Raw genomic sequence first — 119,350 nt, 5'->3', positions numbered from 1 at the left:
GTAGGAAGAGGTACACATTCAGCTTCCTGGCTCCCACTGCTCCAGTTACCATGACTGACCACATCCTGAATCTAAACAACTCTCTTTAAGTTGCTTTATGTCAGGTATTTTGTCACAACAATAAGAAATAACACATACATAGAATCATTAGATTTGGGCTTTCTGAGGCAGCCACTCATTTGGATTCCATGAGGCTGTGGTAATTTCCCATTCTTACCAATGTATTCCTTTCTTCACACTCTGCAAACCAGGTAATCTTTCATCTCTGTGACAGTCACCATCATGATTGCTGCTAGGTGACATTTCCCTGTGTTGTGAGAATTTCTCCCCTGGGGAAATATAAACAATATCTGATCACTTACAGAGCATGGTTGAGGGGGTGGCCTACAGGATCTAGGGTGACTCTGAAGCACTGGAAAATCTCACCCCAGCATGAATTGTGGTGATATGTTGTTTATGATTTATTAAAGCCACTGAAGATGAAAATATCAAAGTAGCCACACTAGTCAGTAGGCAGTGGTGGTACACACCTTTAATCCCAGGACTCAAGATTAAGAGGTAGATGGATCTCTGTTAGTTCAAGGCCACAGTGACTGTGAGAAATTGATCCAGTCATAAAAGAAACAGCTCACACAAAGGTGATCTCAGCACCTGCGATCACAGGCCTTTAACCCCAGCACTAGGGAGGTAGAGACAGGAGGACATGACTGGGTGGAGAAAGGAATATAAGGAGGAGATGGGAGAGCCTTTTGCCTCTGAGGCTTCATGGAGACAGGATTGCCATTTCAGCTGGGTAAAGGTAAGACCTACTGGCTTGACTGCTTTGCTTCTCTGATCTTCAGTTTGAAGCTTGAACCCCAGTATCTGTCTCTGGGTCTTTTATTAATTTGTGATACCAAACAGCCACTTAGATGGAGCCCCACTTTGTGTTCACCTTTCTGGACTCCAGCACATCCCATGCAGTTATGGCAGAACTGCCTACAAATGGTTGCAAAGAGTAGATGGAACCTCAGGTGAAGGTCCAGTTAGGTCTTCCCCCCTCCTATGAGGGACCATCAACAGTCAGCAGCCTTCTTACGGTAGATACTTACAATCAGGTGGTTTTAGTTTAAGGCTCCCTAGAGGCTGATGATAGGGACCAATATTCTATCTACTTGTCTGTTGGCTCATACATACTTGTACAGACGCATACATACATATCTTAAAACAAAAGTCAGAGAAAAGAGGAGGTGGGGCTTAGCAACCTTTTAAGGTGTAATCTCAGTCATCAGAATGTTGGTCCCAATGGCTGATGTTGAGACTGAGTTGTGGCTCTCCTTTGTAGAGTCTGTACACGTGGGTGTTTCTCACTTTATGAGTCCGTCTCAGAGAATCCATAGCCTCTCTTGGTATGTGCTTATTCTCTCCTTGAATACTTTTCCTTGAATTTGTAATAAAATCCCCAACTCTGCTTCATCAAAACCTTTTGTGTATGTGTGTAGATGCTATGCTGGCTGGTTTATGACAGCTTCATACAAGTTAAAGGCTTTTGACAAGAGGGAACCCCCACTTGACTGGCCTGAGGGCAAGCCTGACATACATTTTCTTGATGCATGATTAATGTGGGTGGTCCCTGCTCTGGGCTGGTGCTCCTGGGTGCTAGAAGAAAGCAGGGAGCAAGCCTGTGAGCAGTAACTCTCCACAGTCTCTGCATCTACTCCTGCCTCCAGGTTTCTGGCTTGAGTTCCTATTCTGACCTCTCCCTTTCCTCCCGGGATTGCTCTTGATCATGGTGTTTTATCACAGCGATAAAAAACCTAGGATGTTTATGAAGTGTGTGGGCACGCGTGGAAGTGTGTGTACCTGTACATGCACAGAAGCCATCGGAGGGGGCTGGAGGGACACTTTAGCACCTGTCCTTTTTCCTCTGGAGCAGGGACTCTTGTGGAACCTGGAGCTTGATATCTTCAGTTAGTCTAAGCAGCTAGCAAGTTCCCCATCCTCTGATCTCTGCCCCTTTGTATGTGTGTGTGTGTGTGGGGGGGGTGTCCATGTGCTAGAGCACATGTGTGGTAGTCAGAGGACAACTTTTAGAAATTAGTTCTCTCCTTCCATAGTGGGGGTCCTGGTATCAAACTCAGATCATCAGGCTTGACATAAGCACCCTCATCCACTGAGCCATCTCATTGACTCCAGAAATTTCCTTCATTTACATGTGAGCAAAAGCATTCCTTGCTGCTTTAGTGACTGTAATGTTCTGCTGTGTAGCCACTAAGTAACTCTCAAAATCTATTTCTGTATTCTAGGATTTTGGTGTGGGGCATTATCAGTTCATTTGCTGAGGGCTTTTTTTTTTTTTTTTTTTTTTTTTTTTTTTGCTCTTAGCCCAGGCTAGCCTACAACAGGTTTGCTTGCCTTCCCCTCCCAAGTGCTAGAATGACAGGCGGGTTCTACCTGACAGTCTAATGTCTTCCAGATGCATATCCCTATGGGGCACAAGCTTAGGGAGAGAAATAGCTTACATGGAGTTAACCTTGAATGTTCAAACCTATAAATGGTGTATACTCTTGTCTAGTCTCATGAGAACCCAGATTTACTCTTCCAGAATCATCAGAAAACAAACAAAAGCCTTTCCAACAGCCATATAAACAATGCCTCCTAGACACTCTTTAAAGGCCATTTTATGCAGATAATAATTAGAGCCTGTTGAATTACATCTCGGAGGACAGGCTCCAGCTAGCTTAAGCCAGGAGGATTACCAAAAGTATGCCCAGTAGAGGGACTCTGGGAGCTGAGCAGCAGGGCCTGGAGGCAATGGGAGTGTGGTGTGGAAGGCAGTCCAGGGAGCCTGGGAGCTTCCTTTGTCCTGGCAGGGTGCTGTTGTAATCCAAGGACAACCAGCTGCGCAGAAGGATGACTAGCCTCAGCTTCCTCCATTCATGCCCTGTTCCACACTGGCACTGTCCACCATGGGCTGCTTTGGCCAACCATTGGGTACTCAGGACACACAGCCAAACCATCCCAGTTCTTCTGTGTTGAACGCTGCCTGGGCCTCCCATCACACAAGTTGGAAGGATGCTCTGGGCCTCACTGCAGCATGTGGCTCCTCCTTTGCTCTCTTCATGAAGGTATCAGACTAGCATCTCAGCCTGGGGCCCTCCCCTGACCTTGTTGCATACTCAAGCACTCACAGTGCAGCTCCGAAGACCTGAGTAACAACCTTCTATTTCAGCATCTCTGAATGTCATCTGTGCTCTTGCTGTCAAGGGTGGCCCTTGTCTGGCTCTGCTTAGTAAAAGTGATCACTTGGTGGGTGTCAGTTACAGTTGCAGTCAGTACTAGTTGCTAGTGAGAGCTAGTGGGCTCCCCTCCTTCCTGAAATCTCAAATGAGGGCTGTCCAAGGGCAGGCAATGATTATCCTATGGAGGGGACACTGGAGAGCTTTTATCAGTTGGGTTGACAACCAGATTGACAAACCCAGAGTTTGAAGATGGCTATTTATCAGAAAGGGATGCCCACTCTGAGGGGTTTCCATACCCACCTTCAAGTAGTCCCCTTTCCGAAATGGCCTGTGAACAATTTCAGACAGCAGGGAATGTTGTTCCTTGACTTGGCTACCACTGTCTATTTACATCTCTTAAAAATGTTTTTACACCTAGTGGTGGTGGCACACACCTTTAACCCCAGCATTCAGGAGGCAGAGGCAGGCGAATCTCTGTGAATTCAAAATCAGCCTGATCTACAGAGCTAGTTCCAGGACAGGCTCCAAAGCTATGGAGAAGCCCTGTCTCAAAAAACAATAAAGTGTTCTTACTAGGGACTGGGGATGTGGCTCAGTGGGTACAGTGCTTGCTTAGTGTGTGGGAATTCCTGGGGACCAAATAAAACTTCACTTGCCAGTAATCGCTGAACAGGGACAGGAAGCTACACAGCGAGACAGACTCTGTCCTAAAGAAGAAAAAAAAGACCTTAAGCACTATGGCAAGCTGGGGTGACTTTGGGTGGGGACTGAAGGGAACAACAGACTTAGAAAAGCCTCCTTCAGGCTCTTGAGGTTCTGTCCTGATGCTGGTTGAAGCCTTGTGCATTTTCAAGTGGTCCCCTCCACACCCAAAGTGCTTTCACCAGGAGCCACACTGATGACACTGGCCTTTGAAGTGTCTGAGTCTTGCCTCTGCCCACATCACCACAATGAATTCATCTGGGCTGGCCTAACCACCCTCCTACCTGGAAGTGACATCATGCTTTCTCTGAGCTTGGTGGACCAGTCTCTGGGCACTACAGAATACCAGTGGCTTAGGAAGAACTGTTTCCACTTTCCCAGATGGGCACTGAGGTCATAGTCATTTATTTTTTTGTCAGTCTGATAAGGAAAACAACAACAACAATAAAACCCCAAACCAAGAGCTTTTATTTTACCTTAAAGTACCTTTCTTGAGTATTGTCAAGGCTAGAACATTCCCTTTTGTGTTTATTTATCCAACGTTTGGACTGACTCAGGGAGTTGCCCACTTTCTATTGCTTTTGTTAAAGTGGTAGGCTTGCTGTTGTAATGTGACCCATTTCCTGGATAGAGAGATGATTGGCAGGCAGACAGATAGGGAGGTAGTCAGGCCAGTCTTTCCTGATGTTCTGGGCATTGAATTCAGGGTATCACACTTCCTAGGCAAGCACTCCATCACCGAGCTAAGTTCACAGACACTTAGTTTTCTTTCCTTTTGTTTTTGTGTTTTGAGACAGTCTTTTGGCATAGTCCAGGTGGTGGTAGCCCAGGCTGTCCTTGAGTCCTCTTCTTCCCATATTAGCTCCCTCACTGCTGAGATGAAGGTGTGTACCAGCTACCTTGCAAGTTATTTTTTCTCAAGTTCACAATTTTTCCTTCTTCTTTTCTCCCTCTTTCCTCCTCTCCCTTTCTTTCTTTTGAGACAAGGTCTTCTGTTTCTCAGGCTGGCTTTGAACTTGAACTCCTAAACCTCCTGCTTCCGTTTTCCAAATGCTGGGATTACAGGTGTGAGCCATCATACCTGGCATCTTTTAATGAGGTGATATTGGAATATACACCATCAGGGATTTCGGTATTGATCATTGTTGTGTTCCTAGATAAATGTTACTTGGTCTTTTTTATTTTTTTATTTTGTGTGTATCAGTATTTTGCTTGCATGTATGTCTGTGTGAGGGTGTCGGGTACCCTGGAACAGGAGTTATAGGCAGTTGTGAGCTGCCACGTGGGTGCTGGGAATTGAACCTGGGTCCTCTGGAAAAGCAGCCAGTGCTCTTAACAGCTGAGCCACCTCTCCTGCTCCATTACTTGATCTTTTAATATGTTTTATTCTATTTAGAATTTTTACATCTGTGCCTTAAGTGTTTCCCCTCTTTTTGCTGCTTTTAGTCCATTGTAGGGTAATGCTAGTCTTATAAATCTGTGAGACACCTATATTTTCAGCATTTAAAATAATTCATATAATCATGAATTATCTGCTGCTGGATGGTTTCCTGAACTCCTATAGTTGGGTTAGTATTTGTTATTATATGCATTTTTAGTAGAAAAATTTCAGCTGGGCAGTGGTGACATACACATTTTTTGTTTGTTTGGTTTTTCATGACAGATTTTCTCTGTGTAGCCCTGGCTGTCCTGGAACTTGCTCTGTTGACCAGGCTGGTCTCAAACTCACAGAGATCTGTCTGCCTCTGCCTCCTGAATGCTAGGATTAAAGGTGTGTGCCACTGTGCCTCATTGCATTTTGATTTCTTAAGAAAACTATGTAGTGTTGACAAGATGGCTCAGCAGGCAAAGGCCCCTGAGTTTGATCCCTGAGACCTATAAGGTGGAGAGAAACAGTCCCTGCAAGTTCTTCTATGATTCCCACACGTAAAGCAATTTTTAAAAAGAAAGTTCTGTAATTCCCTAACAGCCAGATGACCCTCCTAACTGGTTCCATAGAGATTGTTTTTGTTGTGTTTTTAAAAGTATAAACAGATGTGTGTTTACACTGCCAGTTACAGCATAATCCAGGCCTCTCTGCTCTGCCCAGTTTGCTCACAGTGGAGGAGGGGAGCCCAGGCTGGACACCTGTCCCAAGGCCACTGCCTCCTGCTGTTACTGTGGGGAAGACCCTCTTAGCAGTTACTCTGAGCCTGGGGAGTTCTGGAATGGAAGGAAGGGACTGACTGTTGCGGAGGGGCCTCTGGCCAGTCTACGTGGGTGAGAGTGAGCTGCCCTCATCCTGCTAGAGGAGTCCTCACCAGAACTGAGGGACCAGTGACAGAGGAAGTGGCCTGCCAGACAGAACCCTCTTACAGACGGGACCTCATTGTTGTGGGGAGGGTATAAGGGAAAGGTGGTGGAGAAGCTGGGGTCCCCATGCACCTGTGGGGACTCCCTGAAGCACCTGTGTCTCCACATGACAGGCAGGATTGTGCCCAGCTGATGGAAACTGTCTAGTGAACTCCCACATGAGTCTAACTCCGAGGCATGAGTCTAAAAGCAGCAAGCCGAGACACTTGAATACCAATGTTCATAGCATCATTACTCAGCCACAAACGGAATGGCATTTTGATCCAACACAGTTGGACAGTGGCAGAAGCCAGACACAGAACATAAGATTGCTTAAGCACACCAAGTACCATCACAGAGCAAATGGCAGGATGACAGAGGATAGGATAGAAATTTCTAGAGCTGGGGTTACTGTTGTTTAGTGAGCTCTTATCCTTTGGAGCAAGCAGCCACAATCGTGGGGAGTTCTGCAGTGTCCCCTTGAAAACTGATTGTCCCAGTTGGGCTTGTCATCTGTCTATTTCCCCTCATGGATGCATGGGGAGGGTCTGAGTTCCCCATCACCAGTGTCGCCCTACCACCTGGTCCATCCTATGAAGCTCTTCCTTAATTGCATGTGGGCTGGGGAAGGGTTAGAATATCTAAGTGTGAAAACCTATGTGGCTACAGAGAAGCCCTCATCTTTGTTGGGTGAGGCCTGATGCGTGGAGAGAGAACCCACGCCCTGCAAGTAACCCCTCATCTGTGCTCTGTGAGGAAACCCAATAAACTCAGTTCCCCGGAGTAAACTTTGTCTTGATTTGTCATGGTACCTTAGGAGAAAAGGTAGGTGTGGCTTGCATTCCCCAGACCCCAGTGAAGGGAGTGTAGCATCATGGGCACAGCACTGTTTTGAAGAGGATGAAAACACTTGTGGTCTGCTTGGTGATGATGACTATGCAATATCATGACTCACTGGATGATACACTGACCAGACATGTTACCTCATGTGCTTTATCATATTTTAGGAAGTTGAAATGGTAGGGTGAATGGACACATTGCTCTGGAGAGCATGTCCTTCAATGGATTTGCTACAGCCAGTGATGACAGTAGGAGCATATGGAGTATATGAAGGACAACCCCAGGGATGCTGGGCATGAAAACTGTTAAGCCAGGTGGTGGTGGCCTACACCTTTCATCCCAGTACCCAAGAGGCAGAGGCAGAGGCAGAGGCAGAGGCAGGCAGATCTCTGAGTTCAAGACCAGCCTGGTCTACAGAGCTACATAGAGAAACACTGTCTCAGAATACAAAAACAAAGTCACAAAACAACAACAACCAAAAAAAAAAAAAAAAAAAAAAAAAAAAACAAAACAAAAACCCTGCAAGTAAACTTCTGAGGTCTTAAGGTATCTATAAAAGTGAGGGGGGAAGCTGTGGCTTTATGAATGACCTCATTTCTGTGATGGAGAGAAATGTTGAGAAGGTCTGGGAAGTTAAAACCTACCCCACGCCTGAAGCCCTGCAGTCCTCAGGGGAAGCTGCCTGAGAGGGAAGAGGAGGGGAGCAAGTGCCCTCTTCCCAATTCTCTTAGAAAAACACTTTACAAAACAAATTCATATGGTGTCCTAGAACCCACCCTGGGGAGGGTTAGACATGGGCGGTGACGATGTCCATGCTTGCTCCATTATTGCCTTCTGCCCTGTGCAGGACACCGAGAAAACTTCCTGGAGCCCACAGGGACTAAGTCCTGAGAGCAGTGAGGACAGGGAGATGTGGCTGTCCTCCTTGGGGTCAGCCTTATTTATGGTCACAGGGAGACTGGGGTTCCCAGAGAAAAGCCCAAGGTACTGTCTAAAAGCTGACGTCACTGTTCTTTTAAGACAAAGACAAGAACCAGATGTTTGGGGGATTAACAGTGAGTCCAGATGTGCCGTGAACAACAAAGGCTGGTTATAGCCTGTAGAACAACAGCAGCTGTTCAGGTCTGGGCTAGCTGGAGTAGAGGACTAGCCTCTGGGAAGAGAGATGTGGAAGGATCCAGGTGTCTTCCAGCCTGGGGTGGTGGTGGGATGGTGGTGCCTCATGATCCCCACATGGAGACTGAAAGACTGTTGTGGTGACATTGTAGACTGTCAGGGTGAGACAGCAGAGCCCCAGAGCTATGTAGAAATCTTTGTTTCAGCCCCTTTGCATCCCAGCTGGGGGCACCAGGGTTTGGGGGAGCAATCTTACTGGTTTTCAGTGTGTTTAAGAGAGAGTGGATAGAGCCAGGTGTGAGACCACAGGCCGGGCTGTTCTCTGAGGTGAGAGTGGAGGTCTCTTTATTTGTGCAAGTCACTGCTTGATTGTTTTCCAGAATCCTTCCTGTTGTTGAGGCTTGTCTCTGTGCAAGTAACCCAAACCCTAACCTAGTGTGAGACTCTCTCTTACCATGCATAACCTTGGTCTCCAGCAGCTCTGACAGCGCCCAACACTGGCACCTACTTGGTACTAGGACTGTCCTGACAATGGGAAGTCAGTTCCTGAAGGGATTTACCAGGCAGCTTGGGGTCAGAAGGGGGCCTAGAACAAACTGGAGGTGACCTCACCCCTCTGGGTCAGGTGCACCTCCGTTTGGTGTACTTCCATGGTGGTTCATGACCGTCTGTAACTCCAGTTCCAAAGAATCTAACACACTCTTCTGGCCACTGTGGGCATCACGCATGCATGTGGTGCACAGACTTATCTGTAGGCAAGACACTCATACACATAAAGTAAAAATGGAATGTGCATGTTTGTATGTATTCATGTGTGCATGTGTGTGTATGCATTCATGTGTCTGTGTATGAGTGTATGTGTAGTGTGTGTTGTCTCTCTGTGTGTGCTTTTATATGTGTGTACACATGTGGTATGCATATGTGTGTCTCTGTAGCTGCATATATATGTGTGTATGCATGTGTATGGTATATGCATGCATGTATGTATGTGTAGATATGTTGTGTGCATGTATGCATGTGTGCTTGTGTGTGTATGAACATTTGCACATGCGTTTGTATGTGGGTGCATGTGTAGAGGCCACCTCTCTGTGTGTATGTGTATGTGTAGAGTCCTGAGGTGTGGTGTCGTCCTCAGAAACAAGGTCCACTTCTTTGAGACACTGTTTCTTATTGGCCTGAAGTTCACCAGTTGGGCTGAAATGGCTGGCCAGTGAGACTCCGAGATTTTCCTGTCTCTGCTTCACTGTACTGGGCTTAATTACAAGGTCAGCATTTTAGTATGTTTTCTGGGATCTGAGTTCTGAAAGAAGGGTTTTAAGTATGGCAACGACATGGCCAATGTGTGCCATAGCTTGTTTCACCAGAGGCAGGTCCAATAACAGAGCAGGCAATGCCTGTGAGAGGTGACTCCAGCAGGAGCGGGAAAGACAGCTAGGCAGGGCAAAGTGGACGAAGCATGTTTGGCTCACCCAGTCACCACTGATGGCTGGATAGAATTCAAGTCATCCTGGCTACATATCAAATTTGAAGTCAGACTGGACACCAGGAAATCCTATCTCAAAACACAGATAGTGGACTAGAGAGATGGCTCAGTGGTTAAGAGCACTTACTATTTTTGCAGAGGAACTAGGTTCAGTTCCCAGCACATGGTGGCTCGCAACTGTCCTTAACTCCAGTTCTAGGGGATCTGGCACCTTCTTCTGACCTCTATAGGCATCTGAATGCAAAACACTTATACAAATAATCTAAAAATAATAAATCTTTTAAAATACAAACAGATTCTTTTCTGTGCCTCTCAACATTGTGTCCCGGGTGAGTGCCAGGACCCAGAGGTCTGGCTGTCTTATTGCTGCTATTAACTTTTTGATGACAGTTAAATTCTTTGTTGGACAACAAAACAAAGAGGAAAAAAAAACTCACAAAATTCTATTTTTTTGGGGGGGTTGGTTTTTTGAGACAGGGTTTCTTTTTGTAACTTTGGAGCCTGTCGTGGCCTCTGCCTCCTGGATGCTGGGATTAAAGGCGTGTGCCACCACTGACCAGATGACCTCAGTTTCTCTACATGTGAAACCAGGAGGGCTAGCGAATGACCTTTCAGGGTTCATGGACTCTATCCCAGGTTCCCTTCTCTTATCATACAAAGGCTGGTGACCCCCTCAAACAGTCCTGAGGAAGAAAAAAACCATAGATTACCTTTGAGAGAAACCGAGGCAAGGTAAAGGTTCTGCTGAGTGAGTCCTGCCCCACCCCAGTTCTGTAGATCTGTTTTCTTAAAGGGGTTTGGCTACAACCACCTTTATTTTCACCCACAAGTAGTGTCATGTGTCAAGCTGTCAGGCAAGGTTTGCTGTGGTCTTGTTTGTATGTGGCTGAGACTAGAAAGATATAAGAACACTGGTTTCCACAGGCTTCTAGACCCTTCTGACCCTCCTGCTTGTTGGGGATTTAGGTCACTGCAATGCCAGAGATTGGGGATTGAGTCTCTGGCTCTCACATGCACCTCACAGTTTATTTTGTTGGGGATTTCAAACCCACTTAGGGTCTGTGTGGTTCCTCCAAGCCCCTTGGACTACAAACAGCCATGCATCGCCAAGTCCTGCCTCAGCTCCGATATGACTCCATTGCTGCCACAAAACTTGCCTGTGCTCCATGGCCTGTATCCCAGGCACATTAAACAAAAAGGGCATCACTTGATATCAGATCCTGACGTGCTGGCTGAGTAGGCTGAACTTGGAAGACTCTTTGTCTACCCTATTAGAACTACTGCTTCCCCCAAGTTGTGAAGCAGGAGAGAATTCATAGACTTATACAGATGGATTCTCTTGGAAGCTGAGGTTTCCGATGGGCAGCCCTGGGCTGGTGATAGCCTGCACACACAGACACACAGATGTGCATACACACAGATGTGCATCCACACAGATGTATACACAGATGTGCACACACACAGATGTGCACACACACACACAGACACACACATATGTGCACACATACACAGACACACAGATGCACACACGCACAGATGTGCACACACACAGATGTATACACACAGATGTGCACACACACAAATGTGCACACACATAGGCATACACTTTGTTTTACAGTCTGCCAGGTTGAGGCTCCTGATTACTTTAAGATGTAAGAACAGGTGGCTGGAGAGATGGCTCAGTGGTTAGGAGCACTGGCTGCTTTTCCATAGGACTTGGGTTTGGTTCCCAGCATCCACATGCTGGCTCATAGCCATCTGCAGCTACAGTTCCAGAGGACCTGATGCCTCTTCTGACTTCCTCAGATACCAGGTACACATACAAATGTGCACGCAAACACCCATACACATAAAATAAAAATAAATATTGAAGAGAGGAGGGGAGGTGAGAAGGGGCTGGAGATGGCTCAGTGGGTTAAGGTGCTTGTTGTCAAATCTGAGGACTTGAGTTAACATTCCCTGAGTTCGATGGTCAGAACCTACATGATGGGAGAAGAGAACTAACTCCTGCATGTTGTCCTCAGACTTCATACTTGTGCTGTGGCACACACACACACACATGCACACACACACACACACACACACACACACACACACACACACACAGAGGCACTCACGCACACAAATAGATAAATGTAAATAAAAGGAGTAAGAGACCTCTGGTCCTGGGCTTGCATTCTCGGAGTAGAGCTGCAGCAGCTTAAAGGCTACCCCTGCCAGTTCACCCCAGCCCCCCCTTCCACATTGTCTTTCAGCCAGAAATTGAATGCCCATCATCATTTATTACTGAGTTTATACTGCCATTTCTTGACTGAGGATAAGGTATTTTGGAGTTCCACATTACCAGCAAAAGTAGAAAAAAAGTTTGCTTATATTATTTCATATTTTATGAAACTGAGTCATCGGACATAGAACTCTATCTCTGGGGCATTATTTGTCCCCTCTTCTCTGCCACCATTCCACCAGCATGCATTATATCTATTGACCTTCTATCAAGCTATGTGCTTGATGTTACAGGCCTTCATTTGTCAGGAGCAGAATGAGGGACAGAAGGAACACAGGAATCGGGGCACAGGAGTCCTCTCTAACAGATGACCTTGCTCAAAGAGGCCTTAAAGCTTTGGGGACACAGCTTCCTGGCCTTAAGTTGGTCTCCTGGCCAGTGTTTGTACTGCGTAGCAGTAGATGTCAGGCTTGGTGACATTGGAGGCTGAAGTAGTGTGGACAGGGAAGGTCAGGGAAGCTCTGTTATATAAACTCAGTCACTTCAGTGAGAAGTTCAAGCCTCAGTCTCTATTAAGCCATTGTGGATTCCCTGAGAGAATTCAGTCGAGCACTCAAGTGCTTTCAGGGTGTGCTCATTTTATTGTTTGTTTTTTCGAAACAGGTCTCGCTATGTAGACCAGACTGGCATCTAACTTACAGAAAGCTACCTGTCTATGTCTTCTGAGTGCTTGGATTAAAGGCGTGCTATTTCTTACCACACAGCCCCACTGCGGTTTCCTGGAGGATCTCCTGGAAGCTTCACAGGGGCATACTCGAGGCAGGTCTCTCCAGTTAGGTGGAGCAAACACTTGACATGGTAGCTGAATGTCACACTGCCATGGTTCAGGTGACAGGTCGTCCTATGGTAACCAGACTTGGGAGACCTGTCACAAGAACCAAGAAGGTCATCGTCCCAGCCATTGTCAGCATCCCAGACCTGCACCCTCAGGGGTCCGCTCGTGGCCAGGAGCACATTCCCAAAGTCCAGCTTGTCAGTCCACTTGGGGTTGTTATTATTCCACACTGTGGCTGTCCTCAACTCCTGGCCACCAAAGAAGACCTTCACATAGGCATCAGAAGCTGTGAAATAGTCTCCCCAAAGATTCTCTGCCCGGAAATCTGCCACCAGCAACTGGGCCAAGCCCCTTTGGCGTGGACAGCAGTCCTGGTTGGTGACCTTCGAATCTTGGCATATACACTGGCATGGGTCACGAGAACTCTTATGCTGGCCTGCCCTACAGGGCCGGTTACAGTCCCTCCAACGAGCCTTGTTAATCACGTAATGGCTAATAGCCTGTCTCAGCGCTTCCCGCCTTGGGTTCTCATCTTCCACCAGCATGTGCAGGGATTCTAGGCTGTAGTCCACCACACCAGGCTTGCTGGCCAGCGAGGTTACCCAGGTTGAGAACTGCTCAGGTGTGGCCTGGTTCCCAAAGAGTAGGTCATGTGCAGTGGAATCAAGGTGGCCTCCAACGACTTCGACGTGACGCTCTCTGTAGGCCTGGTGGAAAGAGGTGGTCATCTTGTGCTGTTTCTTCTTCTCCTCACAGGCTTTGAATTCGCTTGAGGCACTAGCATGGGCACCGATGCTGACCTGAGCCTCCACGTTCAGGCAGTCTGCCACCTCATCAGCCGTGAGCCCATCCAGAGTCAGCTGACATGTGCGCAGGGCTGTAAGGGCTGAGATGCGACCACCTAGGTCCATAGCTGTAATAAAGTGTGTGCCATAGGAGGATATGAGCCTGTCATAGGCATCCTTTGTGGAGGTATTAAAGTTGGGGGGAAGTTTCCTGAGTGCCCTTCTGAAATTGGGGTCCAGTGGGGGCCTTTGTACCAGGCGAAAACTGTGGGGAGAGTAGAGTGTTAGTGAGACTAGTGGGTGGCATTTTCCTGATTCAATTCAGCCTTCAAGACCCCCTCCCCCAAACACACACAGACATGAAAGTAGTAGAATGGAGCTAGATGGGGCTAGTTGGGAAAAAGAAAGGGTGATCAAAATATATACGCGTAGTGACACCCATTGTTATTTAAAATTAATATATGCTATCTAAAAATGTAAAGTGTGCATAGGAGAGGTAAAAGGGTAATGTATATCAGTGGGTAAAGCTTGCTGCTAAGTCTGCTGACCTGACTAATCCCCAGAACCCACATAGTAGAAACAGAGAAACGACTGCCACAGGTTGTTCCCTGATCTCTGAGCACTCTGCACACTGTCACACACACACACACACACACACACACACACACACACCACACACATTAATATCCACTTAAGCAAGTGAAATAGGAATAGTTTTTAAAAGCCTGAGAAACCAGTGCAAACTATCCGTGTATCCATGCAGTGAAGAGGGAGGACATAGCCAGGTCTTCTATCTCTGTCCCTACCTACGAAGGAGCCCATGGGAGGTTGGCAATGCCTGGGAGAGAGGGCTTAGGTGTTCTCTGCCTGTACCTAACTCTCACCAAGCTAGGGCTCAGGAACAGTCTTGCCTCCTTTATCTCTGGATGTGGGTGCTCATAAACAGAGGAGGCCTGTCCTTCATGGATGGACAAACAGACACACAGACAGACAGATAAGGCTATAGGATCTGCAATCTAAGGACCAGTGCCATGGTTAATCAGTCTTGTCAGCTTGATACTACCTAAAATCACGGGAATCAAAGTAGGGACAGTCTAGTTCAGGTTGACTTGTGGTCATGCCTGTGGGGGATTGTCTTGATTGATGTGGGAAGACTCAGCTTGAAAGTGGAAAGCACCATTTCCTGTTTTTGGTCCTGGACTGTATACGAATAGAGAAAGCTATAGAGTGCTGAGCATGAATGCATTCATTTCTCTCTCATGACTATGCATATGATGTGATCAGCTGCTCCAAGTTCCTGCTGCCTTGACATCATGTGATAATAGACTGTAACCTGGAAGTGTGGCTGAAACAAGCCCTTTCTCCTTAGCTGCTGTTTTAGCAAGGACATTGTATCACAGCAACAGAAATGAATCTAGGGCAGTGGTTCTTGACCTGTGGGTCACGATCCTATGGGGGGGGGATCACATATCAGATATTTACAGTGCAACTTATAACAGTAGCAAAATTATAGAAGTAGCAATGAAATAATTTTATGGTTGGGGTCACTGCAACACGAGGAACTGTATTGAAGGGTCTCAGCAATAGGAAGATTGAGAATCACTGGTCTAGATTTGGTGTCCCCCTGTGAAGAAGTCTGTAGATGGCATGCTGCTATTCCAGGGTTCCTAGACCCTTGGAGTGCCCCATTACTCTTCGGGCTTCTCTGCTGCCACCCAGTTCTTACCTGTACAAGTGACACTCCACAGTGTCAGTATTAAAGTTGTACTGGTCCTGAGAGGTCTTTTCAGCTGCAAAGTTGGCTACCTTGGAATGGGAGCCAGCCATGGACACATGCATGTTTGTCTCAGGCTTGGGGCTCACATCCAGCCCCACACGCCAGTCATTATTGATGTTAGTAGCAGCATCCCGGGCCACGCCCTCTGTGGAGCTGACCTTGACTGTGGCCACTTTACGCTGGCAGCCTGAGCCGTGAGGTCGCCAGTGGGCAATTGCCAGGGGCAGGCGTTGTATAGCATCTCCCTTCAGGGAGTTTTTACAGAGGGTGCAGGTGCCGTCAGGCCTAAGGAAATTCTGTGTATTCACTGGGAAGGAGCCGGAGTGGCGGAGGGTGGTCACGTCTATACCTTCCCCAGCCAGCCATGCACCTGGCACGAACTTGTGCTTCTGCTTGCATTCTGACCGAGTGGCGGTGTAGCAAGGAGCAGGGACGGGTGGTGGCAGCAGCAGGAAAAGGCCCAGAAGGAACAAGTACATGACTATGGAGCTGCGGGTGCAGCTGCCGTGAGCTCTGGAAAGCTGTGGAAAAAAGGGGGAAGGATACTGACCTTATTCACCACTGGGGATCATCAAGGAGATAGACTGACATTCTCTTTAGTTATTGCATGCCAGAGCTGGCCTGGCTCTCACAGGCTTGGTCCAGTATACAGAGAGACCCAGAAAGGTTAAGCATATAGCCCAGAGTCATACAACCAAGAGAAGCCCTGTGCTGAGATTTTACTGTCTCAGACCTAGTGAGAACCGAGATCGATGGCTCTGACCCTGAACAACACTTGATGGGGTGTGGGGACATAAAGAAGGGACAACACATTTATAATAGGCTAGGCTTTGGAGAAGTGTCATTTGCTACCCAGAACAGGGTACATTTTCCTACTTGATTGCCCTCTTCTATCCCAGAGATGGACCCCAGAGCCTTATGCACGATAGGTCAGTGCACTGCCACTGAGCCACACTCTACCTCTTTATTTATTTATTTTGACAGAAGGTGTCATTAAGTTGCTCAGGGTGACTTTGAAGGTACCCTGTAGCCTGGACTAAACCTGAACAGTATGACCCTCCAGAGGCACTAGGATCCCAAGCCTGTGGCCCCAGGCACGGCTTCTAGCTAATTCTCTCCCTGTCTGGAATTTTAGCACTCATTTCTGTCTCTCCCTTACAGATATAGAGAGGCAATAAGTGCCCGTCCTCTCTTTGCACTTCCCATGTGGCTGCTCTGAGCCTCCTGGAAGGACACCAGCACCAGCTCTACAATGAATGATGGCTACCCTGTGTCTACACCCTTGTGAGGGACTTTTAAGTGTGCTCTTGCAAGCCCCTTCCACTGCTCAGGTTTCCGGTCTTGACATTCCCCGCCAAGTTTTTCAGACTTGGACTTATGGCAGGGACAGGCACTTACTTGTTGCCTACTAGAAGGTTCTCCTTGCCTTGAGACAGCTTACAGTCTTACTTTTTAATACCCCGTCATCTCCTTTCCAACTCACTGGTTCTCAACCTGTGTGTCATGACCATCAGAAAACATATTTCTGATGTTCTTAGGAACCCCTAATCATAAATTAGAGTGGTATCTCAGTACCTAAGATCATTGAAAATACGTGTTTTCCAATGGCTGTGACCTACGGATTGAGAACCAATGCTTAATCTCCTTCCAGTGCCCTCAGAGAGTTTTTCCCTCCACTGCCTGCCTCTTCCCTTCCCTCCCCTCCCCTTCCCTTCCCTCTCCTTCCCTCCCCTCCCCTCCCCTTCCCTTCCCTCTCCCTCCCCTTTTGCTTCTCTCTCCTTCCCCTCCCCTTCCCTCTCCCTCCCCTTCCCTCTCCCTCCCCTTCCTTGCATCTTTTGCACCAGGATCTCACTGCCTCTCCAATGGTGGGATCATAGGTATACCCCACACCAGACCTATTTCCATCTTTTAAAGACTCTAAATGCCAGAGCTTGAAATAGTCTTTAAACCGGGGACACTCTTCATTTACGAGTGATCCCCAGAGCGGGCACAAGACTGGTAAGGGTTAGTGATGGACTGAAGGCTGTCAGAAACCCAGGGCTCTGGTTTACCGTCCCAGCACTCTGGCTCCTTCGGGCTCTGCCTCCCAGTTCTCTTTCCCAGGGTATTCCAAGCTCCCTGCCTCCCACCCCTCCTCTCCCCTACCTGAAGTCCCACAGAGATGCTGAAGTGCAGGGCCACCTGCGCTCCCAATGGACGCTTTTGAAACAGTGCTGTGATCCCCAGGCAGGCCCACCCTAGTCATAGTCACATCTCTACTGCTTCCTGCCCTGCCCCCAGACTGTGGTCACAGGTTCCCACCAGCACCCACCCAGTTGTCACCTCCTCATCCGGCCTGTGACAGCCTTCAGGAAGTCAGCTGTGAAGGTCAGGGCCTCATCTGCCAAGTAGAGGTGTTGAGGTGTGGGACTCTGGTGTGGACCAGCAGGCCAGCTGACCATTCTCTGATTCTGTTCTGCATGTATAAGACACCAGGAACTGTCAGTTGCTGAGAGTGGCCTGAGCTTGAGTGGCTTTGGCCTCTTCTGTCTCAGCTCCTCATCCAAAACTGGATAATCGCAATGTCCCGGGAGAGGGGACATGAAGATGAGGTGCTGTTTAGAATCAGGCTTGATCTTCACTCATTCTCAGTACATGTGACTGTCCCCTCCTCCTTGGGTAGTGGGGAGAGATGTTCACAACTGATGCCCACTTCCTGTCCATACCTACATCCCAGCCCTGCCCCAGGTTTGAGCAAGCTCGTACTGTTGAGAGCTAGGAAGGAATGAGAGCCTGTCGCCCGCTCTGCCTTGCCTGAGGTTAGAGCGGGGAGGTTTCCATGGGTGGAGTGACTCACAGGCACCTTCTAGGGCCAAAACCAAAGTCGCAATGGTTATGAGGTGGGTAAAAGTGGGCAAGGGGGGCTAATTCTCAACCCCTTCAAGTGCGTACGTGATGGGAACAAGTAGCCGCAGACCCCAGGCCACATGGTAACATCTCACCCTGGCTTATGCCGCCTTCTCAGAACCTGGCCTCATCTTCTGTTACTCTCCCAGAAATTGCAGCTGCCCCTGTCCCATGCTGGTGCTATGCCCAAGTGACCTGATCAGGATGCCAAACTAAGGGGTATTTAGTCCCTAACCATGATGGAAGGACAGTGTGAGAGGTGTAGATAATAACTGCATGAAACCTCCAGGGAAAGGGTCGAGAACCTAACAGGCTCTAGTTCAGTTACACCAAACCCACTCTCTGCAGTCGTTCTTAGCCCCTTTGTAGTCCCAAATATGCTCATCTATGAAATCAAAGTGTGGGGTGGGTGCTGGGGATATAGCTCAGTGGTAGAGCACTTGCCTAGCATGTGAAAGGCTCCACATTTCACCTTCAGTGCTATGGTCATTATCCTTACTATTATCAATGATCACACTATCACCACTACTATTTCACCATAATCATTATCATTATCACATCACCATCACCACCGTCTTCATCAAATCATCACCATCAGCATCTCCATCACAGCAATGTCATTATTACCATCATCATGTTTCTGACATCACCATCATATGTATCACCACCACCGTCATCCACTGACATAATCCCCAGGAAGCCTTTGTCTTCTTAAGAATCCTTTCAGTCAGGGCAGCTCACATCTGTGACTCCAGTTCCAGGGGTTCTGACACTCTCACCCAGCCATACATGCAGGCAAAACACCAATGCACATAGATAAATCACACACACACACACACACACACACACACACACACACACACACACACACACACCCAAGGAATCCTTCCGGCAAATGACAAGATGCCACTGGGGATGCCCTTTAGAGAGCCATGATGGTACCAATGCTTCTGACAGTTCTGGGCTTGTATACTCGATGAGAGTTGTCTTGTCAGTTGAAATGTGTACCAGTATAGCTTTTCCTCAGAGATACGAGTTTCAACTGTGTTGAGATGTAATTCTCCTGCCCTCCACAAACCAATTGAAAGTATTTGATCTCATGGTTTTTGCTATGCTCAAAGGGCTGGCTGTCTATCTACCACACAGCCAACTTTAGACTATTTCCACCACTCTGCCAAAGAAACCCTGCGCTCACTTGCCAGCGAGTTTTTCATTTTCCCTTAATACTAGCCCTAATTTACATCTCTGGATTTTCCTATTTTCTTACTGTTCTGGTTGTTCTTTCTTTGTCATCTGGGAAGGGGACCCTCAAATGAGAAAACATCTCCATCAGATTGCCTGTAGACAAGTCTGTGGTGCTTTTTCTCAATTAATGATCCATGTGGGAGAGCCCAGTCCACTTGTGGGTGGTGACACCCTTGGGCTAGTGGTCCTGAGAGTTGTATTAAAAATGCAGGCTGAGCAAGCAGTAAACAGCCCCTCCATGATCTTGGCTTCAGCTCCTGCCTCCAGATACCTGTTTTGAGTTCTTGCCTTGGTTTCTCTCAAAGAACTGTGACTCTGGATATGTAAGTGACTCTGGATATGTAAGCCAAACAGACCCTTTCCTCCCTAAGCTACTTTTGGCCATGGTCTTTATCACAGCAATAGAAACCTAACTAGGACATTGATTTTCACATAAGTAGAATCATGCGATATGACTGTTTCTGTCTGACTTATTTTGCTCAGTACTTTCAAGCTTTATGAAGTTGTAGCGTGTGTCAACTTTTCCACGGCTGAATAATATATGGTCATATGGGCATACTACATTTGTTTATCTATGCATTGGTTGATGGTTATATTTTCCCACTTACTCATTATTATGAATGCTGCTGCTATGAATATTTTTGTACAAATTTCTTGGTGTGAACACATGCCTCATTTCCTTCTGTTTATGCCTAGGAGTGGAATTGCAGGGTTATGTGGTAGCTTCCATTTTATTCTTATAGGAACTGTTTTCCCAAGTGGCTAAAGCATTTTCCATTCCCACCAGTGGTGTGTGAGGGCTTGCCCACGCATTCCCACCCTTTCGATTGTCTGACTATGCTACCCTAGTGGACATGCTCTTTTGATTCCTCTCAGGGTTAATGCTAATATCTCAAACTGGGACGAACGGCTGAGGTGCTTGTTTAACATACCAGTGCGGATGCTGGCTGCCAGGCTCTCCCTGCAGTCTCTACCTGTGTTAGAGGGCCCACCCCCTACCCTAAACTCCTCCAGCCCATGGGCTGGGCTTCCCTCCGCCATAATCCACCCATTCTAGTTACCTGTTTTTTGTGTTTTTTTGTTTTTGTTTTTGTCTACTGTTTTGGGCCTCTGGCTGCTGCACATGGTTACCCTCTCTTCTACCCCAGCTCCCAGCATGGTCCAGCTCAGCCTGGTCATGCCCACTCTGGACGCTCTCAGATGTCCCTGTCTCTGACTATGCTCTCCCACATATCTAAACTTTCTCCTCCATCACACCTAGGAGCAGTCCTGTCCTTTCCTTCCTTTCTTATCTTTTATTTTTCTTCATTCAGTTTAGAGATGTGTGTGTACTTTTGCATGGCTTGTGGATGAATATATATATATATATATATATATATATACATACATACATATATATGCATATATATATATATTCATATTCTTTGGAAAACTGCCTTTCAAATACTTTGCCCAGTTTTGAACTTAATATCTCTTTATTATTGAGTTGTGATAACTGTTTTTATATTTGGATTCTAGACCTTTCAGAGATACACCATTGACCAAGTCCAGCCAGCCGGTCATTCTTCAGTGACAGGTTCCTGGAAGGAAGGACCAAGGGATCAGAAAATAAAGATAGCAGAGTTGGGGTCAGGAGGTCTTGTCCAAGCTTTGTCTGATGCCAAGCAGGTTTATTAAGAAGCCCAGCATCTTATATATGGTTTGCAGGGAGGAAATGGCAGGCTCAGCATAAAGCTCTTGTACAATGGGGTAAAGTCAGCAGGAAGCTAACCAAGCAGTGTTGCACAAAGGGATCACAGGGAATTGAAAGTGCATCACAGACCGCACACAGTGGCCTAGGGACAGATAGCCCAGTCTCTTCAAGGAAGAAAAGCCAGGTTGTCCGGGACTGGAATCTTAACTCCTTTGAGGCTGCCCCAGCCCAGACCTTGCCAAGTCTGCACCTGGGCAAGGACACAGAAGTAGAGGTCCCTTTGTCTTTTCATCAGGTTTTCTGAGATAACCCTGGAATTGGCCTTGCTCCCTACATATGGTTTGCAAATATTTCTTTTCTGAGTCATCTTTTCAGGTCTTCTTTCCCTCTCTTCCTCCCCCCTTTTCCTTTTTACTGGGCAAGGGCTCTTCAACTAAATATACCCTCAGCCTTCTATTTGATCTTTCTTGCTTTTAAATTTGGGGGGTGCAGGCACCCTATGCACATGGTACATAGACACACAGGCAGGCAAAACAACCATATATATAACATAGAAAAAGAGTGTGAGTGTAAAAATTTTTTTGAGATTTTTTTTTAATTTCTATGTGTATGGGTGTTTTGCCTGCATGTGTCTGTGACCATTTGCATCCAATGGCTATAGAGGCAAGAAGATGGTGTCAGATCCCCTGGGACTGGAGTTACAGACAGTTGTGAGCTGCCATGTGGGTGCTGGGAATTGAACCTGGGTCCTCTGGGAAAAAGGCTGATGCTCTTAGTTGCTGAGCCACCTCTCCAATGTCTAAACTGGCTTTGAACTCAAGCCTTGTCTTTACAATCCTTCTGCCACAGATTAATGATTAGCTGGGATTACATGCCTGCACCCTCAGGGCCATTTTCTTTTTGCTTTCTTTTCTTGTTTGTTTGTTTTCCAGACAGGGTTTCTCTATGTAACAGTGTTGGCTGTCCTGGAAGTCCCTTTGTAGACCAGACTGGCCTCAAACTCACAGATATTATCCACTCTGCCTCTGCCTCCCAAGTGCTACGATTAAAGGTGTGTGCCACCACTAGCTTTTGGTTTACTTTCTTTTTTTGTCTTTTGCTTTTCTTCATTTTTCTAGTATCAGTTTTGGCAAATGACATTTCTGATAGAAAATTTCAAACTCGTGGGTTTGAAGTAATTTAAAACATAGCTGGTCTGAGTTGGTAGTATGGCATTTTATTTTATTTTTAGAGGACTCTCACTGTGTAGTCCTGGCTGACCTGGAACTTGCTATGCAGAGCAGGCTTCTCAAACTCGCATAGATCCACCTGCCTTTGCATTTGTCCCTGAGCCTATGACACCATACCTGGCTTGATCATGGTTTCTTTTTTTGGTGGGGGAGAGGGGTGTTGAAGTAGGGTTTCTCTGTGTAGCTTTGTAGGCCAGGCTGGCCTTGAACTCACAGAAGTCTGCCTGCCTCTGCCTCCTAAGTGCTGGGATTAAAGGTGTGCACCACCAACACCTACCTTGGTCACGTTTTTTAAAGGATTGCTCTCTGAAGATTTTTAGCTATTGTATGATGTTTTGTGGAGAGTCATTTTTCTCTTCTTTGCTAATATTTTTCCATCTCTTTTTCATTTTTTCCTCTTTTTTTTCTATATTATTTAGGTTTCTATTGTTCTTTCTCACAACTTGTTTAGATACACTCATTAATCTTCAGTCTTCTTTTAGGAAGCACTGAGGCATTTCCTCACGTATTTTTATCATTACCTTACATATATTTTACCATTTCCTTATATATCTTTAATTAACTAGTTAAGTAATTAACTTTAATTGTATGGATATTTTGCCTGCATGTATGTATGTGCACCACATATGTGCCTGGTGCTCATGGAAACCCAAAGAGAACAGCAAATTCTCTGGAGCAGGCATTGTAGACAGTTGTGAGCTGCTGGGTGCTGGTAAGTATCGCGGTAAATAAGGATCAGGATAAACAAATAGGCCGAATAGATGTTTATTCAGGGAGAAATAACTTACAACCTAGACAGATGAACACCAGGAAATTCCACCAGCAAGAGAGCTTCTCCCCCCCACCCCTTCTGCTCTTCCTCTGACCTCCTTCCACAGGTCACTTCCGCCCATGGCTCCACCTCCCCAATGGGCTTGATCAGTGCCACAGAAGGACTGTCTCACTACAGGTAAGTTGTGGGTACTGACTGAACCCAGGTCCTCTGGAAAGGCAGCCATAATTCTTCAAAACGACATCTCTTGCATGTAGTGTTTTCATTATGGCCTTGATCTCTCTCTCTCTCTCTCTCTCTCTCTCTCTCTCTCTCTCTCTCTCACACACACACACACACACACACACACACACACACACAGAGGAAGGGTGTCTGTGGAGGCCAGAAAAGGTATCAGAGCTCCTAGAGTGGCAGGCAGTTGTGAGCTGTCTGACATGGGTTGGGAACCAAACTCCAATCCTCTGTAAGAACAGAAAGCACCCTGGAGTGCTGAGCCATCTCTTTAGACCCCTAAACAGAATTTTTAAAAGATCTTCATATGAAGGGAAAATGGATAAATTGGAGCTTACGAAAACCAAGAAATGTGTTTGAGATCCCAAGGATGAAGCAACCATCCTCTGAACCAGGTTTAAGCTGGGAACTAAGACAATAGAAATAACACCTCAAGGACAAATTTAAGATCCCACCATGTACCAGGAAGTGATGATGCATGCCTTTAATCCCAGTACTTGTAAGGCAGAGGCAGGCAGATCTCTGTGAGTTTGAGACCAACCTGGTCTACTGAGCTAGCTCCAGAACAGGCTCCAAAGCCACAGAGAAACCCTGTCTGGAAAAAAAAATTAAAAAAAAAAAAAAAAAAAAAAAAAAAGAAAGAAAGAAAAAAGAGAAAAACTCCCACCATGTAAGGTCCCACAGTATTAGGTCTCTAGGTTACATCTTGACTGGTAACAGAGTGCTTGTTTTTCAGGCATGCAGAATACAGGGTTACAGGGTCATGGAGGCTTACACCAGGATTTCAGAAAGCCAGTGAAGCTGGGTAATATGTAGCATGCTCAGCTTTCTCACGTGGATCCCATGAGTATGCTGTATGTAAAACCGTGAATAGGAAGCCCAAGTTGCAATCCAGATTCCAGGTATCTATCAACGGTTTCTATTGCTGTGAAGAGACACCACGACAATGGCAACTCTTATAAAGGAAAAACATTTAATTGAGGGGGTGGCTTACAGTTTCAGAGGTTTAGTCCATGATCTTCATGGTGGGGCATTGCGATGTCCAGGAAGACATGGTGCTGGAGAAGGAGCTGAGAGTTCTACATCTTTCAGGCAACAGGAAGTACTCTGAGACTCTGGGTGGTATCTTGAGCATATATGTGACCTCAAATCCTGCGTCCCACTGTGACACACTTCCTCCAACAAGACCACACCTCCTAATAGAGCTACTCTTTGGGAGCCATTTCTTTCAAATCACCACATCAGGCTATTGTAGGACGTGGTACATCTGCCAAGGAAAGCTACAGGTATTGAGCAGAGCCAGTTTAAGACAAAGCATATGGAGATCAGGGACACAATGTCATTGATTGAACATATAATTTCCATAAGCTCATGTGTTTAAACCCTTCATCCCTGGCTGGTGGCATTGTTGCAAGAGGCTGCTTCAACTACTGGACATAGGCCCTAGCTGGCGACATAGGACTGTAGGAGCACAACTAGCATGTTAGGATGCTACCTCATTCTGCCTGTTACGATGTGAGATGATCTATCCTGTCATGCATTCCTGGCCCACATGGATGGTAACCCCTCAAACCATGAGCCAAAAGAAATCCTCTCCCTTAATACACTGTTCCTCGATCTGCTGTCTGTGTCCTGGGCGGCCCTCCTATCTGCCATAGCCTGTCACAACCTCCTCTGTGCTCAAACCCACCCATTAAGCACAATCCACCTCTGTTCCAGCCACTGCTCATGATTCCCATTTGCCCCAAGGAAATGGGAGTGGGGAGAAGCAAGACTCAGGCATCTAAAGTCTCCTTGTGGGAATGACAGATAAAAGAAAGGAAGCATAGTTGTCCAGTAGTGAGGAGTTAGGAATAAGCCCCGCCCCCCACACTAATGAAACTGTCAGAAGGAGCTGGGACAGAAACCATGTGCTTAAATATAACCACTTCCCCTTTTAAAGGCATGGCCTCACTGTGTAGCTCTGGCTAGCTTGGAATGTTCAGAAATCCACCTGCCTCGGCCTCCTGAGTGCTGGGATTAAAGGGGTGTGCCACTATACAAAGCCACTTTATCTGCTCTTTACTCTCTTGCAAGCAGACCCAAGGGCCGTGGAAGTGAACATGGTAGGCTGATGTCTTAGTGCAAAGCTGAAAAGCTCATTGAGGAGCTAAAAGAATGAGAAGTTTATCACTTGCAGCAAGTAAGGAGTGCCCTGAGTTATTCACAGAGCAATGTCATCTGGGAGAAAAAGGAAACACCAGAAATTCTATACCTATCCAGAGAAGAAAGGCAATGCATAGGGCAGGCATACTTCTGAGCATGCTCAGTTTAAAGTCCCAGAAACCCACATTCCAACAGGAAAGATGGCTGACACATTACTGAGCATGCTCAGTTGCAAGTCCCAGACCATGTGTTCAAGAAAATATGGAAGATATGAATGCCACTGGGCATGTTCAGTTCAGTATTATAATCAGCCAAGTTTATTTCAGGTTGCCTAACAAGAATGAGTCATAGTGGCATAGTGATCTTAGATGTTCCTTATAAGTTTTTCCTAATAGTTTTTAGCTTAAATGAAAAGGATGACTTTGGAAATAAATTCAGTCATTTAAAGAGTAGCAGATTCTCCTCTTGAGTCAATGTAGGAGTTTGCCAAACTTAGCAGCGAACACCAGAGCTGATGGAGAGCTCAGGGCGGTTCAGACTGAGTCTGGGTGGTCAAAGGGTTGCTGAAGCCCAAAGCAGGTGGTACCCCTCCCGCAGATCAGCCACTAGACCTCAACCACTGACATTTCTTCCTGAGACCCTACTCCCAAAATGGGTCTTAGGTTTGTGGGGTTTTTTTTTTTTTTTTTGAATACTGATAACATGCGCCTTCCCCTATAAAAGCCAATGTCCAGAAATGGAATGTGTGAGTCCTCTTTCTTTGACTGGTTAGTTTGCAGGGTGAGGTCATAGGGTGCTCGGCCTGGGGGGGGGGAGGACACATCTCTAGCTGCTCTCTGGACAGTAGGGCTGGATGTTCTACCCATTTATTTTAGAAAACTCAGTTGAGGTCAGCTTCTCTGAGCCAGAGGAAGCTCCCCTTGGCCATCTGCAGTGGGCTGTAGGACTGCGTAGGTCAAGGTCGCTGGCTTTGCATCTTGCAACATACAATCTAGGGATCATTTTTAGCTCCATCCAGATTTGGGTATTTTAATTCTCTGTGCACTTTGCTCTCAGGAGACCTCATCTTTCTGTGGCTCTGTACAGAGCTCCACCTAAGGCAGAAGCTCATTCTACTGGCCCTAAAGTAGCCAGCTGGTGACTGAGTCAGGGGCCTTGGGAGGAACTTCTGACCCGGTTCCCACCCTACCACCTCCCAGCTTCCCAACGCTGACTTGGCTAACTGAGCTGGAGATCTTGCCAAAAACAGCTCTGAGGCTTGGGAGCCAAACACTGGGGCTGCTGGAGGACCCAGCTGGGTTCAGCTGCTTAGACTCACCAAAAAAAGAAAAAGAAAAAGAAAAAAAAAAAAAAAAAAAAAAAAAAAAAAAAGAGCAACAACATCATGGCCGGTGGGTGACTAATAGTGGCTGCTCCAGGTGTCACATCAGTTGTCAGGGTAGATGATGGAGCACTTACCCTGAGTTCTAAGGACATCTCCCTGGACATCCTCACTTACCTTCGAAGCTGGATGTAGGGCCCTTGCTGACTTTGTCATGGTGAAATCCACCTGCAGTGTGGCCAAGTTCAGATATGACAGCAGAGCATGCACTCTAAGGATAAACTTCTCTTCCTGCAGGGCAGAGAAGCTCCTAGTTTGACGAGGAATGACAGGTTGAATGCTTGAAAACCTGACAAAAGCGTGGAAACTGCAGTTTTTGGAGTCTGGAGAGTTGCCTCCGAGATCCAGCTAGCTGTGTGTCCTTACATGGGGTTTGTAAGCTGCTCTGGACCTTAGTTGGCTTTGTTTCTGATATGAGGGCACTATCTTTGCTACCAGGGCTACATGGAAAAGTCAGCAGCATCATTTTTTAACCCAACACCGGACAAATTATTCTTGGCTGACTCACACACTGCATGTCCTGCATGCTAGGTGCTGGTTTGTGTAGAATGGACTCTTTTAAGAAAAATAAATAAATAATAAACAAATAACATATGATACATTTACTTTCTTTTTTCTTTTCCTTCCTTCCTTCCTTCCTTTTTCTTGAGATAGGCTCTTGTTAGAAGCCCTGTTTAGCCCAGCTAGTTCCAGTGACAGCAGCCTTTGCCCGCAACAAACATTGTCATTGTTATAATGCTGTGGATTAGTTTCTTGTTGCTGGGACAAACACCTGCTAAGAAGCAACTCCAAGGAGGAAGGCTTTATTGGCTCACATCTCTGGGTTCAGAAAGTAGAGACAAGACAGGCAGTGAGCAGGGCTGTAGACCTTATAGTCAGCCCCAGAGAGACCCTCTTTCTGCACCTAGACTCTACACACGTGGACCTACAAAAGACATTTTACATTTAAGTCTTAGCACACTTCTTTCCTGGGGACCTTTTTTTCTCAGGGGCCACCAGCATTGATGTTGGAGACTTTCTTGGACATACTGGCCTGCAGGGCCCCACCCTGGTGCACATGGAGATATTTTCTGTCCTAATCTAATTCATTTCCACACACATGTAGCAGTGAGTTCCAACTCTCTGGGAATTTCTCAGCTGCCTGGAGAGCCTGCTCTCCCAATGTGGAAGTCAGCTGAGAGGGTGGGAGACCTCAATATTGTCTGATGTGATACACATTTATTGAGAACCGCTTGTGTGCCAAGGCCTCATGAAACTAAATGTGAGCAAAGAATAGGCTTTGCCCTTAAGGAATGTATAGGAGATGGGGTGGTGAGATGGCTCAGTGGGCAAAGGAGCTTGCTGCCAAAACTGAAAACCTAAATTCAGTCTCCACACTGTGAAAGGAGAGAACTGACTGTAAGTTTCCCTCTATGCATGTACTGTGGCACCTGTCCCGTACACAGAGAACTGTAAAATAATAAAATAATATGTTAAGAGAGGGAAGGGCTTTGGATGGCACAATATTGGCCTACTGTTCTCAAAGCTCTGGGTTCTTTCTGTATGACTAATGGTAAAGATGGATTAAAGACACATATACCAATGAAACCGCAGCAACAAAACAAAACAGAAATGTGCGAGAGGTGGGTGTGGTGTTGTCCTGTTTGTAGTTCCAGCTTCCCAGGAAGCTGAGGCAGGAGGAACTCTTATGTGCAGGAGTCTGCAAGCTAGCCTAGAAGAGAAGGGAAAAAGGGGAGAAAAGCATAAGACATTCTTTAAGCGAGGTGTGTTCTGCAAGTCTGTAATGCCAGGTTGAGTTAGCAAGATCTTAAACTCAGGGCCAACCCTGGCTACACAGGGAAAGGAGACTTATCTCAAAAACAGACGGGAACAGTAGCCTCCTTGCCTAGCAGAACTTCTTGTAGGGATAATGTTAGGTGTCATATACAAATGTAAGGCTATCTGTCTCTTGCTAGGTCCCAAACAGGTCATGTTTAAGTTCCTAGAACCACCTTCCTACTATGTAAATGGGGAGCAGAGTGGGAAGGACTAGTGTCTACTGTGGATACTACAGTACTTTACTGTAGTCCCAGGTACATAGTGGATGCTCAATAAGCATTCCTGTCCTCTAAGATGGTGGGATGTTGGGTAGAAGGGCTTACCTCTTAAAGGACACATAAGTGACAACTTGGGACCTCTGACGTTTGAGATGAGGTTTGCAAAAGCTCTGACCAAATTGAAAGCAAAAATTTCCAGGTATCTTTATGACTCAGCTTGACAGGGCAGTTCATCCTGGAAATGACCGAATGTCACCTCCAGCCAGACTGCTCCTGAACGTTGCCACAAGGAGGGCTTCTCAGTCATTCAAGGGCTTTCAGTTTCTAAGACTAAAGAGGAAGCTGAGACCCCAGTGTCATTCAATCTGATGGCTTCTGTTCCCTGGTTCTCATAGAGCTTCTACACTGATGGCTGGAGGGACACCCCCCCCCCCCGCCCGCCCTTCTTCCTTTAAAACTTTATTTTCGACAAGATCTCACTTTGTAGCCCTTACCAGCATAGTCTATATAGCAAGTTCCTGGCCTGGAACTCACAGAGACCAGCTTGCCTCTGCTCGCTAAGCACTGATAGATAATAATGTGTATGCCACCACACCTGGCCTCTGTCCTTTCTGGACAGCAGGTGGCATATCTAATCTCATCTTGACAAAGCTCTGCGTTCCATGCCAAACACCCTATAAAATGGCCATGGTGGTACATTCCTATAATCCTGTATTTGGGAGGCGGAGGCAGGAGGATCAGAAGTCACCCCTTTCCCACTGAGCCTGGTCACTACTGCATCTGGTGCAGTGCAGTCATTTTGTGACTAAGAGTGGACAAGCCTGAAGATGAGACTAAGCACCAAGTACAGCAGTGTGGAAGGAGAGCTTACAAACATAACATGTAAGTGGTTTTATGCATCTACATGAAATCTGGGATCAACAGTTGAGGGGACATTTGCCATTTGTCCTTTTGAGTCCCTTTTTATGGTGATCTCCAGTTCTTGCAGTTTTCCCACAAACGGTATGAACACTTTCTTCTTCGTGGCTGAATGATCCCCCACCTTCCCTAACTAATCTGCTGATGAACATGAAGGCTGATTCCTAATGAGTGGAATCCTTTTCAGGTGGCAGAGTCATCAGGTCAAGAACTGACTTGCTTTTATATTTTTCTTTTCTTTTTTTCTTTTTTTTTTAGTTTGTTGATTTGTTTGTTTATGTATTGAGTGTGTGGGGAGTGATGTGCGGGCACACTGGGGACAACTTCCCGCCTTCTGCCATGGGGACTGTGGGATTGGAACTCAGGTTGTCAGGATTTGGGACTAGTCATTCACCTTGCTGGTCATCTTAACACTCTGGAATTCCTTTTTATGAGATGTTATTTAATGTAAAAAACAAAATTGGCTACAGGTATCCTAATTGCTCTAGAAAAAGGGGCAAATATGGAGGCCTGACCCTTCTTAGCTGCAGGGTGCCACTATGGCATCTGAAAGGGCACCAGGACTGCAAGAAAAACTTGTGGGAAACAGGGCTGAGGTCTCCAGGAAGTGCCAGGAGGCTCTGATTTTTGCTTTATTGTTGTTCACTGGCCTCTGGGGAGGAGGATACCCACGTCCCAAGCACAGACCTTACAGTTTCTGAGGCAGAAATCACAGAACCAGAGCTGGGAAGGACAGCTGAACTTTTGGGCCTCACGCCCACAGGGACAAGGAGAATTCCTTTCTCTGAGCCCCCCAATATGGAGCAACTGTGTCATGCAACATTTATACACAGGGTGCAAACAACGTTGTTTCTAACTGACCTCATGGCCCAGCTGCTCTCCAGGGATGTCCTCCATTCTGTAATACAAGACAAGTCACTGTGGTTAGCTGAACCCAGCCGGGTCTCCTAGATACGGACATTAGACAGTTGCCAAAAATGTGCGGAGGAAACGCTGGGGAGAACAAGGAGGAGGATGTGGAAAAAGGCCACGAGGCACAAATCTCTCCCTGTCCTCTGGATGCTCATGGAGTTCTGCCTGGGCCACTGGGGCTCAGCTGTGCTCCAGGTCAGGCCTTGGAGATTGGGATGGCTGGGTAGCCAAGATGAGTGACAGGTCACAACACAGCATTTGTTCTCAGTCCTAATTGGCCCCAATTTTAAAGGCCTTGTTTAGTAGAGCTGTAATCCTTAAATTTGAGCAAACATCAGAATCTCCCATAGGCATTAGCTAGGCTGGAGGGCTGTGAGGCAGGAGGATGGGGGACAAGGGGTCTGGTCTTTATCCTAAGCCTGACAAAAGCTTTGGAGGTCTGACTAGCAGAGAGAGCTACACAATGTGAGGGGCTGTCTCTTCTGGATATAGCTGGAGAAGATTCCAGGGAATCAGAGGGGAGATACGTTAGAATCACAGTGTGGTGCTGTTCAGGAGCAGCATGCTATATTCTGGGTGCTGTGGGTATGAGTGAGTGTATCTTATAAAGAGGATACTGTATTGGGAAGTACTTTGGAGTCTGCTCTGAATTTAGAGGGGACCTGGGAGCCCAGCTGCCTGGTATCCTGATTGTCTAGGTGGATAATGGTGGCTCGCACTGAGTCCTAGTGGGCTCTTTCCTTCTCTTGAGAACTTCAGAGCCACTGGTTGCATCCCCTTTCTGTGTTTGGGGGTTTTCACCTCCTCTAGGTTGTAATCAGACAAATCATGTCTGCAATAGCAGCTGATAGTCAACAAACCACAGCTACCTGATCAACCTTGAGCCAGCTACTCTTCGCCCTGGACCATAAGCCGAAGGGAAGGAAGTGTGGAGCTCACTCCTTGGAGGCTCTTTTTCCACAGAGGAGGAATGGGGAACTCAGCAGGGGGTCTGTCCCCCCAACTGAATGAGTTGTGTGACCTCAGTTGTCTAGCAGTAAAACAGAGGGAAATATTGAGCTGGAGACTGGCCTCTGTAGACCCTAACCTTGGGGATTTGGGCTGCTCAGAAGAGCTCAAGCTGAAGGTTGGGCACATCTTCAGTCCACTCCTCACACTCGCTGCAGTGTAACCTCTCAGCACTACACGCCCCCCCCCCTTCTGGGTGACTGGATTACAGCATCTAGCTAGTGCTGCCTTCCCTTCTATGTGGGACACTCCAGGCAGGCTAGTCCACCTCCTCCCTATGCATCACCCTCATCCCTCCCAGCCAGGACATGTCCTTCATTCCATCTGGCTTCCCTATCTTCTCCAGGCTCCTCTTCCTCCTAGACATCCCCTTGTCCTTGCTAGCCACCCTGCTCCTCTATTCACTGGCAATTTCTCCAGTCTTCTCTCACCTGGCACAAAGTTTAATGGAACATGAGCCTTCTTTCCTGACTGTTCCCTGGTGACAAATGTGACACCTTCCAGCATCTTCCTCCCTGGGACCTTGCACTGAGCATTGGATAAGTGTAGGAAGGTCATTGCCCAGAGTGTGCTACCCACCCTCCCCACCAAGCCACTGTCCCTTGCACAGACCCAAGGCACAGCTTGGGCAACCCAGGACTTGCCTCTCTGGGCTATGGCCATGGGTTTCTTCACGTGGCCCTGTTCACATCTAGAAGCAGGCTACTCAGACACTTCCTTACCTTTTGTCCCCACCATCCTCACCCTAACAAAGCCTTTCTCAGTGGAAAAGGACCTGGACACATAATCCTTGGCCAATACAAGCAACTACTGTAGCCTTGGGGAAGGGGGTGGGGGCAGAGAAATAGGATGAGGTTTTGATTTCTCTTTGCCAAGGCTGGCTCCAGGGAAGGCCCCAGCCCACAGCTCATGACTCAGACACTGGGGCCACAGCTGTAGTTTGTGCTCTGCTAGGGAGCAGGAAGAGGAGGTGGGGTGGTGTCAGGGTGCCTGGGCTTTCTAGAGGGATCTTTTGGGATGGTTTGTGAGCTACTCTTATGTCACTTTGTCTCATCTGTTCCCGCTTTACAGCTTGGAAGACTGAGGCTCTGGGAAGGCAAGCCATTATCTTAGAATCATTTAGTAGATTTGCAGAGTTCTGGAGCTGAAACCTTGTAGCCTTCAGCCTGGTCATCTCCTTGACCCTCCTTCAACCCTGGGCTACTTCCTGCCCCCACCAACTTCACACATAGTCCTCCTGCCTTGTCTTGACCTCACTGGTCTTAATGAGAAAGAAACACTGCACATTCGATTTGTTTGGTGGTTGGTGTCATTTGTAACCGAGTGCTTCAATATTACTTGGAATAGTCAGAAATGAGCTGGCCTCCCCAAACCTCAGCGTCATTTCACAGCTTAACACAGTTAAACACAACAATAGAACAATAAAAATAGCAAAGCCAACCCGATCCTCCTTTCTCTAAGTTTACACCTGTGAGTAGTTTGAATTATAGTCTAATTTCAAATTATTAAGAACATACTTGGAAAATGAAACAAGAACACGGAGTTTTCTGATGGGCTGTGAGCCCTGACTATGGAACTGGTCTCAACAAGTCACCAAGCCAGCATCTGTTGTTCCTGTGAGATGCTCTGTTCTTTGATCTGCGGGCTACAGTGTGCGTTCCTGTGCCAGAGGTGGACATGCTGGGTGTTCATCGTTTATTGTGTGTCTGCCACAGATGAGGAAACAGGCTTAGCGCTGGGATTTCCATTTGGGCAGTTGGGCTGTATGGTTCTTCACTTTCTTGTGCCCTGCTTTCGATTAGGACACAACAGGGGAAGTACCCTAGGATCCATGGCGCTGTCATTTACAAAGTGGGAAGACCTAAGGGGTCAAGAGCTAGTAAGGAATCCCAGGGGAGAGGGACTCCCTATCCTCTCCCTCAAAATGCTGTGGGGCACCCCTAAGAGCCATGGCTCTGGAGGATTCACAGAGCGGCCATGGGAAGCTGTTCAGGCCGTCGCTCCGGAAAGTTCTGGCGTCTGAAGGGACGATCGCCCCGCGCTCCAGGAGCCCCCGCGCGAGCTCCGCGTGGCACTTCCGATCCGGGCCGCACGCTGTGGCTCGCCAGGCCCGCCCCCGCCCCCGGCGCCCGCGCCCCCCGCCTGAGCCGCGCGGCCCGCCCTGCCCGTGTACCCGCCCCGCGCCCCTAGTCGGTCTCGCCGAGTCCTGGCCGCTCCGGACAGCACGGGCGGACAGAGTGGCTGCAGCTGGAGCCAGCAGTGCGGGCGGGAGCGGGCGGGCAGGAGGCGGAGGCTGCCTGCTGGTCTGCGATCCGGCAGTCCCGGGACTCGGGCGCCTGCCCGTCGCAGTCCCCGTGCGGCCACATGGCTCGGCTCTGCGCGCTGCTGCCCTGCCTGCTACTTTGGTACTGCACTCTCTGCGCCGCCGTGGGCAGTCAGACCCCAGGTGCGTGCGGGCTGGTTGCGCGTGGTCGTGGGGTCTCTGGGGTGCTAGCAGTCAGAGTGGCCCCAGGATGCAGGAGCCAGCCTGGCAAGGTTCGAGGGAGGTGGAAGACTGTGTGCCTGGTACAGACTGAGTTGCTTCATTTTGGCTGCTTTTAGCGATTTCTGTCCCTTTCTATCACTGGAGAAGTGACCTGCAGGAGAGGATTGGGAACAGGAGTCTCTTTCTGTGAGAAAAAGTCAGTGAGCCCATCCTCCTCCTTTCTTCCCCCACTTCTCTTGATCTTTTAATGCCTTGTGTCCAACTTGGGTGGCAGGTATGGAATTGTGTGCACGTGCGTGTCTCAGTGTGCATGTCTGGTTGTCCCACACGGAATCAGGCTGGCAGGTGATAGCTTCCCATAGCAGAAAACCATGGGCACTGTTGCATCTGACTATTCTGACCAGAAAAGAAGTGTATTCCCCGTTCCCTCCAAGCCTCCATGCAGCATCCTCAGACACTGTAGGTCATCTCTCAGGCATAGACCAGAGACATACCACATACATTTTACAGCTTTTAGGCATAAGAAAAGGTTCTGTCATTTCTGGCCAGGGCTTATGTGCCCAAGTGAACCCTGCTTTGCACAGTCTTGGGTTCCTTTTCTGTCACAGCTAAAAGACAAAGGAATGCCACTCTCCTGCCAGCCATCATTTGCAATTGCCCCCAGGGGATTCCCCCCACCCTCTCTCTCTCTCTCTCTCTCTCTCTCTCTCTCTCTCTCTCTCTCTCTGTGTGTGTGTGTGTGTGTGTGTGTGTGTGTGTGTGTGTTTTATCAGTGCTGTGAGTTTGGGAGGCCAGGATAGGACTATGGAGAAGTGGAAATAACTTCCAACTTGTATCCATGAATCACCAGGCCTGGGAGCCAGTGAGCTGTCATTCCCGCCTGGCTGTGCACAGTGAGAGAGATGTGTGAGGATGGGACCCACTGCCTGGCAAATGGCCTACAGCATGGGCCATGACCTCACACTTCAGTCAGCCCAAGTGGGCAGGTCACCCCCCTGTGTCTCTTTTTATTTTTGAAGCTCTATATTTATCCTGCTTGGGGCTGGGCAGCACAGAAGTTTCAGCTACTGCTTTGTTTTAAAAAGTTTGCTGTCTAACCTCTGAAAAGCATATAACCGTGCATTCCCTTTGCTCTCTCCTCCAGCCCCTCCTTCCTCTGTGTCAAGGGCTAGGGTCCTCTGGGTATCTAGGTGTTTGTTTTGGCAGCTGCATTCTTGGGAGCTTGGCGAGGCCTCTACCCCAGGCTGGTGACCTCAGTATACTGGGGGAATTGAGGCAGATCTGGAATTTCAGCCTTTGCTAAGCAGTACTCAAGGTTGGAAGGCTTGTTGCTATGGTGATGGGACTCTGTTTGACATCATTTATTTACTTCTGCTAAATATAAAAAGAAAGACTGGAAAGCTACAGTGAGAATGTACATTCACAAATTTATGTCTACCTGAATTGCCATTCAACAAAGTACAGCGTGACTATGTAGGCTCAGGAAGTAATGGGGAGAAAATGAATGAACTTAGGCTAAGGGATCTATGATAATAAATGATGCTCAGGGCTGCCTCTCTATCTCCCCCTCTCCACAGGGGATTCCCAGAGTCCTCTTACCTTTGTACAGTGTACAGTGAAGTGACTGTGTTTACCTCCAACAGACCTGCACCTCTCTGGGAAACTCCGTGACTACGTTGTGACTGTTCCCTACAGCACAGATTTTCGGGGGCGCTTCTTGTCCCATGTGGTTTCTGCCCCTACAGCAGCCTCTTCACATAGCCACCTCCGCGTGGCTCGAAGCCCCCCAAGACTGGAAAGAGAGACTCTGAGGCCTGGTGGTCCAAGGCATGGCTTCCTCTACTTCAATGTGACTGTCTTTGGGAAGCTGCTTCACTTGAGCCTGCAGCTCAACCGGAGGTTGGTGGCACCGGGGGCCCCAGTGGAGTGGCAAGAGGACTTCCAGGAACTGTTGCGACAACCCTTGCAGCAGGAGTGTGTGTACACTGGAGGTGTCACTGGAATGCCTGGGGCAGCTGTTGCCATTAGCAACTGTGATGGATTGGTAAGGGAACTTCCTCTCCTGTTGAGCATTGAATTCCTTTCATGGCCCTCAGTGGCCCCCACCCTCACCCCAAGGTTTGGGATTCCCAAGGACACAGTATGCAGCACAACGCCACCATCATGCTCTTCCTGGCTGCCAGGCTATGCCAGGTGTGAGGTGGCCATAGTGGGATAGTACCTTTTTAAATGTTTTTAGTCACCAAGAAGCTACCTGGTGGGACTTCTGGGCTCAGACTAAAACAGGGCTGAGGAAGACATAGTCAAGGCAGCAGTTCTCAACCTATGAGTCATGACCTCTTTGGGGGGTCAAATGATCCTTTCACAGGAGTCACCTAAGACCATCTGCATATCAGATATTTACATTATGATTGATAACAGCAAAATCACAATTATGAAGTAGCAATGAAAATAATTTTATGGTTGGGGGTCACAGCGCAATGTATGGAACTGTATTAAAGGGTGGCAGTGTTAGGAAGGTTGAGAACCACTGTTGATGGGTGTGCTGATAGCAGATTTGGATGCTAATCTTTCTATTCTTCTTTCCCTCAGGCTTAAAATGGGGACTTATTTATTTACGCATTGAGACAAGGTAGCCCTCCAACTTGAGATCCCCCTGCCTCTGCCTCTTAGAGCTGAGATTATAGGCTCAGATCCCTACATCCCAGCAGGATTTGTTTATCCATTCTGCATGTGGTTACTATTCTAGATGCTGGGGATGCAACCTGGCCCCTGCCCTGTGCAAAACTGGTGTGATACTAATACTGTGTGACCCCGCTTCCCAGCCATGATCAGATGAGGGCAGTCACACTGGCTGTGTCACATCTTTTCCTCTTCTCCATGCCTCCTCTCTGCGTTCTCTGCTTTTTACTGACTGCTCCACCTGGTCCCTCATCCCCTGGATGGTGGGAATACTCTTACTGTTCACCTCTCTCTTTCAAAACATACACATGCACATGTATAAGCATGCAGTGTGTGTGGGGTGAATGCCTGTGTTTGTACACATTCCCCTGTGTACCAGTGTGTGGCAGCCAGAGGTCAGCCTCTCTCCTCTTTTCCTTAGTTTCTGGGATAATCTCTCATTGAAGCTGGAGCTTGTTGGTTTGGCTAGGCTGGCCAGCTGACCAGTGAAACCCTAGGATTCAAGGGTACCGCCACACCTGACTTTCACTGGGGATCAGAACTTTGGCCCTCATGCTTACATAGCAAACACTTTTTGAGCCATTCTCCTAGCCTCTGTGCTTTGACTATACTTTTTCTCCTTTCCCCAAACGATTTTCATGCCATTGTAGGCAATAGAGTCAGTCACCACTGAGAGACGTGGTCTAGGCAGTGAATGGTTCTTAAGGTTTAGGATGGGCAGTTGAGTGCCTTGCCAGAAGTGCAATGTCTCCCTCTCCTGGGGGTGGGCCCTAGGATCTGTATTGCCAACCAGACTCTCCAAGTGATCTGGTGCAAGGATTATCCATAGGTAGACATTGAGAAACCCAGGTTGTGGGGTCAGTGGGAGATATACGCACTTGTCCACATAATGGTGGGTACTGAGTCTGTATGAATGCCCACCTGGATCGAGGAATGGGGCGATCTTTGTCTGTGCATCTTGGACCTCAACTAAGGTATGAATGGGGTGAGCAGCGCCATTCAGACATCAAGAACTGTCCTTGTCACTGAACCAGTTCATCGGTCTCATGACAAGTGGCTATCTGCTAGATGCGGCAGGGCCCAGGGCCATATGTGACCCTGACATAGTACCTAGTGAGGTGTACCTTATATGGCCACATGGTGCAGTGTGTTTGATGTCACTTGTGCCTGGTGGCTGGGGCTGGTGGATGGTAGGGTTGATGGGTGGGCCTGAAGCTGGACATGCCTGGAATAGTGTTGCTGATTGCTATGGCCTCTGTGTAAATGTTCCCACGGTGGCTATGACACCGTGGATAAGTAATTTCCCATCTCTAGGATTTGCACTTGAATTTTTTATTACATGTATTTATTTGCTGTGTCTGTCCCCAACCATATGCATGAATTAACTGCAGTGCATGATATATTCTCCCCAGGTGCTCACTGGGCTGGATGGTAGAGTGAGGCAGAGAGAGATGAGGGTCACTGCCTCTGGTGCAGGTCACAGTTCAGATGAAAATGAAGCCCCTGCTTCGTCCTTTCACAAAACAGTGAATTGGCTGAGGGTCTGTCCATACAGGCCTGTTCTTACAACAAAAGGAGTGTTAGATATGGAGGGTCAAACTCAGGATGGGTCTTGCTGTTCTCTGAATAGTCCAGCCCAGACCTTGCACATTTCTGGTCTTGTGCTCCAATTAACGATGGGGAGGAGTCCACTATGGGTTTCCAGAGTCTGGCTTTGAACACCCCAGCATGCCCTGCCTGGTCATGAAACAGTAATGCTGAGTTAAATGGGGCTCAGGGGAGGAGGTACCATTGCCTCAGAACTGCCCAAACATCACCAACAGGAATGCTTGTGCTGGGCTCTTGACAGCAGAGTGAAGGACTGACTCAGGAAGGCCTGAGAATGTTTAGGTACCAAACAAGGGGTGTAGAAAGCTCAGCTTGCCTTCTGGGAAGTGCCTGTGATACTTTCAGGCCCAAGGGTCAAGATTGGGAATGCATTCAGGTGACTGCAAGTGGCCCAATGTGTTGCTTATCATAGTTACCGATGTTCTGTACATGGGGTTTGGGTAGAGCTCAGTTCTCTGTGGGTGCTGGAGGGGCTGCAGGGTTTGGAACGGGGTCTCTGTTTCTTGGTCAGGGCTGTCTCCTCACTGAGTCGACATAGAGTCCACACTATCCACTGTCTCCCTGGGTCCTGGGCCTCAAGGCCGTGTGCTGGGCTTGTAAGGGAACTGGCTACCCATTGCTCCCCCTCTGCCTTCAGTGCCTCTGTGAGTCAAGGTCTGGTGCAGAAGTGGCCACACGTTTAAGATTTGTCACATCTGGTTCTGTTTTCCCACTTTGAAAATGCTTCAGTTTTAGCAGCATAGGGTGGGGTTGGGAAGGGGCCCTAAAGGCAGGATCCAGCCCTCCTTTTTCTCCCACCCCTAGGTCCCAGCAACCTTTGAACTAGAGTCCTTTCACTTTTAAAAATGGGGCTGCAGTGGGCTGGGGAGAGGGCTTAGTCTTTAGTTAGGGGTTTGCTAGACAAACATTGAGGACCTGAGTTTGGGTCCTTAGAGTCTCCCTAAAAAGCTAGGTATTGTAGTGTACACCTGTGATCCTGGTGCCAGGATGTTGAGACTCTGAACTGATGAGCAGGCTTAGTGAGTAAAGATGCTAGTCTTCACACACACACATATATGTACCTATGATACATCACACACACACACACACACACACACACACACACACACACACACACACACACACACCTGCAGTGGCAAACACCTTGGGGAGAAGAAAGGGCTGGGAAATGAAGGCTGCAGCTGTGGGCACATAACCGTGCCTATGTGCCTATCTGGAAAAATAGTAAGTCATGAAAGCTGCACTTTTCATGGTACTGTGCACATGTGTGAACTGTATTTTAATCAGGTAATTATGAAAAGTGCCTGGCCTATGGAAAGGCCTGCAAAGGCCTTGCTAGTAGTCACCGTGAAATGGGAAGAGTAGTCTTTTCCACTCTGGTGCCAATTGGCTGTGAGGCCTGGGCCTTTACGGAGTTTCTAATGCTCTTTGGATTTAGGGTCCTCATGATTTGAGTTTATGGTGGGGTCTTGAAAAGTGGGACTCAGTCCAGTGGTTTATTTTAGTGGCCACCTAAGCCACCTGGCCCCTCAGGGTGGCTGGGCCATCCACCCACCCACACAATGGTAGCTTTGTGTGTGTGCACACACTTGTGCACAATGGTTGCCCAGCTCAAGGGATAATGACATCACTCAGACAGTCCCAGGCAAGGGAACATTCCAAGGTGCATCACTCTTAATGGTCTAGGGTCTTGCACAGAGCCAGGCTCTGGCAAGGTTCTGGGGCTTCAGAGTCGATGCTAGACCTATTATACTATTTAAAACAAATTGCACTCAACTCCAGGGACTGCACTGGGAAGGAGGGAGCAGAGGTACAAGGGTGCAGGGGATTGGAACACATTTCAAAGAATGAATTGCAGGCATTGCACAAGGAAAGGAGAGATGGGAAGGAAAGAGGGTTGCCAGTCCTTTTATAAGGAGGCTAATCTCATTTCTGGGGGCTCCATGCCCATGACTTAATATCTAAATGCCCTACCTTTTAGACAGTCACATTTGTGACAAGATTTCAATACCCAGGTACTGGAGAGTACATTCACTCCACACTAGTAGGATGTGCAGTGTGTATTTGGGATGAGGAACTGGTCTACTTAAGGTGAACTTCCAACTCTGCCTTATACGTGTGGCATGACCATAGACAATTCCCTAATCTGTCTGTTTCTCGTTTTTCTTATCTTGAAAGCATCATCGCCATTAGTTCCTAGACTTGTCAGTGTGCAAAGGGCCCTTAAAGACCTGTCAGCTATGACCATCTGCTGATGTGGCTTTGTCACCTGCATCTCCTAGTCTGAGATGGTGGCAGGCAGGACGAAGTCAAGGGCATTGTATTTTGTCTGAAGGCTACCCAGGGGGTCTCTGGGCTTCATCTGGTAGTCAGAGCCCATGCTGGTCTAGCCTCACCCACATCCCCTCCTGGTGGTTCTTATTCTGATTGTCTTCTGGGCCTTCTCTTGAGGCTGCTCTCAGCGGCTGGGGGGGCTGGCTGGAAGGTCCCCTCTGGCCTCATCCTCATGCCAATGTGGTGCTGGCTATAAGTTAGACGGCCTGAGTTCTCCTGCTGTGGCCTCTCTTCCTCTAGCAGACAGTTTGGCTATTTCCCCACAGTCTCCAGGCATCATTCCAAGATGGGGGAAGGCAGAAGTCATGTGGCCTCTTAAGGTCCAGCCTGGGAAGCCTTGAGATGTTCTTTGTATTGTCCAAGTCACACTATAAGGCCAGAGGAGATTTTCGCAGGTAAGGACATGGACTCTGTCTCTCAGAGATGAGTGGCTACATCTCACTGCAAAAAAGAATGTACACACAGGGACAGGATTGCCATCTTTGCAAACGTTCCTCCATACTGAGGTACTGGACTCTGAGTCCATTTATGTACCTATAAAGTCATATCCTTAGCTATAAAGTGATGTCCTTTCCTTTTTTATGTTTTGTTTTGTTTTTTTGAGACAGTCTTATGTAGTCCAGGTTAGCCTTAAACTTGCTATGAGCTGAAGATGATCTTGAACTTAGGGTTCTCCTGCCTCCACCTCCTGGGAGTTGGCATTGCAGGCATGCACAGCCATGCCCTGTATGTGGTGCTGGAGAAGGAACCCTGGGCTTCATGCTTGCCTAGCAACCATTCTCCCAACTGAGTTACATACATCCCCAACTCCCATGTAGCTTTTTTATTGGGAATGATGCACTTGCCACCTGAAAGCTCTTGCTGCACCTCTAGGACCCGAGTTGGATTCCCAGCACCCATATTGTGTAGCTCTCAGCTGTCTGTGATGGCAGCTTCAGGGAATTTGGTGCTCTTTTCTGGCCTTCTTGGGTACCTGCACGCATACACACACATATACACACTCTCTCTCTCACACACACAATGGGGGCGAGACCACACAGGCACACACAGACACACAGGCACACGCACACACACACACAGAGTGGGGGAGAGGCACATGTGCATGCACACACAGGCACACACAGACACACACAGGCACATAGGCACACACAGGCACACATAGACACACACACAGGCACACACACACACAGAGTTGGGGAGAGGCACATATGCATGCACACAGTCACACACAGACATACACAGGTACACACAGGCACGCACACACTACCTTTTCAAATGCTGCAGTTAAGATGTTGCTCAAAGTTGGGGACAGTGAATGAGCAAGGAGGGAGTGGCAGGATGTGCAGTAGATTCACTTGTGGACCCTGGATGTCCTGTCTACTCCAGGTCATACCTCTTGCCCCTGGGAGAGCCCCTCCCCTGTTGCTCCTGTCTTTTGGGCTGCCTGGTCTGTGTGAGTGGCATGGTTTCTGGGACTTTCCAGTCCTTGAGGCAGTCAATATCACAGTCTTGCTTCCCTGTCTCCCCATAGCTCTGCCTTGCTGTCAACTCTGGCTTAATAACTTATTTATGATATGAAATAAAAGCCAGCCATCACCTCACTGCTGCTGTTCTGCAGCAGAGACCTCACCTTCCAGTGAAGGTTGGTTTGATTTTCCTTCCTCAGCTGTGTCTCAAGGTCATGGCTGGAAGGAGGGTGGCTGAGGCTTGTGGAAGGCTTGGCTTGCCTGCCTATCTACCTCTTGGTCTCCTGGGGAGAGACCCAGGTGGGCTCCGAGTGAGTGCCCGAAGGAGCTCCTCCAGCTCTGCAATAGAAAATTCTTAAGTTCCTGCCAGCTCCCTGGCATGGTGTTTCTAGCTGTGGGCCTTAACCTGCTTTCAAAGCCCTAAACCCACCACCAATGTCTACACTCTGTCTTATTCCTGGTAGGTCGGGAGTGGCTATGACAACTACCCATGTAGTTGTCTGATGATGGCCCTATTACAAACATTCCTATAGTAGGTCTTGCCTCAGAATAGTCCCTGCCCTCTCCCTGTCCTTGGAGAAGCTATGTCTTGAAGAGGTTCTGGGGACTCAGTGTCCTTTTTATTTCCCAGCTAAGAAAGCTGAGACCCAGAGTGCAAATAAGCAGTGAATGTTCTCTCAGAGTATGTGGGGGGAGCCAAGGTGTCTCCCACAATCCCTCAGCATCTCCTGATCCAAGGGGAGGACTTGCCTATCTTCTACATAGCTTTATCTTTCTTAGAACTCTGAGGCCAACTAAGAAAAATGTCAGTGGCTTGTGTTATGAGTGGGCTTTAGCTCCAATGAAACATTCTGGTTTTACATGGCTGCTCCTCTATCCATCTTCAGATCTCAAAGTGAGCAACTGTGAAATGCTTACTGCATGTCATAGAACACATAGAACACATGTGGTCTGCTTAGCTTTCAGTGACATGGTGGCAGGAAATGCAGGTAGGCTGGTTTGAGAGAAAGGTCTGCAGGTACATGCATCTGTCAGGACACAAACTGCTTCCAGAGGCTACTGGCCTGGAGATGTGGGGCTACTCTGTCCCCAATAGTTCCTTCTGTCTCCTTACCCATAGCCACTGTTGTTGGATCTATTATTATTATTTAAAATGTAATTTTATGTGTATGAGTGTTCTTTCTTCATGTATGTCTGTATACCACATGCATGCCCGAGGATGTCAGAAGAGGGTGTCTGATCCTTAGGAACTGGAGTTATAGATGCTTGTGGACCACCATATGGTTCAGTGCTGGGAACTGAACCCGGGTGCTCCCACAATATCTCCCAACCATGAAGTCATCTCTTCAGCCTCAAAAGCAGACCTCTTATAATGGTCATAGTCCAACTTCAGTGGGCTTGGTGGCACATGCCTGTAATCTCAGCCACCTGGCAAGTTCATCCAGGAGGACTGCTACAAGTTTGATGCCAGCCTGAGTTATATAGTGAGTTTCAAACTACTAAGATACAGTATGAGACCCCGTCTTATTTAAAAAGACAAAAATATAGAAAGCCTGCCTGAGTTCAAGGACAGCCTAGGTTAATTAGTGAGAGCCTGTCCTGAAACTTAAATAAACCACAAAAGGACTAGAGATATAGCTCAATGACAGAATACTTACCTAGCATCCACAAGGCCAGGTTCAGTTTGCAGGGCTGCAGGTAAGATTCTAGTCTCCAGTGGCTTTATACTTGCTTTATATCACCCACCACTTGTCCCCTTTGGGATGCTATAGTTCTATGGATGTGTTTGTTGTCAGTAAATTGGTAGCTCAATGTGACGATGAAGTGAGTGGTGTGTGTGTGTGTGTGTGTGTGTGTGTGTGTGTGTGTGTGTGTGTGTGTGTGTGTGTGTATTGATGCACAAATGGAGGTAGGAGGAGGAAGTCAGGTGGTCTTCTCCATTGTTTGCTTGAGACACAGCCTCTCACTGAACCTGGATATTATTGTTTTTAAGTAGGCTGACTGACTGGCTAGCAAACTTAGAAACCCCCCTGTTTCTGTCTCTTAGCTCTTTATATGGATACTGGCAATCTGACAGTAGGTCCTCGTGTGTGTAAGTGCTCTTACCTGCTTGGCCATTTCCCCAGGTCATAAAGACACGTTTTGTTTTTCTGGGTTTTTTTTTTTTTTATTTTGAGAGTATTTAGAATGGACCCTACTGATGAATGATAGTGATGGATGGATGGATGAGTGAACAAATGAATGGATGATGCTGCAGGTGAAGAGGCCTTATGGCTGCAGCATGGAAATTTGTGCAGCTGGCAACTGATAGACACATGGGTGAGATGGAACATTCTATGGAACATCCTAGTGGTGCAGTCCCCAAGGAGGATTTGTCCGTATTTTGTCTGCTCTTGCACCTGGGTAGAGGAAATTGGTAGTTCCCAGTTATAGGGCCATTGGGGCTGGAGCCTGTTGACATGGGATTTGGGTGTCTGGTGCACCCACTTCCTCTGTGCTTCCCTGCCTTGCACAGGAACTTTCTCCTAAGCTGCTGCAGAGCTCATACATCACTTGCCACACACTGACCCTATATCAGAATCCGAGATAGACATTCACACTTGTGACTTACAGCCAAGGGAGGGCTTTCTGTGCTCTGTCTTGGCTGGCTCTCCCATGCTGAGGGGGCTGTCTGTACCCTTTCCCTGGAGCTGCCCTAAATGTTCTGGTTGGCATCCGAGCCACAGAGTGCAGACAGCAGGGCCTCCGTGCAGGGAGCTGTTCCTCAGTTCAAGGTTTGGCAGCTGAGATGCCTTCTGGCACTCAAGGCCTGCTTCCTGTCTCCTCGTCCTGAAACCACAGTTGCTGCCAGGACTGGGAGCCAAGCAAGGGGCCAGGCAGAGCTCCCAGCCTGATCATGGTGGGCTGTGGCAATGGTGGAGTAGGATAGGGGAGCCTTGGAGCCATGTGGCTTCTGGGCATAGGGAAATGGAAACATGGGTGGCTTCAGCCCCAGGGAGAAATACTCTGACTCTGGACAGACTCCAGGGCATGGTTTGCAAAGGAAGGGGAAGCTCGGGACACCTGTAGGTGTGAGCCCTGCCCTGACACCTACATCAGGACCCCTTCCTCTGGAGATGGGATGGGGTAGAAATAAAACAGTCACCCCTCCTTTAAGTGTGTTTATACCAAACTGTTAATGATATGAGCCAACTTCTGGTTGGCAATAGAGGACAATTATCACCACCTATGTCCTTGACATAATTATCATCATCACCATCAATACCACAGAAGGACTTGGGCTTATCTGCACTGTGGACTTCCCCATCTTGGGTAGCCACTGACATCCCTGACTTGCCATTGGCTATCTGCAGATTACAACCCCTCAGCCATTTCCTGAACCCCAAGACCCCCATTGTCTTTGAGGATAGTCTTAGAAATTTTTTTCCTGTTCGGTTTTCAAGGCTGTGTTTCTCTGTGTAGCCTTAGCTGTCCTAGAACTCACTTTGTAGCAGGCTGGCCTCAAATTCACAGAGGTTCTCCTGTCTCTGCCTCCCAAGTACTAGGATTAAAGGCTTGAGCCACTACTGCCCTGCTTGGCCAGTTATTTTTCAGTCAGAGGCAGTGTCTTTATGGGGAGGAAGTAGTGAGGTCCTCAGATGGCATGAGGCACAGATAGAGCCATCTTGAGAATCCTTGGTCACTCCCTACAGGGGTGGGGACACTCCCAATGCCTGAGGCATGCAGAACCACCCTGGCTTGGCTTAGCCCCATTCAGGGCATGCACAGATGGTCCACTGGAGTTTATTTCCTGTATATTTTCTGCATTTGTTCTGGCTACCCCCATGCTGACCTGCCCATCTTATGAAAATACCTGGACCCTTAGTCATCCCTTTGAGTGCTGTTCTGTGGTCCAGGAGCTTTCAGTTCTGGTGTGTGATTCTTGGCCCTGACTGTATGTAGGAATTACCTGGGTAGCTTCAAGGACATACCGATGTCCAAACCTCTCCAATGGAGCTATGATGTCATGGGTCTAGGGAGTGGCCTGGTTGGCAATAGATCTGCAAATTCCTCGGATGTTTGAAATGAGCATCCAGGCGGAGGACAGTTGTCATAGCCATGTATTTGACAGAGAAGTGAGGGTCAGGTCATGGGGGATCAAGAAGAATGGGCCCAGGAAGGACCCTGACCCAGGTGTCAGACCCCGAGGAGGCATTCTGCCCCTCCTTTGTTTTGTCCCCCCCAACTCTGGCTTCAGATGTTGGAATGGAGGCTTGGGGGAGACCCGTGCCACCTAGCATGGGTAGGGTTTCAGATGTTTCACTTCCCCATGAGCTTCACCTCTGCTCGACAGGAAAGTCCCGTGTCAGAGAAGGAAGAGTTCGTTGTATTGGTGTATGGTCAGAATCTAGAATGTTCCCCCATAGGCTCTAGTGTTAAGGTCTGGTCACCAACTTGTGCTGCTACTGGGAAGTAGGGGATCGTTTGGGAGCTTCAGACTAATGGAAGTTAGGTCACTGAAGGCAAGCCCTTGAAGGCTTCTCGGCTACCATGAGATAAGCAGTTTTGTTGTGCCATGTGTCCTCTGCCATGCTGCCCTATGCCACCACAGATTCAAAAATAGTAGCTCCAAACCTCCATGGATTGAAACCATGAGCCAAATACACTTTCCTTCTTTAAAACTTGATTTTCTCAGACATTTTGTTGCAGCCATTAAAGCTGATGAACACAGTTTTCCTTTTCAAACTGCTTTAGGGGAGGAGAGTTGCAGACTTCTGTATAGAGCAGGATTACCTTTTGAGATACCGAAACCATGGAAAAATTCAGACAACACAGCATTTTATAGAGAAAGAAATCACACCTGATTAAAGCTACCCCCTGCCAGTCTCCTATTCTTGATAGGGACTTTTGCTACCTAGTGGGATTTCCCCCTCTTCTTGGGAATGTCTTCCTGTTTACAGGCAGAGCATCTAAGCAGGTAAAAGTCAGGCTGTGGCAGAACCAGGAATCAGGGGCAAACCTTCCTGGGGTTCAAGAATTGTGCTCCCATCTCTGGGCTCACCATTCCCTTTCTGAACCCCCAGGTTCTAAAACATTGGTTCTCAACCTGTGGGTTGTGACCCTTGCGGGGGGGTGGTCAAAGGACCCTTTTACAGGGATTACCTAAGACCATCAGAAAACACTAATATTTACATTACAGTTTATAATAGCAGCCAAATACAGTTATGATATAGCAACAAAAATAATTTTATGGTTGGAGGACACTACAATATGTACAACTGTATTAGAGGGTCACAGCATTAGGAGGTTGAGAACCACTGCTCTAAAACAGTTTTGAGTGATGTTAATGACAACAACAGAAAATATAGATTCCACGTGTCTGTCACTGGAAGGCAAAACTGATGTCTGGCACATGTATTGCCTCTTTAACAGATACATGCACAGAATGTCACCTTAGCCAAGGTTACCCAAACCAGCAGCAGAGCCAGGATTTGAATCTGGGACTCACTGAACTTAGGGTCTCTGCATTTCCCCATATCACCCACAATATCTGAAAATGGGCTAGGTTTAGCCCCTCCCAGAGCCTGCAGAGGTCATGGCCCTAGAAACTGCGACTCAGTGGTCATCCCATCCCAGGCAATAGCCCCAGCTGGATTCCTGATGTTTCTTCCAGGCTTTGGCCTGTCCTGGGAGTCCTCATGCTGCTGGATTGGGGGATAGTACAGCACACCCATCCCATTGAGGATAAGTCTGGTCTTTTCAGTCCCATCGTGTAAGGGCTCCACATTTCTGCTTGTCGTCAAGGCTGTAGCTCAGTCTGAATCAGCCTGCAGACTTTCCTGGGCTTAGGCCGAGGCCTTGGCTGCTCTTGCCTTTAGCAGATCTTCCGCAGCAGTTGGGGCCTCACATCAGGTTTGAGTTTGCAGTATCCCTGGGCTTTCATCTGAGCCATGCTGACTCACACTTCTGAGGAAGCAGGCAGCTTGGGTCTCCTCTTGTGTCTTAGTCTCCCCCAGTACTCAGCTGCCTAATGGAGGTGTGATTCATGCACCATGAAGTTTACCCGTTCAAAGCACACAGTTCAGTGGGTTTTATCTTCCCTCTTTCCTTCCCTCCTTCCTTCCTTCCTTCCTTCCTTCCTTCCTTCCTTCCTTCCTTCCTTCCTTCCCTCCTCCCTTCCTCCCTCCCTTCTTCCCTCCCTCTTTCCCTTCCTTCTTTTCCAAAACAGGGTTTCTCTGTGCAGCCTTAGCTGCCCTGGAATTCATTCTGTAGATCAGGTTGGTCCGAATTTAGAGATTTGCTTGGTTGTGTCTTCTGAGTGCTGGGTTTAAAGTGTGCCACTACACCTGCCTTTCAGTGGGTTTTCTTTAGACGGGGATACACAACTGTCTCCATTGTTGACACAAAGTTTTTGTCAGCTCATTGGAGAAATTGTCCCTTACCTCTTGCCCCCAATCAAATCTGTCCTCCCTGAATCCACTCCTTTAGTTTCTCCACACATTTTCCTATTCCATCTCCTGTAAAGGCGCCCATAGACTTCATCATCTGGCTTCTTCCAGTTGTTTTCAGGCTCATCTTCTCTGTGGCATGCATTGGGACTTTATTAGTTTTTGTGGACAGATGACAGTCTAGTATGCAGATTTGTCATATGTTGATAGTAGGCATCTGGGATACTTGTACTTGTTGATGGCTTTGAACAATGCTGCTGGTGTTCAGTGCTTTTCTGGTGGCTATGACAAATGTCTGACAGGTCCATCATGGTGGGGAGGTGTGGTGGCAGGAGAGTGAAGTGGCTGACCACATTTCATCTTTGTTCAGGCAGCAGAGAGGTGAATGCTGCTACTTAGCTTGCTGTCTCCATTTTTCCTTTTTATTAGAGCCATGGGATGATGCTGTCTACATCCAGAGTTGGTCTCTCTTCTTCAGTTAAACCTTCTGCCTTCCCAGACCAGTCAAGAAGTGTGTCTCCTAGGTGTTTCTGAATCCAACAAAGTTGACAATGATGCTTAACAGTCCATTGACAAGTTTTTTTTTTTGTTGTTGTTTCTTTTTCCTTTTTTCTTTCTTTCTTTCTTTTTTGTTTTGTTTTTGTGTGTGGACATATTTTTATTTGTTTTGGGTCTATGCCTAGGAGGGGACTTTCTGGACACTGTATTAAAGCTGTTTAATAGTATAAGACACTGCCAGACTGCTTTCAAATACAGTCTACATTCCCACCAGCAGTGTGTAACGGCTCCAGTTTCTCCTCATTCTTGCCAACACTTGTTATTATCTTACTTTGATTCTAGCCAGCCTAGTGGGTGTGAGGCAGTATTTCATTGTGGCTTGGATTTGACTTTCCCCCACTGACTATTGACACTGGACACCTTTTCATTGGCCTTTTACATATATTACTTGGAGAAATGGCTACTCAGATCCTTTGCCTATTTTTAAATTGGATTGTTTGTCTTAATTATCAAGTTATACAAGTTATATCATCCAGATATAAGTTCATTAAGACTAGTAGAGGCTTGTCTCTCTTTTCCCCTTCACTGCTCTCCATCATGTCCCTACATAGAGGAGCCCTGACAAGAACTCTGCTTTACCGTGGTGGATGGATGGCACTTATGTTATGTCTCAGAGACAACAGTCCAGTGCGGCCTCTCAGGGGCTGGGCCCTGAAGGGTCCTTTTGTGCTTGTAGGCAGTTGAACTGACTGCAGGGTTAGGGTACCAGAAGTTGCAGGTCTTAAGTCCTGACATACCTTGATTTTTTTTCCCAGAAATGGGTAAAACAAAGGAGGGAGAGCAGGTCTGGACACAAGCCTAGAGTTCTCTGAAGTTTGCTTGGCCAGTCTCTGTCTATCCAAGGGTAAGCATGAAAGGAATACATGTATGTATGAGAAGTTCTAAGAAGGGTAATCAGGGTAATCTGCCAGCATGAGGTCTTTATCAGGGATAAGTTTAGGGAGAGCATGTGATTGGGGGAGACCTGGCTGGGGCAAAGATAATCAGCTTTCTGAAACAGTGGTTTCAGAAGCCCATTTGCAGTGGTTAGAGAGAGGCAGTGAGTATGGACAACTCTTCCCCATGAGAATGGATCAACAGCTGGGTAGGGAGGGGAGATGCTAGGATGGGCTTGAATGTTGATGGCAGTGGTCTAGCAGAGGAGTGTGTGATGAGACCAAAGAGACAACCATGTTTGCAGGAGCTGAGTCTGGCCCATTTCTAAGCTTGGATTTCCATTTCATTTGAGAACACATTTCCCAGGCCTTCCTGCAGCCACCCTGGAGGTTTGTTTGCAGTGTCGTGTCCCCTTACCTCTAGATCTCCATGCACATAATGCAGCTTTAGAGTAAACATGTTTATACATACAAAGGCACACTTATGAACAAATTTCAAAATAATTTGGCTTCTGTTGTCTACTAAAATATCTGGGACTTTGATCTGATGGTAGACAGGTACCGGTGCCAGTTAGGCCCATAGCAAAGTGATTCTCTCTCTCTCTCTCTCTCTCTCTCTCTCTCTCTCTCTCTCTCTCTCTTTCAAGACAGGATTTCTCGTGTAATAGCTCTGGCTGTCCTAGAACTCTCATTGTAGACCAGGCTGGCCTTGAACTCTGCCTTCCCCAGTGTGGGTATTAAAGGCGTGTGTTCCCCATCACCACCGGCATTTACACAGGTGATTTCCAAGTCTCGTTCCCCTCCTCAGTTGTCATGGGACTGCTTCTTCCGGTGCCCTGGGATTTCACACTGAAATTGAGAGTTCTCCCCCTAGGCAGCTGGGGAAAAGGTCAGTGTGGCCTGGAGGCCTCTGGATCTGCCACTGAAGTGATATTACTACAGGGGCACATTGGAAGAATCCAACTAGAACCTCTGCCCCCACTAGCTATGTGCCTCCCAGGAAGGACACTTCAGAAACGGCCACATTAAAGGGAGTCTAGTGCAAGGCTCGGGTGACCAGGCCTTCCCCCGAGAGTTTCCATCCGGAGCAACTGGCTAAGGGCCCACCTGGGATCTGGCTCTGGTAGATGTAACCAAGGATTCATTCTTTGTTTTGTTTTTGTTGTGAGAAACCTTCTTAGTGTATATTTCCTACTTATGTACTGTTTGTGAGTGAGTGAGCAATGGGTGGAAATAGACAGGGCCGACATTGATTTTCCAACCTTCTACAAATAATTTTCCCCCTTTTCCTTGATGTTTTATCCAGAAATTTGATTTGATTTTAGTACTTTAAAATTAGCTACCACTTTTCAGAAATATAAACATCTCATAAATTGAGAGACGGAGTGATTTAGTGAGGAGGCAGGGAGCCAGGAGGCTCTGCTTGCCAGGCTGTCTGCCTTGCGTGGTGCCTGGCTTCCTGGACAGGGCAGGCATTCAAGGGAACTTGTGCCAAACCTCTCTGTGTGTAAAGCTGGTGGGGAGGGGACAGGGTTTGTGTTGTCATGGTCATACCTAGAGTTTTCCATGAAGGGTAGGAATAGCTGGAGCTGGGGCCAGGGCTAGGCTTGTCTTCATATCCTTTCTCCATGACAAGGGTCTCTCAGGCCCAGAGAGAGCCCAGATTTGGCCCAGGCCTCAGCATCATGTCCTAGATGGGATAAGAATAATCTTTGGAGAAACTCTGCTCTTTGTCTTTGGGGACCAATGAGACCCATAGTCACAAAGTATGCCCCTAGTTGCTAGGTCTAGCTCTTTTGCCATACTTAGTAAATAGTTTCAAGTGACATTCTTCAACTCTGCCCTGGGGCAGGACCTAAGGGCAGGATGCTGAACAGACAGGACTGAGGGGTCAGAGCTGCAGGTGTGGTAGGAAGATTAGTGTGGGCTGTGGATCCTTTCTGGTTGAGAGATGGGAAGTCCCCTGGAGAGTGGGAGGGCACTGTCCCCTTCATGAGCCCTGTGCTTTGGGTCTCCTCTGTTGTCCCACTCATAGTGGGAGATGTCCACAGGAACAGCTGGCCAGAGGTGAGAGTGAACATTCTTGTTCTGAACAGCCAGATTCCGATAGAAGCCAAGAGAGTTTCAGGTGGGACTAGGAAAGGACCCAAGGCCAGGTCTCAGCCCAGATGAGCCAAGGTTGTACGGTGTACTGGTTAAGGACCACACAGACCTGGGCTCCTGACCTGGGCTCTTGTTCAATGCTGTCTCTCCCTGGGTTATTTGAGCAAGTTGTTTTACTTTCTGAACCGCTAAAACTTAAGTATGAAATGAGTCTAGTATTAGTGCCTGTCTCAAAGGACTGTGAAGGTGAAACAGTAGAAGACAACATAAGTTGTAGGGACTATTTTTTTTCCTGATTTTTGAGATGGAGTTTCTCTGTGTAACAGTCCTAGCTATTCTAGAACTTGCCTTTGTAGATGAGGCTGACCTCAAACTCACAGAGATCTGCCTGCCTCTGCCTCCCAGGTACTGAGTTTAAAGGCATGTGTCAAAGTTAGAGTTTCTATTTTGTGAAGAGACACCATGACCATGGCAACCCTTATACCGAACATTTAATGGGATGGCTTACAGTTTCAGAGGTTTAGTGCATTATCATCATGATGGGACATGGCAGCGTGCAGGTAGACATGGTGCTGGAGCTGAGAGTTCTACATCTTGACTCATAGGCAACAGGAAGTAATCCAAGACACTAGGCTTCTAGTCTCTATTCTTGCTAGTATTTCCATGGGGCCAACACAGGCTCCTTTGGGCATGGGTGTCAGGTTGTGTTTTAGCTCTTGTAACTAGGTGCCTGATGCACACCCATCCCTCAGGGCCACACCTGCCCTAGTGCTGGGCATGGTAGGACATTCATCATCCTTGGCTCATTCCCGGAGCCAGAGGCTGAGCCTTATTTACCTGTTTCTCAGAGTAAGGGATGGGTGCTGAGTCTTTTGAAGGAATGCTAATGCTGACATTGCATTCGGGGTGTGTGTGTGTGTGTGTGTGTGTGTGTGTGTGTGTGTGTGTGTGTGTGTGATGTACCAGGCTGGCTGAGGTTTCCCTGCTTGAGCTTCCAGCCCCCCACCCAGGCATGCTGAGCCTACGTGGGTAGCCTGTGCTACTGTGTCTAGCTTTTATGTGGGTTCTGAGAATCTGAATGCAGGTTGTCAGGCTTATATAGCAAGTGTACTCTGTCTTCCCAGCCCAAGAGCCCTGTCCCTGGCATTTTAACAAAAACACCAGGATTTTCCCAGACCATCACATTCCCTGACAAAATGGAGCCTGCAGAGGCCACACACCATCTCAATGCCACAGTTTTTCCCTGGAGCATTTCTTGACCTCCTGAATGGGTTTGTAATGAGGTGTGAAGGGGGCCATCTTGGTCCTGACCATCTTGGTTTTCTGCTTCACCAACAAATGAAAAGGGCCGGATGCTGCAGGGACAGGTGCACTGGGGCCTTGGGAGGGCTTCCCTGAGACACAAACAGGCCAGCTGGGGAGGTGAGTGGAGCTGAATGGTGTGCAGTGGCCGCTGTAAGAAGGGGAATTCTAGTTCAGATGGAGAAGTCTCATCAGCTTATAAAAATGTGCCTTTGAGCACGGTTCTGTGTTCACAGCTGGGCCCCTGGTGTCTGGGAAAGCTGAAGGCTTTCAGTGGCTATCTGTTAGAGCAAGTGAATGAATTCAACTAATATTTATTTATTAAACATTATCTGCTATTTTCTGTGCACCGTGGTAGGTGGACTGGCCTTCTACTTTATAGAGATGACGTGTGTGTGTCTATATACATTTGCAAGCATATGTATATTAACACACATCTCTTTATAAGCTTTATTGGCCTCTTTCATTATGGTCTTGGTTGGTAGCTAATAACACATTTTCTGGGTTTGGCCAAAGTTAGATTTTTGTATTTTGATTTCCAAGGCCAGCTCTTGATTTTATTATTTTTTTTAGGGAATATTTTGATGTGAATAGAATGTGAGATTGAAAGGGAGCCTGTGCCCTTGGTGCAACCTCCTGGCTAGGTTCTTGTGGGGCCCACAGTCCCTGCTTTAAGTCTGAAACAATAACCCTTTGTACTGGAGCAGGGTCTACACCTTTCCAAGAGTAGACCCCCTTTTTGTTCTGGGGGTTTCCCTCTTGCCTTTAGGGGGAGTAGGACACTGTCAGAATGCTGTGCCTGGCTGTGTGCACCACCCCACTTACCTTGAGAAATAATAATAGAACTCTTTGCTCATATGAAGCCTCAAATGGCTAGCACAAGCAATGCAGGTCATGCTGTACTTAAAATGGGGGCCCTCCCCCTCCCACAATCAGTCTTCCTAACTTTCCTATGCTCCCTGTCACAAAACTTCTGGGAGTCTCAGGGCTTCCTTCCCAGGCTCTGCAGGAAGAGCCCACCCATGTGTGTGTTTTGTGTTCCACATTCTCACCTCTTCTGTCTCTTGCTTGCTGCTGCTCTCCCTGGCCTGCAGGCTGGCCTCATCCGCACAGACAGCTCCGACTACTTCATCGAGCCTCTGGAGAGAGGGCAGCAGGAGAAGGAGGCTGGTGGGAGGACACACGTGGTATACCGCCGGGAAGCTGTCCAGCAGGAGTGGGCAGAGCCTCATGGGGATCTTCACAATGAAGGTAGGCTATGGGCAGGGGCCCTAGAAGTCACCTGTGTCCCTATCTCTGGGGTCACTTCCGGTTTAAGTGCTCAGTACATACCCTCCTTCTTCTCATTTATGAAATGGGCTTGGGCCACAACCAGTGGCCAAGTCAGGAGAGAAGCCCCAGTGGATTGAAGGGGCTGCTGGAACTGACTAAAACCAGGTGTTAGAGGGAGCCTCTTGGGTCTCAAACAGGGGTCTCTGAGGATGCTCAGTGTTGCTGATGAAGGCTGTGGCTAAGTAGTAGCGGAAGTCAACCCTGCTGTGTGGTTGTCCCAAGAAGACTCTTAAGGTCCTTGTTGGTCAATTCCTGGAGCAGCAGGGACAGCCTTGTGTCCAGTGTGCCTTTTTGAATTCTTGCTCTGTGATTCTAGGCAAGTGCTTTAACATCTGGGAGCCTCATTGTCCAAATGAGTAAGGTGAAAACGACCAATGCCACCTGCTAAGGCTGATGTATGTGTTGGTGGGTGCTTACCAAAGTGTGTACAAAGCCACACGAGCAGCAGGCCCTTGATGAATGGTAGGTCTCACTGTAGTCATTGGAGCAGCCATTGGCATGCTCAGGTAGGAGCCCCTTGGGAGCAGGCACAACTGGCTCCCTGGTGAACAGTACTTGGCACCATGGTTCAGAGGATGTAGGGAATGTGACAGGTGCTGCTCCTGGCCCTATAGCCAACTTCACAATGAGTTTTAGCTTTGTCATGGAGCTCCTTTGACTGAGAAGTAGTGATGAGGGCTGGATGGAATTTGGTCTTGAGTGGCCATACCCTCATTCCAGGGTCCTGCGGGTTGGGACCTTGTGTGAAGAAATGCCCAAAGACCAGTTGTTCCATATGGGGTGACTTCTGTGAAGCTCCAGCTGTTCTCCAAGTGTCACTGGTAAGAACTGCAGGCCAGCAGGTGGGAACAAGGGGCTAGATGGACACTCTGACCAGTGTGAGCAAGGCTGGAGTGGGCACAGTACCTCCTCTCTAAGGCAAACATTAAGTCTTAATTGGGATTTTTTGTTTTGTTTTGTTTTGTTTTTGCCAATTCTGAACCCAAAGCCTATAGATCTATCTTTGAAGAGAGACTTGGGGAAGCCTAGCTCATCTCCACTAGCTTGACCCCAGCCCCCTTAGTACCACACAGATGGCAGCCCCCAGGCCTAGCATGCAGAGTTGAGGTATGTGCCCAGGGAACTGTGTCCAGTGTTCTGTACCTTGGGCTGCTTGGGTGAAACCTCTGTGTAGCAGCCTGGCCACCCAAGGCCTTTTGTCTAAGTGACAAGGGATGGTAGAGGACTTTATGGCCACCTGTGACTCTGCAGCACACTGGTAGGAACACATCCTGTGAGAAGAAGCGGGATGTGCCTGTCCCCTTGTGACAGGCAAGCAGAAGGAAGGGTTCCCTTAGACCTGCTTTCTGCCTGGTCTGTGGGGAGCCACCTCTGAGCCTGGCAGAGGAGCCCCCCACCCTGGTTTGAGCTAGCCCATTATCTGCCTGTCCTCATTCTGTGTGGGTGTACCTGCCCTAATTCCTCAGAATCAGCACTGTTTGACATTGTTCCATCTTCTGCAGACCCTGGGGTTCCTGAGGGACAGACCCCCCAAGGCTTTCTCACCTTTGTGTGTCCCCATGGACTCTTGTCTATGTGTGTGTGTTGGGGATGTCCAGCTGTCCTGGAAGAAGACAGACAGGAGGACTAAAGGGCTTTATCAGGTGGCCTGCTACTCAAGCTGCCTCTGGAGGGAAGAACACCTTCAGGTTTCTTTGTTAAGGGGTACAGTGTCCACCCATGAAGGTGGGGTGGAGGGGACTATTCTTCTAGGGTCTCAGGGTGTAGCCTTGGCTGCAGCTTCTTGAAGAGGGTATTCATGCAGCATCCACATACCTGTGCACCTACATACTGCTACTGTATACATAACATAACATAACATAACATAACAGAACTCACATATTCCTATTCTCCCATCTGTACAGGCACACTAAAACACCTACCGGAGTAACATCTCCCCTCACATATTCATACTTGCACATGCAAATACCCCCCCCCACTGTCAAGCCATGCACCCACACGTGTGCTTACAATGCATACACAGATCCTCACGCTTTTATCTCTGACAGTTGAGACTTGGGCCCCCAAAGAATTGCTAAGCGATGCTCTCTTCCAGGGTGTGGTCAAGAATGCAATGGCTTGACTTCAGTGTTAGGGTGTCAAAACCAAGAGCTGCCACCAAGATGTTGCAAAGTAAAAATTTAATAGTGGCTAGACCATATTTCCATTCTCCCATAATAGGAGAACAGAAATGGCCCAGGTTAAAGGCAGAGTGGCCTCTTTATACCAAGTGATTAAAAGTAAAATTTTGAAGTTATTTTTTATATTTTTTGTTATTCATTTTACATACCAACCACAGCTCCCCTTCTGTCTCCTCTTCCCTGCACCTCCCCCTAAAATTTTGTAGTTATTTTTTATGGTCACAGGAAAGGTACATGTTAGGGGTTTATGGTCAGACAGTTGACATACCATGAAACTTCTTATGGTCAATCATTTCTCAGAAAAGTAGAAACAGTTTATGACCTGTAATTCACAAGATTATTGAGGAAGAACCAGTCAAAAAAGTTGACTTCTGGCTAGGACATGGTCAAAGTCTAACATTGTTTGACTAAAAAGAAAATGGAGTCAGCTGTCCCTTAATTTTCAGGTGTCTGAACTGCTGGGGCCAGGCTGGTGGGGTATGTCCCTACACTCCGGCTGCACCTCAGTATGCCGAGCTCCCTGTACATCCCCTCATACTTCCCTCTTCTGCAGTCCTGGTTGGCCCCTGTCTCTTTCCTTCCTCCCACATTCTTTATGAGGAGCCGCTGGATGTAAGCCATCATAGACCTCTGTGGCACAGCTCTGGGCCTCAGCCGTAAGCATATGTACGTGTATATGTCCATGTGTGTTCGTGTGCATGCTCTGCTTGTGTGTACATGAGTGGGTACTTGTGTGTGCACATGTTCTTTACCTTATACACTGAAGCAGGCTCTTTCATTTGAATCTGGAGCTCAAGGATTTGGGTAGTCTAGCTAGCTAGCCTGCTCTGAGGAGTCTGACTCTGCCTTCCCCATGTTAAAACTACATGCCGGCAGCCAGACTCCTCAGCATTTATCTAGGGATCATGGATCCAGCTTTAGGCTACATATGCTTGTGTATAAGCCCCTTACTGACTGAGCCCCCTGCTCCCAAACTTACCACTTTAAAATACATCATTGTGTGGTTTCATGATGTGTGCAACCAAAACTCTTGTTTAATTCCAAAACATTCCCGTCACTCTCTTTAAAACTTCCAGTCCTCCCTACAATGAGGGTGGATTCCTATGAACACAGGCATTCAGTTCAAGGCCGGTTTGGTGTCTTCATTTATCGTTTGGGGCTTTGCATTGCAGTGGTCTTAACACACACTCATTTTCATGACACAGTATTTTCCGCTTTATGCCTACACTCCTCTGTCCACACACCTTGGGAACTGCTATGATGGTGCTGGTCTGAACACATGCATGTAGTTTTCTGTGAATACAGCTGGCTTTGGGTGTGGTCTGGGAATGGAATCCATGGGTCCCTCTAGGCTTCGGGGGTTGGAGATTACTGATGGTTTTGGGAAGCTGTACATTTTCCGTTCACTTTGGGCTTCTTGGGTGGCCTCCCTCATAGCTCTCAGCTCTGGCTCACTGTGACTAGAGGGTCATGGAGTATGACTGAGTACCTATGACACCCCAGTTGACACAAGACTCCCCTTTTATCATTTGCTGAGAGGGAAAGTTGGGTGGTCCTAGCCTAGGTGTGGTAATGAGACTTGGGTTTTCAGTTTTGTTCCTGCCATTAATTTGCTTTGTGACCTAGGGTGAGCTAGGTAACCTTTCTGAGCCTCCCTTCAGTAGACATGGAGGGAAGGGCTCCAGGGTTGTTGAGTATCTGTGTGCTGCTCACATGCTGGGTTGGCTGTTGCTCCCCTCCCATGGAGAGTCCATGCTCCTTCCCCACCCCTCCCTGGGATTTCTCCCAGTGACCTGGAATCACCATGGGGCTTAGATGCCAGGCTGCCGGGAACCTTCACCATTTTGGATTTTGGAACATTTCCAACTTGGGAGTTTTGAGTCAGGGCTACCCAGCTGTCCTGGTGTATGTGAGATCCAATCTAAAATTGCTGGTCTGAAGTATTTTAGAAAGGAAGCCCTCACACTGTATGTTGGCACCATCCCAAATCTGTCACCTGATCTACACTATAGACTCAAGTGCAGCCCCTCCCCATTATCACCCGACTGCCATCTGCCAGCCACTAGGAGTTCCATTGTGGGATCTTTACACCCCAGCTCAGGGCCTAATCTAGTGGGGTCTTAGATAAGTGGATGCATGAGTGTTTTGAGGAACAGCCTGAGGGACTGGGGGTAGGACTCCAGTAGAGCGCTTTTCTGGCAGTCAGGATGCCCTGGGTACACGAAACTGCATCTCATGAAATGGGTGTGGTGATACATGCTTGTCATCCCAGAACTCAGGAAGTGAAGGCAGGAGGATCAGAAGTTCAAGATCATCTTCAGCTACATAGTGAGTTCAAGACCAATCTGGGCTACAGGAGACCCTGTCTGAAAAAGAAGAAAGGTTTCAGATGAATGGTGGTGCACGCTTTTAATCCCAGCACTCAGGAGGCAGAGGCTGACAGATCTCTGAGTTTGAGACTAGTCTAGTCTATGGAGTGAGTTCCAGGATGGCAAGGGCTACAGGTTTAGAAAAACATTATCTCAAAAAACAAACAAACAAGAAACACCAAAAAGAAAAAAAAGGAAGAAAGAAAAGAGAAAGACAGACCATATTCAACATGTGTCACAGTCCCCCACTCTTTCTATCCCTGCTCTAGCCTTTGGCCTTGGTGACCTTCCCAACGTGCTGAATCTGGTTGGGGACCAGCTGGGTGACACAGAGCGGAAGAGGCGACATGCCAAGCCTGGAAGTTACAGCATCGAGGTGCTGCTGGCAGTAGATGACTCGGTGGTTCGCTTCCATGGCAAGGAGCACATACAGAACTACGTCCTCACACTCATGAACATCGTGAGTGCCCCTGTGGACTTGGCACGGGCAGGCGGGTGGCTACCAGTGCTGATGTCTCCTCAGAGAGGGTGTGGGGCAGTGACAGCTTGTAACTTACCGCAGGGGAAGTGTGAGTGCTGCAAGTCTTGCTGGCCACCTCCATATGGCTTCTAGCCCAGTATGTAGCTTGGGACATACAAAATAATTCCAGGAAGAGGAAGTGAGGATGGACATGGATGTGGAAATACCTACTTCCTTGGAGTAATGCCTGCTCAACCCAAGACTAGAAATTCAGGTTCAGCTTGGGCACCAAATAGTGTTTCTGGGGGATGGGGAACAACTGTAATTTGCTCTTCTGGGATGGGATCTAAGTGCTACTGTATCCATTCAAAGCCTGGCCTCTAATGGTGGCCTCATGCCAGGTGGTGTTTGTTCCATGACTGGTGACTCTGGGGGTGGGGGTGGGGACAGGATTTCTTCTCTCTCCTTATATCCAGTGTCTGAGACAGATTAGCAAGAGGAAATAGTTTAACAGATCCTCAGGTGTGGGGTAGAGGTTTTATTCCGGTAACTTGGATGAGTTACTCCGAGGAGTGGACTAAACTGGAAATTTTGCTTAGGTCAAACAGGTTCTTTTAAAATTATATTGTGCGTGCATGTGTGTGTGTGTGCATGTGTGTGTGTGTGTGTGTGTGTGTCTGTTGCAGCGTATCAGTGACAGTCAGAGGACAATCTGGGGAGTTGGCTTTCTCCCACCACCACGCCAGGATCTGGTAAAACCCTGGGATTGGGAGCTGTAAGACAATGCCATCTGAGTGGTGCAGGAGGGATGGGAAGGTCTTTCTCGGACCTCATGGTTAGGTATGTGGATGTCAGTGTCCCCTACCCTCTTTCCCAGGCCCTTTGTACTCCCCCATACTTTACTGTTGGACAAAGAATGCCTGTAGGCCACCCTGGCTCTCTTGGCACATCCAATTACTATATTCTGATTTTTGACCCTTGACCCCTAACCTATGGCTTACAGCCTTGTCCAGCAATCATTGCTAACTGCCCCTAAAGATGCTCTGAGGGACTTCTCTGGCAACTGCTGTGTGGATGTCCTGGATTTATTTTTTCTTCCCTCCTCCTCTCTTTTCTTTCTTCTCCCTTCTCCTTTCTTTCCCCCTCCTATCTTTTTGCATCTTTACTTTTGAGATGGTGTCTTCCTGTGTATCCTAGACTGTTCTTCAACTTAGCATGTGGTCCAGGCTGATCTTCAACTCTTTTTTAAAATATAACTTATTTATTGTGCATTTATGTTTTGCCCACATATATGTGTGTGTGTAAGGGTGCCAGATCCTCTGGAACTGGACTTATAGACAGTTGTGAGCTGCCATGTGGGTGCTGGGAATTAACCTAGATCCTCTGGAAGAGCAGCTAGCTCTCTGAACCTCTAAGCCATCTCTCCAGCCTGGCCTGAACCCTTGATCCTCCTAAGCACTGGGATTACAGGATGGGCCATGATGTCCAATTTGGGTTTGATACCATAGGCTGGGCTGCTCACTGCTGCCTTGCCATATGGATAGGAAGCACAGGGCCTCGGATGGTGAAGCTGAGGCCATACTGCCCATGGAACACAGCTTCTGGAGCACATACACAGGCTATGGTAAGGGATTGCCATACCTACCTGCACTGTCATCAGGCAAGCCAGTTGTGTGGGGCAGTTACTTCACTGAACAGAAGATGGCCAGCCAGACTTCCTGCCACTGGAGGTGAGCATATGGGCAACAGATACCCATGGGACCTATGGCTCATCCTCTTCATTGTGGAAGACTTTTATTTGGTTGGGATGCCAGAAGCACAGACACCCCTGGGGAGAATTCATGCATCCAAGTACACGGGTGTCACTTTACTTTTGCCTTGAAGCTCTGCCTGCCTGAGCCGCCTTGTCTCTGCCAAGGCAGGCCTGGTGGGATCATGGAGGATATCTGGTTGCCAGGATGGATGCTCTTATTGTGCCAGTGTGTGGGGGCTGGGTGGGGTGGGGAGCAGTCAGAGCAGATTCCAAAAGTGAGGCAGTGGCCATCATCTAAGGAGATCCTGTCTCCAGGATGGTCAGGGCTGCACATAGAGTGGCAGGACTTTCATGCCAAGCCTAGCCTGCTTTCGGGTTCATTCTGCACTTGTTGGGGTTGTTAGATCCACAGCTATGGATGATTGGCAGGGACCCCCTCTTCATTTTTCTCTCATCTTTCTCTGTGCCTTAGTTTACCATTTCCTTGGTCCCTTTCCTTAGGACTTCTTTAAATCTCAGTGCTAGGGAACCCTTTGGTTCCCTGAAACATGATAACTTATTTTCAGGGTGTAGCATGAACCTTCTCAGAGCCTTTCAACAGACTCATTCTCAAAGCTTCAGTGGGGCTTCACGGAGAAGCCTTGTCCTCTGGAATAATCAGAGACTCACTGAGGACAGTGCAGAAGGCATTTAAGGGCAACAGAGGCCCAAGAAGCAGGATCACCTGTCCTATGCAGGCAACATTTTATAGCTGGCTTGTCGGGCCCCCTACCTGTAGCCCCAGGAGGCCACATCCATTGGCTTGTTGACCCCCTACTCACCCCTCCTTAGGAGGCCACATCCATTATGTCCAGAGCTTGGAAGAGTGAGCAACCAGCTCAGAATCTACACAGCAACTAAATGGCAGGGCCAGGCTTTAAATGGAGATCTATCTGATTCCAAAGTTTGTTATCTAGCTACCACTGCTGCTGTTACAGAACTTGACACGCAGGTGTGGAGAGGGGAGAGGGAGGATCCTGGGCTCCCAGCCTAATGTGTGAGTCACCACACACACACACACACACACACACACACACACACACACACACACTACGTTGAAATGGGTTTGCTTTTAACTTTTAGCAAAAACAAAACAAAACTCCAAAACCAAATAAAAAACAGTGGGCTTTGGGAGAGAGATACATGAAAGGAAAGGGACCCAAGAGAGGGAACAGGCATCCCCAGGATAACAACCGAAGGAGGTGGGATCTCAAGGGTAGAGGCCAGGGAGTCTCCTGAGTATTCTACAGTATGCGAGGTAGCTCCCACACCACTGTCAAATTGGCCATAGTGGCAGGTGAAGCTCCTGTCTAATGTATTTGTCTCCATTGCCACACACAGGTATGGGCATTTTCTAAGTCTTCCCACACTGAGGGGAAACAGCTCTCATCCCAACAGAAAGCACAGAACAGATGCTGTCCCTCCCCTAGCACAGGATTCATGTCCCCAGAACAGGACCCATGTCCCCAGCACAGGACTCATGTCCCCAGGACAGGACTCAAGACTTACACCTCCACCCTGCCTCCCATCCCCCAGCACAAGACTCATGTTAGCAATGAGTGAAGAGGGCACTACTCTCTCCCCAGAGAACTTTCACACATAGCATTCCACTTTATCGACCATAGAGGAGACTCCTGACAATTCTATTTCTGAGGTGATATAATGGGCTCCCAAAGTAGAAGGTTGTTTTAAACTGACAGATGCCATGACTAAGCCCAGGTTCCTGAACTGGACATTTGTCCCTCTTCATCCTCCACACCATAGAGATGCACACTGGATTCCAAAAGCTGTGTTCAGGAGGCAGGAAGTGTTGCCAGGCCTCCTTGTGCCTCTGTTTTTATGCAGCGGGCCTGCGGGGATAAATGCTGAGCGCTGTGGACTGATGAAAAGGGCTCTGTTAGGCTGGGTGGGTCTGTCCCTGTGCTCTTGGAGCCATCCTGCACAAACAACCTGGATCTGAGGTGGGCCAAGCAAGTCCGAGCCCAGGGGAGCAGTGCAGGCCAGCCCTTGGGCTCTGGGGAGCTGTGGACACACCACTTCCCTTAGTGTGGGGTGAGTGGCAGTGGGGGACACCCTTTGAAATATAAGATCATGGTAATGAAGTTGGGCAGGGGGACAAATGAGGAGACTCTGCATCCTCCTTCCACCTTGCTGGTGACTGGAGGTAGGGCTTGTTGATGTGACACACGAGGAAGTGTGGCAGCTCGGCTAAGTGTGCTCTGAGGGGACAAGATTTTGGCTCCAGGCCTGGCAACTGTATGGGTCAGGCTGAGTATCAGGGAGACAGACTGATCCTAGGAGATCCTGTGTTTAAATCTGGCCTGGGCTACTTAGTAAAACCCTGTCTGTTCCCTTCTTATACAAAAATGAAAGAAAAGGAAGAAATATATCTGGAATACCCAAATTGATAGATGGTCTCTAAAGTTCTTTAGTTCACCACAAAATCATTAAAGCCACCAAAGCAGGAAGGGCTAAGAAACTGTGGCAGATGCATGACCTGATGCACTGTTGCACCCTGGATGAAGTTTCCCCCCAGCAAAAATAGGATGTTAGGGGAAACTGGAGGACCAAACTTAACCATCGCCTGCTAGTGTCAGGTGACTCATCCTGACAGCTTTAACCACGCTTATGATGTCCCTACTAGCCAGGCAAACCTAAAGCTTCTCTACAAGGAGAGGCTCCTTATGAGTTGAGTATGTCTTCTCTGGAACGCTTGGGACCAGAGTGTTTGGGGTCTGGGATGTTTGTTTGAATGTCAGTGGCAGCAATCGTGGGGAGAGGATTCAAGTTGGAACATGAAGTTCACATGTGTTTCATGTTCCCCTTAGATACACAGCCGGAAGGTAGTTTCACATGTTATTTTTAGTGCACCTGAATTTTTGACAGTGACCCATCACTAGCCCAGGTGTGGGATTTTCCACTTATAGTGTTACTCTGGCACCAATATATATATATATATATATATATTGGAAATTAGAGCCCATTTTCATATTTAGGATGTTCAACCTGTAATTCAAAAGAAAACAGGGCTGATGTCATCCACACAGCTCTTGATGACAGACTTTGGTTGCTCTCAACCCTGGTTAGAGAAGCTCCTTCTGCCATGTGCAGCAGTTGGTGAGGAGATGCTTACTGGGTCACAGTGCTGATATGCCACCAAGTACCCAGCCCTAAGCAGGACATCCTTTTCAACCCCACTACCAACACCTCAGAAGGGGAGACGGGGAGATGGAGGATGGAGGATGGGAGAGGAATGCTGTGAAATGCTATTTTCTGGACAGGAACTACTGCAGCTCTGGTTACTTGCACAAGATCTGTATAAGCACAAGCCAGTCAAATGTCCCTACATACGTAGGGCAGGCCAGTGATCTTCAGGATAGTGGCTGTAGGTGGTCACAGGGGAATGGAGAGGTGTTCTTTATTGAAGGTGTGTCTCCTGGCAGGTTCTCTTCTGTCTGGGAGGGTTGCTGGGATCAAGGGAGGAACGTGGTGTAGGAAGGACCCTCACAGGCTGGGTCAGCACTTAGGGGCAGTTGGTGCCTTTGCCTCTATGTGAGCACAGGTGGCCTTAGACTCCAGAGTCTTAGCTCTTGGCACTGTCCCTACTCCATCTCCTGTCCTTGTGGCTTCTCCTAGCATTGTCCCTCAGGAGAGAGGCAGTGGAGACTGCTGGGCACTATGCTCCATGAAGCTCTCTGCCCTAGCTTTGCCAAGAAGAGGCTGGTCTTGGCGTAGAAGCTGAGGAAAGACTGCCCACAGCCCTCTTGTGTTCTCCTGGGACCTGGTTTACCCCTCTAGCCACAGACTGAAGCTGGGGCTCTCCCACCTCAGGCTAAGAGTCAGAAAAAGCGAGTTTTCATACTGCAGGACTGTGGGGGCATGACACCACCAGAGTTACAGGGTGATAGGAAGGGAAGGGGGCTCTTTGTTACTGCTTGGGTGGCTGTATTGCTGTCCAGTGGGCTGGGAAACTCCCTTCTGCAACCTGGGAAATCTTCCGTGATCATTCTTAGCTTTGTTGTAAGAGTTTGTCGAGGGAGGGGGAGGGAAAAGAAAGGGAGGGAGGGAGGGAGAGAGGGAGGCTGGGAAGCCTGGGGTGAGGGGAGCTTCCTACATGAGACCTGGGACAGATATAGTAGTGGCAGGGAACCTCCACTGACTTATCCACGAAGTAGTGACCTACAGGGTTGATCTGCTGAACTCAAGGCCTTCTGAACTGACTTTCTCCTTCCTTTCTTTCTTCCTTTCTTCCTTTCTTCCTTCCTTCCTTTCTTCCTTTCTTCCTTCCTTCCTTTCTTCCTTTCTTTCTTCCTTCCTTCCTTCCTTCCCTCCCTCCCTCCCTCCCTCCCTGCCTCCCTCCCTTTCTTCTCTTATAAGACAAACTCTTATGACAAAGCTAAGGATGACCTTGAACTTCTGATCTTCCTGCCTCTATCTCATAAGAGCTGGGATGAGTGTGCACTCCACACTGTTTACTCAGGCCTCCTACACACTCTACAAGCACTCTACCACCTAAACTACATCCCCAGCCCCCAGGAAGCTTGTGTTTTTCCTGGGGGATGGGAAATGACTCAGTGGGTAAGAATGCTTGCTTTGCTAGTGTCTCAGTTAAGGATTTCTTTTGCTATGATAAAACACTGCCCGAAAAAGGCTCAGACGCTAAGAGCACACAGGCTGCTTTTCCAGAGATCCTGAGTTCAATTCCTAGGAAACACATGATGGTTCACAACCATCTATAATGAGATCTGATACCCTCTTCCAGTATGCAGGTGCACATGGAGGCAGAACACTGTATGCATAATAAATAATTTTTAAAAACAAACGAAAACATTGAGTAAAAGCAACTTGCAGAGGATTAGGGTTTATTTCATCTTACATTTCCACATCAAAGACTGTCATCAAAGTCAGCCAGGGACATAACCCAGAGGCAGGAACTGAAGCAAAAGCCACAGAAGAACACCATTGGCTTGCCCTCCATTGCTGGCTCGGCCTGCTTATATACCATAGGACCACTTGCATAGGGGTGGCACCATGCACAAGGGGCTGGGCTGTCCCATATCAATCAATAATTAGGAAAATGTTCCCATAGTTTTGCCTATAGGCCAATCTGGTTGGGGCATTTCCTCAGTTGAGGTTCTCTCTTCTCAAATGACCCTAGCCTGTGTCAAGTTGACATAAAAACCAGCCATTACAGTAAGCATGAGGACCTGAGTTCAAATCCCTGGTACCCACATAAAAAGCAGGGCATGACTTTTAGTCTCAGCACTATGGGAATCAGAGACAGGAGGATCACTGGTCCTTACTGGCTGCCAGCCTAGGTTCCGGTTCAGTGAGAGTCCTGTCTCAAGGGAATAAGGCAGAGAGTGACAGAGGTAGACACCCAGTGCCCTTTTCTGGCATGAACATGTACACTTGCACATGGGGCATGCACACTTGCACACAGGGCACACACACACTCTTACACACACTTGCACGTGCACACAGAAGAAAAGAAATAAAGAATGAATGAAAGAAAGAGAAACTCATTTTCTTGCTTACAAGACCAGAAAAGTTCTGTTCTTGGAGGTGGCGAACAAAGCCTGGCAGGGTGCCTGGCACACACTCAGCATTCTGGGCGCAGCCGCTCACCCCTCCAGCCCCAGCACTCACCACCTGTCCCCTCCCTTCTGCTGTTTTGTCTCTCTTTGGCCATCTTTCTGACCTTTGCTTGTTTTTCTGGTACACACCCAGTGGCTATCTCAGGCCAATAGGTGATGTCAAACCCTAACCTAGGAGTCTGGCAAAGGTGGCCTTGAACTTGGCTTAAAGGTGAGAAGCAAGCAAACCAGAAGCACTGTTCTTTCTGCCCTGTGGGTGTGCCTTGTGGCCATTCTGTGTCCACCCATGGGAAGCAATTTCTGACTGTTCCCTGACCACATCTCTCCACAGCCATAGTGTGAGGGTGCTGGGCCAAGCCCTGGGTGTGCAGCTGGGGTGGAGTTTGTCAGAGGCCCCTGTGAATGTGTCCTGGGGAGGATAGGTTCCTGGGCCTGCCAGGTAGCCACACCACCCTGGCTGTGGCACCATGTGTAGGGGCAGTTTCTGCCAATATGGTGGCCCTGTCCAGTCACTTCTCTGGCCCATCTAAAGCACTGTGGTAGTTCCAGCCAGATAAACTCTGAGCTTCCAAACTGCAGGGCCAGGACTAGCAGGGGTATTTGAGATGGATACGCCAGGACCCAGAGAACAGGAGCAGGGAGCTTGGGAGAGCAGGGCCTATCCTGCCTGGCAATGACCTAGGCTGGATGGCAATTGGAACAAGGGCCATTGGAAGCATTGATGAGGGGGCTGGAAGGATGGTGAGACAATCAGTGAGTGATTGAGATCACTGGCTGCTTTTCCAGAGGACCTGGGTTCAATTCTTGGCACCTACATGGCAGTCTGTAATTCCAGTACCAGGGGATCTGACACCTTCATACCAATGCACATAAATAAATTTTATTTTAGAAAAGCATTAATGAATAGATTTGGTCCTGCTGAGCAAGTGACTGAAATGAGTATGGTTGTCCCTCAATTGTCTCTCTGTCCTAATGGGATCAGTCTAAGATCTCACCATGAGTCCCTAAAACTGTAGATGCTCAAGTCTCCTTTGTAACCCATGCAACCTCCTGACTGCCACCCTCTCTCCTTCCTGTCCTGACTCCCTTTCCCTCCTCCCTCCTCTCCCCGCTTTCCTCCTTCTGGACTTTTGGCCAGTTATTTGGGATGTGGAACCCCACCTGAGAAAATGCCTCCATCAGATTGACTGTAAGCAAAGGTATAGGACATTTTCTTGCTTAAATGATTGATGTGGGAGGGCCCAGCCAACTGTGGGAGGGGCCACCCTGGGCAGGTGGTCCTGGGTGCCATAAGAAAGCAGGCTGGGGAGATCAGGAGGAACAGACTGTAAGCAGGGCCCCTCCACAGCCTGTATTTCAGTTCCTGCTGTGACTTTCTTTCAGGATGACCTGTGATTGGGCTTCTAACCAGAAATAAATCCTTTCCTCCCAAGTTGCTTTAGTTCATTTTTTTTTTTTTTAATCACAGCAGTAGAAAGCAAATTAGGACAGGATTGAACAGGGGCCTCATGTGCCAGACAAGCATTCCACTCGTGAGCTGCAGAACCCTCAGCTGTGTGATTTACAGCATCTCATGATGACTTTGATTGAATTTTTATTTAAGATTTACTTTTATATCATGTCTTGTGACCCACATACATGCAGTGCCCATGGTGATCACAAGAGGGAGTCAGATCCCTGGAACTGGAGTTATAGATCCTTGTTTTGAGCTGCTATATGGATGCTGGGAATTGAACCCAGGTTCTCTGGATGAGCAGCCACTGATGACTTTGAAAAATGGATGTAATTAAAGCATTGTGCAAATAGCTGCTGTACTGTATTGGTTAGGAGTGGTGGAAAAGAAAAAAACAAAAACACGTGTTTCATATAAACAGTTTTTCTTCAGATTTTCAGTGAACAGTTGGTTAAACCTGCAGGTGCAAAGCCTTCTGACACAAAGGACTGGCTGCCACATGTAGGATTCAGACAGTATTTTCAACAACCCTTATACTAGAGGACAAGTGGAAGAAGACAGTAACTGAGGAGTCCCTCCAGATGCCCAGGACCCAGTGTATATCCCCACTTAAGGGTCCTAGCTGTCTCTTTCTCCTCTTTGTCCTTGGGACAAGCTGTGGAGTGTGTGCCACTGATATGGTTGGATGGTGTGTGCCTCTCCTGTCTCCCTTGAGTCATCTTAGAGTTCACACACTGTACAATACTACCCCAGCCCTGTGTAGAAAGAAGAGAGGCTATGTCCTGGCGTTGGAGGGGTCACTTCTCATGGGGTGACAGAGGTGGCTGCTCTTCCGGAGGACCTGGGTTTGATTTCCAGCACCGACATGGCAGCTCACAGCTGTCTGTGACCCCAGTCCCGGAGGATTCAATGCTCTCTTTTGTCTTCTGTGTGCAACGGGTATGCACTTGGTATGTAGACATACAGGCAGGCTCATACATATAAAAAAGGTCACTTCCCTGCAGATGGCTGTCAGGTTTCAGTATTGTCCCGAGGTTGCCATTCTATGGGTGTGGGAATGTGGCTGGTAGACGCTGCAATCCTCCTAGGATAAGTCTCAGGCATGTGGCTTGAGGAAGCTGCCCTCAATACAATGAAACAAACTTTCTTTCAGTGAAGTCTTTGCTCTGGAAGATGGGAGGGAACCCTGTGCCCTGGGCCTCTCCATCATGTCTCGAGGTGGGGATTGGATTGGCAGGGTCTGTTTGTCCACAGCAGGCATCAGGCTTTGGTTTCAGTACTCAGTTGGATCTAGTGCTAGACTTTGGTCTTAGTACTCAAATGGATTCAGACACAGGCGCCAGGAAAGCTGACGGCGGAAGCCCAATGCTGGCTGCTGCTGGCTGCTCATATACAGGGGCCGCTGCCAGCTCTGGGCATTGGGAGGATGGGCTGGGGCTGGGCTCTGTTGTGTAGGCAGCTTCTAATTCATGGTCCTGGGCGCACAGCCTAGTTTCATCCTTTGCTGGTTACCAGGTCTCCAGTCTTACCTGGGTTTCCCTCCTTGTAGAACTTGTGTGTGGAGTTAGGGTAATTCGTCTCTTTTGATGGCCGGCTACCAGCCACCCCTTCACAGCCTGTGCATGAGAAACAACTGGTGATTGAAGGGCACAGGAGAGAGAAATGATGGGACAAGGGCAACCAGGAAACCATCCAGCTCCCAGGAAGCCATGTGGCAGGAGTCAGAGGCCATCACTGTGTGTCACTGATGGTGCCTCTGGGCTTGTGTCTCCCTTGTGGTTTCCAGGTGTTTCTACAGGGCAGCCCTCAGACAGCCATTGCTATTTCCATTTTGCAGAAAAAGAAAAAGGAGCTTTGAGCTGTGCCCCAAACCAGCTAGGGGATTGCAACAAAACAGAGCTGGGGGGCGGGTGCAGTGATGGCTCAGCAGTTAAACACACTGGCTGCCTTCCCAGAGGGCCAGGGTTCAACTCCCAGCACAGGCATATCACAATCATTTGCCACTCCAGTCCTGGGGATCCGACACTGGTTTCTGGCCTCCGTGGGAGCTGTGTGCCCTTGGTACACAGACATATATGGCAGGCAAAACTCATATAAAATTAAAAGAAGAAAACAGAGTTGGGATTTGAATCCAGGACTCCAAGTAGCTGTTTTATTATTGCCTATGTTGACTGGCTGAGGGAGCCATTTCTTCCTAAGACTTTCAACTGCTATCTGGGATGTCAGTAACATCAGTGATGGCATGTTTTATGCAGACACTAGAAGTCACAGTTAAAGATACAGAACATTTTCCATGAAGCCAGCAAAACACCAGCAGTATGTAAACTAGCACACAGGTATACATATGTGACAGGAAGTTTGTTAACTGTGGTTATTATATAGTTGGTTTCTAAGTGATTTAATTTTCTTCTTTTATATGTATATGTGTGTGTTTATAGTGAAATATTTTGCTTGGTTTTATGCCTTTAAAAAAGCCTTTGTGTGTGAATATGTGGTGTGGTTTGAGTGTGTGTGTGTGTGTGTGTGTGTGTGTGTGTGTGTGTGTGTAGGTGAGTGCATGACACAGTGTATGTGTGGAGATCAGACAGCAATTTGGAGTGTCGCTTTCTATCTTGCTTGAGACTTCATCATCCGACATTCACTTGCAAACACTAGGCTGGCTGGTCCTCAAGCTTGTGCGGAGTCTCCCATCTCCCTGTAGGAACACTGCGATTACCAAGGCGTGCACTGTTTCATCCTGCTTTTACTCAGGTCCTCAGTCCCTAAAGAGGCTACTTAAAACAAAGAAAACAGGAGTGTCTAACCCAGTGTCCTGGGTTAACTCCAGAGGTGGACATTTTCAGGAGAGGGTGAACGTCCCATCCTTGGGAGTAGAGGAACAGTCCGACTCCCTCTATCCAGGCTTCTTGGCAGGAAGTGCCGAGGACTGGTTTCTGGATGCAGCCTGTGGGGGGCTCTTCAGTGTCCCAGGCCCTGGGAGACAAAGGGATTGTTCTGAGATGGCCTGCCCCCCTTGATAGAGTCTAACTAAGCATGTCCAAGCACCTTGTTCAAACACAGATCTGACTGGGGAGGCTTGGGGTGAAAGGACTGTTTCTGACGTGCTCCTCGAGCACTGTCCTATTCTAGGGATTTACTGTGGAGAAGGACCCATGGCTGGGCTCCACTGTGGGAGCATCCCCGAGTAATAATGCCATTCCAGCGATGACTGGCAAGTATTTAGAGATATTACAGCAGGGAGCTTCAAAGGGACCCTTGAGTCAGTTGACCTCTCTGGAAGAGACTCTTCAAAAAGGAACAGATGAGTATCTTGTTGAGCATCTTGGTCAGTCACTACCTGAAGCTGCCCCCTTTCCCCATAGACGTGGGCTCTGTGGAAAGAGCTCAGGGTTAGGAACGGTGTCCAGAATTTGAATTCTAGCCATGTGTCCTTGGGCAAGTCATCACCTCTCTTAGACTCTGTTTCTTGGAAAAGTAGGAAGGAAAAGGCCTGCTGGATAAGGCCATGGAGGGGTGAGGTGGTGCTGAATGTTAGAGTATGACATGTGACATGCAGTAGCCTCTCCTTGCCCCCCAGGGAAGTTTGCTAGCTTTACTCTGTGTCTCTTATAGGTGGATGAGATTTATCACGATGAATCACTGGGGGCCCATGTGAACATCGCCCTTGTCCGCTTGATCATGGTGGGCTACCGACAGGTAAGCCCCTGCTGACTGGAGGGAGGCAGGGTGGATGACAGGCCGGAGACTTGCCTACCAAATCGCTCTCCTTGAGGAGTCTGTAGGGGAAGGTAAGGCTTGTGAGTGGGGCAATGATAGAGACAAGTCCCATCATTGTTGAATTTAGGGACCCTGACCTCTGCAGCACTAAATCAGGCTAAAGGGGGTGGAAGTCACACTTTCCTTGAAAGCTACCATAGAGACTGGATAAGGAAATAAGTGTTCGGTATGGAGAAATGCTTGACACAGCTGACTTCCTTGCAGGTTAAGGAGAATGGAAATAGTATGCATTGAGTCTCTAGGGGGTATGGGTATGGAGCAGTGTGCCAGCAGCAGCCAGGTGTGGGCAGATGGTGTCTCTAGGAGAGGCACTGCTGTCCCTGTTCTCCCTCTGTGAAGAGCTCCTGTCATGTCTGAGGTCTTGAACCTTCCCACCCTTGCCTGCAGTCCCTGAGCCTGATCGAGCGAGGGAACCCAGCACGCAGTCTGGAGCAGGTGTGTCGCTGGGCACACTCCCAGCAGCGCCAGGACCCTAGCCACACTGAACACCATGACCACGTCATCTTCCTCACCCGCCAGAACTTCGGTCCCTCAGGTATGTAAGGGACTGTGTTTACCATGGCCAGGAGTGAGCAGCCCGCATGGCAGAAGTAGAAGTTCCAGGCTGCACCTGGAGAACAATGTTCTGTCTGTAGGGCCCACTCAGGCAAGAAGAAGGGACAGGACCTAGATGAACAGAGGGTTAAGGCTTGGAACTTAAGGACTGTAGCCGGGAAATGTACCACACTTTGGTGAGCATTGCCTCAGTCCTGCCTGGAGCTGCTGTTTGAAGCCAGCACCCCCCACCCAACTGCTTGAAGACCTCAGAGCCCTTAGCCATGCTTCTGAGCACTTGGGAAAATTGTGTGCCCATGCACCCCATGATCCAGGAGCTCTTCAGCTTCTGGATTCTTCCAAGTTGCAGAAGGGGGAAAGTGAAATATTGACCATCCTTCATCTGCCATCTGCTCACTGGACAGAGGGTAGCAGGGGCTGCACAGAAGTCCATGGCAGTACTGACAACTGTAAGCATCTATATACATGCAGTATTGACCACAGTTCCCATATGGGGAAACTGAGGCACAGTGTGGTGAAGAGACACACCGAGGCCACACTGGCTCTCCAGGTCTCACACTGAGGTTCTTTCAGGTGTTTCTCTAGTTTAACGATGGAAATGAGTCAGCTAGCCTGCCTACCCAAGGGCTCCTTTGTCTGAACCACCAGGTTCCAAATGTGTATAAATGCATGTGTGTGCACACAAATGCACACACACACACACACACACAGTGACACTGTACACATGTGTACAGTTACACTCAGATACCCAGACACATGCACACATGTGTACAAGACACTGACAGGCATGTGTGGAACTGCATGGCTGTGGCGCTAACCCCAGAGCTGAGGTCCCAACCCCTTCTCCTGCACCATTGCACTGTGTTCCCCAAAGGCTGTCAAGATGGAAGGCACAGTCAGCATAACTCTAAGTCAGGAGAGCTCTCTAGTTACTGAAGGCCTGGGCAAGGAGCCCTTCCTGTCCACACCTCCATCTCCAGATTGCCCCAGCCTGCACTCCTGCTGCAGTTGGGGTCTGTTTTGGTTGTTTATTTGTCGTCTGGCATGGACTGCATGGTCCCTTGCAAGCTCAGCCCTAGAGGCGTTACTGGAGGCAGACCCTTGGTTCACAGGCCTTCAAACAGTGGTGCCTGCTAACAGTGTGGCTGAATGCTATTTCCTGCGGCTCCCCAAACTCGCAAGAGTTATGCCTGTTGTGCAGCTTGGCCCTCAGAAGTCACTCCCTTCTTTCCCTGGGCCCATTAAACCTTCCAGGGGACCATTCCTTCCCTTTCCTTCACCTCTTCCTAGAACTCTTGATCCTTGAACTGTGGTCCTCAGATACCCCTGTACTCAATTCCCATCCCCAGCTGAGGTAGACCCTCCTTAATAATAGGGTGTGTTGGGAATAGAAGCATGGACTTCTCTGTGTCCTCTATGATAGCTACATAGTACTTCTTTTTTGTCTCCTCCCCCTCTTCCTCCTTCCTTCCTCCTTTTTCCTCCTCTCCTCCACCCCTTCTTCCAACTCCTCTCCTCTCCCCTTCTTTGTTGCTGCTGTTAGATGTGTCTATCTTGTTCAGGCTGGTCTTGAACTCCTGGACTCATGTCTTCCTGCCTTAGTCTCAAGAGCTTTAGGCTGGGGCTTTAGGCAGGTGACACTGAACCTAGTTCTGCACCGAACCCAACACAGGGCCATCCCTGACTTCCAGAGAGGAAGTGTTCTGAGCGTGTTTGTTGAGTGATCACAGGATTAGAGTATGTGCAGGCTTGGGTCTCACCTGGAAGTTCTGCTTGTTCAGAGCAGTTGCTTGTAGAATGTGGAAAACTATAGTCAGGAGCAAGTCCTAATACTGGAGTGTGGTGGCAACAGGCCCATGGTTATTCTCTGGGAAGAGATGTTTGATTCCCTTTCTTCTCAGGAACCTCCAGCATCCACCAGGTTGGATGTCTGTGTGGTTCAGGCTGGGCAGCCAGGTGAGCACAGCCCACCTCACCTGCCTGTGACCTCTCTCCTTTTCCCTGACAGGGTATGCCCCTGTCACTGGTATGTGCCACCCCCTAAGAAGCTGTGCCCTCAACCACGAGGATGGCTTCTCTTCAGCTTTTGTGGTGGCTCATGAGACTGGTCACGTGTGAGTAGCCCTGGGAGGGTGGGAGAGCGAGTGGCTCTCAGGTTATGGGCCTAGTCTTGAGCTCAGAGGGGGCCTGAGGGTAAAAGGTCAAGGTCAGGGTCTGTCATCGACACATGCTATCTACAGATGCCCATGGCAGGAGGCTGTGGGACCACATGTACCCTGGCTTTTGTCAGACTGGTGGCAGAATACCTATCGTAGGCAAGAGTTGGCCTCCATCCTTGCTGTTTCTCCACTGTCTTTATCTCAGCATCCTTTAGAGACCAGTTCTAGCGCACCCTGGCCTATGCCCTCTGAGGAGCTGGCCCAAGCCCACCACAAACAGGCACACTTTGAACCCAGGCAGTAAGCCAGTTGGGGCTGGCAGCCGGTTCTGTGGCCTCGGATGCTGTTTAGAACATACTCATTCACAATCCTAGCTAGTTTTTGGTTTATTCTTTTGTTTTTGTGGGTTTTTTTTTTTGAGACAGGGTCTTATATAGCCCAAACTAGTCTCAAACTATCTGAGGGTGTCCTTGCACTCTGGACCCTCCTGCTTCAGATCACCCACATCCTGGGGTTATAGTCGTATGCCACCTCACCTGGCTTCATTCATTATTTCTTGAGCACCTATCTTGTGCTGGGGGTTTGACTTGCTGTCAAGGGCAAGATGTATCCATTCTTTCTTAAGTAGATGCCCCTCCCTGCTGGGAGGCAAGGTCAAGCTTAGAGGTCTGTGCCATGTCCATCTAGTGGTCAAAGGCCAATGAATCACTGGCAGTATTTAAGAAATTAGGAGTTGGGCTTTGGTCTTGAAGAACAAAGTATAATTAAAAACAAGTTTTAAGTTTAAGCTTTCATGGGTGCCAACTATGTTTAGAATTCTACACACTGGGAGGGGTGGTTTGTTTGTTTCTTTCAGATTGGGTCCCACTCTGTAGTCTGTCTAGCCTGGAACTCACTATGTAGATCGGACTGACTAGATAGAATTTAATGACGCTGGCCCTTGCATGTGGAAGCCTTTTAGTGGGCAACACAAGAGCTGTTGATAGAGAGCAGGAAGGCCCTGCTTTGGAAGTCAAGCCATGCATGTGGCAGCTAGGGATGATGCCATACAACAGGAGCTCCCACAGGGACCTTCTACCCAGCAGGCAGTGGGCCTGGGGATGGGCCTGGGGATGGGCCTGATGGTTTGGTGCCAGCCACATGGGGGTTAGTGCAGGAGGAACAGAATTCACACCTTCCCCCATCTTGTCTGTGGGCTGGGTGTGTCCAGAGGCCTGGAAAGGCCTGGGCCATGGGAATAATTGGAAGAGGGGGCAAGGAAGGTGAGTGGTCATTGGTGTCCCAGATGGGCAGTCCTCAAGAGCTTGGAGGATGTGGTTAGGGTCTGAGGGAGGGGTGACTCTCCAGGAGGGAGGAGAGGAGCAGAGAGGCACAGTCAGGGAGCTAAGGCTAGTAGACTGAATTCCTAGTCAAGGTAGTGTCAGCTGTCTGGGGTCCATCTGTCTGTATTCATGGTCAGTACCTACAGCATGACTTTCTCTTGCCCTCTAGGCTTGGCATGGAGCACGATGGCCAGGGGAATGGCTGTGACGATGAGACCAGCCTGGGCAGTGTCATGGCGCCTTTGGTGCAGGCTGCCTTCCACCGTTTCCATTGGTCCCGCTGCAGCAAATTGGAGCTCAGCCGCTACCTCCCGTATATTGCCTTCGCCCAAGGGGAGGGATGGGTGGGCAAGCCCAGGCTACACAGCCTGAACTCTGTCCTGCCCCCACCCCCCATTCCCTCACTTGGCCCACACTAGAAGCACAGTGTGACCAAGGGTTCCCTACCCTACCCAAGTGCTAACTAGCTTCTCTGTGGTCGGCACCTGGGAATCTGTTCCTAAGTGTGCAGATGATACTATGTTGCAGATGGAGCTAGGGTAGCTTCAGCTTCCCAGGGCCTCAGAGACAGGGATGTAGGGAGGGCATGAGGAGATGTAGGCCAGGTGTTCCAAGCAGAAAGACAGTCACTGACCTTTCAAAGCACCTGGATGGCACTGTCTATTCAGCATGCTTCCTGAATGGTGGATACACTTTGACTCATGCAATATGCCCTCAAATTGTCCATAAGTCCATTCCTAATTTTATCCAGAGTACATCCTTTTATGTGCAAACCAACACTACAAGCCAGCTATCGCAGGGAATATAACCCGGGCCCTACCCTGAAGGACAAAGCAAGGGATTACCCTTGAATCTGGAGGTCAGTTTGATCCACCCTTAGTTCTTTAGCCAGGCCTTAATATCTTTGCCCCTGGATTCCTCCTCCTGGAGACAGTCATAGAGGAAGAGCCATGCTGTAACAACCCATCCTCCTTGGCAGAGACAGCTGGGGCCCAGGACAGTGAGCACAGATTCCTGTAGGCCTTCCTTGCTAGTTAAAAGCCTCAACCCTGGGAAGGGAAGGCTTGGGATTTATAGCCCTAGGGCTGGCTGCTCACTTCCCTTGTCCCCACTGCAGTTCCTACGACTGCCTCCTTGATGACCCCTTTGAGCGTACCTGGCCCCAGCCCCCGGAACTGCCTGGGATCGACTACTCCATGGATGAGCAGTGCCGTTTTGACTTCGGCACTGGGTACCACACCTGTTTGGCTGTGAGTAGGCTGGGTAGCAGGCTAGTATGACCCAGGCCGTTGCTTTCCAGGATACTGTCAATGCTGCCAGCAGTGGGCCTAGGGATGGGCTTGCAGGCTTGGTTCCAGAATATCGGGAAGAGATGAGGGGCAGGGTGTAGACTCTGTCTAGTCCTACCTTAAAGCCACATGGATAGAGGCCCAAGCACAGAAGCAAGGAGGGCAAGTAGCCACTGATACCCTGTTTGGTTTGGTCCCTTGAGGGGTTTACTTGTGAGGTAGCCCAGGTATCATAGCCAGAGGCTGGGCCTGGGTGAGAAGAGTTTCCAACTCTGGACACTGTGGTAGGCCATGGTGGTCTATCTCCTTAGCCCTGTGTCTGCAAGTCACCTCTCCATGGGGTCATACCCATGTCTTCATCCTCCTGCTGGAGGCCAGAGGTACCAAAGAACATAACCCTACTACAACTCTCCAGGACAGGGCAAGGGGTGAGCCTTAAGGCTGGGGGTCAGTTTGATCTACCCTGAAGAGACTCACACAAGAGGACATTTAAGGGTAGGGACATCTAAAAAATAGGCTCTGTGGCCCTAGGACTTTGTATCTGCATCCTGAGAATGAAGCCTCCCTCCTCCACTCTTCAAGATAGGACGCTCTGTTTGGTAGCATGGAACCCTTGTGTGGTTATTTTTTCCCACACTGAGACATGTGGCTTGACACAATACTGCTTTGGGGCTGAAGAACAGAGTGTGGACCTCAGTGCCCAAGTGCTGTACTTGTGGGGAGCCTGTCTGCTGTAAGAGAGCTGCTATGAAAGTAGTAATGAAATTGGGGGCACCCTTCCAGTCTGGAGCACAAGGTGGCTGACCTCTGATCTCAGTGGGTGTTTGTATTAGATGGAGATGAGGGAATCTCATCGTCATGTGAGTCCCCTCAAGATTCCCCACATGCCCGAGGATTGGGGACCTCCTGGGCCCAGACCTCTATGGAGGTCAGTGAGAGGACAGAGTGTGCGCCCTGGGAAATGCCCCTTCTCAGACTGCAGGAGGGGCGCAGAGGAGGCCCAGGAGCCATTGGCGTTTAGGGTTGAGTGGAATTTGATAGTACACGAGGTTCTGGCTGCCTCGTAGTGTCTTAGACCCCAGCATCCACCATGCCCCTTTCTCTCTGCCACTACCTACCTCATCCTCCCCCCCCCCGCGCCTCATAGTTCAGGACCTTTGAGCCCTGCAAGCAGCTGTGGTGCAGCCATCCCGACAACCCATACTTCTGCAAGACCAAGAAGGGGCCCCCGCTGGATGGGACAGAGTGTGCACCCGGCAAGGTACTTGTGTGGGGCTGTGGAGGAAGTGGCCCTCCTAAGATGTAGATCATCCACCCCTGGCATGGGTGTAGGTGCCAGGGCCTTGCTTCTGTGTGTCATAGATGATACACATGCGAAGAGTCTTCTCGTAACCTTAGACTTCCACGTTGCTCTTTGTCCCTTGGCCTCTATGGTCAACCTCGTTCAGCATTGTCACTTGAGCTGCAGCAGGCTTTCCTCCTCATAGATGAGATGAATGAGCCCTGGCTGGGTTAAGGAAAGGGTCAGGCCACAGGGCGAGTGATTAACGGAGAGGGATGGGGGGGATTCCAGCTACCCCTCCGACTCCCCTGCTCCCTGGCACCTCCTCCCTACCCCACACCTCTTCTCTCCTCTTCCACAATGCCCTTCATGTGTTTCTGGGTGTGTGTTTGCTTCTCTGCATAGTGCAGAGAAATCCCTGGCTTGTCTGAGAGCCCTAAGCAGCCCTATTTAAAATCTGTATCCTCCTGGTCACTGTCCTGAATACAGTTAGCCAGTGAGCCTCCGTCTTCTGAGGCCTTGTATGAGAATCCAGCCCTGTGCCTTCAAGTCTTAAGGCAGTTTAACCAATGAGTAACCCGAGGTCTGGTAAAGTGAAGAGGCCACATGCATCTCATAATGGCAGAGCTGGGATTCAAACCCAGGCTTTTCAGATGCTATGTGTCTATCCCTTGGCTGCAGGCCACAGACTTGGCTCATACATGTTTATGGTCCCTGGGGAGGTACAGGTAAGCTTCCGACAGGGTGAGACAATTGTCTTTCCTTCCCTCTCAGCCCTGCCCACACCAGACAGGGTGACACATGAAATAGTGGTCCATTCATCGTCATCGCAAATCTCATTGAATAATGAATGTTGGCTGTTTCTGGAGGGCTGTGTGTGCTGCTGTTGACTGGGGTTCTGTTACCAGCATTGTACTAGAGAGACATGGCTACACCCAGGACAGCAAGCATTTTGTCTGAGGTGGCTCAGCTACCTATATTGCAATAGGCCTGGGATCCTGTTCAGTTCATTCCCCAGACTAATCTCTTAATGGCCCTCTCTGGGTTTGCCATTGTATCCATCAGCTATACTGTGTGCCCCAAGGAATACCCTTGTTCCAGACTCCACTGTGGTGGCCCAACGTGACCATATGCTCTCTTCTCTACCCCAGTGGTGCTTCAAAGGTCACTGTATCTGGAAGTCACCAGAGCAAACGTATGGTCAGGATGGAGGCTGGAGTTCCTGGACCAAATTTGGCTCATGTTCTCGGTCATGCGGAGGTGGAGTACGATCGCGAAGCCGGAGCTGCGACAACCCTCCGTGAGTGCAGTGGCCTGAGGATACCACCTACCCAGAGGAGAGACACTCAGAGGGGAAGGCAGAAGACAGGGAAAAGAGAGCACACTTAAACAGTCATTTGTTTCCTGGATAAGAACAAAGAATGTTGGAGCGAGGCAGGTCTCTTCTACCTGCATTTGCTAGTGAGCCATCAGGGCTGATTTCCAGAGATGTGCCTGAGATAGCATTTCAAGTGGCCATATCCAGAGTAGTCCCCAGAGAGATGGAGTGGGCCCAGGACTCTGCCAGGTATTCAAGACCCTCCACCATCCCAATTTTTGGCCAGACTTTGAGTATGCACTACTTTCAATGTATTTTTCACCCACCATCAGGTTTGCTTTCTGCCACATACGCAAACTTTTCTTTCATTTTTATTTTTAACTTCTGTCTAACACCAATACCTCTGTTTCCTACATCAGTGTTCTGGGGAAGACACTTGTCTGTCCCTTTTTGTCATCTTGGTAGGATCCTCTCCCCTACTTCACTGTGAAATGTCTGAGCCCCAGTTTTTCACAGTCCTCATCTCCCAGTGTGAAATTGCTTGCTTAGGACACCCTAATGAGGAATAGATAAGCTGGCCATGAGTTCACTGGAATAGGGACTTGCACAGGGCCTGGCTCAGGCCCTCTTTGCACCAAGTAGCATAATGAACATTCACAATAATAGGTCACAGGGCCACAGTAGATGCAGAACCCTTCGAAACAGTAGTCATTTGGGGTTTGGTGGACAAAGCACTTGTCATGCAAGCTAGACCAGGGTTTGGATTCCCCGGAACCTATGTGAAAGTTGGGCAAGTGTGATGGCTGTTCAGAATCCTAGCACTTGAGAGATTGGGGATCCAGAATTCCCCAGGGCATACTGGCTGGGAAGAGTCACCAGAACCAGCAAGCTCCAGTTTCAACATGAGATGCTGCTGCCATAAATCAAGTGAAAAATGAGGACACCCAATGTCAACTTGGGGCCACCATACACATGCATGCACACATGTACTTGTAACCATGCGTGCACACATGCACAGCACACACTCATGCACATGCAGGAAGAGAAACAAGAAATAACGGTTATTGGTGGTGCACTGTTCACTTGCAAGGATTGGTGACTCACTGCCACCAGACCGACCAGTGTCTTTGTTAACCATGTTATTCAAATGACAGCCAACATGGACTACCTTGGAATTTTCCTCTATTGGAGTCACCACAGCCAAGGTGGTAGGAAGGCATAGCGTTGCCTACTCTGATAAACCACCTTGCATTTACCAGCAAGTTATCCCCGTGATCAGAGCTACCATTTATTAAGTTTCCTGTGGTAATAGCTTTTCATTTTATGCGGCTCAAATGGAATAATATGTGTGCTCAGCACTGGAGCGTGGGTTAAATACTCCAGAGGCAGCAGCTGCTGTCATGTGGAAGTGCTCTGAACACTGCAGGATGCTATGCGCTCAGGTGATAAGCCCAGAATTTTCCCAGTATGTCCAAGCAGGGCATTGCTACCTCCTATATATGGATACTTTATATGGATAGGGTTTTTGTTGTTGTTTTGTTTCTTATTTTGAAATGGGACCTTAAAAGGTAGCTTTGGCTGGACTAGAACTCATTATGTAGACCAGGCTGGCTTCTACCTCCCAAGTGCTGAGGATTAATGGTATATGTCACCACATCCGGCTTAATAGTCTTTGTTTTTTTTAATTTATTTTTTATTTTATGTGACTGTTTTGCCTACATATATGTATACACACTGTGTGTTTGCAGTGCCTGAAGAGGCTAGAAGAAGGCATCAGATCTGTGGGAACTGGAGTTACAGACAGTTGTGAGCCACCATGTGGGTGCTGGAAACTGACCCTGCAAGAGTAGCCAGTGTTCTTAACCATTGAGCCATCTTGACAGCTCCAGTATTGACAGTCTTTCCTAACCCTCTCCACCTAATGGGGAAGTGCCTGGTTTCTCTACCCTGCTCTGTTTTGTCACAACAGAAGGTGAATTATGATGGTTCCATGTCTCAAGGGGGAAATCAAGACCAAGTGACTGACCAAGGTCACATGGTCAGGACTAGGATGTCAGCTCAGCTCTTCTAGTTCAAACCCCAAGTTTCTTTGGTTGCTCCTTAGTTTATTATGCTATAAAACAGAAGTGGACGCAGAGAACACTCTGTCCTTCCCTGAGTGTCTACACAGTCTGCAGGAAGGACTGGAGGGATTTAAAGAATAAGCAAGACTAGCTAGTCCCTGACTCTGCCATTCTGTCCTGCCCCCCACCTCTCCCCCACCCTTCACCCTCTGAGCACACGCAACACACACGGTAGGTGAAATGGTCATGGAGGAAGAGGGTCTGCAAAGGCTACAGTTGCAGCTCACTTGGTGGAGTGTTTGTCTGGTATATAGCCCTGGGTTCAGTTCCTAGCATTGCATAAATTGGGCATGATGGCAAATACCTATAACCATAATACTCAGGAGGTGGAAGTCAGAAGATCCAAAGATCAAAGCTATCCTCAGCTTCATAGTCCAAAGCCAGCCCAAGTCTTATGAACCCTGTCTCAGGAAGGAAGGAAGGAAGGAGGGAGGGAGGGAGGGAGGAAGGGAAAGGTGGGAGGGAAGAAGGAGGGAGGGAGGAAGGAAGGGAAAGGTGGGAGGGAAGAAGGAGGGAGGGAGGAAGGGAGGAAGGAAGGAAGGAGGAAGTCAGTTCAGAAGGCCTTGAGTTCAGCAGATCAACCCTGTAGGTCACTACTTCGTGGATAAGTCAGTGGAGGTTCCCTGCCACTACTATATCTGTCCCAGGTCTCATGTAGGAAGCTCCCCTCACCCCAGGCTTCCCAGACAGCCAGATCACCTGGTCTGTCTTCTACTGCAGTCCAGCCTATGGAGGCCGTCCATGCACAGGACCCATGTTTGAGTACCAGATCTGCAACAGTGAGGATTGTCCTGGGCCCTATGAGGACTTCCGGGCCCAGCAGTGTGCCAAGCGCAATTCCTACTATATCCACCAGAATGTCAAGCACAGCTGGCTCCCGTACGAGCCTGACGATGGTGAGTGGCCCTGCTCTGCCCAACTCTTGAGCATGTACCCCTTCCTGTTCTCCCACCTATTGAGGCACAAGGACCTGGAGGTGCCACAGGGAGCTGGTGGGACGAGCCACCCAAGTCCTTTGGGTGTGCCTGTGTATCCCATGTGCACTTCTGGAGCCACCATCACCATCACCATCACCATTGAGGCCATCCCTGGTCTTTTGCTTGTAAGCTTGCAGAGGGGGCTCCCTCTCCAGGGTTGCAGACATTTTTCATTACCTGTATAAAAATGGTCTTCCCTAGAAAAGAGACTACAGAGAGCATTTAATCTGTGGCGGTACACACCTTTAATCTTAGCACTCAGGAGGCAGAGGCAGGCGGATCCCTGTGAGTTGAATGCCAGCCTTGTCCATATAGTGAGTTCTAAGCCACTCAGAGATACATAGTGAGATGCTGTATCAAAAAACAAGAGGGAAGGAGAGAGGGGATGAGGGGGGAGGGAGAGGGACAAAGACATAGTTCACCTCCTGGAGTTTGTCTCAGAGTCCCGGGGAAAGGCCACCCCTGGGCTTGCAACACTCTCCAGGAGTGTTGTACCCTGTCCACTAGAGCTTCAACCCACTGCAGGCCAGGCTTCTAGGTGTCAGGGTGACACCATTTAACAGTTGCTGAAGGTCATTTGAAAGGCAGGAGTGTGGGAACCTGGGAGATCCTCATGTTCCCCCACCCCAGGCTGCCCTAGGGTAGACACAGGTCTTAGGACATGGACAGTCTGATACTCCCAGTCTTTTCATGTGAACACAGTGAGAGCTCCTGCTGCGGCATTAGACCAGGAATGGCCAGGATGCCTGGCTCTTCAGGCCCGAGGCCAGAAGGGCTTTGCTGGTGTGGTGAATCCCATCTCTTGGACTCTAGGCAGCTCCTGTGAGAACTGCAGCTTCCCAAGCCTGAGTTGACCTCAGCACCCTGAGCTGCCCGGCTCAGGCTTATGGCAGATTCCTCAGATTGCAAGGGACTTCAGAGTCTTGCCAGTCCCAGACTTCTCAGCTGTGCCCTTGCAGGAGTGGGCAGCAGCTTCCTTCTGCTTGGATTACTCCCACTCCAGGGGGATCACCACTCCTTTGCCTCTGTCAGCTGTCCAGACACTTTCCCGCCAGCATGTCCTGCTCTCAGGCTCAGACTCCACCAGGAATCTGACTCTCAGGCTGGTTCTCCAAAGTGGTCTTAGCTGTAGTGACTCCAAACTGGAGTCCTGTGTGAGGGAAGTAAGAAGTGACCTGGTGTTGGGAGCTTGGAGAGAGGAGCAGACATTGACTGGGCTCCTTAGGATGGGCTTCAGGATGGGCTGGCTTTGAATGCCTTGCAGGTCCACTGGGAAGGCAACTAAGCAGAGAAGCCCGGGGCCTGGGCAGGCAGGGCAAGAAGGTCGAGGAACAGCTGGCCCTTAGGCTTTCCCAGGACTTTAAACCAATTCCAGGAAGTGAGCTAAGCCCCCAACCTCACTTTTTCTAAGAAACACAGCAAGTGTTTATATGTTCTCTGCAACTTCCTTTTTAGGACATTATCAGAGAAGGGAACATTTCATTTTGGGACACACAGTTCTCCTACTAGTGTGCCCAGAAAGGTTGCAGAGCCAAAGCAAGACCCAAGTGGCTTTGCAGTTAGAAGTTTGACTGAGCTACTTCATGTGTAGCCTTAAGCTGTAGAATCTGGCTGCGTAAGACCCTAGGTTTGATTCCCAATACTACTCAGAGGAGGGAAAAGATCTGAGAAGTTAATTTAGTTGGTAAAATATGTGACGTTGAGTGACTTCACATTAAAAAAGATAAATCTGGGACTGGAGAGATGGCTCTGAGGTTAAGAACACAAGCTGTTCTTCAGAGGACTCAAGTTTGATTCCCAGTCCCATATGATGGCTAACATCAATTGGAGTCTATAACTCCAATTCCAGGGGGAATCTGATGCCTCCTCCTGGCCTCCATGAGCACTGCAACACATGGTGCACACATATACATGCAGCAAAATACCCATACACATAAAAATTTAAAAATAAGTCATTAATTTTTTAAAAAAGATAAATTTAGGCATATGCTTGTAATCCCAACATGAAGGAAATAGAGAAAATTGAGTTCCTGGGGTTTACTAGCCATCTATCCTAGACTGATTGGCATACTCCAGATCCCATGAGAGACCCTGTCTCAGACTAGGAAAGAACTTAGTAAATAAAATGCTCATTACATAATCATGACCTGAATTTGGATCCTCAGGACCCACATAAAAGCTGGGCACAATGGCACACATCTATAATCCCAGTACTGGTGGGGATGGACAGGGAGAGACTGGTTACAGCCAAATCAGAGAACTCTGGATTCCAAATATTAGATGTTGAGTGACTGAGGAAGAACCTGATGTTCATCTCTAGTCTCTACATACTTTTATACATGCAAACCCGCAGTGGATGGCTCCTGAGTAAACACTAAGATTGTCTTCTAGTGGGATAGGGATTGTCAGTTTTAAGTTACCCCTCACCAATGTTCATGTAAATGACCCTAATTAAACTCATCAGATCACTAAAGAAAGTAAGTGTATGTCCTATAGTGCTAGAACCTTCCTCACTCAGATGTTGAAAGTAGATGAATCAAGACATCATGACAAGTATTTACTTTTGTTTCTCAAAGGTATGGAAGGGCTTTTGGAGGGTCTGGCACCTAGTGAGCATCTGCTAGGTTGATATAGATATCTATCTACATGTATATCTACCTTTCTATATATGATTTATTTTTAATTGTGTGTGCACATACTCATGAGAGCAAATGTGTGTGCAGGTACTTATAGAGGCCAGAAGATCTCCTGGAACTGGAGTTATGGTTGGTTGTTAGCAGCCCATCCTGGATGCTGAGAATTGAACTCAGGTCTGCTGGAAGAGCAGCAAGCATTCTTAATCACTGAGCTGTTTTCTAGCTCTAGGTGTTGGCTTATTATTGGTAGTTTGTCAAGAGATTTTTCTCAGTAAACTGATAATATATTTTACTGATTGGAGATGATGAAAATAAGGGAACTGAGGCTCAAAAAGTCTCAAGACATTTGCCTCATGTCACAAGACCAATCCTTGGATGCCACAGCAAGGCTCTTAAACCCATCTTCAAGACGGAGCTCCTATTGGACCGCTGCCCCAGAGCTGGCCGGGGACTTCTTGGCTAGGCCATATGTTGATGGTATCCTAAACCATCCATCTGACTTTCTGTCAACCCAGTGGGGCTTAGCTTCATCTCTCTCCTTACAGATGCCCAGAAATGCGAGCTCATTTGCCAGTCTGCAGACACTGGAGATGTGGTATTTATGAACCAAGTGGTCCATGATGGGACGCGCTGCAGCTATCGGGACCCTTATAGTGTCTGTGCACGCGGCGAGTGTGTGGTGGGTACCCGGCAAACTGTTTATACTCTGCCAGCTCACAGGGCCTGGAGGGCTACCTGCCGCCTCTTGGTTCCCTTAAGGACAGTTAGGACTACTGCAAGAGGGGTCCCTTTCTGCCCTACACCATTAAGAAAGGCAATTTGAGAATCATTAGCTACCACACTGGATTAAGATTTCACCTGGCTCACAGGGTGAATTTTTGGGCTTTCTCATGTGCCAGGGTTCCCCCTTTGGCCAGGGCCAGAAGGCTTAGGAGGGAGCCAGGGGACCTAAGAGGCGGGCAGGGCAACCTCCTTCTACTGACCTCATCTCCACCCCCAGCCCTTTGGTTGTGACAAAGAAGTGGGATCCATGAAGGCAGATGACAAGTGTGGTGTCTGCGGTGGGGACAACTCTCACTGCAGGACTGTGAAGGGGACCCTGGGGAAGGCCACTAAGCAGGCAGGTAAGCACGATTGGGTCTGTGGGGGGATGTGTTTCTCCTTGACCAATGCTGGGGAGGGGAGGGTTCTGGAATATGTCTGCTGACCTCTGGCTGCCAGTATTGGTCACTCCTCTTCCTGGCATGCTAGCATAGACCCAGAACCCAGGAGCTCTTTTTGGGGGGGGGGGTTAGGTTACATGGGAGGACATGTACCCAGTCATCTCTTTGATCCTGGCCTTTGGGAGGAACGAGGGCTCAGATAGTATTAATGGCATCGCCATGACTAGACTGCTCATTCTATTCTTATTTTAAAGTCTGGGACAATTTCTGGTACCTTGAGTTCTTTAGTTTCCACCTCCCTCCTTACCAGTCTTTCTGTAGACGAGGACCAGTACTTACCCTTTACACTCCTGTGTGGTCCTCTTTGCCTCGCTTTTTGAATCAGGGGAAGGTTGGTGACCAAGAAAGGCTTGTTTCCAAGCTTTGGATCTTCATGGCTGATTTCACCTAAATCTCTACAGTAGCTTAGGAAGGAAAGAAGGGGAGGGAAGGTCAGAGAAATGAAAAGAAAAGAAAGCAGAAAAACAGGCCAAGACAGCTACATGTGGAAGTGATCCTTAGAGGCCACTTGGAGCCACAGCTTCGCATGTGCCCTCCTGTCCTTGTCTGGACGGTACCAACCCTGGTTCCATCTAAGGATGCTGCCTTGTTCTGAAAGGGTTTATGACTGTGAAGTGGTGTGGGGGTGAGGTGGGTGGGGCACTGAGCAGGGATCCACCCTCTAAGGACTCTCTTTGCCTTTCTGGATGCCTCTGGTTGGCAGCAGCTCTCAAACAGGTGCAGATCCCAGCAGGTGCCAGGCACATTCAGATTGAGTTGCTGGAGAAGGTGCCCCACCGCATTGGTGAGTTCTGTGTGTGGGAGGATAGAGAGGATTCCAGAGAACTTAGATAAAGGCAGACAACTGTTTTTAATTCTTTAATTTATGCTGAGTGGGCAAACTATCCATAGCTCAAATTTCCTAAGGTCTAAAGGGGAACGCAATAGAAACCCATTCTTCAAGACTGGTCTCTTCCCACTAGGAGCAACTACTGTTAGAATTTCTCATGTTAAAGAAAAGTCATTTTCGCAGAAGAGCTCAGGCAGCTCTGCTGCACGGCACACCGCCCAGATCATAAGGGTAAGAGGCAACAGTTGTTACAGGATCTCAGTTCTGTGGCCATGGTCATAGCCAGCTCAGCTGGGTGACTGGTTGCCTGAACCCAAATCGGCAAACACTGGCAGCTTGTGGGTTGGTTGGGAGCTACTTGGTCTAGGAAGGGTAGAGATAGCATTGTCAGTCGGCTGAGCCATGACTGACCCCAACAAGCAAATCTGCGAATAGTCACTGGGCGTCTGTCCCATGACCATCTTCATTTGGACGTCTGTCCCATGGCCATCTGCAGTAGCAAGAGAAAGTGGGCCCCAAGGCAAAAGCACTTGGAAAGCCTCCACATTGTTTCCTAACATTGCATTGACCCAAGTCACCAAAGTCCTTCAATGGTTGGAAGCACACTTCATGTTTCCTCATGGAAGATGTGGTAAAATCATAGGGCTAGGAGGAGTGGTCAGCCGTTTCTACAGTCCACCATCTGGACCCTATATCTATTACAATGCTACTTAAACAGTTACTAAATAAGGTGTGATGTTTATACAAACATGAAGCCAAGACAGATTGAAAATTAGGTTCCCAGAAGCTGGGGAGATGGCTCAGTGGGCAGTGTTTGCCATGTGAGTATGAGTCCCTGGGCTTGGCCCCCCAGGACCCACATAAGAGCCAGCACAGCTGTGTGTGTCTGTAATCACAGCACTTCAACAGTGGTTGCAAAAGATCCTTGGAGCTGGGCTGGAGAGATGACTCAGTGGTTATGAGAATGGCTTGCTCTTCCAAAGGTCCTGAGCTCAATTTCCAGCAACCCTTCGGTAGCTCACAACCATCTGTAATGAGATCTGGTGCCCTCTTCTGGCCTACAGGTGTACATGCAGGTAGAACACTATATATAATAAATAAATGTACCTATTTAAAAAAAAAAAAAAAAGAAAGAAAGAAAGACCCCTGGAGCTGGACCCAGCTAAATTTCTGAGCCTTGTGTTCATCTAGAGTCCCTGCCTCAAAAATAAGTAAATAGATAAATAAGGTAGAGTGACCAAGGAAGATTGTGACAGAGATCCCTGACCTCTGTGTTACACCACACACATGAATGCACACATACACAAACATGTACATACATGAAAAGTGTACACACACACACACACACACACACACGTGCTAAACAATTACTGGTTGCACACTTTAATAGGTGAATTACACGATGTGGATTGCATCTCAGTTACAAACCCAAAAGCACAGTTTGGAGCCCAGCCTGGCAGCTGTGGGCAGTGGCTGCTTCTGCTGTCGGTCTGTGATCAGACCCCATAGTGAGGGTATATAGGCTACGATATCACTGTGGCATGTCACAGAGGCCTTTCCAGCCTGTTAGGCTACTCAGTCCTGCCACTTTCCATTTATACATCACAAAGACTAACATGAAATGCGGTGTTTCTTGGCAAGCTCAGCTATCACAAAAATGTTCCCAATCATTGTTCTAGATTATTATTGGTAACACGAGGAGCTTCCTGGAGCTGGGTCTCTTTCTAGGGCAGCTGTTGTGGATCCCACTCTGGCTTTGAGAGCACCTTTCAAAAGCCATACTACATCCACACAGTGGCCATCCAGGGCCTCCTCTACATTCTGAGTCACTATGGGGGGGGGGGGAGGAGATGAGACAGAGCTATCCTGGGTCCTGATCTCCTAGCAACAGCATCATGCCATTGTCAGATCTAATGACTACAGTGGTAGCAACTGGTGCACATCACAGATTGCTGAGGCTGTTAACATACATGAGTTCCTTTCATTGCCTTGGAGTATGTGTGTGTGTGTGTGTGTGTGTGTGTGTGTGTGTGTGTGTGTGTGTTGGTGGTGGTTAGGGGGGTTATTCTACCTGGGCAAGCAAACCTATGTGTTGGCTACAGCAATCAGTCTCCCTTTATAGAAGGTAAAGCTGAGGCTGAGCAGAGACAAAGTAACTTCTCTGTGACTAGCTTGCTCTTCTATGCTCTGTGCTTTGCTACAGATCCTACAGGGACAGCAGCACCTCTGAAGGCTGGGACTTTTGGAAAAGGTTAAAGGGAGTCTAGCTGTAGGTGGCCATCAGTCAGTGTGGAAGAGAGAGGTGATACAGGGTCAGTGGTGTACATCTGGGCCCAGAGGCAGGATGGGTTTGTGGAGGGCTACTGGGCGGCCCTGATGGGAGAGCTCAGGGGGATAAGTAGGCAAGGAACCTGAGGAGGGGCATCCTGGGAAAGCCGAGAATGTCAGAGCCACTGGCCTCTGTAGAGGGCTATAGAAAACTCTGCCCCTCTCCCCTGGCTAGCTGTGAAGAACCAGGTGACCGGAAGCTTCATTCTCAACCCCAAGGGCAAGGAAGCCTCTAGCAGGGCCTTCACTGCACTGGGCCTGGAGTGGGAGCATGCAGCAGAGGACACCAAGGACAGCCTTAAGACCAGTGGGCCCCTGCCTGAAGCCATCGCCGTGCTGGTGAGTGTCCTTGCCTGCCGTGACCTTTCCTGTCTTTTGTGTCCACATTTTAAATGGCCTTTCCCAGGTGTATGGGAGGCCAAATACAGCAGTTATATGCTCCCTGGCATGGCATGGTCTGGAAGGACAGCCCCATGAAGCTAGGGCTAGTTCCCATGTCCTTACAGCATCCCCCAACATCCACATGCATTGTGGCAGAGTAATATGTGTGAGGCCTAATGTGGTTTTGGGCCTTCAAGGAAGCTGGCCTGAAGTGACCATGGCAGTACCAGCCTCTGAGGTCCATTGCTGCCTATCCTCCCTTTCCTATTCCTAGCCCAGGGCTTATGGAGCAGGAGTTGATGATTCAGCAGATTGGCCTACAAGAGTTTTGTCCCCCATGTCTTCAGCCTGAGCTGACAACAAGGGGCCTTGGATAGGCTTTGTTCCTGGTATTGCCCACAGTGGTCGGTGTTCTGGAGGGCAAATTTTGAGGTTTTTGTTTTAAGACTTCTGTGTGACACATACTTCTGGCCTTGCGCTGCCTCCTGCTTGTCTCCCCTCAGGTGCTTCCCCCAGCTGAGGGTAAACCCCGAGGGAGCCTGGCCTACAAGTATGTCATCCACGAGGACCTGCTGCCCCTCATTGGGAGCAATAATGTGCTCCTGGAAGAGACGGACACCTATGAGTGGGCTCTCAAGAGCTGGTCTCCTTGCAGCAAGGCCTGTGGAGGAGGTATCAGCTGTTGTGGTCCTACAGTTCCTTGTGGAGAGCGGCAGGGGTGGGGGAGAATAGAATACAGATTCTGGGTGGGAGTCAGGAAGCGGTGTCTATTTGATGTGTCACTGCTCTTGCCTCAGTTTTTCCTTGACGATCTCCCGCACCCAGAAGCCATTCTGAGCAGGGCATTGGGTGGAGCTGGGGCTTTCAAGAGCAGGCTTCAGAGCAGGTTGTCTGGTCAGCTGCCCCAAGCCACATCTCCCTCACCAGTGCTGACAGAAGGAAGCATCCTCCAGGGAGTTACTTGTGTAGGGCAGAGTGTTGAGGCAAGGAGGGAAACAGGCTATCTAGAAAGTCCCCCCTAAGGACAAGAACGGGGCAGGAGGCCTGGAGCAGAAGGCCTCAAAGTGGCCCACAGCAGTGCAACCTTTGCAGGAATCCAGTTCACTAAATATGGCTGCCGGCGCCGCCGGGACCACCACATGGTACAGCGGCACCTGTGTGACCACAAAAAGAGGCCCAAGCCTATTCGGCGGCGTTGTAACCAGCACCCGTGTCCCCAGCCCACGTGAGTGTTCCAGGGGAACAAAGTCTGTCTCCTGCCTCTTTCCACCCTGGCCCACAAGGTAGCTAAAGTTGCTACCATGGTACTTCCTCATGCAGGAAGCCTGCAGCCAGGTACTTGGGGAAACACAGCAGCCCGCACAAGGCTCTGTGGCCACCCTCTGTGGCCAGCCATCTCTGTTGGGTTTCTTTATTGCCAATCTCCAGTGCCAGAAAGAGGATGGCACCACCTGGTTTGCCCCAACTAGCATTTTTTCACTGGTGGGGCATGAGCTTTCTGTTGGTGAGGTGAGAATTCTATCTATTGCCTTCTAGGAATCTAGCCCCCAGCAATTCCAATCACTGGTTAAGATTCCCTAGCCTTCGGGGAACAGGCTGTTTGGATCCCCAGGTCATGTTTTTAGGATTATTCAAGAGTGTGAAGGGAGGTACTTGAGCTGGCTTAAGAACTCCAGGGCCTCCCATCATTCTGTGGCAGTGCTGCCTGGGGATCCCCAGAGAGGTGGGGGGTAGCTGCTTGGTAGGAAACTGCAGAGGGTCTTCTTCACTGGGAATGGCTCCTGGCTAGGGACAAGGGCACCCTGGAGCCTGGGGGAATCTCCAGGGCTGGACATGTGATCTGGGGCTAGGGTGGGATTAATAGTTAACACTAGTCTACTGTGATTCCCTGTGCACTACCAGGCAAGGACATAGTGTCCTTGTCACCCCCTCTGTGTCCCCCTCCCCATTAGTTTATGCTGTCATTCATAGGACTTCCTACAACTGTGATTGTGAGGCATGCATGCAGGACTAACAGTCTAAGAGTCTGGGGTGGGTTATTCCCCAACCAATTTTAGGGTTTACTGGGGGATTTTCTTTCTTCTCCTCCTCTTCCTCCTACTCCCATCCCCTTTTTTTTCCCCCTCTTTAACTGTCTCATCTTCCCCCCCCATCTCTGGGGTGTGTGTGTGTGTGTGTGTGTGTGTGTGTGTGTGTGTGTGTGTGGTATGATAAACCGCAATCCAGGCCAGCTTCCAACTCTCAACCATTCTCCTGCTTCAGCCTCCCAAGTGTTGAGATTACAGAATATTTGACCACACCTGTTGAGATTTGTTCTTTAAAGAAAAAGCTTGACTTTGAGAACGTCCCTCCCACTCCAGTTAGCGAAAAGACAAGGAGCTGGGGCCCCTTCCCTCTACCCTTGGAATGCCTAGGCTGTTGCCTAATGTCCTTGGCTCTGCTGCTGAGAAGTTTGCAGACCCTCACTACATAGCTGCAGGTGCTGGAGCCCTGTGGGTGCTAAGAGCAACCTAGTAGCACTCTTGTCCCCACCAGAGGGAACATCATGAGAAGTGTGACTTTGGTGTTTGGGGGCACCCTTGAGGCTCAGTATCCAGTACAGTTCCTTCCTATGGTAGCTCTGAACTCTTTATGGGGTACTAAAGCAACCCCAATGAAATTATGGAGAGACTGAGGGTTGGTGGAATTAACAGCTACTCAAGGACACTAAGGGGCTAGGATTTAAATAGGTACCTTTCCCTTACCCAAGGAGACAACAGGAGAGACTAGCAACCTCCCAGAGACCACCTAACGAGGCAGTAGCAATCTGAAGCACATGCCTCCTTTGGTGGGCCCCAAAGGAAAGTGTCCCTACGGTCCCACTCCCCTCCATCTCTGTCCTGTCTGTCTCCAGGTGGGTGGCAGAAGAGTGGAGTGCCTGCAGTCGGACCTGTGGGAAGCTGGGGCTGCAGACTCGGGGGGTGCAGTGCCTACTGCCCCTCTTCAACGGCAGCCACAAGGCCATGCCAGCCAAGGCTTGCCTAGGTAACCGGCCAGAGGCCAAGAGGCCGTGCCTCCGTGTACCCTGCCCAGCCCAGTGGCGGACAGGAGCCTGGTCCCAGGTGAGTGGTCCTTACAGAGTGGATGGGAGCATGTGGGACAGAGATGGGTGTGGCTAGGGGAAAAGTCATCTGAGCTCTGGTGTACTGATGGGCAGAGTTTCTGGGCCCATAGTTGATGTGACATTTCTCAGAAGGAAGGACAGCAGCCCTCAGGCATGCTGTGCGTGCATGTTCATGGAGACTCCTGCCTCCGTTTTCACCTCCTCTGAGTGCCATGTCCCGATGTCACAGACGAGCAAATTAAGGCATGTTCTTATGTTCCAGAAATATTTACTGAGCAACAACTGTATGCCAGGTGTTATTCAAGGAAGGCTGGAAGCCCAATCACCGGGCAGGCAGGCTGCTCACTCCCATAGAGCTTTCAGACTAGTGAGAAAATAAGACAAACAAGCTAGCAACAGATGTTACACACCACAGCTGGACCTGCAAGGGTTACAGGGGATGTGACAGGCACAAGGGAGGAGGAGACATGAAGTCCCTGATTCCCTTTGGTTTTTCAGTGACACTTGTGTCTTGACTGGAGGTCACATGTCCCAGTACAAGTTCTTCCCCATCCTGCTAGGAGAGTTTATAGTCAGTGCCTACAAGTGACCCAGACACATTGAGTAATAGTAATAGGGCTTTTCCAGGGACTCTGACCTGCCACCCCCAGGATCCCCCCCAGTCCATTTACCACAGTCAGTAGTGTGTCAAATACAAGGAAGGTGTGTGGGTGGCATCAATGGCCTTGTACACAGAGGCCAGTTTGCCTTCTGTCCTTGAGTGATGTTTCTCCTGGGGCGGGGGGAGGAAACCCTGTGGACACACACTTGAGAATCCATGTTGGGTAAAAGGAGCTCCAACATTATTGAAGACCTGGTCCCTAGCTCTTCTGGTTTACAGAGTTAGAAGCAGAGCAATGCCACAGTCTGGGCTCCTGCAAGCCCCAGGTCATGTCATGTGCTAAGTCAGAACAGAGGAGCCTGCCAGAGTGAAACATGAAATAGTTGAGAATTGGGCATAGACTGGAGACTGAACACAGGTCACAGCTGATGGAATAGGGTCCCAGAAGCCCTCTCCTGAGATGTGTTCATAGTTCAAGTTGTGGGAAAATCTAGGGAGTTCCTTGCTTGGTGGGTCCTGGTGAGGCTACAGGCCTTGCATGCCCGTCTGATCAACAGAAGGCATAGCAGCCTTCTTGGTACTTTCTGTCGCTAAGTTCACTGCCCACTCCTCTCTCTCATATCTAACCCTGTGCCTGGCATTGTGGTTCTTGGCCCTCTTGTTCCTTTACAGTGCTCTGCCACCTGTGGAGAAGGCATCCAGCAACGGCAGGTGGTATGCAGGAACATCTCCAATACCCTTGGGCAGTGCGAGGGGGTCAAGCCAGACACTGTGCAGGTCTGCAGCCTGCCTGCCTGTGGAGGTAAGCAGATGGGGTGGGGAGACCTAGCCCAATTCTCTGGCCCTGACCGTGCAGCAGCACGTATCCTTTGAAAGTCCAAAGCATGATGAGCATCCCTAGTCAAACTGCTTGCCGATCCAGAACTTTTGGAGTCTGGGCATGCTGCCATGGATGGAAGGTTCCATTCCTGACTGCATAGGAGATGTTGTGATCAAAATATAATACCCAGTTAGTCAGCACCCTTGAGGAGGAAAAAAACGACCTTCCCAGGCCCTTCTACTTTTATATATAAACCTCATCTCACTTCCCAAAATTACCTGCACACTTTATGTGTAAGAAACAAATGGGACCATCAGGATGGCTCACTTGTTGCCAAACCTGATGACCTGACTTCAGTCTCGTTGGAAAGTCTACTTTCCAACTTGAAGAACTGACTTCTTCAAGCTGTCCTTTGACCTCTGCACATGCAAAGTGGGGCACACATACTCATGCTTGTACACATGCAACAAAATAGAAATAAACGGCATTAAAAAAAAAAGAAAGAAAGAAAGAGATGCACCCATGTTTAGACTTGGGTCTCATTAAGTCTTTGCAAATATTCCCAGTTTCAGGAGAAATAATTAAAATTGGAATGTTTCTGGTCCCAAAGCATTCTGGGTAAGGGATGCCCACCTGTGTGTGTATACTACGGCTCCGTCTCTGTTCACAGAAGATCTTCAGAACTCTACGGGGAAGGCTGATGTCTATGAGCGTGTGACCGAAGTGGGACCCTGGGAACCACAATACAGGCCCCTAACGCCCACGAACAGGATTTCAGCAAGTAAGCATAGCCTTTGGCCCTTCCCCTCCCCCAACTTTCCAGGGGGCCAGTGGAATGAACCTAGTGCCTACCTGCCTGGGTGGCCTCAGAGAGTATGAATAATGCCATTCTGGTCCATGCCCTCTTCTGTGATTTGCATTATCCCTGAGAGCTTTGCTTCTAAGTTTGGTGTTATTCCTATGGTGGACAAACTTGATCTACTCTAAAAAGAAATCACATAGGCTTCTGCTGCAAAGACATTGCCATGCTTGGTGACAATACTGTCCCACTGTTGTGAGGGTGTCCTGTTTTATAAATTCATAGAACATGTCTCAGAGTTCTGAATTCTGAATCCTGTCTGCTTCTACACTTCTGGGGTCTGCAGTCATAGATACTGCAGACCCGAGACAGTCAGGGAAGCTGAGAGAATGAACCATGCAGTGAGCTCATCACAGGGGTAGCCAATAATTCATTCTGTGGTCTCTCGGTTTTGTCTTTATGAATGAAGACTTGCCCTGTACCTGCTATGCTACACGCCCTTCCTAGGTTACCAGAGTCCTCTCTCTTACTCCCTCTGACTGGGGTCTTGCAAGATGATTTGCAGAAAGATCAAAACCCAATTCTAGTTAAAGAATATGACCTTATGCAACCTGTTGACCTCTCTGCCGCCCACCCTCCAAAATCTCTCAGAGCAAAAGCTGGCTTTCTGATCCTGGCTCTGGAGCTTTGGCGCCATCTACAGGTCACTGGCTTCCATTACTTCGGCTCCTGATCCCAGCCAGCAGCCCTAAGCACCAATTAGTACAAAGCTGGAGCTCTTGCCATCACATTCTTTCTAAAGAGCTGTGCCTGGACCATTCATAGCAGCAATTTAGAACACTTCAACCTCAATGTTCTTGATTGAGATTTTAGTGGTAGTGGCTTGATGCCAATCTGCTGGTTACAGGTGAGCTCAACAACCTTCTTTGCCTGACCATTGGCTGCAGGGTTCATTGGGTGGCCAGGAGAGGCAGGGGCTCTGGCTTCCTCCTAGAGCATAGTTCTCTTACTTGAATCTAGACTTTCAGTCCCCAGTCCAGACTCCCCAAGTAGAGCTTTTTGATGAAGACTGTGCATAGCTGAATGATTGAATTAGACAGAGACATAGTCATTGGGTTTTCCCATGCACTGGAAGCTGTTGGAGGGTTCATTAAAACAGGGCTGCCCTACCCCAGAGGTTTTGGTGCAGCAGGTCTGCATAGAACCTGACAATTAGCCTCACCACCAAGGTTCCAGCAATGCTAATACTGGCGATGGGGGGTGGGGAGCCACTTTAGTGTCTCTTCCCTGTGGGAGAGTTCTGTCCTTTTGGGTGGAACTATGGCCCCTCTGGAATAGGCTATGTAGCGATTCCAGCTAGGGCATAAAAAAGGAGGAAGGACTGCTGGTGGAGCAAGTCATAGTGTCCCCTCCTGATGGGCATCCCTCTGCCTTGGTGTATGTGCAGCGGAACACTGTGTGGGAGACAGGTCCATCTTCTGTCGGATGAAAGTACTGGACCGCTACTGCAGCATCCCTGGCTATCACCGGCTGTGCTGTGAGTCTTGCACCAAGAAGGCCTCAAGCCCCAATGCCAGCCTGTCCTCACTACCCACCTTCTCCATTCCTGGGAGTCCCTTGACAGAACCCAAGGCCACCCAGGAAGATGTGGAGTCTACAGGGGTGCCGACCAGAGTGGAAGACCATCGTCAAAGCCATCCCACACAGCTACCAGGGCTGGTGGACAGGATCTCCTCGGGGACACAGCATCCCTTCACCCCCCAGATGCTAAGCCCTAGCACATTTGAGGGCAATTCTGCCACCCCACCATTTTCAGGCTGGACCCAAACAGATGAGCCAGCCTCTGCGGGCCAAGGACAGTCCAGGGAGGAACCGGGACATAGAGGCACCAGCTTTCCTGCTACCTCCCTGGTGACTTGAACCCATCATCCCTCTGGTCATGTTTACACTCTGCTTGTGGTCCCAGTGACCCTGCTCAGAGGACTCAAACACAGGGGACAGGAAGTAGCACAGGTTTCCTTTTAAATTATTTGCCCTCTTGTTCTGTTTGGGGCTGTGATGCTCTTGACCCCATGACAGGGTTGGGGGAAGAGAGATCAGGGAATTCCCTAACCAGAAATACCTCAGCCAGCAGGGCTCAGGCTCCACCTCCAAGTGGCTCCTGAGATCCCTTCCTCCAAGCTCAATAAAGCACCTTCCCACAGACAAGCCATGGGGGGTGGGCAGTGTGAAGCTCATGCAGGGGCCTGTCAGAGATGCTTGCTTGTCCCTGACTTTGACTACCAGAGAGACCTACCTGCACAGCCCCCTCCTCACAAAGGTAAAATGGGGTAGAGGCTGGGAGAGGTGGGGATACTCAAAGACAGACTGGGCAGCAGTGGTGGTGTTCCCTGATGCAGGGTCAGACAGGGGAGAGAAATTTTTCTCAGGCCTGGCTCCTGTCAGCTGAGGGCTGCTAATAACTCTCTGACAGAGACTAGTTCACCTTTGCTGGCTGTGGAGCCACTTTTGTAGCTCGCTCTGTCCTTGTAGATGTCACTGCTGGTGACTTCAGACTTCAGGTTATAGACTGACCTCCATATATATATATATATATACATTTTTTTTTTGCTTTTTTTTTTTGAGACAGGGTTTCTCTGTGTAGCCCTGGAACTCCATAGACCAGGCTGTCCTAGAACTCACAAAGATCCATCTGCCTCTATCCACCCAGCTCTGACCTCCCAATATTGCATCCATGCCACCAGAGGAGGATACATAGCTTCAACATCCAGGAGTTTCCAAGCTAGGGCTTGACCCCTGGTTGGACCTGGAACAACTTCAGTCATCACTAGGACTTGAAGGAGGCCGATCCTGAAAGGTGACCACCAGGTACCAGAGAGATGTCACTTCCCAGACTGTACCCCTTTGTCATCACTCTGCTGAGGACGGCTTCTGCCGTCTTCCCTTCTGGATCCAGCTTGGACAGAATGTGTGATGCTCAGATAGTCAGGCAGGTGGAAGTCACTAGAGTCCACTCAGCTGGACCTTGTGGATGGCCCAGGCAGGATGCCAGCTGCTGCTCCTGGTTAGGGTAGGAAGGATATGCGAAGCCAAGCTCACCTTCCATGGCCCTCTGGCTCTCAGGAAATAGCCTAGATCCTCACTTTCAGGGTCAGTGGAAGGAGTGCTTATTTGTCCCCCTTCCCCAGATGGAAGAAGGAAGCCTTGTGCCCCTGGCCTGCGAGTTCCGTGGGGAGCAGGGATGCTGGGGACTCTGTGCACCTTTCCCATCACTGCTCTCCCCTTTGCAGGTGGCTGGGGCCACTCTGAGTCAGTCCTGTGTGGACTAGCCTGGAGATTCTGACTTTTAACATGTTACCTATTTATTAACATTGCTCTCAGTGTTTTGTCTTGGACTCCAAAAGTGGTGCTGTGGGGTGTGTGTGTGTGTGTACTTTAAGGGCTGGGTCCAGCAGTTATAAGATAATTGTAGGTGGGAGCATAGAAGGAAGAGCCACCAAGGGGCTGATGGCTTTGGGCAAGCCACCACACAAAGGATGGTGATGGCTAGGCGGTATCTTTGGGGGCCCATGGCCAAAAAAAAAAAAAAAAAAAAAAAAAAATTGCAACTCTGCAATGGGTGGTTGCCTTGGAAGGTGGTGGTGAAAGAGTTCTTCCCTGGAAGGATCCAAGCAGAAGCTGGATGCCAAGCAGCAGGAAGGGTTGTGGTGCATCTTATTGGGCAAGAAGGGCTGTTGTGAAACTCACTGTGCAATTTTAAAGTACCAGTACATTGGGTTGGATTCAGCTTAGTTGGTAGAGTGTTTGCCTGACATGCAAGAGTCCCTGGGTCCCCAGCTCTGCAGAGGTAGGGGAGGGGGGGGAGAAAGAACCAGTCTGTGACTTAGCTCCTGTTGGTAGGTAGAGTGTTTGCCTTGCATGCCCGAGATCCTGGGTTTAATCCCTAGCACTGCCAAGAGAGAGGGACTGGATGGGGTTAGGGGGCGGGGATGATGAAAGAATCAATCCATGTTTTGCTTTGTGTCTGTCAGACATCAATAATCTGCCACTACACTGCTCTTCCCTGGCATTTGTGGGAGCCTGGCAAAGACCATACAGACACCCAACATTCCCAACCTAGAGCACCTGACTCTTCTGACCTGCAAGGACTTTTTCACACCTGTGTGGACAGGGCAGGCTTCACAGCCAAGCTCCATCTCCACCACTTTGACAGAACGCCTGCTACTGAGATCTGTGGACGCCACACAGGCCTGGGGCTGCACATCTCGGAGGCCTGACCTAGGGAGATGGTGTTAGAGGCCCCAGCTCTAGCTATGGTCTGGCTTATTGAACAGGGCAGAGAGACATGTAGAACACACCATATGTCCCCAGCTTGAGCTAACAGCAGACATTATCAGTTCATCATTGTACTTTTACCCTGAATTGCTCTAGGCAGTGGCCAGTGGGGTCTGTCTCGATGTTATACAATGGGAGAAAACTTTACTCAATCAGCATCTAGGTTTCAGTGCCCCAGGCAAGGAAGAGGCCCAGAAACCAAGGGACTTCTGGGGTTCCACACATCCTTGGGGCCCACAGAGTCCATGCTGGGCATGAGGCCTTGCCAACAGGTCCTGAGTTCTAGCATTCTTGGGGTCCCTGAGCCTGTCTGTACACATGAACAGAGAGTGGGCTGGGGGTATGGCTCAGGTGTTAATGCTTTTATTAGCATGCTGACAAGTTTCTGTCAACTTGACACTGACCTAGACTTATCTGGGCAAAGGGAATCTGGGTTGAGGAATTGTCTCTCCATCAGATTGGCCTGTGGGCATGTCTACGGGGTCACTTTCTTTATTAATGACAGGAGAGAGCCTATACCACATGGACAGTTCCATCCCTGGTTAGGTGTAAGAAAGCAAGCTGAATAAGCCAGAAAAATGTTTTCCTTCGTGGTTCCTGCCTCTGCTTTTACTTGACTTCCTGCACTGACTTCTCCAGATAACTGATTGTCATCAGGGCATGTAAGCCCAAATAAACCCTTTCATCCCCAAATTGCTTTTGGTCAGTGTTTTATAAGAGCAACAGAGAAGCAAACTAGCATCTAGCATGCAGGAAGCTGTGTGTTCCTTCACCAGCATCACATTATGGAGATGTGGTACTGTGTGCTTGTAATCCTAAATCCTAGCACTTTGGGAAGTGGAACAAGAGGATCCTAAACTTAAAGTCATCTGATGTTATGTAATTCAAGGCCAGCCTCGGATACTTGAAACCCTACCCTAGAAAGAGATGGAGATGGGGAGGCGGAGGGAGCATGGTTTTATCTTGACTACCTTGAAAACAGTGTAACTGAAAAAATGTCACTGAGCTTCCTGTGTGACTATGGGAATAGCTTCCCTTCCCAGGGGCTTGGCTACTATTGTAGGCAACTGAGCTAGGCTCACCACTAGGCAATGGTGAAGCCAAGAGACTTGGAAAGCACCTGGGAGCTTCTCCCAGCCTGGAAGCTGCTGGTGCATGATAAGACCATTGAGCATGGGGTGTCAGAGGGCTGAGTACTCCAGAGTGGGTAGCCAGGGTTTACAGCAGAGCTTAGTGGGGCTCTGGAACTTCAGGCGAAACATGAAGACAAGGGTGTATTGTTGCCTAAGAGCTTTTGCCAAGAACAAGAACAGAGCAGACTCAGCTCTGGTGTTACATGTTCAGCACAAGTACTTCAGCCTTCTCTGGCCTTTGTTGCTTTTTGATCTGTGTGCTGATTAGAAGCATGGGCCACTAATGCCTATTAAATGCAGCATGTTCTATGGATTATCTCTTTGAGTCCTCATGGTGAGATCACTGCTATTGTTATGCCCATGTGCATAGGGGTCCAAGACAACCTCAGGTGTCAGTCCTAGCCTTCCACCTTGTTTGAGACAGGGCCCCTTGCTATCTACCACTCTGTGTACCAGGATAGCTGGCCCATAGGCTTCCAAAGAATCTCCTGTCTCTTTCACCCATGGAAGTGCTAGGATTACAGATGTACACGGCTGTGTCTAGCTTTTCTGTGGGTTCTAAGTATCCAAACCAGGTCATTCAACCATCTCCCAAGCCCACAAATTGTTTCTTTAAGCACCTTATCTAGTTATAACATGAATACCCACCTCCTAAAAGTTCTGCGTAAATTAAAGATTTAAGAATTGAAGATAAAGCCAGGCTTGGTGGTGCATGCCTGTAGTCCCAGCACATGGGAAGTAGAAACAGAAGGATCAGGAGTTCAAGGCCATGCTCCAGAACATACTGAGTTCAAAGACAGACTATGGGACAGATTTGCCTGCCATTGGTAAAAATGTTTCTCTGTCCCTTTCTCAGCTATTGGAGTGGAACAGGGAGGGCCCAATTGTTGAGCAAGCAGACTGGGTGTGAGAAGCAGGACCTGGAACATTCCTCTGTGTGTCCACAGAGCTGTCTTCATTGTAACACTGTTTTGCCATCTCTTCCAATCAATACTCTCCAAGGTGTGGACAGAATGTTCTAGTAGTAGCAGAATAGATGAACTTAGGTGATGCAGAGAAACATTTTATTTAGAGTAAGTGGAGCTTTTTAATTTACATTTTTCCATTTCATATTCTTCCCTTCCCCCAAGTCCTTACAGATCCTCTTCCTTTCCCTACCCAATTTATCTTTTATTTAAAGCGTTTATTACATTTCACTGAGTGGGGGGAGAATGTTTGGGGACACATATGCTATGACACAGTAGTTGTAGAAGTCAGAGAACTTGGAAGTAGTTTGTTTTTCCTTCTACCATGTAGGCCCTGAGGAATCTAACTCTGGTCATTAGGCTTAGCAGCAAGTGTCCTTACCCACAGAGCCATCTTGCAAGCCCCAGAACTTATTTTTATGTACAGGAGAAACTTTTACAAACAATACACCAAAATAATGATGTGGGGAGACTATTACTTGGAATGGAATTGCATCTAGGAATAAAATGTAAAAAAATATTTATAAATTTAAAGAAATATTAGGAATTGAGTAGATGATCAGCAAGCACTTGTAACAAAATTTATGGTGGGAAGGTGGGCATGGTTCATATTTAGGAATGAGAATAGGACAGAACTCTGATGATAAAGTTTCTAATTCTAGAGCCTTCTCTCTAGTGACCTACTTTTAGGTTAATTCTGGGTTCTTTTGTGGACATTTGATGTAGAAATCTATTGCTACACTTGTGATGCTTATCCCCAGAGAACCATAAGCAACAGGCAAAAGTGGGACCCACCTAGACCCCCCCATCAAAGGAGTAGATACATCAACAGTGTGGTCTAGGACAGGAAAGGGGATGTAACTCAGTGGTAGAGTGCAGCACACTTTTTATTTAGGTCACCAACCAGCTCCCAAATCATGACACAGAGATTTTTATTAGTTTTGAATGCTCAGCCTAGCTTAGGCTTGTTTCTAGCTAGCTCTTTTAATTTAACCTGTTTCCCTTTATCTACCTTTTGCCTGGGCTTTTTTTTTTTTTTTTTTTTTTTTTTTTACTTTTCTTTCCTTCCATATGTCTTACTTTCACTGCTCCTTGTGTCTGGCTGGCTTGGCACTTCTAAGCTGTGTTCTTAAACATGGCAAAGATGGTAAAAGTTTATGTAAAAAATAAGCATAAAAGTTAACACTTGGTTGTTTTTGTTGTTTTGTTTCGGTTTTTCTCCAAGATAGGATTTCTATGGTAGCCTTGGCCATCCTGGAACTTGTAGAACTCAAAGATTCACTTGACTCTGCCTCCCGCATGCTGGGATTAAAGACCTGTGCCACAACCACCCAGCAACACTTGGTATTTTCAATGTCTCAAGTATGGGAACGAATGTGGGAGAATCAGGGACATAAAGTGGGATATGTCTAGCACTTTGCCTCTAAGGAGTGGTAATGACCACTGATAGAATTCTGTTCCAGGACCAGCACAAAACCTTCCCAAGGTCATCTTGTGCTTGGTCCAGTGCTTATCTTCTCCATTAATCAGTAGTGTGCCACAGGACCAGGCTCTGACTGGACAGAGCTGGGCTTTCTGCAAACCTTGGAAGAGGAATGGACATCCCAGATAGTCACCCCTCACCCTGCAAATGGTTAAACCTATTCAACTCCAATTAAATTACAAGGGGCTCTCCTACCTCAAGATTAGCTCACTGATGGATTCCAGTTGTTGGGGGGTGATGGGAACTTTTGGAGTTGGATGGGAACTTGAGGACTAGCTGGAGGATGGCTCCCTCAATGGAGGGAGCATGTTTTCAGAGGCTGTGTCTTGTCCCAGGCTCCTCTCTGTTCTCCCTGCTTCTTGGCTGCAATGAGCAGCTGCCTCTATTCCATACTTTTATACACCATGGCATTTTGTTGTTATGATGTTCTGCCTCTCAGAACTATAGCAGGGTAGCCACTGACCAGGGACTGAAACTGTGAACCAAAATAAATGAGAATCCACAGTGACAGGTATTTACCCCATAGCAATACACCTTGAGAAATTAAAGGAGCCAGGGTGTTCTTGTCAACTGTGATTTTTTTGAAGCAAGTGCTGTCTAGGATTCTTTTACTATGTGGATATTTTACAGAGCATGTTAGTGAAGGCAGGTGATAGTATTAATGTCCCCTACGCTATGAACAGATCCTCTGTGGGGCTCATACCTTGATGAAGCTGTATGGTTTGGGCTGGAGATCTTGACTGCAACATCAATAATAACAGGCGACAGAAGACTGTGACACAGGTCACAACTTGTTCAACTCTTGAAGATGTTGTGCCAAGCAAAATAAACCTGACACAAAAAGACAAAGAGGATTCTACTAGCAGACACCTAGGAACTGCTTCCCTCAGACAGAAAATCAGATGGTGGTTTCCAGCAGTCAAGAACATGGGAATGGGAGCACACTGTTTTGTGGATGCTGTGGTTTGAATGTTTCTCCCCACTCCAAAAATTCTTCTGTTGAAAGGTGATAGTATTAGATACTGTCCCCGAGGTGGCGGCTGGTAGTATTAAGAAACTGGAACTTGGCCAAGTATGGTGGCTCACATTTTGTAACCCCAGCTCTTGAAAGGATTTTAAGTTCGGAGCCCATCTGGGCTAAATGGTGAGCCCGTCTCAATTTGAAAACAAGGCCTTTGGAAAGGTTTGGGACATAAGGGTTCTGACTCCATGTAAAGGAAGTGAATAGGCACCATTCTGCCATACATGGCATACACAAGGTACCATCTAAGAGTGGCAGTTCCTCACCAGATCCCAAACAACATCCAGAGCTTGAAATGAACTTCAGTTGTCTATGAATTACCTAATCCAAGGTATTTTTGTGGTAGTAGTTTACCAGACAAGACAAAGACTTCAGGTGCAGAGTCTCACTTCTGCAAGATGGAATAGTTTCAAAGATGGATGGAGTGATGGCTCCACAACGGAGGGACCGCTACCCTTCTGTCTTAGTGTTCTGTTGCTGTGAAGAGACACCATGAGCACAACAACCCTTATAAAAGCATTTAGTTGGGGCGGCTTACAGTTTCAGAGGTTTAGTCCATTGTCATGGCAGGAAGCATGGCAGCACAGACAGACAGACATGGTACTGGAGAGGTAGCTGAGAGTTCTTACATCTGATTCCACAGGTAGTGTGTGTGTGGGAGAGAGAGAGTGTGTGTGTGTGTGTGAGTCTGGCATAGGCTTTTGAAACTTTAAAGCCCACCCCCAGTGACACACCTACTAATCCATTCATATAGTGCCACTCCCTAAGCATCTAAGTGTATGGTCTTTGAGGGCTATTCTTATTCAAACCACCACACCTTCTGGGTGGCTAAGATGATAGCTTGCCTGTTATATTTGACCACATTTTCCAAAAATGGATGAGGTAAATGTGGAAACAACTAGTGGCAGAGTGGTGATAAAGCCAGAGAGGCAGCATTGGGCACATGTGTTACTTATACCACCACTGGGGGTGGGGGTGGGGTAAACCAATAGGATGGCTAAGGGCTTTACTATTGAAAGCAGGAGCCAGGGATGGTGACTTCCTAATGCTATGACCCTTTAATACCCTTCCTCATGTTGTGGTGACCCCCAGTCATAAAATTATTTTTGCTGCTATTTCATAACTGTAATTTTGCTATTGTTGCAAATTGTACATATTTGATATGTGCCCCCCCAGAGGAGTTGTGACCCACAGGTTGAGAACCTCTGATCTAGAATCAACTACATGATAGGCCTCTGAGCATGCCCATGGGAGATTATCTTGATTACATTAATGGATGGGATGATCCTTGTTAACTTGTGAGTGGTACCCCAGGGTTTCTCCATGGGAGGGCACTCTTTTTCTAGAGTAAACCATCCAAACACAGACAGTCCTGTGGGAGAGTTGAACTGTCCTCATTCAGGGAAGGCAGCCTTTTATTTAGTAGAGTATGGTTGGAGACCAGGGGCTGGTGTTGATGTGGAAGGAGAGGAGCCCTCCTCCCCAAGTCTAGAAGCTGCCTTTGAGCTAGGCAGAAATCTCTGTGCTCTGGGCTGTGCTCTTCAGCTCTCAGCCTTTGACTTGGTCGTTTTCTCCTCTGAGTCCTCACTGGGATGCAAGCGGAGGACTTGAGCTTTGCCCATGGACTCTGGAGGATGGGAGAGGCAGTGGCAAGAGAGGAAAGAGCAGACAGGGAGGTAGGCCAACATCATGACCAGCTTTGCCTTCAGTTCAGTGGGAGACCTGGGACAAGCTGGCTCACTTCTGTGAGCCATAACACTCCCCAGCCCTTTCTTATCTGGATACCAAACATGAGTCAAGCACTTACTGCATGCCAGACACTTTGCTGGGCCCTTGGGATGCTACACAGCCTGGCAAGGGAGAATCATGCCCATTGTTGACAAGCATTCTCTCCCCTCCAGCTGCCACCTGCCCCCATACTCTTTGTTCTAAGATGCTATGTCCACTGCAGGGGCATCCTTTCTGGGTTCCCTTGTCCCTTCTTTCCATCCCCATCCCCATCCATGCCTTGCAGTGACCACAGGAGCATACTACATCCTTCTCATAATCGTCTGAGTATTCTATGCTCTTCAATAGGCTGGCCCTGTCTTGTCTTACCTTATACTGCTGCCCCCCACCCACCCAGAGGGCTCAGATACCCTGGCCAGCCTGTTTTTCTATCAGCACATCAGGCAAGAGGGAGCTCTTCTAGAAGGCTGACTCTGCGCATCCCCAGGTGGATGCTTCTGTGGCTCAGGATAGGGAGTCCCTCTCCCCAATTAATTAACCTGCTGTCCTCCTGGAGGTTCTTTCCTTTGTACACTTCCTCTCTAAGATGTAAGCCCCATGACTTGTCCCAATTCTTTCCTCATGACTCCCCAGAACCTGACACATAGTAAATATGCAATAAATGTTTGCTGCCTGAAGATGTGACCCAACTTCCTTGGGTAGGAATCCATCCAGAGCTGGCCTCAGTATGCCTCCAGAATAATTAACTCCCTTGGAAGGCTCTTACCTGGCTTTTCTGTCTTGGATAAAGGTGGTGTCTTCGTCTTCTTCAGGGATGGACTAGAACCAAATACAAAAGACAGGCTTGGGAGGCTGAATCTAAAGATGTCAGGTTGGTTATTAGTTGGGAGGTGTCATAGGTGTGGTCAACCACCAGCTCCCAGAAGAGGCAGGACATCCTCCTGAAGAGCTGCTGCAGGACTGTCCATAGATGGGCCCAGATAGTGTCCTGCACCTCCAAAGCAGGAAGCAGACAGTTGTGATTCTGTGTCTGCTGTAGCCATGGGGATCTAAGGTCGCCTTGTCTGGGATAGCCAGGTCTACAGCCTTTCCCTTGCCTGTCAAGCTGGTTCTGGACAAGCAACTAATGTCCCTCTATCTCGTGTGAGCTGTAAGCTACTATTAGCCTACATACACCCACATCATTTTCCCTACAACTCTGGCAAGAGGCTTTAGAGGGTCTCTTCCTCTGAGCACAGTGATGCTTGCCTTCCCTGCCTGGCTCTCCTTCCATTTTCATATTTACTCTGTTGCAGCACCTAGGGCCTGTCTAACTTGCCTGCCAATGAACCCCAGTCCTTGATCTTCCTTTCTTCCCTCAAGTAGAAAAAGAAAATCAATCCTAGGGCCCGGTTGAGAACCTATGCCCTAGGGCTGAGGTTATAGCTCCAGGGGGAGAAAGCTGACTTGTGAAGCCTTGGGTTTAAAAGGGATATGGTGCTACACACCTATAATCCCAGCACTCAGGAGGCAGAGGCAGGAGGACTAAGTTCAAGGTCAACTTCAGATACAAAGTAGGTTTGAGGCCAGCCCGATCCACAAAACAACCACCCACCAAAATATATCTCCCCCAAGTTAAGCCACTTTCTCAACCATGCTCCAGCACCCCAAAATTTAGTTCCTGCAGTCTGCTCATTCCTGACCACCAGGCCAGGACACCTCCCACCTCTTGAGATGGGCTTTTCCCAGCCTCTCAACTTTGCCATTTCCAATCCTCAGTGTCCCGCTTGGGAGGTGGCTAAGCCATAAGGCACTTGCTGTGTAAGCATGTGAGGACCAGAGGTCCTGCACCTGTATGGATGTTCTCCTCCCTGCTGCTTGAGGCAGGCTCTCTCCGTTGCATCCAAAGCACCCTGATCCATCTAGTCTGGCTTTTCTCAAGGATCCTGCCTTCTTTTCCTACGGCTACAATGCTGGAATTACAGATGGGTCACTGAGCCAGGGAGGGTGGATGCTGATGGCCAGGGCATGGTTCTGGGAACAGAAGGGCACAGGTGAGGGGCCCTGAGCCCACCTGTAGGTTGCCTGTTGTGTCTCTTGAGGAGGTTCTTGAAGCTCTTGGAGTTGGTTCAAGAGCTTCTCTTCTGGGATGGAGGGGAGTGAGTTGGGGATGAGGTGAGCCACCGCTGTCTGCAGAAGGCCCAGTGCCAGGTCTTTTTCTGAAAACAGCACAGGGCAGGGACCTCAGCCCTACTCCTCTCCTATCTCATCCAGCTAGCCCCACCCTGGTGAAGGACAGCTTCCTTTAATCATCCTACTGTTTGTAACTCTGTGCAGAGCCCTCAGCCCTGTATCACCCTTTCCTACCAGGAAAGCCCAGATGCACTTTGGTTTTGACCTCTTCCTCCCACTCCCTTCTCCCGTCCTCCCCACTCTGGTAGCACATTTGGAAATCTGGGTTTTACCCCCACCCCCACCCCCTTGCCTCCTTTCTCCCACCCCTTCCTCCAGAGAGCTTTTTTTAAGCTCCTTCCCTGGGGCTTTGCCCCTCCCCGCAGCCCCTCACTGTTCCAAAGCAGATGTGTATCTGTGGGCTCAGCGTACAAGCCTGTGTGTTCTTGTGTTTGCGCCTGTGTGCATACGCGTCCTGCCATGGTCAGGAGGGGCTGGGGCTCCTAGGAGCAATCTTTGGCTCTGTCCCCCTCCCAGACACCTATGTCTGAGGTCAGTACTCAAAAGGGGTCCCCTCCAAGAAACAGGGCCACTGAAATGCTGCCGAGAAGTAGGGGAGGAGGGAGGACAGATGCTGGGAACCCTTTAGAGTACTTTGGGACTCCCAAGGAGAAGAAAGACCTAGTGACATCCGTCCGACAGGGTCAGGGACAAGGGCAAGGTCTTGGCAATCCCTCAAATAGAGAGAGGGCCACACCATGTTGTTCTCACCCTTTGGTGGAGCATAAAGCAGCCAGAACTGGATAGCACTTAGAGAATCCGTTTGTAGAATCTGACAAAGAAGCTCCAAGATCTGTGTGAAAGAAGTCAGGCTATGGTCAGAGGGTGCCCCTGTCACACTCTAGCCAGGGAAACACAGCCTCCCCCCCTGACATGGGGTCCCTGGGTCACATGTTTGGCTAACGTGGTTCCCCCTAAAGGTTCCTCCATGAGACCTAGCACTTTTAGGAGGGGGGCTTTTTCCTCACAATTGTCCTTAGGATCCCTGCTGGGCAGGTAAAGAAAATGAGGCCTCAAGAAAGGAAGGCACAAGATGGGGACTTTAGAACAGAATCAAGCCTCAGATATCTGAGAGGTGAGACCTCTCAGCCCCATAGTCTCCACTGGGATGGTTGGAACCTAGGGCCCCTCACTGGGACAGCAAGATCAGAGCTGGCCAGTCACCTCCTCAGAGACGCACCGAGTCCTGCATGCTGGGATCTTTTGGGTGGTGATTTGGGGTACCCCGAGGGCCTCCCCACCCAGGAGCTCCAAGAATCTGGGGATGTTTGCCAGGAGGTGGGGGACTCGCTGTAGGCAGCCTTCTGGCCAGAGTGGACTGTTTCTGCCAAGTGCCTAGTGAGGGGTTCCATCCAGTGAAGTAGCCGGGACTCTTGGCTCCTAGCTGCCTCCTCAGCCAGTGGCTTCCCCTGTCTCCTCCAGTCAAGTAGCAGCAGTATAGAGTCCAGCTGTGTCCTGGATGTGCTCTGGGGAATTCCTAGGCCATGTTGCAGGTGGCGGCTGTAGCTATGGAGGGCTGGAAGGGGGACCCGTGGTGGGAGGTAGATCTTTGGGAGTCCTAAGAAAGTAGGGTTCGTTCCCTTAGCACTTTCCAGGCAGCCTTCCCAAAGACCCAGAGGGTCTATCAGACCCTGGCAGGCCCACCTTATCCTTGGTGGAATAGGAACTGGCTTGGGCTACTCCCTCAGACCTGTAGCTGCTAGATGCCCACCCTAGCCTCCCCCCACCCAGCATCCACTCGCAGCTCCCACCCTGAGTTGCCCTTTGGCCCTTCCCCATTCTTCCCATACTCCTTACCTGCCCTGGGCCCCCTCCCCACGAGACCTGAGAACCTAACTCCAGGTGCGGTGAGGCCGCCCTATGGTGAAGAAAGTACCAATTCTAGCCTGGCTGTGCTGGTCGTCTGTTGGGATTCATGGCCACAGAACATTACCCCAAAGGGTCTAAACTTCTTTGTCTGTTGAGTGGGGATCCTGAGATCTGTCTGATCTACCCATGTTGCTGGGCCCAAAAGCACTGCAGGGAGAGGTGGTAACACATGTTTGGGGGCCACTCATGCACTCTCACAGGGATCGCCAATGTCCTCATCCACTGTCAGACAGTGGGGGCTCATTTCAAGCCTTGGTGAGAAAACAAGCACAGGAAGCTGAGTTCAGGCCAGCCTTGCAGGTTGTAGATTGGGAATGCTCTGGGCAGGCCCTTCCCTCCTAGGTTCTCAGTTCCCTACTGCTTTCTCAAGAACAGTGGATGTTGACACTGGGAAGGTGCTTCAAGGGTAAATGCAGTAACATACACATGCTCCCAATAACATACACATGACTTACACAGAGAGGGTCAGGATGATGACAGGCTGTTTAGAGGCAGTGGAGCTCAGAGCCTAGGATGAGGACTCCTGGGGCATGGGTTTTCTGGTCTTACAGTCTTAGGGGGCAGTGTATCTGGGGAAGCCCCCCTAAGGCAGGCCAGAAGGATGCTGGCTGGAAAGCCTGGGAATCTGGAGGCTGAGACCACTGTAGTCCCTGCCTCAAGAGTGGGGCTTACCAACAGCTCCTGGTCCTGTAGAATGGAGGCTTGGGCTCCTCCATCTCTGCCAGCAGGGTGGCCCCGCTGGCCCTGGCGGCTGCGGCGGCTGAGGGCCTGGCTGGAAGCTGGGATAAGCCTACCGGTCTCAGCTGAGTACTTTGCACCCTGTTCCCTCAGAGGAGGCTCTTCCTTCAGCTGGAAGGAAAGTGGCAAGAGACTCTAGGAGCCGGCGAGAGTGGGAGAAGCCAAAGGGGGAAAGATGAAGAGGTCAGGCCACACCAGATACTGCCTTCCCCAGATCCCAGAAGGGACCTGTGATCTTATTAAGCCATCTGCAGCCTGTCCTGGGTCCTCTTTCATTGGTCCTGCCTCCTCCTGAATCCTAACTCAGCATCCCATGGTTGAATGAAGATGCCCCTGGTTGTCTTTGTTTTCTCCCAGACACAGGTCCTCTTCCAAATATCAGAGGTATAGGAGTTAGTGACCTGTGCCCCAGTGTCAACTCTGTTTCTTAGCTCTGCTGCTCCTATGTCTGAGGTCTGTTCCTCACAGTGTAACATCCTTTATTCTCTGCCCCTGCCTCTGTGTGTGTGTGTGTACGTGCTGCAAGCATGCACATGTGTTTTTGCATTTTTATGTGTATACAGACACACACACACATATATATATATATACAAGTGTGTATGTGTGTGATCACAGGACAACCTCAAGTGTCGTTCCTCACCTCTTTTTTTTTTTTTTTTTTTTTTTTTTTTTTCCTGAAACAAGGTTCCCTCACTGGCCTGGAACTTGCTTGTCTTTCTGCCTCCATAGAGTAAAGATTACAAGCATGAATCGATATGCCAGGCTTTTTTTTTTTTTTTTTTTTTAAGATTGTTTAATTTCATGTGCGCAGTGTCCTCTGTTGATCCCCTGGAAGTGGAATTACAAATGTTTGTGAGCCACCGTGTGGATTCTGGTAACTGAATCGATCCTTTGTAAGAGCAGACAGCTCTCTTATCTGGCTAGAGAGCCATCTCTCAGCCCACCCCACCCCCACTCTTCAGGCTTTTTTAAAATGGGTTTTGAGGATTGAACTTGGGTCTTCATGCTTATAAAGCAAGTATTTTGTTTTGTTTTTTTAGATAGGGACTCTCTACATAGACCTGGCTGTGTTAGAATTCACTGTGTAGACCAGGCTGGTCTCAAACTCACAAATTTACAGATTCAAGTACCTCTACTTCCTGAAAGGTTGAGGGCATGCTCCATCATGCTCATAAGGTAAGTGCTTGTCTTTCTTTGGCAAGTGCTTCAGAATGAGCTGCTTTCCCAGCCCTTGACATCCTTTCCCTGCCCTGGGAAATGTCACCTTCATTGTCACCATCCTCCCTTAGAAGGGTCCCCTTCCATGCCAGCAGCAGAGCTTTGGAGGGACTCGGGAAGGCTCTCTTTCCAGGCTCACTCCTTTGTTCAGTACCAACCTCGTTGGTCCTTGTCTCCATTTCCTTAGTAAAGACAGCCACTCGGGAAGCTAGGTCCTTTAGATTCTTCTTCCAGGAGGAGTCTGAGAGGACAGGACAAGATCTTGGGGGCCCTGTTTGCCCTCCATGTGTCATCAGGTCTGGGATGGAGGGGAAATGTTCTAGGCAGAAGTGCCCACCCCCAACTTTGCAAGCATTAGAAACCACCATGGAACAAGGGTTGCTAATTTGACAGTCTCCGAGTCCTCTCTGGGGGATGCTGGAGGAAGTCGGGCTACTGTGTCTAAATGTAAGTGGTTTGATCTGGCTTCTCTTCCCTTTTAGATGCCTGGAGCCAACACTGATATTCGGAAAGATGACATGCCTGTTGTTAAGACAGTAAACCACTCTCTAAACAGGTATAGTGTTCTACAGCCAGCCCTCGAACGTCTCTGCCCTGTGCTGACTGTCACCCTGTCCCACAAGATTTCTACCACACCCTACCCTCCTGACTTTCCCATACCCTAGCAGCAGAACAGTATGGCTTGGCCTCCAAAATTCCTACAACACTGCAGCTGGAGGTCTGGATAAACTACTACTTGAGTGTACATGTCACTAAATATTACAAGTGTCACTCTCTAGCTCCAAGTCACATAACTATACCCAAAATCAGTGTGAGTCCTGTTGTTATTCCTCAAAAACCTTAAATCCAAGCAGAGGCATTTTTTTGAGGGCTTGGGCCTGGAGAATAACAGATGAAATTGGCCCAGGAAATGAAGAGCAATGGCCTTTTCCTTCTCAGACCCCTGACCAGCCACACACTTTGGGAGAATTATGAGCCCCCAGGTAGACAGGTGTGGCCAAAATACCCACCAGAAGAAAGCTGAGGGTTCCGATTGGACTGTGGGTCCCCAATAGGGACAGAGATTGTGGGCATCCCCATCAGAGAGCTGGATAAGAGTGCAGACTGAGTCAAGGGTGCCAAAGAGAACTCGTCCCTGACCACGCAGACAGGCTTCCCAGTGAGATCTGCAGAGGAGATAAAATCTGTGAGTCGGGGGCCTGGTAGACTCCCTAGGAGCTCCAGAGGGCTAGAAAGAGGTGGTGAGGGGCAGGAAACCCTTCAGGTCTTCCTCCTCCTGTAACCACAAGCTCATGTCATCAGACCAGCAGGCACAGTCACCAGTGAGTTTCACAGAGGCAAGACAGAGTCAAGCCTTCATGGGACCTCCTAAGGTCCTTCTGGCTTCCTGTGACAGAATTGTAGATGGCTTAAAGATGAAGACTCTGGGGGCCAAGGAGATAGTTAAGTTGGTAAGTGTTTGCCTTGAAAATGAGAGGTTTTGAGTTTAATGTTGGCACTCATGGTTTTTAAAAAGGGCTGGGAAGATGGCTTAGTCAGTAAAATCATTTGCCATGCAAACGTGAGGCTCTGAGTTTGAATTACCAGAACCCATACATAAATGCCAGATGCATAGTGTGTGAGCATCTGTAATCTAGTGTTACTATGGAGAGATAGGGGTAGAGACAATATACAGGAAGCTTGCTGGCCAGCTAACCTGGCATATACAGTGGGAAAACAAAGATACTCTGTATCGGACAAGGTGGAAGACAAGGATTGATTCTTGAGGCTGCCCCCTGACCTCCACACACACATACCTTGGCATAGATGCACAAACATTCATACGTGTGAATGTGCACACACACATACAAAGCCATGTTGTGCACGTGCATGCATTCATGTATTCATTTGAGAATCATGTATGGGTGCATTCATGCACATTTGTGAGTGGGCAGGTGAAAGCTAGACAAAAGCCTTGGTTGTTGTTCCCCAGGCACTATCTACCTTATTTTATGTGAGATAGAGTCTCTCCTTGGCCAGCAGCTCACCCATTTAGCTTGGATGAACATAAAAATCCTCCTGTCTCCACCTCCCCAGCTTAGGCTACCATGCTTGGCTAGACCTTGGCTGCTTTGGTCCCAGAATCTACTGGCTTCTCCTTGTCTTCTCTCATGTCTTCTAATCTCAAACTCTTAATCCAAAACTCTGATCTCTTGTGTCTTCATAATGCATTGTTTCTTCTCCAATGGCTCTCACAGTTGTATCTCCCCAGCCTGTTCTGGCTGTTTCCTCCATCTATGACTCCTCCCCACCTCTATCCCCTCCTTCACTGACCCTTGATGGCTTCTAGGATTTGTGTACTCTGGTTCTCTAGTTGCTCAGTCTGACCATTAAGAAATGATGGCGATGCCTCTCTGCCCTATATTTCATCTTCAGTCAGTGCTCAAATCCTAGGAGTTTTCCCTTCTGTACCTCTAGACTAGAACTATGGAATCTTCCATAGCTTGATGGTTCAGCTTCCACCTGAAGCTGTTACCCTCCTAATAGCCCCACTTGATTCAGTGAAGTAATTGTTATTATGAATTTTAGATAGCCTCTCAGGTGGCTCAGGCTAGGCAGGACCTCTTAAGTAGGGTGGCCTTAAACTTGTAGCGATCCTTCTCCTGCCTCTGCATTCCAAATGTCAGGGTTATAGGAGTAGACACCATGTCAAGCTGGGGTGGCCTGCAGCACCAATGGCCTGCAAGGTCCACCTGATCCCGCTCCAAGCCTCTCTGAGACTCTTCCCTTCTCCTTCTGACTCTGCTCCAGATTTACTTCCTTTAGTCTTTCTCAATATCATATCATTGACTAGGACTCTTGTGACAACCTTTTGAAAGTGGTCAACTTCCCATCTGGAGCCTGACAGTGACATCTAGTCTATGTTCCATCCTTCCCAGCTGGATGTCAGCTCCAGGACAGCAGTGACAGTAGTCTGTTCTGCCTATTGTCATGTCCTTGGAGTCCAGTCAAGTGTCATCCTATAGCTAGCTCACACTCTGTAAATGCTGCAGATGGATGGGTGGGTGGGTAGAAGGATGGCCAAAACGATGAGGCAGCATGAGTCAGAGGTCAGAGCATCGTTCTGGGGTGGGACATTCTGACTCGGGGGAGGGAGACTCTGTAGGAGACCTCTGATATGCCCTTGCAGAGTGCTTTTTCCTTCAATCCCCCAGGTCAGTCCTGGCTTGGCCACTGGGCAGCCTTGAGATGCCCATCAGGCCCCATGCTCTCTAGACTTTGCCTGGAAGTGGGTAATAATGCATGCCTTTATACCAGATCTCATGACCAATTGGTGATACTCACTTCTGCAGGGCCCTATAGCCAGATCCTGCCCACTTGGTCCTACCTTGGATGTGTGTCACATGCTGTGGTTGGGGGTGGTGCCGGGAGAAGAAAGAATGGTGGCTGAGGCGTCCAAAGCGATAGGCACTTGGTGTTTGGGGCTTAGAGGTCTTCAGCTCTTCCTGGATCAACTCAAAATCCACAATGCCTGGGACCACAGGCTCTTTCTGGAATCCAACATCCCCATGGCTCCTTGGTAAGTGCTCTGGTTTCTTCTCAGGCTCTGGCTCTGCCTTTGGACTGAAAGGGAATGGTTAAAGAGAGACAAATGGTGTTTACTTTGGCACACCAGGCCTCAGGACCCAAGTGCCTATCATGGAGGCCAAGACCCAGAGGCTGAAATCTGCCTTCATGGCACTCCCACCCTATGGCCCCCAAAGCTTGGTTCCCCCAGAATCCTTTCCCAGTGATGCCATCCGGTCCCAGTGAGTCTCTCTCTGTCTTCCTAAGATGCCTTGGTAGGGAGCTGGGGCCCATCTGTCAGAGGGCAGATGGAACCTCCCAGGATCCCTGCTTTCTTCCTGAGACCAGATCTAAAACCAGAAAGAGAAGCCTCAGACCCACCTAGTCACCACAACCCTAGGATGCACCCAAAAGCCCCATATATATATATATATTCTCCAGGAACAGAAGCTGGCCCCATTAGAGGCCTTTCCTCAAACCAAAAATTTGGCAACGCGAGAAACCAGCTTTAGGCTGTCACTCCCCCCCCCCCCCCCGCCCCGTGACAGTCTTTTCTTAGACTCAGCACCCAGGGGTCAGAACTATAGTCAAGGCCAGGGAAGTCCCATTGAGCCCTTTCCCCACATGGTCCCTTCCCAGAAGACGCGAAGCTGACAACGATGCAAAGGGGTGGGGGAGGGGAGGGAGCAGCATCCAACTCTGGTCTTGTTGGGCTCGGCTAGAGACCAGCTGTCTCAGGTTCCCAGCACCCTGCCCCACCCCCAACATCAGAGGGCCTTAGCCTCTGTCCCTGGAGGAAGAGGAGGTCAGTCTAGCTCCAAAGGCATCCCAGGAGAGCCTGCTGTACCACCTGCCTGGTGGCTGTCTGCACTTCCCTCTCCTGCTGGCCCTGGCTGCAGGGAGGTCCCTTGGTCGCGTGTAGGTGGGCTGGGGATATGCTAAGCAAGGCGTGCCTCCCCTGAATCCTGGGAGGCTGTGGCTGGGCAGCCCCCTGAGTAGCCTGTTCCATTCTCCTTTCAGCTCTAGGCAATCTGGGACTTAAAGAAATAAAGCAAACTTCTCTGAAGTGGCTGTTAATAGTCTCCTCTACCCCCAAATAAGAGGAAGTCACTCTGCCTCCTAGCTAGTCTTTCAGAGGCCTGTGCCAACTCAGCTACCCAGGCCCTGGTGCATGGCATTCCAAGGTGAGGGAGGGCCTCTGCTGGAACTTGGGCTCTGTTTACCAAGTTCCTCCAAGGCTACCTTTGTCTTCCATCCTGCCTCATCTCCCTTTTGGTTCCTGAACATTCCTTTCTGGCCTGTGTGCATTTAGGTCCTCACCTCGCTAGTGGATGCTCAGCCAAGTGGATTTTCACCTCCGTTGTCATCACAGGGTTTGCAGTGAGAGATCTGAAGACGAGAATCCTAATGCCAGTGTTCTGGATGGATGGTACAGCTCTGGTGGACTGCTGGTGGGTGTATAAACAATCTGATGGGGAGAAGGGGACAGTATGTGGTAACACTGTACCACCAGGTAGTTTCTCTCCCAGACATAAGAAAACCTCCTATACCTATGCAGCATGCTTTGTCTATAAGAGTGCTATTCAGAGGGTCCAAAGCGGTAAAAAACCAAACCAAGGATATCACATGTATCTGGAAACATGAGTAAACCTGGGCTACATTCAGACCATGGAGGTTTTAGAATGCCGTGAGAAGCACTGAACCATAGTGACAGCCACGGCATCAGTAAATCAAACATAGTGCTTAGCATGGTTTAGCAAATCATATAGGGCAGTGGTTCTCAACCTGTGGGTCACAATCTCTTTGGGGGGGTGTCAAATGATCCCTTCACAGGGGTTGTATATCAGATATTTACATTACCATCCATAACAGCAATGAAATAATTTTATGGTGGTCACCACAACATGAGGGTCTGTATAAAAGGGTTGCAGAACTGAGAAGGTTGAGAAACACTGATACAAGGTCTCACTATGTAGCCCTAGTTGTAGCCTCAGTATGTAGATTAGCCCAGTCTTGGCCTCAAACTCACAGAGATCCATCTGCCTCTGACTCCAGAGTGCTGGAATTAAAGGTGCCTCCAACATGCCCAGCTTGGAAATACTTGTTAAAAGTAAAAGTTCACAGGACCACCAAGATGGCTGAACAGGTTGATGTACTTGCCATCACGCCTGAGTTTAATTCCTGCAATCCACATGATCGAAAGAGAAAACCAACTCCTACAAGTAGAGGAGGCTGCTAACTGCCCACATAACACACATACACACACACACACACACACACACACACACCTATATAACCCATACATACAATTTCTCCTGCAAACAGAATTATCACAAACATGAGGGCAGACAATACAACAACTAAGGAAATTCCCTTGGAGGCATTATTGAGTAGGACAAGAAAGAGAAGAGTACACAGGAAATGTGTTAGTGGCAATGCCATGTTCTTTACAGATGGTACATTTATTACAATCCAGTGCACTATTGAGTAAACCAACTAAAGGAAATGGAAGAAAGATGGCAAAGAAAGAATTATGATTAAATCTATAGACCCAATGCAAGTGCAAGGCACAGGGCTGACTGTGCCCTGGGAAAGGCCCTCAGGGTCACAGATCTGCAAGGCTTTCCCAAAGGCCTCAGTGCCACCTCCATCCCATTAGCATATGATGGATTTGCCTCATTTGAGGCTGCACAGGCAAGGACAGGCATCCAGCATCTGACTCACAGGCTCCTGATCTTTTGTCTAAAAACAGTGAGCAGGGCTCCCTCTTCAGGAAGCTTCAGGCAG

At 48.8% G+C, this 119,350-nt stretch overlaps 3 protein-coding genes across 3 annotated transcripts; 1 reads left to right on the top strand and 2 right to left on the bottom strand.

The window, feature by feature from the left end:
- Positions 1-11,955: 11,955 nt before the first annotated feature.
- Prf1 (perforin 1) lies at positions 11,956-30,747 on the bottom strand. Its single transcript, XM_051186579.1, has 4 exons — positions 30,712-30,747; positions 27,014-27,127; positions 15,264-15,835; positions 11,956-13,802 (listed from the first exon to the last, which is right to left on the bottom strand). The coding sequence occupies exons 1-4, from the start codon at positions 30,745-30,747 to the stop codon at positions 12,671-12,673; spliced, it is 1,854 nt and encodes a 617-aa protein (XP_051042536.1). The 3' UTR covers positions 11,956-12,670.
- A 3,214-nt stretch (positions 30,748-33,961) lies between these two features.
- On the top strand, positions 33,962-98,667 carry Adamts14 (ADAM metallopeptidase with thrombospondin type 1 motif 14). The gene is made up of 22 exons (XM_051186788.1): positions 33,962-34,216; positions 35,899-36,299; positions 54,706-54,862; positions 59,762-59,952; positions 72,407-72,490; positions 72,959-73,106; positions 75,135-75,240; positions 76,777-76,920; positions 77,725-77,857; positions 79,044-79,157; positions 80,330-80,478; positions 83,340-83,515; positions 86,778-86,911; positions 87,233-87,356; positions 88,159-88,239; positions 90,788-90,951; positions 91,497-91,665; positions 92,086-92,218; positions 93,887-94,094; positions 95,370-95,499; positions 96,188-96,298; positions 97,764-98,667. The coding sequence occupies exons 1-22, from the start codon at positions 34,135-34,137 to the stop codon at positions 98,234-98,236; spliced, it is 3,612 nt and encodes a 1,203-aa protein (XP_051042745.1). The 5' UTR covers positions 33,962-34,134; the 3' UTR covers positions 98,237-98,667.
- A 7,963-nt stretch (positions 98,668-106,630) lies between these two features.
- Tbata (thymus, brain and testes associated) lies at positions 106,631-116,634 on the bottom strand (the record flags this gene model as incomplete). The annotated part of the gene is made up of 9 exons (XM_051186792.1): positions 106,631-106,880; positions 107,748-107,800; positions 109,035-109,179; positions 109,904-109,985; positions 111,734-111,910; positions 113,176-113,258; positions 114,028-114,228; positions 115,884-115,927; positions 116,375-116,634. Coding segments are annotated over 9 exons (1,131 nt in total), but the record flags the coding sequence as incomplete, so codon positions are not given.
- Positions 116,635-119,350: the final 2,716 nt, after the last annotated feature.

Source organism: Phodopus roborovskii, unplaced genomic scaffold, assembly GCF_943737965.1.
Source record: "Phodopus roborovskii unplaced genomic scaffold, PHOROB, whole genome shotgun sequence".
NCBI classification, from domain to species: domain Eukaryota; kingdom Metazoa; phylum Chordata; class Mammalia; order Rodentia; family Cricetidae; genus Phodopus; species Phodopus roborovskii.
This window is presented reverse-complemented; position numbering and strand designations above follow the sequence as displayed.

What these genes read in the sequence shown, in the direction of transcription:
- Prf1 (XM_051186579.1), bottom strand. Translation starts at nt 30,747, where the DNA reads ATGGAGGACATCCCTGGAGAGCAGCTGGGCCATGAG. An exon ending in GAGAGCAGCTGGGCCATGAG is followed by an intron (nt 27,128 to 30,711) that starts GTCAGTTAGAAA and finishes TCTGCCCTGCAG; the next exon opens with GAAGAGAAGTTTATCCTTAG. An exon ending in GTGGAGTGTCACTTGTACAG is followed by an intron (nt 13,803 to 15,263) that starts GTAAGAACTGGG and finishes CTCTCCCCACAG; the next exon opens with TTTTCGCCTGGTACAAAGGC.
- Adamts14 (XM_051186788.1), top strand. Translation starts at nt 34,135, where the DNA reads ATGGCTCGGCTCTGCGCGCTGCTGCCCTGCCTGCTACTTTGGTACTGC. An exon ending in TTAGCAACTGTGATGGATTG is followed by an intron (nt 36,300 to 54,705) that starts GTAAGGGAACTT and finishes CCTGGCCTGCAG; the next exon opens with GCTGGCCTCATCCGCACAGA. An exon ending in GAGCTCAGCCGCTACCTCCC is followed by an intron (nt 76,921 to 77,724) that starts GTATATTGCCTT and finishes TCCCCACTGCAG; the next exon opens with TTCCTACGACTGCCTCCTTG.